Source organism: Lactuca sativa, chromosome 4, assembly GCF_002870075.4.
Source record: "Lactuca sativa cultivar Salinas chromosome 4, Lsat_Salinas_v11, whole genome shotgun sequence".
NCBI classification, from domain to species: domain Eukaryota; kingdom Viridiplantae; phylum Streptophyta; class Magnoliopsida; order Asterales; family Asteraceae; genus Lactuca; species Lactuca sativa.
In genome coordinates this window covers 257,621,669-257,765,847 of record NC_056626.2, presented here as the reverse complement: position 1 = coordinate 257,765,847, position 144,179 = coordinate 257,621,669, and the positions used below count along the sequence as shown (strand labels likewise).

General features: G+C 39.1%; 4 protein-coding genes and 1 pseudogene across 4 annotated transcripts; 2 read left to right on the top strand and 3 right to left on the bottom strand.

Moving 5' to 3' along the window:
- Positions 1-60,157: 60,157 nt before the first annotated feature.
- On the top strand, positions 60,158-62,921 carry LOC111890267 (putative receptor protein kinase ZmPK1). Its single transcript, XM_023886412.3, has one exon. It carries the CDS (start codon positions 60,302-60,304, stop codon positions 62,714-62,716), a length of 2,415 nt encoding a protein of 804 aa, XP_023742180.1. The 5' UTR covers positions 60,158-60,301; the 3' UTR covers positions 62,717-62,921.
- A 721-nt stretch (positions 62,922-63,642) lies between these two features.
- Positions 63,643-107,306, bottom strand: LOC111890271 (uncharacterized). Its single transcript, XM_052771118.1, has 7 exons — positions 107,167-107,306; positions 68,032-68,105; positions 65,833-66,114; positions 65,573-65,718; positions 65,503-65,519; positions 64,145-65,384; positions 63,643-64,032 (listed from the first exon to the last, which is right to left on the bottom strand). Exons 1-7 carry the CDS (start codon positions 107,304-107,306, stop codon positions 63,643-63,645), a joined length of 2,289 nt encoding a protein of 762 aa, XP_052627078.1.
- A 1,348-nt stretch (positions 107,307-108,654) lies between these two features.
- LOC111890277 (probable carbohydrate esterase At4g34215) lies at positions 108,655-111,069 on the bottom strand. Its single transcript, XM_023886421.3, has 2 exons — positions 110,328-111,069; positions 108,655-108,979 (listed from the first exon to the last, which is right to left on the bottom strand). The coding sequence occupies exons 1-2, from the start codon at positions 110,961-110,963 to the stop codon at positions 108,764-108,766; spliced, it is 852 nt and encodes a 283-aa protein (XP_023742189.1). The 5' UTR covers positions 110,964-111,069; the 3' UTR covers positions 108,655-108,763.
- A 17,233-nt stretch (positions 111,070-128,302) lies between these two features.
- Positions 128,303-128,974, bottom strand: LOC111890272 (probable carbohydrate esterase At4g34215; annotated as a pseudogene).
- Positions 128,975-139,281: 10,307 nt separating this feature from the next.
- Positions 139,282-140,225, top strand: LOC111890274 (uncharacterized). Its single transcript, XM_023886417.1, has 2 exons — positions 139,282-139,580; positions 140,153-140,225. The coding sequence occupies exons 1-2, from the start codon at positions 139,282-139,284 to the stop codon at positions 140,223-140,225; spliced, it is 372 nt and encodes a 123-aa protein (XP_023742185.1).
- Positions 140,226-144,179: the final 3,954 nt, after the last annotated feature.

Here is a 144,179-nt window from a genome sequence, read left to right as displayed (position 1 = left end):
ATCTTGAAGGAAGCGATTCGTGCCCGGGATCATCAGTTTCGTGTCATAATTGACATCACAGATTATCCTAACATGAGTTGCTTTATTTCTTTATCTTTTACACTCTTTGCACGAAAATCCAAGATTTTCAAAATTCCGTTACTAATTATATTACAGGCTGTTTTTTTTACTGAGGGATTACTAATGAAGTTATGGCTAAAAATAAGCCACGTGGGTCCTAAACTGAATACAGCAGATTAAAAAGGGGAAAAGACAAAAAGTTGCTGACGCGGCGGAAGTTCAAAGGATAGAAATTCAAACGACGGTACAAAAGGAGGGCGCGTGAATTTGAAGCGGCCGCACTTTTTCTGACACTATTGGACGCGTGTGCAGTATTGAAGCGTCATCCATCTGGCATTAATGGCGCGTGTGGAAATGGAAACGGTTCCTCTCTCTGAACCGGCGCATATTGGGCGGCGTGATCCTAGGAATCTGACACTCTCTCTCCTACGTGATCATCGCACGTCCCAACTGTCACCAATCAGTCACTCAAAAACCCTTCCGTATTTCAATAAGAGATTTGAAACGATCTTTCTCTCTCCTATTACCTACTATAAAAAGCCATCCACACCACCTTTTACCTCTTTACTGCCCCCATAATTCCCAAAGCAAAATTACTCCCAAAACTCTCTCCCGGTCATCTTCTTCTCCACACCTGCAACAATGGCTGAATCTTCATCCGTTCATGCCACTTCTCAAATTCTTCCCATCAGACCTCAACAATGCCTTGTCATTGATCTGAACCCACTAGCCTATGATCCCTACATGTCGCCGGTTATTGAATGCCTCAAGTACTCCCAGCTAGCTCCGGCATTGTCCAGAATTGAAACGGTGCCAATGGTGGCTCTATCTCAGGTCTATGCGACGGCCTACTACGACAAGGGCGTTGACAGGATATTTTTCGAAGTGGCGGAACACAAAACGTCGATTTCTCGTCCCCGCTTCTGCACCATGCTTGGGTTTGCTGCAGACCCATCGCGTATTAACCCGGAGACGATTCCGGTTGGTATGTTATACAGCATGTTCTACAACATGGGCTACACGGAAGTTCTTACCTCCGTCGCAAGGTTCAAGAAGTCATGCCTACCGCCCCTGTGGAATGGGTTATTTACAGTTCTCTTCAAGGGACTGTCTGAGAGGAGCTCAGGATCGGACGGGGCCAGTCGTCTTTTCCTGTCAATCATGTATGGGGTATACAACGTGATCAACCTCGATTATGGGTTTGTCCTTTGGCAACAGCTGATTCAGAGCCTTTCTTCCACTTCTCGACACTCTGAAGTGTCGCTGGCCCGGTTCTGGATCTTGATCACAAGATGGGCCATGGACAGGTTTGAGGTCCCAACTGCTGACGGTGCACCGATGTCTTCTGTTGGTACGTTCCATACCAAGAAGATCATCGTATCCGATGCATCGAGATTCTCCTTCATTGGCTCTATCCCGGAGTCGATGTATGGAAGTGTGCCATCAGACAACAGTATGATCAAGGCGATCAAGGAGTTAGGGCCATCTGGTCCGAGGGAACTGACACCGGACATGTTGCGATCGATTCATGATGCAGACAAACCGGTGGCCAGGGGTAAGAAGGCAGACAAGGGGAAGAAACCATCCAAAGCCCCAAAACCTACTCCCAAGAAACGCAAACAACCGAAGGCTGCTTCCTCCCCACAACCGAAAAGGAGGAAGACCCAACCGAAGCGAAAGCTCGTCCTTCCCTCAACCTCCAGTGAATCCGAAGGTGGGAGTTCGGACTCTGAGGGATCACAAGGAGACGAATCTCCACAAAGAGGCAACACACCCCCTCGGTCCCCAACCCCGGAGATGGAACTTCACCAATCCCCAGTTCCTTCCCCTCCACCCACAATTCCTATTTCCATTCCCACCATAAACCCTACTATACCACCAACCTCATTCCCTATACCACCACCCATATTCACCACATCTACCGAAACCCCACCTGTAACCGAACCTCCACAAACCGAAACCCATACACCACCACCACCCGAAACTAACCCCCCACCCACTCGACCTGAACCAACCAAACCCATAACACCCCCAGCTTCACCACCACCTCAATCTCCAGAAGACGCCTCCGATGGCGATGATCAATACCTAGGAGGTGATCACCTGAACTTTGATTCGGTCTACTATAGTCCGTTTCAAGTTCAGAGTGATGAGGAGGATGATGCTCCAGTGACAAAGAAGCATCTCCGCGAGCTTAACGAGAAGGTTGATCAACTTCTCGCCTCCTCTTCCAACCAGCAGTCATCCTTATCTGAAGCTGCCCTTCAGAGGATAGTTGATGCCTTCTCTAGGGCTCAACATGATTCAATGGCCTCAGCAACTGCTGCGATAGACGCCTCCACCCGAGCTTGTGAGGCTGCGACCGAAAAAGTCGATAAACTATTCCATGATACTACAATCCTGCTGCAGTCTATGCAGGAAAGCGCCGAAGTCACCAAAACAACTCTGGAACCACTTGTTAATCAATTGGCCCAGTTTGTAACGACGGAGTTATCCTCGTTCGCTACCCTCAGACAAAACCTTAGCGACGACAACTCGGCACTCCGTGCCTCCATCGATGCCCGCTTGGCAAAGCTACAAGAGGATCTTGCGGCTGAAAATTCACTGATGGACGTCCTGGCGAGTAAGACTACTGCCCTCAAGGTCAAGAGCACCCAACTTTCCAACTCCGAACAACAACTGGAGGCTCTTCGATCCGAGAGGGAAGTCATCAAGACGTGTGTTTCGGATGTCCACGCAGCTCTATCCAACATCTTGGAAGCACACGACCCCATCCTCAATCACTCAGTGAGGCGTACCCTCGCTGAGAAACTCTCTCCGGCCCTGGACCTCTTAAGCAAAATTGAAGGTCTACCTAGTTTCGTGTCCATTCCGAAACAAGGGGGAGATGAGAAGAAAGGATCGAAACCACCTCCTTCCTCAAAAGCAACTCACACAACCAAACCAACCCCAACTGGTCATGCCTCGGGTTCGGGTGTGAAGGACAAGGGCAAAAACATTGCAGAGGGAGGAGATGAAGATGAAGATGAAGATGAAGACAAGGAGACTATTGCGGACATGTTAAAGAGAAAGAACAGTCGCAATACTGATGACGATGTCAGTCGTGTGGCACGTGAAGCTGAAGAAGCCGAACGTAAACAAAAAGAAGCCAACGATCTCCTTGAGAGCCGAAAGCTGCTCTTCCCTGCCTGGACCAGGGATCGTCTGATAAAAGAGGCCATAGAGACTCCAAGCATACTATGGCTCGAGCCGGTGATATCGTTCGACTGCAACAACACCATTGATTCGCAGTTTGATATACCACTGACTCGAAAGGCGTTCATCTTCCACGCCTTCTCCAACATTTTCGAAGTCCCGCATCCGAACGATGAGCTTGATAGGGAGCTCATTGACTTCTACCTGGAGGCCGCTCGCCCTCAATACCTTACATGGAGCGCCCAGAAGATTCTCAATGTTCGGGTGATGAAGCCGTTTGCCGTGGGGAGATTCACAAACGTCAAGTTCAAGCTTATCCGAGGATCTGCAAGAACTGCTCACATGATCTCTCTGGCGGATCTGCCCAATCTGAACCCTCATGATTGGATAGTCTTGTACAACATCTTGCTGACAAATGAAGCCGAATATGGTCCCATCTTAGACCATGTCAAAAGGATGCTGGCATGCTATATCATGGAGGTGGCCCTAATGGATCAGGAGGTTGCCACAGTGTTTAAGAAGAAACCGAAAGTCAAGCCTGTGGGATCGGCCAGTGATCTAAACACGATGAAAATGGGCAAGATAGATTCGAGGCGAAACTCTGTGATGTTCACCAGAGCCGAAGGACAGAAATGTCTGTTCGTGTTAGCTGACAAGCACCTCTACACCACTACCTGCTTGGAACACGTCTTATCAATCGTCAAGCGGTGTAAGGACAATTCGGCTGATGACATCAAGTACTTTGAAGATATGATCAATTGGTACATCCGGTTTAGACAGACCATCCTTTCCATAACCAAGTGTCTGTTTAGTACAGTGAAGAAGAAGGTACCAGCTTCAGCCGCCGGCCCAAGTAAGAAGTGAAGGTATCGCTCCAAATTGACACAAAGGGGGAGATTGTTGGGCTGAAGTTCTGTTTTATGTTGCGTCTTTTGGGCTCGTAGATTAGCCTTGTATTCTCCGGTTTGGGATTGTCCAACCGAGAGCCTTTTATGTATAGTATATAAGTTATCGCTTGCATGCATATTAGGTTAAGATTCAAGATTTCAGTTTTAGCATTCCAGAGTTTTATGATATTGCTTTCTTGTAATCTTCCAATCCTTTACAGTTGATGTTCTTAATCGAGCTCTTCTAAGGATTTTGTTTAATCATTCGACACGTTTGATTCAAGCTGTTTGTTCTTATTATTGCGTTCTGCCTTGTTATTAATATTGTGTTCTTGCTGTTTCATATTCATATACTTGTTCAAGATCTAATCGATCTTCAAAGATTAAAAGTTATTTTAATCTCATCATTCCGTTAATTAGAGGTCGTCAAGTTAATAAACATTCCATTTGTTTACATTTAATATGCCGTTAAGTCGTGATAAAAGGAAATAAAAACACATAATACATATTTCCATTTAATTGGAAAAGTTAGTTTTTATTATTACGACCACTAAATCGGGCGCGACCAAAAGCCCCGTTTAACGACAGTATTGGGTAGAATTCCACTGAGCTCCAACTCCCACCCATATATAAAGGGGAGTAAACTCCATTTGGAGACTTTTTACCCTCTCTCTCTAGACTCGTTTTCGCCCCGAATCCGCAACCAAACGCTTCCAAATCGTAAGTCCGCTTACCTTAGCTTTTGCTAAACATTATGATTCGTGTTTATAGCTAAAAATTGGACCATTTAAGCTGTTGAAAAGGAGTTTACAGCCTAAGCTCCTCCTTAGGCCGTAAACCCCTAAATAAAGGCCAATATGACCCCAAAATGTCCCTAAAGGCTTGGAAATAAATTGAGGATTTAGCCTAGGAGTGTTTGATCAATTAAAACAATCATTTTGAGGCATAAAAAGGAGTTTACGGCCCAGGCATATGCTTAGGCCGTAAACACCTCAAACCCTTGCAAAAATGCCCCAAACACACTCCTAAAACACTCTTAGACTTAATACATAAATTAAGGGCTTATCCTATTGGGTTTAAATCATTTAAACACTAAGATTTGGGGGTTTAAATGGAGTTTACAGCCCAGGTATGTACCAAGGCCGTAAACACCCCTAAACATGCCCAAATGATAGTTTTAATTCCCCCAAATGGCCTCACACTTCATTACAAATTACTAGGAAGGTATTAGGGGCTTTAAACTTCACCAAACTTAAAGAATGAGATTTTCTGGCCATAAACTCCCTTAGGAGTTGTCCCTGGGCCGTAAACTCCCTAATGAAGCCCTTAAAGACCCTAAACCCACTCATGCCTTTTGGAATTGGACCTAGAATAATTCCATGATCAAGTTAGAAGCCTTAAACACACTAGAACGCTTCACCGTGAGTTTATGACCGTAAAATCATGGTGAGTAGTCCCTGGGCCGTAAACTAAGTAATAAGGGTTTACTCTCGGAGAGTAAACACCATTCCTAAGCCATACACACCTTTGGACGCTACCCGGGACACCTCAAACACTTAACCAAAGTGTTTTCCGCTCCTTTGAGCGTGTATACTTATTTAATTAGTATTAAATATACTAATTGTATGTGAACATATGTTATCATATGTTAAATAGGTCATTGTGTGTGTTCGAGTCCTTAAGTGACACCGAACGCCCAAACGGCACCTTCGTCGGACCTACTTACACCAGGTGAGTTCATACCCCTGAATGAACCTTTTTAATGTTTTTACATGTTTTATAGGGGGGGGGGGAATACAAGTAAAACATGCCAGTTATCATATCAATCACATGTGATTGTTAACCCGCATGCACTATGATTTACCACACTGTATACTGTTTTACCGGGTAGGATACTATGATGACTTTCAAAAAGGTTTTCAAACTGTTTCAAAGTCTTACTTATACTGTTTTATTCAAAATCATTTTAAACCGATTTATAATGGTTCAAAGGATTTCTAGAGGTTTTCACACTTATTTTACCAAAAAATACCAAATGTGAGTTTTCCTGAGAATAAAGGTTTTTCCAAGGTTTTCATCAAAGTTCCATTTCACGTTGTATACTTTTACTAGTTTGTTACCGCTACTTCGCTTTTACTTATTGTAAACTACTACTTGATAACGCTCTCACTTCCTGATACGCTTACACTTGTTATTGTCTCTATTTCACTTATACCTGTAGTCCCTTATACCTCATAGACGCTCTTACTTCACTTATTGTGGTCTCTACTTCGTGATACGCTTGTAGTTGTTCGACACTCCTACTTCACTTGCGACCGCTCCTACTTCACTTGTTAGACACTCCTACTTCACAAGAATCACTTCTACTTGATACACACTCAGTCGTAGTTGGATGTATGTCTGTGCTTATATAGGTACATATAAGTAATGATTGAAAGACTTAGGAAGACTCGTCCACCCTATTTCCTTTTCTTCGTTGAGATGTGGTCTGGTGGGATCGGATGGCCGTCTGAAGGTCGTTTGATTCATTAGTTATATATTATGTATATGAGTATGTACATACAGGAATTCTCTAGTTAGTTCAGTTAAGAGTCTCTACCTATAGTCTACACTTACATTAGAAACACACTACCCACTATTTGGAAGTCTCTACCTCTAGTTCAGCACTTACACACTACCCACTATTTGGAAGTCTCTACCCAGTATTTGGGATGCATCTTCAGGACACGACCTTCTCTGTCGTCTAGTTGGTAACCAGAATCTCCTGTAGGGAGAGCGGACATTGTGTGTATAGATCTATACGGGATTGACAACCCCGCACCCAGACTGCTAGCTACAGTCCCGGCCTACCAAGCCAATGGGTGACAAATGTCATATTTTAGACGCTTGTAGGGCGTCTGGTACTCTAGTCAGTATGGTTACGAGTATCCCGGGTTACCTTATAATTCATTGGCCTTAAGGTAACGGTATTTCGTCGACAATTTACACTGTATGCTGGTATCTCATTTTCAGAGTCACTGTTTTGACCTTACGAGACGTATCTTTCATTTGATACTGTCTGGGGTCTGTATTCACTGTTTTAGACCTTACCAGTTGCACCTTTCATTTGGTGCCTTCTGGGGTCTGTGTCTCCACTTGTTAGACTGAACCAGGCATGTCGTTTGTTCGATACTTTCCTGGAGTCTATGATTCCCTTGCCTTAGTCAGCAGTCCTCACTACTGAGGCATATGTATTTCCCTGACGTCTCTTGCTTTCTTTAATAATCAAATTCAGTATTTTGATAATGATAGCAATTAAGGGAAAACTACTTTTTACCACATAACACTGACCAGTCTTGGTAGAAGGCTGCTTTATTAAAGAAAATATAGGATTTTCTGGAAAGAACTCTAATACACAGTAAACACTTAAACTACTACTTTATAAAGTTATTTGAATAAATGTCACTAAATGCTTTTGAACTCACCAGCATTTGTAAAAATGCTGATACTCGCTTTTCAAATAACATGTATTCTCAGGTTAGCATTAGACAGGTACACCCCAGGAGCTGTTGATGAAGATAGCTTAGTACCTTGCTGTACTTATTACATTTGTCTGTGTTACTTTGAATTGTTGTAATGTAACCATGTAAAATTATTACTATTAATGCAATGTCTTGTTGTACTTTGATTACTATAATGCATGTGTTGTGATACTTGACATGACGTCATCTACCCCAGAACGTTTCTGCCGTTCCGGTTTTGGGGTGTGACACAAACGCTTTAGATGTCATCATCAAATCATTGAGGGCCCCACAAATATCGCTTTTTCTCGTTTAGGGCAAAAGGAACGGATAAACTTCGACTCATATTCTTGCACTATTCACTCATCAAATCACACACAACAATACGTTTTATAACATTAAATTACTGATGTGTTTACGTATTATCAATGCACAACTAACTTGTAAACAATAACTCATATATCTTCGTTTCAAGAATATAAGATATTGTCATTTCAAAATTACTCGTGATAAAATCCATGAAGTAATTCTCTAAGTGTGGGTTAATCCAATACTTAAATCCTCATTTCAAAAGTACTCATGAACATTACAGCAAAACCATTCCTATGTCTAATCCTCATAGACAATCTACAATTCAATTCATGACAATCTTAATTCACTACTTACTTCCAAAAGTATGATCGACTGTGGATGTTTGAATAATCCAATTAATCGGGAAGTGAAACGTACGAAATGAAACCCAATAATAACCTAATTAAATATGGTCTCAAAACTATTGAATATAAATAAAAGACTTAATACTTAATCACCATATTAATTAGACTTTATTAATTGTATAATGTTTTGATTAATCAACTAAACACTTGAATTAAACATTAATCATGTCATGTTCTTGAAATGCATACTATGTTTCTCTATGGTCCTTCCTTGGTAAAAAAATGAATTGGACATAACTCCAATGATGCTCATATCACAATTCCAAATCCTTATTACAAGTGTAAGAATTCTAAATTCTTGTCACCACTAAACGTGTTAGATTCTACCTTGCATGCAATATCCTTTTGTGATGACGTGGCATCAAAGTCACTGAGACTTAGCCAACGATGTCACAAAAATGCTCCATTGAAACTTTGTTACTAAAACAATTTCATGGTAATGAAGTATCAAATTCAAGATAACTCATTGAACACCTTCCTCGCATTAGGATTTCTAACTCACATATAGATTTCAATAACTAACTCCTATTATGGAAACTTTTCCATATTGCCACACGAAAATCAATTATGAACAAGAATCATCTTAATACAAAACATGTAAATATGGTCCTTCCAAATAATATCATACTTTCACCTGTCTACAAGCAACCAACCTTCAGGTAAACCTCAGACTGTTCTTGACAGTTGTTTAACAACTTTAGTCGTACCAAGTTCTATTCCATTTGGAAAAATCAAAACAAGAGAGTATTATAGCTTATGCAACCAATCCTATATCAAAAGCATATGGGATTCGATACATAATGTCTTACATAAAGACATGATACTTGATCAGTCTTTTGTTAAAATATTTCCATACATCGAATATCCTATGTTGAATCTCTTCAACACGATATTCATATATGTTCATGACTAAGTTCCATTAAAATCCTTCAACCTAAACTTTTAGATTTGAAATGACAAGTTCCCTTCTCCCCAAAATCCTTTTGTAGCGAAACAATTCGCAAACTTTGCAATTTGCAAATTTTGAGATCTTTGTTTCCTACAACTAGTTTGCCAACTCACAATACTTAGCATAACAATTATGCTCCGACTAGCATAGGAATTATGTTCCCAGTAGCTTTGACATATATCCAAAAATCAACTGGACTTCTAGAAATTAATACCCTTGACTTTCTTACTAAAGTTCAGATTTCTGATACCTGATGCTTTGATAAGTCTTCATCTAGACTTCTCAAGCTTATACAGCTTCATTAGATACCATATATGTGTTTAAACCCCTTCAGAATTTATAGCTATAAGTCCTGAATGTTTAAACTATTTCTTGCCATTTCTCACAATTCGAACTATGAAAAGTGATGTCGTAATCATATACGAATTTGAGAACACAATTATCACAAATGCTAATCAAAATGATATTTATCAAATCTTTAAAATCTATAAGCAAAAGTACTTCCTCATAATCATTTTCATGAACTAGAGCGAAACCTTTTACCACTTAGATTTTATGGTGTATATGTTCCTATCCATATAAATTTATCAATTCTAACCTATAATCATAAGATAAGGTTAAGTACAAAACCAAAATCAATTTTAGGTTTTCCTTTCATGGACTGAACTTTACTTATTCTTAATCTCTTGCCTTATGGTAGGACAACTACCAATTCTTCCATGTTTGTTTAAACAACTCATTTCTATTGACCAATGTACTACCAGTGAACAACGTGCTCTGCCTCTTGCAGTCAAATGATAACCATAGAACTCATAAGCATTGCCAACGCAACATGAAAATGGACAGAAACAAGAATGTGTCAACTTAACACGATATGTTATCAACCTCATGTCGTGTGCTAGTGATAACTAAAAGGTTTATTGTCAAATGACTCTTCAAACCTTTCAAGATCAATAAGACTCCCACTGACTTCTTGACATATAAGTTTTTCTGTTAAGGAACATTCCTTGACAAACAAATATAGATATTCAAAAGTTAGTGTGAACTCTCAACAAGAAAACATCTCATGGAATTGGTCTTAGTTTATCTTTGTTTTAACCAAAACATCACAATTACCAATTTTAAATGTGATCAAGCAAGAAAACATTTCTACTCCAAATTTTATGAGGTTTTATAAACCTACTTAGTTTGAAATAAGCTTCAAGATACGATTTAAAGTTACTAGAGTATGACGCTAAAACTTGATTTGGAAACGAAGTATGATTCATCTTTTGATTAAACTATTTCAACAATATCTGATTCTTCTTTTTAGTTGAGACAATTTCAGTAAGATGTCCTTTAGAGGATCAATTGTGTCATAGTTCCATAATCACTAAGATAATCATAAAACATAATACAAAAGTACTCTCCTTTCCTTTTAGATTGGAGAAACCTTTATCTTTCTGCCTAACAGATTCTTCTTATTCGTTCAATTACTCTTTGAAACTTTTCAAAATGTTAGAATTATGCTTAATCATATAAACATAACCATATTTATTGAACCATCAGTAAATTATGATGAATAGACTTATCGTCCTTTGTGGTGGATCTAAATAGTCCACATCGATGTGTACTAGATCCTTTGATCCTTCACTTTGACTCACATAAACATATGATCAATGAATTAATCATGATCTTCTAACGATCAAGGTTCCCATATATCACACAATTCGAATTGTATGACTCCAAGTTTCTATCCAATTGAAACTTTGGTGATGAGAATTTCATTTTCACTTGGTCAATCATGACATTACCACAAAGGATATAATTAAGAACCAAATCAACTTTAACATTACTAATAATAGAAATATAACAATCAATTTTCATAAATTCCATTTCAAGGAAATGAAAATCAAAACTCACTTTTATTGATAACGTGTGGAAATTTTTTTCCATACAATGCAAATATATATATATATATATATATATATATATATATATATATATATATATATATATATATATACATATATGAAAACTATGTTTCTACATATTTCCTAAGCAATCTAGTAATCTATCATAACTCTTAAGCTCCAAATTCTGATAATCAAATGATGTGACCGAAATCCATGTCTCATGATCAGAATTAGCCTTTTATTCTTAAGATTCCTTCTTTCTCTTAGATCCTGTAAAAACATCAAAATGTAATTATCACATCATGTATTAAGAATCAATGAATAGGAACTTAATGGAGTTAGATAATTAATGTGCCTGAGTTAGAGTCATAAAACTTGACTTTCTTATCTTTGTAATCTTTGAAGTAGATAGGACAACTTCACATCCAATGCCCCTTCAATAGGCAATAGAAACATATGGAATCTTCAGGAATGACACATGGGACTATCTCAAAATTAGCCTTTCTCTTTACCATATGGTCAAACGGTTTGACCTTGGCCGATCATTTTCCATCGGGAAGAGAAACCTCTTCTGGACTACCATTTTTGTTACTATGCATGGAGTTTCGGGAGATAGATCCTTGAAACACATTTGCTTGACTAGTGTTGTTCAGCATTCCTGCTTCAGTGGCAATTAACAAATATGTCAGATCAATTATGGTCACGTCGTGGTTAGTCATATAGTAGTACTTAAGAAACTGACTATATGATTCAGGAAGCGAGTGAAGAACCAAGCCAATGGCCAGGTCTCTTTGGAAAACGACACCTAACTTTCCCAATCTATCAATGTGCGACTTCATTTTAAGAACATGCACACACATAAAATCTCCATCCTGGTGTTTGCATGCCAAAGGCTTGTGTAACATTGAAATTTTCATGTTGATGAAAATGTGGGTCAGGGAGAATCACTGGAGGAGGTGGAGGAAGAGTTAGAGAAGTATGATTTTCAGCTCCACCAATGCTCGAAGAAGGGAACGTTCTTTCACCTTAATTGACAAATGGAAGATCATCATTAGAAGGAAAGACATTTCCAAAAGGATGAGGAAGACGATTGTTATCCGAACTTGATATCTATAAAGGGAGAAAAGAAGATTCAAGTTTGTTGATTTTAATCCTTAATTATTAATCCAAAATTTTAAATTAAGGCTAGGATCAATATATTTTATTCGAGTTCTAAATAGGGATGTCGTAATCAAATTCAAATGTATTTTAGGTAGGTAAGGCATTTACCAATTTCAGTCTTATGAAACTCCTAGAACCTTTGAGATTCATTGAACTATTCAATGACATGTTTAATCTCGATTATGCCATTTCCATTTGTGACTGGGATACCGAGGATCACAAACAAGGTGTGAATAGAAAATTAGCTTGGTACTCTTATCACCCAATTAATGTGCCGGTTAGCCATACATGCTCCATTAATCAACGATAATTTACGAGCACTCATTGTTAACAATATTAGTCCATATTAGTGTGTCGGTTAACCACACACGCTACACTAACGACCAATAAGGTGCAATATGCAATTTCATGGATTAGCATCAAATTCACATTTTTCATAAAGTAACTAAGAGTGAGATTTTTAGAAAAAGGATTTAGTTACTTTATAATGCATTATACTTATTAATGAGAATTAATTGTCCTATTGAACCCGTTCGGCTAACAACCCTCTACCATACAAGAGAGTGGTGGGTAAGAATGGATACCCAATGGTGGTCATTTTATAGGTCGCTTCCTTAAATTCCCCTTATAGTATGACTTTGTGAATGAGGCGTACTAGCGATTCGACTGACTTTTTCTTATACATATAGTAAACATTAAACTTTTAATCTTACATATAGTATAGGGTGTATTTTAAACATTTTAAAACAATAAGGGTTTAATATTTTAATAAATTAAACATTTAATTTAATTAAATTTAAACCGCATATGGATTTATTACTTATCTTTTAATTAATCTTTCAATTAAATTATTAATAAAATCCATAAGGATATGTTTTAGGGTTTTCCATTTTAAATTTCAAAAATTATACCTTTAATTTTGAACTTCAAAAAATCCGAATAATATTAATTATTATGTCCAATTAATAATTATCTACTAACTAATTAAGAATATATTAATCATCCTTTAATTAATAAATAATTAAATTATTAACCATATTCATAAGGATAATTATAATCAAATGAAATCAACATTATCCAATTCATAATTATATCTTAACATTTAGGTCATATGTAATTATCTAGTATTACCAAAACATAGATTATGGCAGAATAAGTAAAACATAATTACCAAATATTAATCTAGTAAATCAAGTTAGGCAAGAAAATCCTATATAAGCATCAGAAGCACCAACTCGACGAGTTGGAGGACCAAACTGGACGAGTTCATGCAACTCGACAAGTTCTTAGAACAACTTGACGAGTTTATTGAACAGAATGACAATTATGTTCCCTTCTCCTTTGAACAATGCATAATTGCACCATATTTAATAGAAAACAAATCCTAGGCTCTTATATCATTGAACAGAATGACGATTATGTTCCCTTCTGTCCTAGTGACACTGATTTTAGTATGAATGTAGGTATGTATACTTAGTTAAATATCTTATTATTTAAAAGTATAAACTCTTGGTCAGATTATTTTAATCCCATTGTGTTTATAGTTGTATATCTTTTATGGGTTGATATACTCAATTCACTATAAACAATGCTCTGATACCAATCTGTCACACCCCAAAACCGGAACGACGGAAACGTTCTGGGGCGGAGGACGTCATGTATAGTATCATAACACAGAATAATAGTAAACAACCAAAAAAACATCATCCATTGCATTAATAACATACCTTAAATACAATTGTGTTAAAATATGAATCAAAATAAAAGATGAGTCTTGAATGTGCTCCATCTTCTCAAAAGCTGGCATCGGTACCTGTCTACTGATGACCTGAGAATATAAGTTATTTTGAAAGAGTTTATCAGCTTTAAAGCTGGTGAGTTCATGAGCATTTTAGTGTCCTTGTTTGTATGAAAATGTTTGTAAGTTTTGTATGTATAAGTTTGTAAAAGTTGGTAGTAATTGTTTGAATCTCCTAGAAAATCCTATATTATATATATATATATATATATATATATATATATATATATATATATATATAAAAGTAGCCTTCTACCATGGCATCAAATTTGTTGTATTTTATTCATTGTAAACGTGAGTATTTCTCCCAAATGTAACTATCATTAATAAAATATAGTTTTTACATTACTGTTTACATGAGGAGATCATAAAGTAGGTGTAATGGGAAAAAAATGAAGTACTGTAGTATTATGTTATAGAACTACTACTGTACTAACTACCTTAATTCAATTGTTAATTAAGGTATAATGTGATATAATTGTAACCATACTTGATCGACCTAGTAAAACACAACGCTCGAATATGTCGAGATGGTATGACATTCATCACCTGAAGACCTGCAGGTCCCACTGTAGCTAGCTGCAAGGTGTAGGACGGTCAGTCCAGTATAGATCTATATACGAATTCACGCTCTCCCTTCAGAAAACTCTGGTTACAAGACGAGCCATGACAGAGATGCCATGCCCCGAAGTAGTGCCTCACATTTATGTTATAGTGTGTATGCATTGTATGTACTAGTGTAGAGTATGTCGTCCCTAATTCTCATCATAGTATGTTCTTTAGTATAGTAAATAGTGTGTATGAATAGTATGTACTATTGTATGTTCTCTCTGCCTAGTATATAGTGTGTTCTCTCTGTATAATGTAGTGAATGTATTGTTTACAGTATGTATTGACTCATGTATGAACTGACTCTTTGTATGTTTCATTGTACTAGAAATAGTAAGTAGTATACATCTAAACTATACCTGTTATAGTTTACTAGAAATGTTGTTTGTACATCCGAATGTATTGAAATAAGATAACAAGCTTTTATGTCTATACATATACACATGATATATAACTAAGGATGAAACAACACTCGGACAAACAATATGGTACTCCAAGTCCACAACCAAACAAGGAACATGAAATAGAGTGTATTATCAATCCTAAGTCCTTTAAACCTTACTTATATAAATATATATGCATTGGACATGATTTGACAATATATAAGTTTAAATAATTGAAAGTAAAGATTTGGTAACTAAGACTAAGTTTTATAAAGAGTTTAACATGTAAAAGTGGTTGATAATCATTTTGATGTAATTTTGTTAACAAAACAGTTTAAAGTATAGTAAATCCATTTGTTTACAAGTTACAAATCACATGTGATTGATATTATAACTATCATGATTCAACTTGTATTCCTCCCATAAAATCATTTAAAAACACTTAAAAAGGTTGATTAAGGGGTATGAACTCACCTGTAATGAGTAGTTTGAATAAAGTGTTGGATAAGGTGCTAGGTGTCAAGTGAAGACTTGAACACACACAATGATCCTATTTAACATATAAAGACACATATATGTATCTAATTAGTGATTGTAACACTAATTAAGTGTTAGAAGATTATAGTGTTGCATCTAAGGGTTGTAGAGCTTTGCTTTGAAGTTTATGGTCCAAGAGTAAACTCTCCATGAGTTTACGGCCTAGGGTTTGCGGCCCTAATGTGTTTACGGCCATAAACCCATGGTAACTTCTACCATTTCGTTGTTTAGGATCCTTAGTTCATGTTGGGAGTGTTCTAGACCAATATCCAAGTCTTAGGAAGGAGTGGTGGCACATATGCACCACTTTATAGTGTTTACAGCCCAAAGAGATTGCCTTGGCCGTAAACACCATGTGTTCTTAAGTTTTCTTGGAGTTTTTCAATGGTTAACAAGTGATCTAACCATATAACTATTTAAGAGGAGTGTACTTACTTATAGGAAGCATGTAAGGGTGTTTAAGGTCCAAGAACAATACTATATGGTCTTGGTGTTCTTGGTGAAATGAAGAACACTTGAAGATCTATAAAAATGAAAGGATTTCATGGATGAAATCATGTATAACTACTACATGAAGAGTTGTAACAACAAATCAAGAGAAGAAATACTTACATATTTGGAAGATTTGGATGAAGATCTTATTATACTTTAGAGAGAAATGAAGGTTCTTGAACTTGGAAGGTATGAAATAAAGGAGGAAAGGAGTAAACTCATGCTTATAACATGAGTTCACGGCCAAAGTGGAGTTTACAACCCAAAATCCTAAATTTTGGCCGTAAACACCATGTTATGGTGTTTAATGTTTGTTTGATGCACAAAAACCCTAGAAGGTACTTCCTTTCATTTGTTCTTTTGATGCGTTAAGACTAAAACACCCAAACGGACTCTAAACAGAGTTAAAAGTTAGCAGAAAATGAACCTAACTTTGATTGACTGTAGGATTTGTACAAATATAAATTTAGGCTAGTCACATCATCCCCCCGTTAGAGGGAATTTCTTCTAAAAATTAGAGTTTTAAGCAATAAATAGTTACAAGTGACTAAGCGAAAAGATGAGGATATTTCAGTTTCATTTGATCCTCGTGCTCCTAAGTGAATTATGGTCCTCTCTTGGCATTCCAGTGGAATTTCACTATCGAGATACTCCTTTACTTCGTCTGCTTGACCTCTCGGTCCATGATCTCTACAGGTTCTTCCACGAAGTTGAGGCTCTTGATTACAAGAGTCTCGTCGGATAGGCACTTTTTCATGTTCGAGATGTGGAATGTAGAATGTACGTTACTGGGTTCGCGGGGTAGGTTGAGTTTGTAAGCTACTAGGCCGATTCTCGTGAGAATCTTGAAAGGCCCAATGTATCTTGGATTCAGATTTCCATGCTTACCGAAGCATATCAAGCCCTTCCAGGGTGAGACTTTTAAAAGGACTCAGTCTCCCACCTGGAATTCCAAAGGTTTCTTTTCTTTTTCTGTATAGCTTTTCTGTTAGTCTTTAGAGGCTTTTAGTCGTTCATGAATGTGAACGATCTTCTCTGTCATTTCCCGAATGATCCCCGGACCTATGAGAGTGCTGTCAGGAACTCATCCTTTAGCTAACTGTGTGTCACCCACCTTATCCCAGCACAGAGGGGATCTGCACTTCTGGCTATAGAAGGCTTCAAGTGGAGCAGCCTTTATGCTCGTGTGATAACTATTGTTCTAGGAAAATTCGACAACGGGTTAATGAGTATCCCATGCCTTCCCAAAGTCAATCACACAGGCTCTAAGCATATCTTCCAAAGTTTGTATCGTTCTCTCACTTTGTCTGTCGGTTTGTGGATGGTAGGCTGTACTCATGTCCAGCCTCATTCCAAGGGAACTTTCTAGCGAATTCCAGAACCTCGAAGTAAGCCTACTATCTCTATTGGAGATAATGGATATAAGAACACCATGCAGTCGTACGATCTCCTGAATGTAAGTTCTTGTGAGTTTCTCCATCTCGTCGGTCTCTTTGATGGGTAGGAAGTGTGCAGATTTGGTCAATCTATCGACGATGACCCAAATGGTTCAAGTCCACCCGTAGTCTTGGGCAACTTGGTTATGAAGTCCATTGTGATCCGTTCCCACTTCCGTTCCAGTATCTCCGGTTGCTGTAGTAAACCTGATGGTTTCTAGTATTTGACCTTAACCTTTGCGCAAGTAAGGCATTTACTCACGAAGGTAACAATCTCTGCTTTCATGTTAGGCCACCAGTATAACTTTTTAAGATCCAAATACATATTATTTGAACCTGGGTGGACGGAATATCGAGTGTTGTACGCCTTGGTCATGACCAACTCTCTGAAGCCACTATGTTTCGGTGTCCAGATCCGGTCCATGAGATATAAGGCTCCGCTACCCTTGACTTTCAAATTCTTATCCATCCCTCGCATGAATTCACCCGCCACATTTTCAGGTTTCATGGCTTCGAGTTGAGCCTCCTTAATTTGTGTGGACAGATGCGAATGGATTGTCATAGTCAATGATTTGACTCTTCGACCAAAATATTCTTTCTGACTTAGGGCGTCTGCTACTACATTGGCTTTACCCGGATGATAACAAATTTCAAGTTCGTAGTCATTGAGTAGTTCGACCCACCGTCGTTGTCTCATGTTGAGCTCCTTTTGGTCAAATATATGTTGTAGGCTTTTGTGGTCTATAAAGATAGTGCTTTTTATACCATATAGTTAGTGTCTCCAGATCTTCAGAGCAAACACAACTGCTCCTAATTCAAGATCATGTGTGGTGTAGTTCACCTCATGTGTCTTCAACTGTATCGAGGCATAGGGGATGACCTTACCTCGTTTCATAAAAACACTACCGAGCCCTTGATTGGATGCATCGCAGTAGACTATGAAGTCTTCTATTCCTTCTGGGAGGGATAGTATTGGTGCGGTGCATAAGGCTTATTTTAGTGTTTGAAATTCCTTCTCTTGTTTCTCTTCCCAGTCAGAGGCCATGCCCTTTTGGGTCAATGTTGTAAGAGGTTTTGCAATTCGAGAGAAATTATGTATGAATCTACAGTAGTAGCCAGCGAGGCCTAGAAACTGACAAATTTATGTTGGCGTCTTCGGTGCTAACCAGTTCTCAATGGCTTTAATTTTGGATGGGTCCACGTGGATTCCCTCTTTGCGAACCACATGCCCTAAGAATTCGACTCTTCGGATCCAAAATTCACATTTTGAGAACTTCGCATAGAGCTTTTCTGATCGCAATGTTTCCAAGATTAGCCGCAGGTGTTTACTATGTTCTTCCTCAATACGATACTAGATAAGTATGTCATCAATAAATACGATGATGAACTGACCCAAGTAAGGACGAAACACTCTATTCATCAAGTCCATGAATACCGCGGGCGCGTTAGTCAATCCGAATGGCATCACTACGAATTTGTAGTGTCTGTAACGAGTCGGGAAGGCTGTCTTCGAAACATCCTCCTCTAACACTCGCAATTGGTGATACCCGGATCTCAGATCAATCTTTGAAAAGTAATTCGCCCCTTGCAGTTGGTCGAACAAATCGTCTATGTGAGGCAAAGGGTAACGATTTTTAACCATTAGCTTGTTGAGTTCTCTGTAATCGATACACATACGGATCGATCTGTCTTTCTTCTTCACGAATAAGACCGGTGCTCCCCATGGCGAGAAGCTTGGTCTAATAAATCCCTTGCTAAGCAGTTTGTTAAGTTGACTAGATAGTTCCTGCATCTCAGCTAGTGCTAGACGATAGGGCGATTTGGCTACTGGGGTAGCCCCTGGTACTAAGTCGATTCTGAACTCGACTTGACGTTGTGGAGGTAACCTCGGTAGTTCTTCTGGTAAGATGTCGGGAAAGTCGCATAATACGGGGATGTTCTTCAGGTCTTTGGTTTCTTGGATCGTATCAACAATGTATGCAAGGAATGTGTGGTATTCTATGCGTAAGTAGTTTTGAGCTTGAATAGTTGAGATGATACGAAGGCTCGTGTCGGGTTTGTAGTCGTAGATAATAAGGGTCTCGTTAGACGGAAGATTAAGGCATACAGCTTTTTCATAACACATGATGTCGGCACAATGAAGACTCAACCAATCCATGCCGACAATGACATAGAAACTTTTAATTACGACCGTCATGAGGTCGATCAAAAATGTATGGTTATCTAGAGTTAGAATACATCCTATGTATATACTACTAGTGTTCTCAGTTTTCCCGTTTGCCATTTCTACAGTGAACGGTTCTTTAAGTGAGCGTGGTTGTTTTTTAAGTAAGTGAGAAAATTTCTGGTTCACAAAACGCCTGTTCGCTCCACTATCAAATAATATGCATGCATAAGAGTTTTCAAGGAGGAACGTACCAGTCACCACGGTAGGGTCGGGAACTGCTTTTTTTGTGGCCTATAGCCAAAACTCCTCCCGCTCCACCAGCATTCCATGCCTTAGGGCAGTCTCTTTTGTAGTGGTCCACCTCGCCACATCCATAGCAAGACTAACCCAGACCAGCGCCAGGGACCTGGCTGATTGGCCTTGCCGGGGACCTGCAGAAGTGAACAGTGTGTCCCTTCTTGTTGCAGTTGGAGCACTGTAATTCCCGACAGGGTCCGTTGTGGTGGAAGTTGCATTTGTTGCACTTTGGTAAGTTTTCAGAGTACTGCTTCACCGGAGCAGTAGCGGCAGGTGCTATCGCGACATGAACCGCCACAATCTGCTGCTTTTTGGCAGCTTTTTGTTTCTTCTTGTCATCCCAGAACTTCGCTTGTTTTCAGCTGCTTTGGAGGGTTCGAAGATGGCTAGGGTTGTTATCATGATGGGGTACGGACTCCATGATCGATGAGCTGTTGTGTCAATCGCTTGGCACTGTCAAATGTAGCAGGGTTTGAAGATAAAACATTCCCCTGAAATGGAGGCACCAGCCCCCAAATGTACCTCTCGATTTTCTTTCCCTCTGTGGGAACCATGTTGGGACAAAGGGCCACCAGCTCGCTGAATCTGGCGGTATAAGAGACTATATCGGAGCCCTTCATGGTTAGGCTCCATAGCACCTGTTCCAACTTCTGGATTTCGCCCCGCGGGCAGTATTCCTCGATCATGAGGTCTTTCAAAGTTTCCCAGCCCATTTCGTTTGCCACTATTAGAGTTAGTGACTTGACATGGCTATTCCACCATGTCAAGGCTTTTTCCTCGAAGGTGCAAGCAGCAAATTTGACTTTGTTCCTTGCAGGGCAGGAGCAAATCTCGAAGATCGACTCCATCTTTTCGAACCATTGGGAAAGGGCAATGACTCCGGCAGTCCCTTTAAAGGACTTTGGCTTGCAGTTGGTGAAGTCCTTGTAGGAGCACTCTTTCGAGTGCATATGGAGTTCACCTTGAGTAGAATGAACATGCTACCCACCTTTGCTGGCACCGGTAGAGTGATATTGACCCATGGTTGTTGCCACAGCCGCAACTACTGCGGCATTTAGAGCTGCCACATCAAATTGTGGAGGAGGATGTGGTGGTGGAGGAGTATGCCTTGCTGATTTGCAAGGAGACATCCTTCAACTATAAGTTTATAAAGATGAACACAATAGTAAGAATCAATTGTATGTATAGCGAGAGTGATCCATGGGCTAAATTGCCATAGTCCAACAGTTGAATGAGTGTATGTTTTGAAATGACAAAACTGCAAATTTGGTCCTTGTGGTTTGCAAAAATCTTTGGATGAGGTCCAAAAAGTTTCCAACTTGCACAAAAGGTCCAAAATCAAGGATTTTCTAGGTATTTAGTCCAAAAAAATTTGAAAAGACAATTATACCCTTTTAATTTCTTTTTTTAATTTTTTACAATTATTCTAGTACCATTTTAACTTAAAAATAAAAAGAAAAGAAATGTATTATCCTCCACCCACCCATATGTTTCTCTCTCTCTCTCTCTCTCTCTCTCTCTCTCTCTCTCTCTTCTCTCTCTCTCTCTAACACCTTTCACTAGTTGTTATGTATATCTGGTGTAGGAGGAAACCGATGGAACTAGGAGACCACCAATCGCCACCGTGACAATACTCGTCCTCTTCCTAATTAGGGATTGAAAAAGAAACCGAACCCAATGGTAAAAACCGAAAACTGACATATTAGGTTTGGGTTTGGGGTCGGTTAATCGAGGTCAAGATTGGGTTTGGTATGCTTTTAGAAAATTTTCGCAGGTTTGGTTACGGGGATGGTAAACAAAAGCCCGTCCTGACTACCCAAAACCAAAACCGAAACCGAAACCCGTTACCTGAAACCGTTCACATGATTATATATATATATATATATATGTATATATATATATATATATATATATATATATATATATATATATATATATATATATCCTTGAGTTATCTTCTTTGTTGTGAACGATTTAAAGATAATTTCTTGAGATAGCTTCCTGTTTATTTGTATTGCTAGTTTTTTGACATTTTTTTTATTCATAGTACATAGAGTAATAGTGATATTATGTTTTATGAATGCTAGTGTCTTTACTGTTTTTTTTGCCACTAGTAACCACTTATGTATCAATACAAATAAGAATTTATGTTTCCATCACTAACTCTAAAGGTTTTGTATTCTCGTTGAATCAAAATTATTCTTAATTTGAATGCTAAACGAGGATCCCTGTTACCCCATTGGGATACCCACAGACCCGATAGTGTTTGGTAAATGGGTACCCGTTGGTAATCGGGTTGGTGATGGGATCGATTTTCATATTCGGGGATGGGGGCGGGATTACCAAAACCCGCCCCGTTGCCATCCCTATTCCTAATCTGCTCACCGATCTTTGCCAAACACCCCCTTTGATCATTACTGCTACTGCTCAAATCCATAGCCTACAACGAGAAGGGAAGCATTCGAGTGGAGTACCAGAGCTACCCCATCCTCCGTGGCGATTGGTTGAGGAACACCACCCAAACACCCCTGACTCCTTCACTACCGACGATGAGAAAGGGAGCCATGATGGGCGTGCAAGAGACATCAACTGCAACCCCTCCTATTAAAGAAGAATCACCCAAATTCTTCCCATGCCCACAGTTACTTCCGATCGAAGACAACAACCCCCGATGAGGTTTTGCTGTCGATGGATCGCACTAGAAAACCGACCATCTGGGTTTTTAGTTTTTTCTCAATTTATTGTGATTGTGTTCAGTCTAAACCATATTCCATTTGGGGGTTCATAATTTCACTGTAATAAGACGGTTTTCATAGAAATTGAGGTTTGGATTGACTCAAGTGTATCGAGATTTTGATGGATACATCATTGAAAAGAGGGTTTAATAGTGATTCCACTATTGCTCCATGTTTTCATCCCTTTGTTTGCGATCCCACTACTGCTACATGTCGGAGCTTCCACCACTGATACATGTCTAGAGCTATCACCGGAGTTAGAGAACACGTTAGTGGGTCTTGAATCCAGAGATGAAACCCTAGTAATAGTCGGAGAAGCACAACTCAATGGCACGAAGAACAGAGAAGGGAAATTCGCCGATGGATATTTAATCTCTGATGAAAATACACTGTGTGTATGAGAGAGAGAGAGAGAAAGAAAGAGAGAGAGAGAGAGAGAGAGAGAGAGAGAGAGAGAGAGAGAGAGAAGTATCAATGGAGGGAGGGAGGGAAGGAGAAAAAGACCTAAGAGAGATAGAGTTTTACCTATTTTATTATTATTAATATTATTATTATTATTATTATTATTATTATTATTATTATTATTATTATTAAAATGTTAATAAAATGTAAAAAAAATGTAAAAGTACATAAATAAGGGTATAGTCGTCTTTTCAAATTTTTTTGGACTAAAAACCCAGAAAAACCTTAATTTTGGACTTTCTGTGCAAGTTGGAAACATTTTGGACCCCATCCAAAGATTTTTGCAAACCACAAGGACCAAATTTGCAGTTTTGTCTTTTGAAATAGAGGCACAATAGAAGAGTAGAGAAACACAAGAGTACAGATTGTCCAATCAGATTAGATAACTGTCAATATTACTAGTTTTATTGATGTAACAAGTTCGGGAAAAATGACCTATCGGTAGGTCTTACATCATACCATAAGGGAAAAAGTTGACAGTTTTAGAAGTCTAGTTAAAGTACTTGGAAGGTAGGAACATTTTACAGACAAGTGCTACATAGAGCAAAGATAAGAAAAGGCTATTCCTTAAACCAAAAGAAAAGATGTGCTAGACATCTTCTACCGGCGGCGGGCATTCCTCGGGTGAATCCTCATATTTGCCAGTTGATGTACCACCTCTTGGAGATGTTGCTCATGAGCCCTCTGACGAACTCGAAGTTCTATGACTTCGGCTCGGGATGCAGCTAACTGTTGTTGCAGAGCCTCATTGGCTCTACTAGTCCCTTCGACAGCCTCTTCAAGTTGGCGAATGCGGACGGTGTTAACGCCTGAGTTGACATCAACTTCCATGACTCGGTCGATGGCTGCTCGACCTTGCTCATTATTACGAGCAATCCTACGGATCATGACGAGCATAGCATGATCCGCTAATCCACCTTCTCTAAGGTCGTAAAAGCTTCAGTCCCCATAGTAAGGTAAGGGTTGAACCTGTTCGTCACTCCAGCGATTCAAGTTTGTCGCCCACAAGGGTATGGGGCTTGAAATGCTGGTCGGGGGTTGTTATTTGGGACTTGACCCACTTAGGGTAGGTTGATGACTTCAAGCTCGGAGTCAGAACTGTTAGAAAAGCCTTCAGCATGGTGATCATCCAAAGGGATTGGATGGTCATCTTCTGGTTCTTCCTCGAGCCATCCCACATTGCCTTCATTTGGGAAGTACGGGTCACCGTGGAGATGGAATCCAACCATGATATCTATGTGAGAAAAGGAATATAAGAATCTTATATGAATAGACGTACTACTTAAGATAAGTATATGATGATCCTTACCAGTTACTTCAATACTTGCATAGTGTATACCAGTTATATGAAATCAAAATAGGATAGACCTTCGAATAAGTGACCCTAACTCCAAATCCACAACCAAACAAGGAACAGGAAGTAAAGCAACGATCACAAATTCTAAGTCTATGACACCTTAATCTCATATAACCTTAGTGTATCCACTTAACAACTATTGACCTACTTAGTAAGGACCTTTTAGTTCTCAAATAAGTAACTATAGTGACACAAAATACTCCTATATTATTTTAGGTTTATGTTTGGTTCTAATGTTTTCATTGTAGTAGTGTTGGTATGTTTTTAGACGTGTTGCCATATCACAACCATTCTCGGGCATATGCTAATCACTCCTCGAACCAACATAGTTGATCAGGCTATGTCACTCCTAGGACTGACCATACATCCCCAATCCTACTTGTGACATTCAACAATCGTAATACTTTTGTTCTGTCCTAGTGACACTGATTTTAGTATGAATATAGGTATGTATACTTAGCTAAATATTTTATTATTTAAAAGTATAAACTGTTGGTCAGAGTATCTAATCCCATTGTGTTTATAGTTGTATATCTTTTATGGGTTGATATACTCAATTCACTATAAACAATGCTCTGATACCAATCTGTCACACCCCAAAATCGGAACGGCGGAAACGTTCTGGGGCGGAGGACGTCATGTACAGTATCATAACACAGAATAATAGTAAACAACCAAAACAACATCATCCATTGCATTAATAACATACCTTAAATACAATTGTGTTAAAATATGAATCAAAATAAAAGATGAGTCTTGAATGTGCTCCATCTTCTCAAAAGCTGGCATCGGTACCTGTCTACTGATGGCCTGAGAATACAAGTTATTTTCAAAGATTTTATCAGCTTTAAAGCTGGTGAGTTCATAAGCATTTTAGTGTCCTTGTTTGTATGAAAATGTTTGTAAGTGTTGTATGTATAAGTTTGTAAAACTTGGTAGTAGTTGTTTGAATCTCCTAGAAAATCCTATATTTTCTCTTTAAAAGTAGCCTTCTACCAAGGCATCAAATGTGATGTATCTTTATTCATTGTAAAAGTGAGTAATTCTCCAAAATGTAAGTATAATTATTAAAATATAGTTTTTACATTAATGTTTATGTGAGGAGATCACAAAGTAGGTGTAATGGGAAAATAATGAAATATTGTAGTATTATGTTATAGAACCACTGTTGTACTAACTACCTTAATCCAATTGTTAATTAAGGTATAATTTGATATAATTATAACCATACTTGATCGACCTAGTAAAACACGACGCTCGAAGACGTCGAGATGGTATGACATTCATCACCCAAAGACCTACAGGTCCCACTGTAGCTAGCAGCAAGGTGTATGACGGTCAGTCTAGTATAGATCTATACACGAATTCACGCTCTCCCTTCAGAAGACTCTGGTTACAAGACGAGCCATGACAGAGATGCCATGCCCCGAAGTAGTCCCTCACATTTATGTTATAGTGTGTATGTATTGTATGTACTAGTGTAGGGTATGTCGACCCAAATTCTCATCATAATATGTTCTTTAGTATAGTATATAGTGTGTATGAATAGCATGTACTAGTATATGTTCTCTCTGTCTAGTGTGTAGTATGTTCTCTCTAACTCTTATTATAACATGTTCAGTAGTATAGTGTAGTGTATGTATTGTTTATATGTCACACCCCAAAACCAGAACAGCAGAAACGTTCTGGGGTGGATGACGTCATGTCAAGTATCACAACATATGCAGTATAGTAATCAAAGTACAACAACGATTGAATTAATAGTAATAGTTTTACATGGTTTACATTACATAGAAACATCAAAGTAATACAAGTAGTAATATAGGTGCAACTTGGTACTAAATTGTCTTCAATAAAAGCTCCTGAGATGTACCTTTCTATTGCTGACCTGAGAATACAAGTTATTTTGAAAGCGAGTATCAACATTTTTATAAATGCTGGTGAGTTCATAAGTATTTAGTGTCATTTGTGTAAGTTCAAAAAAACTTTATAAAAGTAGTAGTTTTAGAGTCTACAGTGGATTAGAGTCCTTTCCAGAAACTCCTATATTTTCTAATTTAAAAGCAGTCTTCTACCAAGACTGCACAGAGTTATGTTGTAAAAAGTAATTTTACCTTAAACACTATCATTATCAAAACACGGTATTTGATTTTAAAGAAAGTAGGAGAATATCAGGGAAAAATAACATATGCCTCAGCAGTGAAGACTGCTGACTAAGGCAAAAGAAATCATAGACTCTAGGGAGAATCGAATAAACGATACGCCTGGCACAGTCTAACAAAAGGAGATACAGACCCCAGACAGTATCAAATGAAAGATACAGCCAACAAGGTCCAAGACAGTGAATACAGAGCCCAGACAGTATCAAATGAAAGATACAACTAGCAAGGTCTAAAACAATGTAATTCTAAGAGTGTGTTTCCAGCATGCAGTGTTAAACTTCGTTACCTTAAAGCCATGAATTATAAGGTAACATGGAGATACTCGTAACCATACTAATCGACACTAGAGTACTTGACGCCCTGCATGCGTCGGTGTAAGTATGACATTTGTCACCCCTTGGCTTGGTAGGCCATGGACTGTAGCTAGCAGTCAGGGTGCGGGGGTGTCAATCTCGTATAGATCTATACACACAATGTCCCCTCTCCCTACAAGAGACTCTGGTTACCAACTAGACAAAGAAGAAGGCCGTGTCCTGAAGATGTATCCCGAACAGTGAATCCAGATGTAAGTGCTGGACTAGCAGTAGTGACTCATAACTGGACCGATCAATGTAAAACCCATATGTCTATACATGTATACATGATATATAATTAATGATCAAACGACCTTCGGATGGATATCCGATCCCACCAGACCACATCCAAACGAGCAAAAGGAAATAGGGCGAACTAGCCTTCCTAAGTCCTTTAACCATTATTTATATAGCTATACAAGTATATGCATACATTTAACTAAGTAGAAGCGTTAACAAAGTAGAAGTGTTTCACGAAGTAGAAGCGTTTCTCGAAATAGAAGTGTTAATAAAGTATAAGCGTTTAGGAAGTAGTCACATTAATAAAGTAGGAGTGTTTCTCGAAGTAGTAGCATTAATAAAGTAGGAGCGTTAATAAGTTGAAGCGTGAATAACTAGGAGCGTTTACAAAGTAGGAGCGTTTACAAGTAGAAGCATATCACGAAGTAAAATTGTATCAAGAAGTAAAAGTTTATCACGAAGTAAAAGTGTATCACGAAGTAGGAGGGTAAACATGTATAAGTGTATCTCGAAGTAGAAGCGTTAATAAAGTAATAGCATTTAACTAGGTGGGAGTATTAACTAAGTAGAAGTATAACGAAGCAGTAGTATCTAACAAAGTAGGAGTATAAAAACATGGAAGAAAACTTTGATGAAAACTTTGGAAAACCTTTATACGTAAAACAATCATGACTTGGTCTTCTTTTGTAAAATCAGTTTGAAAACCTTTAAAAATCCTTTGAAAACCTTTCATAAACATGTTTTGATTATAACTTTGATAAAACAATATAAGTAAAGGTTTGAACAAGTAAAGACATTTTAGAAAACCATTTACAGTATCATACTTGGTAAAACAGTTGACAGTGTAATAAATCCTTGTGCATGTGGGTTATCAATCACATGTGATTGATATGACAACTGGCATGTTTAGCTTGTATTCCCCCCCCCCCATAAAACATGTAAAAACATTTAAAAAGGTTCATTCAGGGGTAAGAACTCACCTGATGTAAGTGGATCCGACGAAGGTGCTGGTTGGGTGCTCGGTGTCAGGTAAAGACTTGAACACACATCGTGACCTATTAACATATGATGACGTATGTTTACATACAATTTGTAATTATAATACTAATTAAACACGTATACGCATCCTAAAGTGCGGAAAACACTTTGGTTAAGTGCTAGGAGTGTCCCGGGTAAAATTTAAGGGTGTGTATGGCTTAGATAGGGAGTTTACTCTTCAAGAGTAAACTCTTTATAGAGTTCACGGCCCTAAGGTCATACCCCTATGATTTTACGGCCGTAAACTCATGGTGAGGGTGTTCTAGGATGTTTCAAGGTCTTATATCACTAGAAGAATTAGGCTAGGTCCAAATATAAGGCACATGAATGGATTTAAGACCATAATTGGACCATTTAATGAGTTCACGGCCCTAAACAAGGAGTTTACAGCTGTAAACTCTCACTTGGTCAATCCTTTCATGTTTTGGGGTCTTAAATGGTAGAGAATAAAGTTTTGTGCATTTTTCCAAGTCAAATGAAGAAATTAGGGCATCATTTGGGCACTTAATGGGAGTTTACGGCCCATGGAGCAATTCTATGGGTGTTTATGGCCATAAACACCTATTTCCTTGGTTTCTTTAATGTTTAAAGCATTTACTTCAATGGGGTTGCTTGTAGACATTTTTCCAAGGCCATAGGAGGTGTTTGAGGGCATTTCTAACACCTTAAAGGGTGTTCACGGTCCTTGAAGAGGGGTTTATGGTCCAAGATGGTTCTTGGGCCGTAAACTCATGTTTACTCTCCAAAATGTAAGGTTTTAGTATTCTAAGCTCGAAGGTGTAAGTCCAGAAGTCTTATCTAAGCCTTAGGGGTAATTTAGAGGTGTTTTGGGGCTTAAAAACCCCACATAAGGGTGTTCACGGTCCAAGAGTGTTCTTGGGCTGTAAACACATAATCTTGCCCCTATTTGATTTCTTAAACATGAATTTTCATGCTAATTAAGCTATACAACATGTTAGGGTAGATTACTTACTAGTTTGGGGCTCGAAACGGGCGTTTTTGGCTCGAAAACGATTTGTAGAGAGAGATTGTAGAGAGAGAGTGAAAAGGGTGGAAATGAAGTTTACTCTCCCTTATATAGGGGCTTGAGTTGAGGCTAAGTGGAAATCTACCCGATACTGTCGTTAAACAGGGCTTTTGGTGGCACCCGATTTAGTGGTCGTATTTTGACTTGGCTGAAACTAACATTTTTCAAGGGATTAATGAGAGTGTTTCTAATGTGTTCCAATCCTTAAAAAGTAATTATTTAAATTCCAAATTAATTAACCTCTTCCAAAAGGTTAACAGACAATTTAATAAAACGAGGCTTATTAATGGAAGGCGGTGTTAAATATGACGGAATAAATTTCGGGTTGTCACATCATCCCCCCGTTAGAGGGAATTTCGTCCCGAAATTCAGGTTTAGGCATGGAAGTAGGTATGAATGACCGAGTAATGAGATGAGGGTACTTCCTATTCAGTTGGTCCTCGCACTCCCTAGTGAACTCTGGCTTGTGCTTGTCATTCCAACAAACCTTCACTTACGGGATGCGAATTCCGCCTCGTGCCGTTAGCGATTCCTACAGGTTTGTCTTACGAAGTTAGGGTTCCCAATGGTTTCTATCAAGATGACTGGGATACAAAGAGTGACGTCGGGCAAGCATTGATCAAGTCTAGAAACTTGTGGAATTTCTGAAAGTAGTAGTGGTCTGACGAGGGTTGGACCAATCTCCATAAGGAATCTCGGATGGTCCTAAGCTCTCGGAAGGGTAGAGCTTTTCAGTACTTAGAACATAGTGTACTTCTATGGTGAGATCATCACTGGCGTGATCGCCATTCCGAAGTTCCAACCGTTCTCTCATACTGGGAGTGTAGTCCTTCAGGTTGTTTCTTAGGAAGCTCGGGTGGTCCTTGGATTCGTGTTTCTACTGTTTGGCTTTCAAAGGTTTTCTGGATCATCGGATGGATTGTGTGTCTACGGTTATTTGTTTGCTGCAGAGTGTCTATCTCAATCTTGTGCAAAATGAACCTGCACTTCTGATTCTTGCGATATTTCTAATGGGAACCCTCAGGGTCGAGGAGATAGGGTTTCACCAGAAGAGTGTTGGACTATCTCTAGAGGTTGTTCTACTATTTCTGTGCAAGATAGTATTCGCGGAACACCTAGTGGTCCAATGAATCTCTAATACATGGCCTATTCTCCAATGCATTGGTTTATTTTAGTGCGGAAAGCGCGTGCTCTTGTATATCCCATCGACTAACTCCTAGACTGGCATTAAGTCTATAATCTCTTCGGGATTTGGGTTATCAGGCTCAACGCAACCTACTCTCGCACTTTATTCAAGCATTCTTGGTTGCGGAGGTTATCCTGTAGTTCTCGGTATTCTAGTGTTCACTTCGGAGAATGCAGTTTATCATCTACAAGGCGACGGTGACTTATTCCATGCGAGGGGGAGGCGGAGTGTCTTAGGCATTACTTTTCGGTAACGGGGTGGACGAAGTGACTGAGTAGTGAGAACATCTTCTGCAACTACTCCTCCGAGGGTTCTGAGTTTTCTCAGTATCGGTCAAATCTAGTGAGTATGGGGTTCCATCACTCGGAGCTTTAATCTCCTCATCCACTCTTCTCAGAGTTTAATTCATCGCAGATTTCGGATTTCCGGGATATCCGTTGAGATGCTTAATTTGGGGGATTAAGCATGAATGGATGGTCGTAGTCAATGTCCTTGACTCTTACGACTCAGATTCCTTTACCAACCGAGGGTGTTAGCTACTATGTTGGCTTAATCTGGATGACAACAAATTTCAGATTTGTGGTCATTATAGTGGCTCAACCCGCTGTGGTTCTCTTGACTCTAGCTCCTATTCTATGGAATAGGATGAAGGGTTTTACTATGAGGTTCGCGGTAGAGCTCATACTCGGCTTAACCACTAATACTTGGTGTTTGCGATCCGTATATAATTGAGGTTGGCTGGACGTTCAGTTGTGCGACTCCACCCCAGACCCACAACCCAACGAGGAACAGGGAGTAGGGAGGAAGCACACATCTTAAATCTTTTTGATCTCAATTATATACCAACTTTATGAATATACCCAGTTATAGTGGTCAGTCCCATGAGTTCTATCCTCTGGGTTCACGAACCTGATTTTCGAAGTGCGAAGGGTCTTTCTGGGGGATCTACGGAGTATGCTTCGGGTGGTTATTGTCTTCTGGAATATTTGAAGTGTCTTTCGCTCCGGTTTCTATCTGTCTAAGAAGGTTGGTTAACGACATGCGGTACCCTTCTCCTAGGTACTTCGGAAGGCTCGAGGTAAGAGGGACGACTGACGGATCGCATCAGGTTTCATTATCTTTATTATGTTTAGCTTCGAAAGAACCTTTACTTGCCGAGATGACTACAGAGAAAGTTCTTTTTACACAGCACTAGGGATTTACACATGGTTGCACGAAATCGAACCATGATTGATAGAGTCGTCGAAGTTGGCACAATTCGAGATGATATAGAATGAGGGTCGATAGAGTCAAGTGCCGAACGGGCACACCAATTTTAGGCGTCTCGGGTTTCGTCCCGTGTATCACTGTCGCGGATACTTGGACCAATAGAGTCGACGCCAAACTATAGAGGGTCATGAGTGTTTCTGAGCAGAGTACCTTTTCATGCATAGATTCTCACGAGACATTTCTATAATCGCCTAACATATACTAGTCATGTATAATTAAGGTGGGGAGGATTGTTGACTGAGCGACTCCGCCCTAAATCCACAACCAAACGAGGAACAGGAAATAAGGCAGCATTCACTCACTCTAGGTCTATCCATCTTAATTATGCATGGTCGTAACGCATATATTTAGCCATTATAGTTTTACCTGATGAAAATTTTAAATTATATAACAGTGCTGCAACTTTCGCCTTAACGGGGAAGTAATTACATTTTTGAATTAGCCTTTTAATGTTTTCGGTTAGTTATCTAAGATTGAGAGACGTACCAAAAATCTACCGGGTTCCTTGATGCTTCTCCCCAAGCATTAGAGTTAGACTCCTCATGTGTCCTTGTCTTTTCTTTCGGTTGGACAGTCCTTCTTGAAGTGTCCAATCTCACCACATAGGTGGCATACTGGGTTGGTCGTCACGTTGGTGGTTGATGTAATCAACTCAACCGGGGTTCTACAGACGCGAGCGGTATGCCCCTTCGTGTTGCACCTAGCACAATAGAGTTCCCGACATATACCATGATGATGGTAGCTACACTTGCCGCATTAGGGAAGGCTTCCTAGTTATGGTCTCCTTGAAGTCGGGATGGAAGAGCTGGCAGGGGTATTGACTGTCTCAACTCGTTGCCCTTCGAAAGGTCCTTGAGCCGAGGTACTTCCCTCCTTGATCTTGAGTTTTCTCTTCAGTGGATTTAGTTGGGGTTCTTGAGTGGTTGGGCATACAGAGGTTGGCTGCTATTGCCCATTACTAGGATCGGAATTCCTGACAGGGCTTTTGCTAACACTGGCGCTGTTAGCATTCAGTTGGGCCATGACAGCTGCTACGGCCGTCGAGACTACAGCCTGGAACGTAGCTTCATCGAATAGGAGAGTCGGTTTCTTGTCAGTGGATTGGTTACGCTTCATCGGAGGCATGGTTTTTCCCTATACGGAAAAGGACTCAAGAGGATGAGAGAAGATGGTTAACCCTGTACATATCTGTCCTTACTGTGTTAGGCATAAATTTTGCTACGCCTCGGATATTGGTTGTCTGAGTGTCGACCTACATCCCTATGATGTAGTCCGGGTATTCAAGGTAGGAGTATGAGTATCGGAAAAATCCATAAGATGGGAGTCGTTCCTACTAAGTTACCTTTATACTGGGAAAGGTTCACTCTCCGTCTTGGAAAGATTTGAGAACAGTTCGGAACGAAAACCGCGGGAAGAAGGCTCATGAAGACTTATGGCTAAACACTCTCAATAGAGGTGTGAGGATCCGCTATAATCGTATTATTTCCAATGCAAAAAGGCGATTTACCTAACACATAGCGTGAGTAGTGCGATCACTAACCCACTAAATTGTATTATTTTATGGGTGTATTAGCGTGACGAACACGAAGAAAAGACACTTCTTGGGTTCCATGTACTGGCTCCCTCTGTCTACCTCGTATCTTTGACTGGGATCGGTGTTGGTTTCCTTCGGGTAGTTACCTAGGGTTTTCTTCTCGTATAGACATATTGAATTTCTACTCCGCCTTACTTTCGATCCTGACTCCGAGTGTCATCACTTCATGATGGATGACTGGAAATCTCGGAAGTTTAGGCGAATTTCCCACCGATGTCCCTAAAAAGATATAGGCACTTGGTGATTTCAATAGTCTAGACCTAGTTCATTTATTTCTGACTGGAAATCTTCTCAATGAACCTCTTCTGGGTCTAAATCAACTCTTCTGTCGAGTACTGAAGTGGATAGGGTTTTCTACAGGGTTCGTGCGAGAATGGAAATGTCTAAAGAATCCTAAGAGATTATTACATTTCACTGGGTGATCCATATCGAGTCCTGCTACGATTACACAGGGTATACAAATCATATATAGCTTAGATCCGATAGGCCTTCGAATATGTGATACTACTCTGTATCCACATCCCAACGAGGAAAAGGAAGTAGAGCGAAACCACACATTCTTAGTCTATGGGATCCTTATTATATATAACCTTGGAAGTATACCCTTTGTAATCATAGGTATATCAAGAAGGATCTTTTTAGTTCTTCACACAAGGTTGTCTGTGGATCCTAAAATACCCCTATGGTATTTTAAATTTCTTGTTTGTTTCTGATCTTCTGAATATGATTCTGGGATTAATGTGAGTCTTTTAGTATACCAAAATACTCCCATAGTATTTAAACTTTATGTTTGACTCTAGCATTCCTAATTGGTAAGTTTCAGACCTGTTGCAACACCATTATCACTCCCAAGCACACGTTCATCACATCTCGAATAAATGTAGTTGATCAGGTTACATTTATTCCAGCTTACGATTACATAATTGCCTAGGTTTTACGGAAGTGCTCAACATCCGAAGACTTTTATTCTTGTTCTTCTTGTGATACTTTTGTTCGAGTGTTTAGATTCTGGATGTTCTTATACTTTGGTAAAATATAGTTATATTTTAAAGTATAATTCTTGGTCAGAGTGTTTTATCCCTATGTATTTATAGGCTGTATATCTTTTATGAATTGATATACTTAGCTCACTATAAACAATGCTTTGATACCAATCTGTCACACCCCTAAACCGGAACGGCGGAAACGTTCTGGGGTGGATGACGTCATATCAAGTATCACAACATATGCAGTATAGTAATCAAAGCACAACAACCATTGCATTAATAGTAATAGTTTTACATGGTTTACATTACATATAAACATCAAAGTAATACAAGTAGTAATATAGGTGCAGCTTGGTACTAAACTGTCTTCACCAAAAGCTCCTGAGATGTACCTGTCTATTGCTAACCTGAGAATACAAGTTATTTTGAAAGCGAGTATCAGCATTTTTATAAATGCTGGTGAGTTCATAAGTATTTAGTGTCATTTCTATAAGTTCAAAATAACTTTATAAAAGTAGTAGTTTTAGAGTCTACAGTGTATTAGTGTCCTTTCCAGAAACTCCTATATTTTCTAATTTAAAAAGCAGTCTTCTACCAAGACTGGACAGAGTTATGTTGTAAAAAGTAATTTTCCCTTAAACACTATCATTATCAAAACACGGTATTTGATTTTAAAGAAAGTAGGAGAATATCAGGGAAAAATAACATATGCCTCAGCAGTGAAGACTGCTGACTAAGGCAAAAAACAAATCATAGACTCCAGGGGAGAATCGAATGAACGATATGCCTGGAACAGTCTAACAAAAGGAGATACAGACCCCAGACAATATCAAATGAAAGATACAGCCAGCAAGTTCCAAGACAGTGAATACAAACCCTAGACAATATCAAATGAAAGATACAGCTAGCAAGGTCTAAAACAGTGTAAGTCTAAGAGTGTGATTCTAGCATGCAGTGTTAAACTTCGTTACCTTAAAGCCATGAATTATAAGGTAACATGGAGATAATCGTAACCATACTAATCGACACTAGAGTACTTGACGCCCTGCATGCGTCGGTGTAAGTATGACATTTGTCACCCCTTGGCTTGGTAGGCCATGGACTGTAGCTAGCAGTTAGGGTGCGGGGGTGTCAATCTCGTATAGATATATACACACAATGTCCCCTCTCCCTACAAGAGACTCTGGTTACCAACTAGACAACGAAGAAGGTCGTGTCCTGAAGATGTATCCCGAACAGTGAATCCAGATGTAAGTGCTGGACTAGCAGTAGTGACTCATAACTGGACCAATCAATGTAAAACCCATATGTCTATACATGTATACATGATATATAATTAATGATCAAACGACCTTCGGATGGATATCCGATCCCACCAGACCACATCCAAACGAGCAAAAGGAAATAGGGCGAACTAGCCTTCCTAAGTCCTTTAACCATTATTTATATAGCTATACAAGTATATGCATACATTTAACTAAGTAGAAGCGTTAACAAAGTAGAAGTGTTTCACGAAGTTGAAGCGTTTCTCGAAATAGAAGTGTTAATAAAGTATAAGCGTTTAGGAAGTAGTCACATTAATAAAGTAGGAGTGTTTCTCGAAGTAGTAGCATTAATAAAGTAGGAGCGTTAATAAGTTGAAGCGTGAATAACTAGGAGCGTTTACAAAGTAGGAGCGTTTACAAGTAGAAGCGTATCACGAAGTAAAAGTGTATCAAGAAGTAAAAGTTTATCACGAAGTAAAAGTGTATCATGAAGTAGGAGCGTAAACACGTATAAGTGTATCTCGAAGTAGAAGCGTTAATAAAGTAATAGCATTTAACTAAGTGGGAGTATTAACTAAGTAGAAGTATAATGAAGCAGTAGTATCTAACAAAGTAGGAGTATAAAAACATGGAAGAAAACTTTGATGAAAACTATGGAAAACCTTTATACGTAAAACAATCATGACTTGGTATTCTTTTGTAAAATCAGTTTGAAAACCTTTAAAAATCCTTTGAAAACCTTTCATAAACACGTTTTGATTATAAATTTGATAAAACAATATAAGTAAAGGTTTGAACAAGTAAAGACATTTTAGAAAACCATTTACAGTATCATACTTGGTAAAACAGTTGACAGTGTAATAAATCCTTGTGCATGCGGGTTATCAATCACATGTGATTGATATGATAACTGGCATGTTTAACTTGTATTCCCCCCCCCCCAATAAAACATGTAAAAACATTTAAAAAGGTTCATTCAGGGGTATGAACTCACCTGATGTAAGTGGATCCGACGAAGGTGCCGGTTGGGTGTTCGGTGTCAGGTAAAGACTTGAACACACTTAGTGACCTATTAACATATAATGACATATGTTTACATACAATTAGTAATTATAATACTAATTAAACACGTATACTCATCCTAAAGTGCGGAAAACACTTTGGTTAAGTGTTAGGAGTGTCCCGGGTAACATTTAAGGGTGTGTATGGCTTAGATAGGGAGTTTACTCTTCAAGAGTAAACTCTTTATAGAGTTCACGGCCCTAAGGCCATACCCCCATGAGTTTACGGCCGTAAACGCATGGTGAGAGTGTTCTAGGATGTTTCAAGGTCTTATATCACTAGAAGAATTAGGCCAGGTCCAAATATAAGGCACATGAATGGATTTAAGGCCACAATTGGACCATTTAAGGAGTTCACGGCCCTAAACAATGAGTTTATGGCTCTAAACAAGGATTTTACGGCCATAAACTCTCACTTGGTCAATCCTTTCATGTTTTGGGGTCTTAAATGGAACAAAATAAAGTTCTATGCATTTTTCCAAGTCAAATGAAGAAATTAGGGCATCATTTGGGCACTTAATGGGAGTTTACGGCCCATGGACCAATTCTATGGGAGTTTACGGCCCATGGACCAATTCTATGGGAGTTTACGGCACATGAATGGATTTAAGACCATAATTGGACCATTTAATGAGTTCACGGCCCTAAACAAGGAGTTTACAGCTGTAAACTCTCACTTGGTCAATCCTTTCATGTTTTGGGGTCTTAAATGGTAGAGAATAAAGTTTTGTGCATTTTTCCAAGTCAAATGAAGAAATTAGGGCATCATTTGGGCACTTAATGGGAGTTTACGGCCCATGGAGCAATTCTATGGGTGTTTATGGCCATAAACACCTATTTCCTTGGTTTCTTTAATGTTTAAAGCATTTACTTCAATGGGGTTGCTTCTAGACATTTTTCCAAGGCCATAGGAGGTGTTTGAGGGCATTTCTAACACCTTAAAGGGTGTTCACGACCCTTGAAGAGGGGTTTACAGTCCAAGAGGGCTCTTGCGCCGTAAACTCGTGTTTACTCTCCAAAATGCAAGGTTTTAGTGCTCTATGCTCGAAGGTGTAAGTCCACAAGTCTTATTTAAGCCTTACGGGTAATTTAAAGGGGTTTTGGGGCTTAAAAAGCCCACTTAAAGGTGTTCACAGTCCAAGAGTGTTCTTGGGCTGTAAACACATAATCTTGCCCCTATTTGATGTCTTAAACATGAATTTTCATGCTAAATAAGCTATACAACAAGTTAGGGTAGATTACTTACTAGTTTGGGGCTCGAAACGGGTGTTTTTGGCTTGAAAACGAGTTGTAGAGAGAGAGTGTAGAGAGAGAGTGAAAAGGGTGGAAATGAAGTTTACTCTCCTTTATATAGGGGCTTGAGTTGAGGCTCAGTGGAAATCTACCCGATACTGCCGTTAAACGGGGCTTTTGGTCGCACCCGATTTAGTGGTCGTATTTTGACTTGGCTGAAACTAACATTTTTCAAGGGATTAATGAGAGTGTTTCTAATTATTCCAATCCTTAAAAAGTCATTATTTAAATTCCAAATTAATTAACCTCTTCCAAAAGGTTAACGGACAGTTTAATAAAACGAGGCTTATTAACAGAAGGCGAGGTTAAATATGACGGAATAAATTTTGGGTTGTCACATTATAGTATGTATTGACTCATATATGAACTGACTATTTGTATGTTTCATTGTACTAGAAATAGTAAGTAGCATATATCTAAACTATACCTATTATAGTTTACTAGAAATGTTGTTTGTATATCCGAATGTATGGAAATAAGATAACAAGCTTTTATGTCTATACATATACACATGATATATAGCTAAGGATCAAACGACACTCGGACAAACAATAGGGTACTCCAAGTCCACAACCAAACAAGGAACAGGAAATAGAGTGTATTATCAATCAAGTCCTTCAAACCTTACTTATATAATTATATATGCATTGTACATGATTTGACAATATATAAGTTTAAAGAATTGAAAGTAAAGATTTAGTAAATCCATTTGTTTGCAAGTTATAAATCACATGTGATTGATATTATAACTATCATTATTCAACTTGTATTCCCCCCCCCCATAAAAGCATTTAAAAACATTTAAAAAGGTTGATTAAGGGGTATGAACTCACCTGTAATGAGTAGTTTGAATGAAACTGCTGGATAAGGTGATATGTGTCAAGTGAAGACTTGAACACACACAATGATCTTATTTAACATATAAAGACACATATATGTATCTAATTAGTGATTATAACACTAATTAAGCAAGTATAGACACCCTAAAACATGGAAAACACCCTATTTTAAGTGTTAGAAGATCATAGGGTTGCATCTAAGGGTTGTAGTGTTTTGCTTTGAGGTTTATGGTCCAAGAGTAAACTCTCCATGAGTTTACGGCCTAGGGTTTGCGGCCCTAATGGGTTTACGGTAGTAAACCCATGGTAACTTCTACCATTTCGTTGTTTAGGGTCCTTAGTTCATCTTGGGAGTGTTCTAGACCAATATCCAAGTCTTAGGAAGGAGTGGTGGCACATATGCACCACTTTATAGTGTTTACGGCCCAAGGAGATTTCCTTGGCTGTAAACACCATGTGTTCTTGAGTTTTCTTGGTGTTTTTCAATGGTTAACAAGTGATCTAACCATATTACTAGTTAAGAGGAGTGTACTTACTTATAGGAAGCTTGTAAGGGTGTTTAAGGTCCAAGAACACTAGTATGTGTTCTTGGTGTTCTTGGTGAAATGAAGAACACTTGAAGATCTATAAAAATGAAAGGATTTCATGGATGAAATCATGTATAACTACTAGATGAAGATTGTAACAACAAATCAAGAGAAGAAATACTTACATTTTTGGAAGATTTGGATGAAGATCTTATGATACTTGAGAGAGAAATGAAGGTTCTTGAACTTGCAAGGTAAGAAATGAAGGAGGAAAGGAGTAAACTCATGCTTATAGCATGAGTTCATGCCAAAGTGGACTTTACAGCCCAAACTCCTAAAGTTTGGCCGTAAACACCATGTTATGGTGTTTAATGTTTGATTGATGCACAAAACCCTAGAAGGTACTTCCTTTCATTTGTTCTTTTGATGCATTAAGACTAAAACACCCAAACAGACTCTAAATAGAGTTAAAAGTTAGCAAAAAATGAACCTAAGTTTGATTGACTGTAGGGTTTGTACAAATAGAAATTTCGGGTTGTCACACTCCAACTGAACATGCAAACATTGAACACAAAACTAGAAACCCTAGGGTCTATGTATTATAATCGAAATTCACATAATAAAGGGTTATAATACATACTTTTAAGATTGTTATTCTAAACAATCTTGAATCCTCGCTTGAAAGACCTTTGGTAACAAGCGCCACAAGTGTCACACCTCTAATGGCTCACAAACAAACTTAAGCAACCAATAAATACTTTTGAGAGAGAGAAAGGAAGAATAATTTCGGCTCTAAGCCTTTTGTAGGAGTGCATGGACGAAATCTAACCCTTATATAGGTGTTAGGAAGGTACTAGATAAGGCAGATGTATCCAAGATAACCCTAATCACTTAACTTCCTCTCTAAGGCATCGAAGGCACCCTTAGAGCCCAAGAAAACCCTAGAATCCCCCCACCCCCTTTAGCTAGGTTCTAGAATGCTTAATGCTCAACTATTGAACATTCTCACATTTAGTCTCTACAGTTTCAATTAATTCCTTTAATCCTAAAATTAATTCAAAATTAATTTCTGATTAAATATTAATTAAACAATATGATTTTTAATTAATATATTACTTCCATAATATATTAATAATTCATTTATTTTGATTTCTAATTAATTTACTAACCATGTAATAAATTAATAAATCATTATTCTCTCTCTAACAAATATCCTATTCAATTGTCAGGTTTGAAAGCAATCCAAAATGACTGTGCTATTATCAATTCAAGTATATACCAATTATAGTTATGGGCTTAGACACAGAATCCAACAACTTGCAGCCAAAAATTGCAACTATTTAGCCCCATGTTGGGTTTACATCCTAATTCTAAAAACCACATGTCTGCTCTCTCTTTACCATGAACACAAAAAGATGGAAGAACATAACCCCCCATTGTTGATAGCAACATCCCAATCCATATTCCAATCACTCAGCCTCCGACTGCAATCCTCGATCCAATCATCAAAATTGCTTCTGTAACATCGTGATTTTTCACCTAATTTTTTTTATTTTTAAAATATTTGTTTAATAGAATACATTAGGGAAGACTTATTATGTTTATTTCAAAAACATCACCAATGTTACTTTCATGTCAAAACAAACCCATAAAAATTTAAAGTTCTAAAAAACATAATGATGAAAACCCAACATGTTCAAATGGTATCATAACTAAGGATACTAAATAAAACTAGCCAATGGCTCCCATCCTCACAAAGGCATCATGTCAAGCTACCTGTTCCGGTACACAAAACCAACAAGCAAAGAAAAGTGTTAGTGTAAGCTAAGTGAGCCAATATAGTACAGTGTTAAGAGAACACACATATCATAGATGGACTCGCACTAAACATGCACACATAGTCAAGGACTCACAAGCAAAACATATCACACCACATAACAAACACAAGTTTAGCTCAATTTATTTTAGTTTTTCTTTTAGAGCTTCTTTTATTAGTTGCTCTCCTCAACACCGCTGTAACTAATTTTATTTTATCAGATCACCGCTTAGATATTAATATATAATATTTTTTTTCTCTGCTTTACATTAATAATTACTCACCGCTCAGCATCGTTGTAATTATTAAAGTAATATCTCCTAGTTAGGGTCTATTTATTAACCGCAAAACCCCCAAAGCAAGAACCCGTTCACTACTAGCATTACCGACATGACCTAATGCACTAAGTGAGGCGCGACTCTCACCTGTAATCATTGATCCCAGTGCGCTGCGTTCGCTACTCCGATTGTGCACATATGTATACATGCGTTGTCGTTAAGGATTGGTACGAGCGGTGCCAATTCCATCAAGATACACCTCCCAAATCGCACGTGATGTTTGTGCTAGTCCTACTGATTCACAGACCTGATATACCAAGGTGTACCAGGACCATGTCCCGAGTGGTTGTCTAGAAAAACCATTCGACGTTAAATTTGGCTTAAGGCCTTTATCATATAGATATCTTTCAACCCACTAGGCCATCATAATATCCATATTGGGTATATACCTATGACTAGCTTATTACCCATCGGGCTAGTGTGTTCCCCTTTTTAATTTATAATTAACTCAATAAAGAGTTATAATTTTTACCCTCTCAAGAATCATGTAAATATTATGAATTTTCTTTTATTAACATATTACCTCTTTAAGGGCTCTTTTGATGCAAATATGTAATTCCATGTAATTATTATATTTTACATCACACACCACTTTCACACACAACACTTCTATAAAGATGATACAATAATAGCATGTTTGTCCTAAAACATTTTAAACAAATATTTTCAAATAAGAATTAAAATGCTCACATCGCATAATGTTTATACACTTCACTCAATCTAGCATGACCCTGGCTCACATCTCACACCAAACAAAGAGGAGTCTAACACACAACTCCTAGATACAATTACACATAAAATAGTTCAACATCATGGCGCAATACTCAATCATCAAAAGGGATACATACATCCTAGATAACTAGATTCATCCTATTTCATCTAAGATACGAGACAGTCCTAACAATATAATTTTAAAAACCACCAAGTTAACTTACATTTATATCGATTACCTAGCCAACTCTTTTTTTGAACGACAGTGAAATTAAAAAAGGCTAGCTAGCAGCTACCCAAAACAAAAAGAGAACAATTAGTTCATGAGCGGATTTTGAAGCCACCCGGTTATAGTTTTCTTAACTTTACGGTTCATACTACAAAACCAATTAAAAGAAAACGAGACAATAGAATCAAACATCAACTCTTTCTTGTACTTCACAATCCCAAAAACTAACGCATTCCGATAAGTCCAAAGAACCCAAATTAGAGTAGCACAAGTCGTGTCAATGATCAATCTCCGAGCATTTGCAACAACTTCACTATCAATCCACTCAAAAACATCTTCAATTGAGTTGAAGGATGGCACCGTCAGATCTATCCATCTAGCAAACTTAAGCCATAATTGACGAGTCATCGAACACTTCAAAAATAAGTGAACACCATCTTCTATCACCTCCCCACAACATGGACATAAAATAGTAGACACATCAATTCCCCGATGATGAAGGTTACTCCTTGTCGGTAAGCGATTAAGGATAAGCCTCCATATAAAAATATTAATTTTTATAGGAAGAGAAATATTCCACCTGGTAGGACTATCACCCATAGAAAACGACATGAGGTCTAAACGAGATCTAGCAGACTTGACGGAGAACATGTCTTCCACCCCAAGAGACCATCTCCACAAGTCTATTCTATCCGTAATATGAACCGAATCCAACATCTCATGTAATTGTTGAAGATGGGATTCCAACACTCCCCCACTTATCGATCTCCTCCATGGAATCTCCCAACTATTACCCACCCAATAATCACTGATAACCGCCTCACCATTAACTGCCATAGCAAACAACCATAGAAATCTAGCCTTTAAAATAATATCCCCTACCCACACATCCAACCAAAATCTAATACTCACACCATTACCTACTTGTCTTCTCATAGAATCAAAAGGAATCTTACCATTATTATGAAGATTCCAAACTAAATTAACCATCCTCATCCATACCCCCGACTTCAACCTATAAGATGAAGACAGCGAAAAACCACCACCACTCCCATGACAACTTTTGATCAAACTAACCCAAAGGAGATTAACACCATTTAGGAATCGCCATCTCCACTTGTAAATTAAAGCCTCAGTTACCTAGCCAACTCTAACGCGGTAACGCCTCATGATATTGCTATGTCTAGAGTGGTTCTCATACGTAGACATCTTCCTTGTGCGTCAAATCACCCGTTCATTTATAAAAATGAATATTTTGTCTAATATAATATTTACCTCATTTTTTTATTTAACTGAATGTTAGTCAATAGGTAACACCTATGTCTGACAGGAGGATTAAATATGTTGTAGGCGCAATCGTTTTCATAAATAGTATGCCCTTAAGTATTAAAATACTTATTGATCCATATTAGATCATAACTTTTCAACAGTCAACCAAATAATAAATCCCAAATGAATTAATGTGTTCATACTACTATTGAATCCATAATCGAATACTTAATACTAATTAATTTTTAACAAGAACGTAATACATCGTCCTCCTATAGTTTTTAATATTCATTCTTCTTAGTGTTTATTTATCCACAAACATCACAATAGACTTATTATATATATATATATATATATATATATATATATATATATATATATATATATATATATATATATATATATATATATATATATATATATATATATATATATATATATATATATATAACCACTTAGCTCCATAGCTTATTAATTTATGCATAAATCAACTCAGTTTAAATTACATACATATACATATATGATAACATACATACTGGACTAATAAGGTAGTGGGTATAAAGTATACCATCACATATTTACACTGTGTTTCATTTTATTGTCAATTACTTCAATAATCATGAGACTTTCGTGATTTGGATGCTTAAGTAATATTCATTATATGCTAACACTCGTAATGAAGGAAAATATTATTATAACAATATTATATTTTTAATCATATAAGGTTTATAGTGGAAAGCTTTTCGATATGTTAGGATAACTAAATCATAAGGAAGTTATTATATTTTATTACCTTGTATCTGAATTCCAAAGGATATGATACTCAAAACTTAAAAGAGGGTAGTCTTAGGATTACTTCCAAAAACTTTTCAGCGAATAAGTGAAACTACAAACGGAAGGATACTCAAATTCATCTGCAGCTTTGTGGATAAGTCAATAACCTTATTGCCAATTCCTTACTGGCCTTTCCCGTCATCATTTAATCATAACCGAAAGTCTGTGCAATATGAGATCTCCTAGCCAAGCTATAATCACACGTAAACAAGTATATCCTATCTTAATCTTACTGTTTCTCTTGCTCAATTCCTTTCTCTCTATGTGTGTGTCGACGATAAAACAACTAATGGAGGAGTGTTGGCGTTTACTTTTATTAGGTGGGGAATCGTCATTGAAACGGAAGAGTCCTCTTTTAGGAAAAACAATGCATCCTGGAGCATGGACTGAAGTCCGGCGGAAAAAAAAACCAACCAGTACTGGCAAGGAAACCACATACTACATAACAAACATTCCCAATGGTTCCAGGTTAGCTGAAATAAGATCCCCATTCACCAAATATGACCAGTTGGTAGACGTGTTCATCACCCCAAAGAAGAATCGAAATGGTAAACACTTTGCCTTCGTCAGATTTGCTGGTGTCATAGACGGAAAGAAGCTAGAAGAAGCACTACAAGGAATCAAGTGCCTGTAACAACCGTAAAATTCAAGCAAATATAAAACTTTTTAAACAATTCAAAACCCATTAGTTATTACTAAATGTTTTCAAAATAGTTTAAACATCAGAATATTCCCCAGAACCATATCACATAAATCATAAAACATGAGGAGCAGTACGATCACGTCTTCGCCTTGCCACGATCTCCTGAAGTACCTGAAACAAAACACTGAACTGTAAGCCCCAAAAGCTTAGTGAGTTCCCCCAAAATACCGATACACATACAGTCCACATAACTATAACAGCAATATCATATCATAACATAACCTAACAGAACAGCATGTAACGGGTCCACAACTTTACAAGCTAGACTACCCCTGGGCCCTCAATACGAGTCTGGAATGCCTATCGGGCCCTCTGCTCATATCTGGAAAGCCATCGAGCCCTTAGTACGAGTCTGGAATGCCTACCGGGCCCTCAGCTCATATCTGGAATGCTCCCGAGTCCTCAGTATGAGTCTGGAATGCCTACCGGGCCCTCAGCTCATATCTGGAATACTCCCGAGTCCTCAGTATGAGTCTGGAATGCCTATCGGGCCCTCAGCTCATATCTGGAATACTCTAGGGTTTGTTGGCTACCGCATGGAGTAATACAACCTCAACCCAACCCATACAACATATAACATAACTACTGAGCATGCAATAATCATATAACATCGCAGGTAGTCCTACAGGTCTACCTAAATGGCATAACCACTAGCATGCAACACTAACTCATAATCAACATTTAACACTAATAGGATAACATATTCAATGGGCCGCCCTTGGTGCCTTAGACCCCTTTAGTATAGTGAGGATAACTCACCTGACACTTCTGAAGTCCCGCAAATAAAACTCCAGTTGCTGGTTGACAACTTCTCGAACTACAGAAACTCGTAAATAACACACACACACACACACACACACCTAGCCACCTTATGGCGGCAGGCGGCTGAACATGGTCGCAGTTCTCGAGAGTTCCGGCCAATAAGATCGAATACACCATATCTGTTCACAAAACGACCCCAGCCACCCACCTGGTGGCGTGAGGCGGCAACGGAGACCCAAGAGGCGGACCTCAGCGGCGGCTAACGGCTACTGTGGCTTGCGCTCATCAGAAAAGACGCATCTGCTTCCTTCGACCCTTCTAGAGCAACCCTCACGCATCCTCTTTACGATTCCACGAACCCACTACCAACCTACGGTGGCATGCAGCGGGCGGAGGGGGTCAGCCTCCAGACGATAGTGGTGATGCAGAAATCAGGAAGGATATAGAGATGGAAGAAGGTGGTTCGAACCCACCAAGGACAGCAGCAGCAGCGAAGAGGCGACGACTGTTGACCTCGTCGGCAGCTCCGTCTTCAGCAGCACCGGTGCAACGATGGCTGTGGGTAAGAACTCCACAACGTTGTAGGATTGCCTACTAGCCCCCGATGGTCTACCATTTCTCCGATCATGAAGGAGGTCGTCGTTGGTCTTGGTTGATCGGAACAGACGAAGGGGTGAAAGGTGGTGGTGGTCGAACGATCATGCAACACTAACTCATACTCAACATTTAACACTACTAGGATAACATATTCAATGGGCCGGCTTTGGTGCCTTAGACCCCTTAGTATAGTGAAGATAACTCACCTGACATTGCTGAAGTCCCGCAGATAAAACTCCAGCTACTGGTTGTCAGCTTCTCGAACTACACAAACTTGTAAATAACACACACACACACACACACACACCCTAGCCACCTTATGGCGGCAGGCGGCTGAACATGGTGGCAGTTCTCGTGAGTTCCGGCCAATACGATCGCATACACCATATCTGTTCACAAAACGACCCAGCCACCCACCTGGTGGCGTGAAGCGGAAACGGAGACCCAAGAGGCGTACATCAGCGACAGCTAACGGCGACTGTGGCTTGCGCTCATCAGAAAAGACGCATCTGCTTCATTCGACCCTTCTAGAGCAACCCTCACGCATCCTCTTTGCGATTCCACGAACCCACTACCAACCTATGGTGGCATGTAGCGGGCGGAAGGGGTCAGCCTCCAGACGATAGTGGTGATGCAACAATCGGGAAGGAAATAGAGATGGAAGAAGGTGGTTCGAACCCACCAAGCACAGCAGCAACAGCAGCAAAGAGGCGACGACTCTTGTCCTCGTCGGCAGCTCCGTCTTCAGCGGCATCGACGCAACGATGGCTGTGGGTAAGAATCCCACAACGTTGGAGGATTGCCTACTAGCCCCCAATGGTCTTCCATTTCTCGGATCATGAAGTAGGTCGTCGTTGGTCTTGGTTGATCGGAACAGACGAAGGGGTGAAAGGTTGTGGCGGTCGAACAATGGAGGAAGGAGGGGTGGCGGCTGCAACATAAAGTGGGAGTTAGGGTTAGGATATGGACGGGAATGAAAGGCTATGTACCCGACTCCATTAATCTTTGGCCCATAATGACACAAATGGTCCCCCATTCTCATCTTTTCTTTCAAAACTAATCCATAATTTACGATTCCAACCCTCATCCTTAAAATCCATCACACATTAAGTACGAAATCTACCAAATAACCCCTATGCCTCCAAAATCTCTTCAAGTGAAGTCCCAATATTTACCCCTTAGTCCCTGCCTTCATAAATAACTGCAAAACTAACCCAGGACTTATGTTTTTAACCCACGAATTCTAAAATTATGACAATTAGCTCTCCGAGACCAACCTTTTATATATAATTATTTATTTTAGGGATTCTATTCACTCATAAATTTTATCTATTTAATTATTTAATAAATGGGGTGTTACAACTCTCCCCCACTTATATTAGATTTCATCCTCGAAATCATTACTTACCATTCCTTACACGCCCGATAACTTGGACGACATGGTCACAATCACAAGCATACCAGAGCCTCTCCAATGTTACCCAAACCGACCCCGCAGGGTTCTAAAACCCAAAGATAAATGAATTCCTTGCAGCATGGTCGCTTCTACTTCGTCTGAGATCTGTAGTCTCAAGATGGTTTGATTCCTTGACATACCACTTATACTGATTCATTATCGATGGAGCCAGCCTGCTTATCCTTCAACTGACTACTCAACTTCTGATAACTCAAGGTCCCCACTAGAAAACAGAATGACAAATCCCACATTGCTAACTATGATCCTTTTCTTGACAAGAGATTAAGTACTCCTTCACGAGAAACTCGTTCTGGTAATCAATTCCCAGGGGGTATAATGAATAACGGGATGTAAACTAGGAGATGGGCCCTTTCTGGATCAACAAAACAATGTTTCCTTTCGTTCCCAAACCACATACATATAATAATCGGCTCGTAAGCACAAACACTCATACCTGGCCTAATCAGCCTCATGCTGGAATACCAGGCATGGCTACGACGGGTCCAGTCATCCCTAGGATGGAATACCCTCGTATTACGCACATGTTTGGTCCAATCAACCCTCGGGTTGGAATACCAAACACGTTAGTTCCACTCAATCGTAGGGTCCAACCCATAACTTGAAATCCAAGGACCTATCCTTGTATCTCATCTAAAATCCTCTGATGTGTCACAACCGAGTACCACTCATCTGAAATACCGGGTTCTGGACCGGTCACGGAGCTAAAGGACTCCCACATAGTTGCCTCACACGACTTCCAAATGAAATCCTTCCATAGAACTGGTTATCACTAGTTATCATGCCACTATGACTCTAACAACCTCCTAATCCAACCGATCGGATCCATGCATCAAATCCCGTCGTTACCAAATCCACGGCTAAAAGCGATTGCTACATGACCAATGGTGGCCTTACATCACAAGCAACCTTAAGCAATCCATTGTTTCCTTGGTCTCATAACTGTAGTGATGTTCCTACAGCCTTATCGTTGGCTTAAACAGATCTAATCCCTCTGGGGAAACCCATAAACCAATCTGTGGATTTTCATATCCTCAGTGCTACACCCGAACTGGTGGTTATTACTGTTCCTTCCGCGTCCTAGCAACGCGCTCATACTATCTACCGACCTAGCGAATGTTGCGATCACACCCACAAACTTACATCAATTTCCATACTACCCAATCTCTAGTGAATGCTACGGCTACCCCCGCAGTCTTACAACACTTTCCATACTAGTCGAACACGCACTCGACCTAACACACAACTGAAATCAATTCATGGCTAGAATCCCAACCTGATTTTCCCAACTTCTGCTATCAAGCACCAACAAGACGCGATTCACATGCTGGGGAGCTTTACCAAACTCCCAACTCACACAACACTCAAACCAAGCAGCCACTAGGGTTGTCGTCCTACGTGAAAACGATACGAAACTGCTATCCTAGTTTCAAAACCGATCATGCTTCTGCATACCGGAACGATTCTCTCCCACTTAGATTCAACTAGGTCTTCACAATACATGAAAATTTGAGAATTCCCAATCTTTCTCACTTTCTAACGGTCGATCTGATGACAACCAGACCTTTCTAACTAGTACTCCTTTACTAGCCGACCCCAAATGATCACAGACTTCTAATAACTAGATGAACACTTCCTAAATCCTAGGGAAACCACCAGTCCCTAATGATCAAATGATCCTACACTCAAATCTTGAAGTCCAAAGATAGATGCTCCAACTAATGTCTCAAGAACGAGCTACTTCCCTTGGCGCTTTACTCTGCCAAACCATAACGGTTACTAAAACCACGGAATCCAGACAATGCTGAATAACCATCCCGTTGGACCATGTCTGCAGACCTCCCATATAATACCCTTCTTCCCAAAGTGCTCCAACAAACCTCCCCCTTTCGGCTCTAGAAATCATATCATTCAGGGTCTCGCACCCTAACTCACTCACCTGCTAAATCGTTCATAGCTAAATTGTAGTAGCTGAAACAACATCTGCCCTAAACTGGGCTACAAACTACTCCCAAGACATAGTCTTGAATCCCGAAAGTGCAATAGATCACACAATCAATCCTTACCATCCGATACATGAGATCCAAGGCGAAATGGACCCTCAAAATACTTATGCCCCATCGACCCACCAGCGCTTACCAGCGCTAAACTACTACCGCCAATCATGGTGACTAACTTACCCCGAGCTAGAATACAACCTGATCCTAGGGCCACTAGCCTGCTCAATATTCCAATCCTATCAATTAACCATTCTATTTCAACCGCATAACTCCAGCTAAACATAATCATTACTCCTTTCCGGAGTCCCCGCGACTCACATTCAGCCTCGACCCACCCCCCCACCCCCGAAGCCTCAAATCTAGAAGCGCATGTGCTAGACTCTCCTGCTTAACCCACTGAATGTAACAAGTACATAACATCTACCTGATCCCAAGTAATTGTCTGCCCATCAGAATATGCCCCAGTAACAATTCCCGGTACTGAAAAGCTCGACCAGTTCTTCCCCTTATCGTCGTTACAGCTGATATAGATGTTGCGGCAACCGTCTCGGCAATGACTGCATAGCGCTCGTCGAAATACTCAACCATGACGATCTTAATAGACCGAAACATCCCCTGAAACTGTCCGCAGACAAACTCGATCACCTCCTCCCGGATGATCTCACTGACATGGTCCTCTGACAATGCTAGCCTAACCTAGCTGCCAGCTCCCGATCCTAACCTGGATCTGATATCAAGACGTCTCGTAACCACCATTCGGATAATATACTAGAAAGACCTCTGATAATCCATAATATGATAGGGGACCAAATCCCTACCCAACCTTAGGGGTTGTGACTTTGTTGCTATGCGTATGGGTCTTGTGCTTTCAGTAGTACATGCCCATACTACCTTCCACACCTACCCATATTTGTCTCAAGTATCACCACAACACCCTAACAATATACATAAACATAGCGACTGCTTAATCCTCATTCTTAGAGAAAGGCTAACTGTCTCACAACTGACCTACCGGTCTCACGCAACCCACCCATCCATGAAACTTCCACCAACCCTGCAGCACTAGTCTATGCTAGCCATACATAATGCTAGACCCCATAGACTTTCGAATATCCAATCCTACCCTAAGCTCTGAATCAAACAAGAACGGAACATAAGGCCAAATCAAACATTCTCAAGCTATAAGATCTTAGTTATGTATAAACGTAATGCATACACTAAGCAACTACAATAATGATGTCAATCTCATGTAAAGGAAACCCTAGGCTAGCAGGCATCATGTGATCAGGTAATTCTATCATGCAATTCCTGAAGATCCCTAGCCTAGCACTATCATGTTTTTCTAACATGTAACATAATCAAATAAACTGTATGGTATTTTGGGGTCTACTTACTGGCTCCGGTTGATTGTACACCCTGCATCCTCCTTTATTTATTTTGAAAACCATTCACAACCTTTTTGAAAATATGTCCTTGATTTGAGACTGGATTCACACGAATGTTCCTCCAATTCACTCAAACCAAGGCTCTGATACCAACTTGTAACAACCGAAAAATTCAAGCAAATTTAAAACTTTTTAAACAATTCAAAACCCATTAGTTATTACAAAATGTTTTCAAAATACTTTAAACATCAGAGTATAACCCAGAACCATATCACATAAATCATAACACATGAGGAGCGGTACGATCACACCTTCATATTGCCACGATCTCCTGAAGTACCTAAAACAAAACACTAAACTGTAAGCCCGAAAGCTTAGTGAGTTCCCCCAAAATACCGATACACATACAGGCCACATAACTGTAACAACAATATCATATCATAACATAACAGAACAAAACAGCACGTAACGGGTCCACAACTTTACAAGCTGGACTACCTCTGGGCCCTCAATACGAGTCTGGAATGCCTACCGGGCCCTCAGCTCATAGCTGGAATGCCATCGAGCCCTTAGTCCGAGTCTGGAATGCCTACCGGGCCCTCAGCTCGTATCTGGAATGCTCTCGAGTCCTCAGTATGAGACCGAAATGCCTATTGGGCCCTCAGCTCATATGTGGAATACTCCTGAGTCCTCAGTATAAGTCTGGAATGCCTATCGGGCCCTCCAATCATATCTGGAATACTCTAGGGTTTGTTGGCTACCACATGGAGCAGTACAACCTCAACCCAACCCACACAACATATAAAATAACTACTGAGCATGCAATAATCATATAATATCATAGGTAATCCTAAAAATCTACCTAACTGGCATAACTACTATCATGCAACACTAACTCATAGTCAACATTTAACACTACTAGGATAACATATTCAATTGGTCGGCTTTGGTGCCTTAGACCCCTTAGTATAGTGAGGATAACTCACCTGACATTGCTGAAGTCCCGCAGATAAAACTCCAGCTGCTAGTTGTCAGCTTCTCGAACTACACAAACTTGTAAATAACACACACACACACCGCTACCCACCTTATGGCGGCAGGCGGCTGAACATGGTGGCAGTTCTCGTGAGTTCCGGCCAATAAGATCGCATACACCATATCTGTTCACAAAACGACCCAGCCACCCACCTGGTGGCGTGAGGTGGAAACGGAGACCCAAGAGGTGTACATCAGCAACAGCTAATGGCGACTATGGCTTGCGCTCATCAGAAAAGACGCATCTGCTTCATTCGACCCTTCTAGAGCAAACCTCACGCATCCTCTTTGTGATTCCACGAACCCACTACCAACCTACGGTGGCATGCAGCGGGCGGAGGGGGTCAGCCTCCAGACGATAGTGGTGATGTAGCAATCAGGAAGGAAATAGAGATGGAAGAAGGTGGTTCGAACCTACCAAGCACAGCAGCAGCAGCAGCAAAGAGGCGACGACTCTTGTCCTCGTCGGCAACTCCGTCTTCAGCGGCATCAACGCAACGATAGTTGTCGGTAAGAACCCCACTACGTTAGAGGATTGCCTACTAGCCCCCGATGGTCTTCCATTTCTCGGATCATGAAGGAGGTCGCCGTTGGTCTTGGTTGATCGGAACAGACGAAGGGGTGAAAGGTGGTGGTGGTCGAACGATGGAGGAAGGAGGGGTAGCGGCTGCAACATAAAGTGGGAGTTAGGGTTAGGGTATGGACGGAAATGAAAGGCTATATACCCGGCTCCATTTATCTTTGGCCCATAATGACACAAATGGTCCCCCGTTCTCATCTTTTATTTTAAAACTAATCCATAATTTACGATTTCAACCCTCAGCCTTAAAATCTATTACACATTAAGTACGAAATTTACCAAATAGCCCCTATGCCTCAAAAATCTCTTCAAGTGAAGTCCCAATATTTACCTCTTAGTCCATGCCTTCATAAATATTTGCAAAACTAACCTAGGACTTACGTTTTTAACCCCCGAATTCTAAAATTGTGACAATAAGCTCTCCGAGACCAACCTTTGATATATAATTATTTATTTTAGGGCTTCTATTCACTCATAAATTTTATCTATTCGATTATTTAATAAATGGGGTGTTATAGTGCCTGGGGCATATCCTCGAGGTTAATCTTGCAAAACATCCAAGGAACAAAGCCAAACCTCCAATCACAACAACCCATAGAAGACATGTGCAACCAATATTTCAACTAAACACAAACATCCCTGGTGGAATCAAGGACCGAAGATCATTTCCCCAGGTTGTCTCCATGGATGAGAATCCCCCACCACCTGTTGCTCCCATCCCTCCTATTCCGATCAAGGCTCACACGGATATGGGGAACTGGCTTCGTAAACGGGTGCTCATTGGGGAAACACACAGTTTCGATCATATTACTAATATTCCTTCATCATTAATCCATGGGGATCACATCAGTTTGAACATAGGCATCGACATCGGGTGTTCGATGAGTTCCAAGGTTTTCATAGAAGACAAAAGTAGTTGGAGCGACTGGTTCAAATGGTTAATTCCTGGTGAAAAACACAACACCCACTTTGAAAGATTGGCATGGATGAAAATCATCGGACTCCCCCTGGAACTATGGGATGAATCCACATTCTCCACCATTGTTAGTAGATTCGGACGTGTGACCCATCCATTTGATAATATAAGTACCAGAAGAGATTACTTTATGGGAAAAGTGGGAATAATTACAACTTCCAAAAGATGGATTAATGAAAAGGTAACAGTCTCCGCAGGCGGGACAATTTTCAGAGTCGGAGTTGTAGAATACACTGATGATTGGTCTCCTTTTACACCTATGCCTTTCGATAAAACAGTGGAGTCAGATGAGGAAGACGACAAATATGAAACAGATGATGAAGATGTTGTATCGGAAACATGGATGCAGGAAGATAAAGAATAACCGGAGGAGGGAGAATTTCATCCACATAATAGCCCAGGTACGTATACTCCGGTGACAGAGGGTTTCATCGGCGGCACTGAACTGATCGGTGCTAATCCGTTGTCCACTGTACCAGCGCCTAATCCACCCGTTGTTGAAGAGACTTTACAAATTCTGCAGGTCCCGACTGTCGATGCGCCTGCATGGGGAATCGATGTCAATAATGACAACCATATTAATACCCCTAGTCCCAATAAAGATGCAGCGCTGTTGGTTAAACCTTTGAACAATAACTTCGAAACACAAATAGGTGGGTCATTCGCAACTACACTTCCACTGGGTTGCTTTGGCCCATTCCCTATGCCTTTAAACAATATCAGATTTTTAGCCCAAGCTTGCTTTTAGGACGAGGCCCACACAGAACAATTGGGATCCAGGCGTAAAGTTAAGAGAATAAATAAATCGGGGAAAAAATCCTTCTCACCACACTAGTTACACCTTTCCTCACCTACTCGAAACATCGATGACCCCTGTAACACCCTTCCCTCAGTTGTCATCGTAAACATTACCCTCCCAATTGACCTAAATTCAAATCCAATACCTCATCCTTCCTCCTTTGTCGCTGAATCTGAATCTGGTAGCTGCAATGTGCTATCTCGATTACAAGATATTGAAGCCAATGCTAAAGTGGGTGTTGCGGTGGGCTTCAAGATTGACTCTAGAGATGCAATTCTCTCTGAGATCATGGGTGAAACAGGCGAAATCAACCGTGATCAATGAATTGTTTAAGTCAGAATATAAGGGGCATTGGGGAAGATGCCAAGGTCAGTTGGGTCAAACGCCTCAAACTGAAGAATAAACTCAATTGCATCAGAATTCAAGAAACCTGGATGTGAGATTTCACAAAGATCAACACGGAAGGATGTTGGGATTCTTCCGACTTCGAATCAGATGGAGTCGATTCCACTGGAAGATCTGGCAGCTTACTATGCATTTGGAATCCTCGCTTATTCCATAAGACTGGGGTTATAAAATCTAGACACTTTCTAATAATTACTAGGCAATGGCTCGGTCACAACGGGAACATCAATTTCGTTAATGTATATGCTCCTCAAGCTCCTACTGAGAACGCCAAATTATGGGACGACCTCCTCAACATTATTCGATCAAATATTGGTAGATGAGTTGTTTTCGGCGATTTTAATGCAGTAAGACGACCTGCGGAAAGGCTTAATTCCCTATATTGTAGAGGCACGGCCAATGACTTCAACAACTTCATACATGAGTCTAGTTTACACGATTTGAACATGGAGGGTAATCGATTCACTTATTGTCATGATGGGGTCAAGCTGAGTAAACTTGACCGACATCTGGTATGTCAAAACTTCCTATCCTCCTTCCCATCTACAGCTGCCACGGCTCTCCCTCGAGAACTTTCGGACCACTACCAGGTCACTCTTATTTCACAACACATCAATTTCGGCCCATCACCTTTTAAATTCTTTAATTCTTGGTTACTAGTTGATGGAATTGGTGATATTGTTTCTCAAGTATGGATTGAATTCCAGGGCTATGGTCCTGCTGACTCATATCTAGCTGCGAAGCTAAGACACCTGAATGGTGCAATTCGAAAATGGCGTAACCCGGCCCATATCAATGAAAATGCTGCAATTTCAAAACTAAAATTGTTAGTGGAAAATCTTGACACACTTGTAGAATCTGGACTACTAAATGCCAACGAACTAAATGAAAGGAACAATAATTTTCACAAGATTCTTGAAGCGGAACCACTTGCTGCACTAGACCTCAAACAAAAAAATTAGGGTGAAATGGGCGGTAGACGGAGATGAAAACTCAAAATTCTTTCATGGTTTTATAAACAACAAAAATAGGTGCACCTGATTAAATGGCCTCACTGTAAATGGTTGTTGGACAACAGATGTAAAAGAAATCAAAGAAGAAGTTTTACGATTCTACAAGGAGAAATTCCATGAAAAATGGACCTCAAGGCCTAAATTAATCAGCTCGTTGTTTAATACCCTCTCCCCAGATGATGCATCAAAAATTGAAACACCCATAACCATTGAAGAAATTAAGGCTGTTGTGTGGGCATGCGGCAGTGACCAAGCACCTGGTCCGGATAGGTTGACATTCAAGTTTGTGAAAACCTATTGGGAAATCATGAAATCTGATGTGATAGCTTTTGTCAAACATTTTGAAATGTTTGGCAGGTTTGCTCGTGGTTGCACCTCATCTCTTATCACTCTAATTCCAAAGACAAAGGACCCCAACCTACTCAGCGATTATAGGCCGATATGCTTAATTGGAATCATGTACAAAATCGTTGCTAAAATCCTTGCAGTTCGTCTTAAGTCCGTGATCAATAATGTTATTGGGGAGCAACAATCAGGATACATCGAAGGCCGTAACATTCTTGATGGACCACTAATGATCAATGAATTCCACTCATGGACCAAAAAAGCTAAAAAAAGGAACTTCTTTTCAAAGTTGACTTCGATAAAGCATTTGACTCAGTCAATTAGGAATATCTAGACTCGATACTCTCACAAATGTGCTTCAGGGAAAAATGGAGAAACTGGATCTATGGATGCCTACCATGTTCTCGGGCTTCGGTTATTATAAATGGTTCCCCAACTAAGGAATTTAGCATATCAAAAGGGGTGCGTCAAGGGGACCCGCTCTCGCCTTTCCTCTTCATAATTGCCATGGAAGGACTCAATGTGGCATTAAAATCGGCATGCAATCAAGGTATTTTCAGTAGGATCAAAATTCCAAACGGAGGTCCAAGGATTTCACACCTATTTTATGCTGACGATGCACTTTTTATTGGCGAATGGTCCCGATCCAACATCACTAACTTGGCTAGAATTCTAAAGTGTTTCCATGCTTCCTCTGGCCTAAGAGTGAATTTCAGTGAATCACGGGTACTTGGATTCGGTGCGACCACGAATGAAATAAGTAGATGGGTAAGTATTCTCGGATGTGAAGTGGGAAAGCTTCCATTTAAATACTTGCGTGTGCCTGTGGGAGCCAACATGAACTTGCTAAAAAATTTGAAACCTATAATTGATCGGTTCAACTCCAAACTATCAATCTAGAAAGCTAGGACTCTCTCATTTGAAGGACGGCTTACTTTACTAAAAGCAGTTCTTGGGAACCTCCCGACATACTACCTCTCTCTATTCAAAGCCCCAATGGGGGTGTTGAATGCTCTGGAAAAGACCAGGCGTCGATTTCTATTGGGAGGAAGTGATAGCAAATCCAAAATTCATTGGGTTTCGTGGGACAAAGTCACAACTTCAATTGATAAAGGTGGATTAGGAGTGGGTTCTTTGCGCACACTTAATGTCGGACTCCTTATCAATTGGTGGTGGAAATTGAAGACGAATCGATCAGCATTATGGTGTCAAATTGTCACAGGCATACATAATCTTACAGGAAAGGTAGCAGATCAAATCTCCAAGAAATCATTTAGTGGTGTGTGTAACAACATTGCCAATGTCACATCATAATTAGAGAAGGCAGGTTTGGATTATAACTGCATAATGGGAAAATCAATTGGATCATGTACCAACACCCTCTTCTGGCTCGATGTATGGTGGGGAGATGCCACGCTGAAATCCCAATTTCCAGAACTTTTCTTGCTGGAAAATAACAGACGATGCTTTGTTTATGATCGAGTATCCAGCAGTGGTTTCACTTGGGACTAGAAAGCTGATCCTTATGCCTCATTTCTAAATCGAAATCTATGGCATTTAGAATCCGAAATCAGTTCTTTTACACCAAACTCTGTTCTGGATACATGGTTATGCAAAGTCAGTTCGGATGGTCTATATTCTGTAGCAACTATTCGCCAGAAGTTGGAAGAATCTTCCCCTGCACTATCAGGTGTAAAAACAGAATGGATGAAGGAGGTTCCTTTAAAGGTTAAATGTTTCATATGGAGGGCAAAATGGGGAAAAATTCCTTCGGCTGATGCACTTACATCCAGGGGAGTCAATATTGCTTCTACAAACTGTAGGTATTGTCAACCGTAGGTGGGGATGTCAACCCCCCTACAACGCTTCATTAGACGTCGTAGTAAAAATTGTAGACACTTATCACCCGCATCGATTGATCAGTCGAGGGTCGTAGCTAGCAACCGCAGGTGGGGATGTCAACCCCGTATAGATCTATACATATGTATCTCGCTCCGAAGATTAACGATTATAGCAGTTTGGGTATGCTACGTGGTTAGACTCAGCAAATGAATCATGAGTTCCAATCGTTCGAAGTCGGTTCCTTTTGAGAAACTTGTCATGAGATTTGTTACCTGACATTTCTCGTTCTTAAAATGAACCATCGAGCATATTTATATTTCCTAATAAACCAAATGGTAGTTTTAGTATTAATTATTAAGTATATGGTGATCTTTCTTAAAATGAATAAACTCTAGGGTTTGATTTTGCCAAAATCATACTTCAGGGACTGATATTGAGAATTATTCTCAAGACAGGGGTTAAACATGTGTATTTGAAACTATTGTAGGGTTTTAGGACTTAATTTATTAGGTTTTTCTGGGGGAGGAACCATTTATGTTTAATTAAATACAAGTTTGATTTAGCTTTAACCTTTGACTGGGTCAAAATTAAAACTCATTTGTTATCGGGGCTCCAAGTCCAATCCATATGAGTGGATCCATTAAAAAAAATCAGGCTCTTACCCCGTGTTCATTTGTCTAATCGGGTAAGGGTTACAAATTGATCCCAATTGAAGCCACGAAGGAAACATATGAACGGGAGAAAAACGTGAAGGCAGAGGGGTCCGATGGGTGTCGATCAATCGCAAGAGGGGTTGTGAAGATGGTCATCGGCAGTAAGAGGGAAGGGGTTCCATCGCTATTCGTCTTTTGCTACGGAATTTCAACTTTTTGCATCGGATTCCTTTCTAAAAAAATCAAGTTTTCATGTTGTGTAAACTACTCCTAAATTATTCCACTTATGTCCACTGTAAAACTTGAACCCTCGATCGCAAGGATAGATAACAACACCGAATACCGCTGGGCTAGAAACCTTTGGTATATATAGCTTCAACATGTCATAGCTACTACAACTTAGATTTTTGGTTACCAAAGAAATATTATCACCATTGACAAGTATAGTGACTAAATATATTGCTATGATATTTATAGGAAGGTAATCGTAGAGTTGATATAAGTGACAAAAGTTTGATCTATAGCGAGGAACTTTGTGGTCTCCCTAACTGTTATTTCTTGTAGTCTCATCAATTAGTTTTACTTTAGGTGCTAGAATTTTATGTTTTAATTTTTTTATACAAAACCTATCAATCTTATTCCAAGCTCGAACAACTTTATTTGTTTGTCAATTCTAAATAAAATTTGCCAGCTGTTGTTTTATCCAAAAGAAAAGTGTTGACCTCAAAAAAGGATCAAAATGGATATTAATAAGAATACATGTTGGATTAGTAATGGACACGATCAATTTGCATGGACAGGTATATAGAGTGATACATAATTATTTAGACTGTGAAAGTCATGCTAATAATACTGAAATTTAATGCACCTAGGCCGATTTCAGCTTATCGTCCACCTGCTCAATATCAAAGTTAATAATGTCTCTGCGTGTGCCTCCTATTGTTTATCCTCCCTGATAAGGATATCATATTAATATAATGTTCGCATATCTAACCATATAATGTCAAGGCTCCATGTACTCTTATTATGAAGTAGTTGAACTAACATTTCCACTTACCTATGGCTCTACCACATCTTCTAAATGTGATCGGGTTAATGTTCCTGTGTAGAACTACCTTAATATACTCCTCCTCATCTTTGTCTTCTCCACCCTTTGGTTTGAATCTGGGCTCATCTCTCTCAGTGGAGAAAAAGGAGGACTTCTTGATCTCACCAAATGGCTTTTACACTGCCGGATTTTACAGGGTAGGCGAGAATGCTTACTGCTTTTCAATATGGTTCACGAAAGCTTTATCAGACGGAAATCGTACTCTAGTATGGATGGCCAACCGAGATTTACCAGTCAACGGGAAGTTCTCAAAACTTTCGTTGCTGAAAACTGGAAATCTTGTCTTAAGAGATGCATATCAAAGGTTCCCTATATGGACGACAACTACTCGAGATTCAACAAAATCTGCTCAGCTGAAAATGAACGATTCAGGAAACCTTTGCCTACAAAATAAACATGGAAAAGTTCTGTGGCAAAGTTTTGACTCCCCAACAGATACCCTTCTTCCCGATCAACCACTAACCAAAGATGCACCACTTGTGTCTTCAAGAAGCCTAACCAATTACTCATCAGGATACTACAAGTTGTTCTTTGACAGTGATAACGTGGTTCGACTTGTATACAGTGACCCTAAGTTGACAGGCATCTATTGGCCTAGTCCCGACGTACGCGCATGGGAATCTGGTAGGAATATCTATGGAAGCCGAAGAATCGCAACAATGGATTCTTCTGGTCATTTCATTTCAACTGATGATCTATTATTCAATACATCAGACGCTGGAGATCAGCCTTTAAGAAGGTTGACGTTGGATGTTGATGGTAACTTCCGAGCTTACAGTCTGGATGAGATCACAGGAATTTGGCATGTTACATGGCAAGCTCTTTCTAACACATGCTATATCCATGGAAGTTGTGGAGAAAATAGTACATGTTCCAACGACCCTGTCTATGGTAGGAAATGTTCATGCCTACCAAATCACAGGATGATCAATCATACAGATTGGTCATATGGTTGTGAACCCGAATTTAAGCCGACTTTATGTGGTAATGGTGAGGATCAATTCCTACATCTTCCTCATTTCGACTTCTATGGGTATGATCGTAGATACATGCCTAATACAACTTTAGAAGAGTGTAAGCAAGTGTGCAGAAATATGTGTGATTGCAAAGGGTTCCAGTTCAAGAACGACTGGAAGAAAGGGTTTTCTATTTGTTACCCAAAGTTCCTGTTGGTTAATGGATTAAGCTCATCTGATTTCAATGGTTCCATGTATCTAAAAGTTCCAAAAGATATTCCCTTATCTTCGAAAAACATTAAGGTTGGCGAAGAGTTCAGTTTAAAATGTTCCTGGAAGCCTGCAATCCAACTTGACCGAAGTTATGACGTTAATCGGCAAAATGAATCCATACAGTTATTGATGCTGATAATAACAAGTGTACTTGGGGCACTGGAGATTATCTGCATAACATACTTCTGTTATGGAACTCATTCACATTCAACTACCGAAGGTTATCTCCAAGCTGCGAGTGGATTTAGGAGATTCAGCTATGCCGAGTTAAAGAAAGCCTCAGGAAATTTCAGCAACGAGATAGGGAGAGGAGGTGGTGGCGTTGTCTACAAAGGAGTGTTGTCTGATAACCGAATTGCTGCAATTAAGCATCTTAATGAATCTAGTAAAAGTCAAGGGGAAGCTGAACTTCTAGCAGAGATAACAACCCTTGGGAAGCTTAATCACATGAATTTGATAGAGATGTGGGGGTATTGTGCTGAAGGTAAACACAGGCTTTTAGTTTATGAGTATATGGAATATGGGTCACTAGCTCACAACTTATATTCCAGTCAACTCGATTGGGATCAGCGGTTTGACATTGCATTGGGCACAGCAAAAGGACTTGCTTATCTACACGAAGAATGTTTGGAATGGATATTGCATTGTGACGTTAAGCCTCATAATATATTACTCGACTGTTGTTACAAGCCCAAGGTTGCCGATTTTGGGTTATCAAAGTTGTTGGATAGAGATGGGACTGGTAATTCAGAGTTTACAAGAGCAAGAGGGACAAGAGGTTACATGGCTCCAGAATGGTTGTTTGTCAATCTTCCGATAACCGCAAAAGTTGATGTCTATAGCTATGGTGTGGTGATGTTAGAGATGATAACAGGGAGGAGCCCAACGGGTGCTAATCAGAGTGGGGGATCAGAAGGAAGGCTAGATAGCTGGGTGAGAGAAAAGATGATTGCCACTAGTGGACCGAATGGTTGGGTCGAAGAAATTATAGACTTAACAATTGAAGGGGAGTACGACAAGAAGAGAATGGAAATTCTCATTAAGGTGGCTTTACAATGTTGTGAGGAAGATAAGGATGGAAGACCAACCATGAGCCAGGTTGTGGATATGCTGATGCATGTGGAAGAACATCATTAATTAGAAATAAGAAAATGGTATTTAGTTAATAGCTATCTTAATTTGAAAGAGTTTATCATGAGCTTTTTTATGTTTGTAAATGTAATGTAAAAAAATAGCTAAGGGACTTGCCATGGTATTTGGGGTGTCGTATATTCTAGTGTTAGAACAAGAGTATAAAACAGAAATTATACTATTAAAAAAATAATACGTACGAGTTATAGAATATTAGTTCCCGGTAAGTCCTTGATGCAATTAATAAGGATGATTTCAGGGACCTCCTCAAGTTTTAAGAAATCTAGGGAACTACCTTATCTTCTCTTCTCGAGAACATAGCTTTCAATATTTCAAGAGATGTTGAGAATAATGAATGTTTCGTTAAAATGTCCTTGGAAAGTATCCTTGATTTTTTTTCGTTAATATTTATTGTGTTGGGTTATTTTTTGTTTATTTCGGTTTCTTGTTTTGCGTTGTATTTCTTGCAAGGGAGTAGTTTTGTAAAGAAGCTAAGTCTTATGGGTCGCGACTTAATTGATTGAAACCTGTTAGGACATGCGGGCTTTATTCGAGTGAGCATGGATCGGGTTTATCCGTATTTAATCCGGTTTGTACCTGATGTATAAAGTATGTGGTGTGTGTGTTGTTTCAGTAGAATTGATTATTTTTCACACACATTTCTCTTCATTTTTCTTTCAAGTAAGTGACATCGTTTGGGGTTTCCTGTGTTAGGGTTTCACTACTAGAAAATATGGGGTTTTTCTACGGAAAATAGGTAAGGAAAATCAGGGCCGGTACGTTAATTTTAGGGGCCCGGTGCGAAACTAAAAAATGGGCCCCTAAATATATATTTATTTTTTACTTATACCAAAAATTCATTAATTATTTCATAATTGTTATAATATGAAGCAAAAGAAAAGAACGATCATACAATAGATAATCTTAGACAACTACATGAATTGCGAGACTTTCCTAGCATTCTTGGAAGCAAAATTGTTCAAAGCAAAATTGTTCGCCAATCCATTAAGTCTTTCTTGTGACATTGTGGACCTTAGGTAGGACTTCAACAACTTTAGCTTTGAAAAACTTCTTTCTGCAGACGCGACCGTTACGGGAATAGTCAACAAGATTTTGTAGGCAATAGTTGCATTAGGAAAACAATCGACTTTTTTCATATACTTTAAAACATCAATAGGGCTCGTAATTTCACTCGGTAAGAACATGTCAAGCAGCTTTAACTCCATATAAAGTTCATGAGAATCGATATCTGATTGTTCACCAGACTTAAGTGCGGCTTCAAGACGGCGACAACATGACTTGAGATCTTTGTCATCAAATTCCTTCATTTTTTGGAAACAAAAAACCAAAAATATTTTCATACTCTTTGTATTGTTGAAATCTTGTTTTAAGAGAAGCACTCGCTTGATCAACAATATATAAAAAATAATTAACTTTAAAATTCTCCTCGGCTGAAAATACAACATCTTGATCACTTGAATTCTCATCAAATTGTTTTTTTCTACTAACCGGCCAATTTTGAGAGAATACCGGATCAATATTCATTTCAACGGAAAGTTCCTTCGCATCATCAATTGCCTTGGAGAACCCTGTTTCTCTAAAATCTTTGAAGTACTCAATTAGCATATTCACTTCGTTAATAGCAACATCGAGAAGCATATCTTTTGATTGTAATTTTTTGCTAACTAAGTTCACCATGTACAATATTTGATACCAAATGACTATGGATACCAAAAACTCAAATCCACCAAGCTCATTATTTGCTAGCGATTTAGCTTCACTTTGGATTTTAGCATCGTTGTCTTTTTCCGCAACTTCAAGTAAAGCTTCCCACCGAGTGGCAGACAATGACTTTGGAGTCAAACCTTTGATATTCTCTTTCAGAATTTGCCACCTCTTAGTAGAATTGGAAAATATTGTATATACTCGTTGTATGACTCCAAAAAAATCTCTAGCTTTACTACAACTGTTAGCCATGTCACACAGTGCAAGATTAAGACTATGACAACCACATGGAGTATAAAATGCTCTAGAATTTATGTCCAAAAATCTCTTTTGAACTCCTTGATGTTTTCCTCTCATGTTTGATCCATTGTCATACCCTTGCCCCCGCATATCATCAATATCAAGACCAAGAGATTTTAATTCATTGTGTGTAATATCAAAGAGCCCTTTACCAGTGGTATCATTAACATTCAAAAAACCTAAAAAGGATTCTTCAACAGTAACATCATTGGAGGAGAAATTTACATACCTCACTATCAAAGACATTTGTTCTTGGTGACTTGTATCAGGGGTACAATCAAGTATGATGGAGTAATATTTTGCTTCCTTTACTTTTTTAATGATTTCTCGTTTACTTTCATCAGCTAGTAAAAGTATCACCTCATTTTGGATTTTGTGGCCAAGATAATGTACATGGATCTCATCATTTTTGATACGACGCACATGCTCTTTCATAACCAGGTCAAACTCTTCAAACATCTCAATCGCTCCAAGAAAGTTTCCATTACTCTTTTGATATAATTTTTCATTTGTTCCACGAAATGCTAAATTATATTTAGCCAAATATTTCAGTAGTGCAATAATCCTCAATAGTACTTGTTTCCAATGCTCCCTTTCTTTCTTAAATTGATCATACACCACTTTATCAATTGTTTCATTAACTTTCAATCTTTCACACATTTCAAACCAAGTAGCTAAATTTGTGAGATGATCTAAACCAACTTCATGCTCTTTAAGTCTTGTCCTAAGATGTTGCCAATCTGCATAACCTTCACTATCTAATTAACCTTTCGGGATCCCTTTTCTACATATTTTACAGCAAAAACAAAAAACTTTATCAAGCTCTTTCGAGTATACTAGCCATTCCCTGTTACATGTCTGTTTATTTGGCAGAGTTCTAGTATACATAGTTGTAGAAAACCGTCTAGAAAATCTATCAGGTGGACCCTTATCAATAGTATTATCCCTTTTAGGACCTTTCTCTACCAAACGTTTCACCATGTCTGTGCTTAGTCCATCCCAATTTCTTGGATCGAATATATCAACATTATTACTATTAACATTAACATCATCATCATCATCATCATCAACATCATCATCATCATCGTCATCATCACCATCATCTTCAATGTTATCACCATCGTCATTACCATCATCAACATCAACAGGATCTCCATCGAAATTAACATTATCAACATTAACGTCATTAATTTGATCTCCTTCGACATCAACACCCAAATTATCAGGAATATCATCATTATTTTGATTTTGAGAAGGAACTTTAAGTTTTTTTTGGAAAAACTTATCTAGAGAACCACTATTAGCCTTTGTTGATTCTTCAATTTTTTTTCTCTTTTTACGTTTTTGACTACCAGATAAATACTTAGGAGGCATTATTTCTGAAAATAAAATAACAATAATCAACCAAATACTCGATAAAAATTAAAACTATGATAAAAGAACTCTAGAAATCTAATTGAATATATCAAAACGTTGAATGAGCAATACCAATAACAATGTAAACTAGAAAAAAAAATACTAATGATTATAAAAAATACTAATAATGATGAATTATAAATATTACCATTAGAGAAAAAAAAATGAACCTTTTCTTATGTCTTCCTTTGATGCCGAATTGCCCAAACTCAACAAATAAATAAAAGAGGCTAAGGACTTATATATAGTAATTAAATGCGTGTTTGTATTAGATACTAATTGTATGTGATATACTTAGTTTAATTGGAATTATATATTAATTTAATTACAGATGTGTTTGACTTAGATAATTCCTTATGGGATAGACGTGTTTGTTACACTTGAATTAAAAGGATATGTTGAAGAATTATAATAAAAATAAAAAACAAAATTGCGTGTGCCAAGTTTCGATCTTGGGACTAACTAATAAATGTCAAGCGCCTTTACCATGTCAACCACCAATTTTTTGTTTACTTTGGTTTCGACATCTCATATATATATATATATATATATATATATATATATATATATATATATATATATATATATATATATATATATATATATATATCGGGCCCCCCAAACAATGCGGGCCCTATGCGGTCGCACACCCGGCATATGTTAAGGGCCGGCCCTGAGGAAAATTTTCGTAGCTAATTAGCTACAGAATTGCTACGGATCAGCTACAGAATGGGATGCCCTAATTTAGTAACGGAATAGCTACGGACGTCAGTCCGTAGCTATTCCGTAGCTAATTAGCTACGGAATAGCAACAGATGCTAATCCGTAACTATTATTCCATAGCTAATTAGCTACGGAATAGCTACAGATGCTAATCCGTAACTATTCTATAGCTAATTAGCTATGGAATGGCTACGGAATACCTACAGATACTATATACCTACGGATTAGCTACGGAGTATGCTTTCCGTTAGAATTACATAGCTAATCTGTAGCTAAGTAGCTACGGATTTTTCTTATTTTTGATTTTTCGGGCACCAAACGTCGTTTTTTCCGCTTCGTTTTTTTCACACCTCTACTATTCATGATTATCTATATTTTCACCAACCTATAGTTATTAATATCGTTCGTAAAGTCGTGTGCCCCTTTGGGATCAAGTACTCGTTTCATAGTTTAACATTGTAATGCTTATACTTTTCATCAACTTCTGATGGATTATGTTTGTACATGTATATTTATATACATGAATGAGTTGTGGTATATGTGTACGTGTATATGTATATGTATATGCGTTTGTGAGATGTATGCGAACGTATTCATAAGCATTATAGTGTTAAACCACTAAACGAGCAATGGATCCTATATGTGCACACGGCTTTATAAATGATATTAATAGGTATAAATTGGTGAAAATATAGATAATCATATATAATAGAGGTGTGAAAATAAAGGAGCAAAAAAAACGGCGTTTGGTGCCCGAAAAATCAAAAATAAGAAAAATCTGTAGCAAATCCGTAGCTAATTAGCTACGGAATAGCTACGGAATTCTAACGGAAAGCATATTCCGTAGCTAATCCGTAGGTAATTACCTCGTACGCCTAGCGTACGAGGACTCGTATCCCCGTTCTAACCCTTGCAGTACGCTAAACGTACACAACATTATGCCCACCATAACACCCTTCGCATCAGTAACCCCCCCCCCCCCCCCACGCACTCCCTAAGTACACCCCAGGTACTAGGCTTTCCCCTTAAACCCTAACACGTTCCGAAGGTCATAACTTCATCGTTATAAATCTGACGATCAATATATCCATGAAAAGGTAATGAGAAGCTCTACACTTTATTTAACTCATACTTGTCTTACACTTTCCCGAACAAACCTCCAATTTCCGTAAAAAACCCAAGCTGACAAATTACCGAAATACCATTTTGCTCCAAAACACAGACTGAATACCTGGATCATCCAAATTACACCATCCACCCTAAAATGAGTCCAAATCTCAATTCTTTAAGGGTCCCAAGCCCATTAATACACAATCCATAATCACAACTCTAAAATAGGAAACGATTCGAAACAGAGTGTTATAGTTTCTCATGTTATTGATTCATTTAATACTTCATGTGGAACCCCTCATATATCCTAGATCTGAGACATAAGTCACTTGGGACGTTCCAACACCAAGGACCAAGGTTCTTGAACCAAAACCTCCATAAAATGGAAACAAATAGATCTAAGCGAAGAATGATCAAGTTGGGAATTTGATTACCAGAAAATGTAGCAAATGGAGTGTAGTTCTTGGATCTACTTCTTCCCTCTCGAGTCTTCTATCTTCTACTTCTTCCATAAGATTCAAAAGGCACAAATAACACTCAAAATGGCAAGAAATAACTCAAGATCACTTATGGCGGGTTAGGGTTTCAAGATTAGGGTTTGGAGGTGATCGAGATTGGAATGGAGGCCAGATATGATACTTAAATAGGGTGCAAGTCCTTAAAATTAGGGTTTCATCCAGCATGTCCTACTCGTCGAGTCATGGTTGCGAGTCATCAAGTAGCTCACTTAAAACCCGCGTGAACCTTCTACTCAACAAGTCAGGGCTACCAACTCGTCGAGTCCTTCTTTAAAAATAAATAAATAAATAAATGTGTACCAGGGAACCGAGCGTTACACATAAGGTCACTGACTTGGTGACTTTGCATGCCCCAAAAGAACCCAATCTCGAAATAACATTCTACTTCCAACAAATGAACTCAAACTCAAGCATGGGGGATTATAAGCCTTAAAGTGTCACACCCCAAAACCGGAACGGCAGAAACGTTCTGGGGTGGATGACGTCATGTCAAGTATCACAACATATCCAGTATAGTAATCAAAGTACAACAACCATTGCATTAATAGTAATAATTTTACATCGGTTACATTTTATAGTAATATGAAAGTAATTATAGAACATAATATAGATGCAGCTCGATACTAGGCTGTCTCCACAAAAGCTCCCGGGATGTACCTATCTATCGATGACCTGAGAATACAAGTTATTTTGAAAGTGAGTATCAGCATTTTATAATGCTGGTGAGTCCATAAGTATTTAGTGTATTTGTATAAGTACGCATTTTTATACAAAATAACTTTATGAAAGATAGTAGTTTAGAATCTATGGTGTATTAGCGTCCTTTCCAGAAAATCCAACATTTTTAAATAAAAGCAGTCTTCTACCAAGACCCCACAGACTTATGTTTTAAGGAGTAATTTTCCCGAATTACTATCATTACCAAAATACGGTATTGACTTTAAAGAAAATATGAGAATATCACTAGTAAATATACTAGGGAAAAAAATAACATATGCCTCAGTAATGATACTGCTGACTAAGGCAAAAGAAATCATAGACTCTAGGAGAGTATCAAATGAATAATACGCTTGGCTCAATCTAACAAAAGGAAGCACAGACTCTAGACAGTATCGAATGAACGACACAGCTAGCAAAGTCTAAAACAAGGAAATACAGACTCCAGACAGTATCGAATGAATGACACAGCTAGCAAAGTCTAAAACATCCGGTAATCCTAAGTGGGTTGTTTAAAAAATATTGTGTTACCTTAAGGCCATGAATTATATGGTAAACATAGAGATACTCATAACCATACTGATTGACAATAGAGTACTTGACGCCCTGCAAGCGTCAGAATAAATGTGACATTTGTCACCCCTTGGCTTGGTCGGCCGGGGACTGTAGCTAGCAGTCAGAGTGTGGGAGACTCAGGTTACCAACTTGACAACGGGGAGATCCGTTTCCTGAAGATGCATCTCGTATTTTGAATTCTATTGTAAGTACTGGAATAATGATATAGACTCACGAATGAACTGACTCCTTTGGAATTCTCCGTACTATAGAGAGTAAATAGAACCTCCTAACTATTCCTATAGTAGTTACTAGTGTTTCTGGTCTATGAATGATGAATGGAAGGATGCCCTTGCTACCCAATGGAAATGAACCGGTCGATGTAAACCTTTATGTCCATACATGTATATATGATATATAACTAATGTTTAAACGACCTTCGGACGGATAACCGATACCCACTAGACCACATGGCAACGAGGAAAAGGAAATAGGGGAACTAACCTTCCTAAGTCCTTTAAACATTATTTATATAACTATACAAATATAGCCATGCATTTAACGAAGTAGAGGCATAAAAGGAAGACTTTGATGAAACCTTTGGAAAACTTTCATACATAAGAAATTTACGACTTGATGTCATCTTGTAAAACAAGCTTTGAAAACCTTTGGAAATCCTTTGAAAAATCTTTCATAAACAACTTTGAAAAATGATTTGTATAAAACAGTTTAAGTGGAGAAAACCTTTGATAAGAAATCACGACTGGATGTCTCTTAAGTAAACAAACTTTGAAAAACTTTGGATAACCTTTAATGATCTAAAAAGGGATATTCATACTTTAACAAGATTTGAAAACATGGTTTGGAAACCTTTAATCTGGATAAACAGTTTAACATGCAAAATCTAGTTTGCTATACAGTTATTAATCACATGTGATTTATCTAATAACTGTACAGTTCAACTTGTATCCCCCCCCCCCCATATAAAAGCAGTTAAAATCATTTAAAAGGTTAATTCAGGGGTATGAACTCACCTGACGTTGGTGATTCGGATGAATGGACGGTATAGGATGCTAAGTGTCAAGTGAGGACTTAACCACACACGTGAATCCTATTTAACATGTATTGATACATTTAAGTATCTAATTAGTCATTTAATAACTAATTAAGCAAGTAAGGATGTCCTCCTACATGAAAACACTTTGCTACAAGTGCTAGGAGTACCAAGGGTTGCATATAAGGTGTGGATGGACTTACATTGGAGTTTACTCTTCAAATAGTAGTGTCTAGGGGTGTTTAAGGTTTTGGAACCATATCCCCTATGAGTTTACAGTCATAAACTCATGGGTGGTGTGTTCTTGGTTGTTTAAAGGTCTTACAATACTTGTGGAATTAGGCTAGGTTCAATTATAGGGCATAGGAAGTGGTTTAATCATCAAATGGACCAATTTAAGGAGTTTACGGCTGTAAACAGAGAGTTTACGTCCGTAAAATCTTACATGCCTTTTCCTTTTGCTTTTTGACGGTTCTAGGTTAATCACAAGTGATTCTATTCCAATAAACAAGCCATGGAAGGAAGTTAGGGCACCATTTGACCATTCTAAGGGATGGAAGGGTTGGTAGGGTTATTGACTGTCTCAGCTCGTTGCCCCTCGGAAGGTCTTTGAGCCGAGGTACTTCCCTCCTCGTTCTTGAACTTTCTCTTCAGTGGATTTTGTTAAGGTTCTTGGGTGGCTGTGCACGCAGGAGTTGGTTGCTGCCGTCCATTGCTAGGGTCAGAAATCTCGATAGGGCTCTTGCTAACATTGGCATTGTTAGCATTCAGATGAGCCATGACAGCTGCTACGGCTGTTGAGACTTCAGTTTGGAACATAGCTTCATCAAATAGGAGAGTCGGTTTCTTGCCATCGGATTGGTTACGTTTCTTCGGAGGCATGGTTTTTCCTACACGGAAAGGAACACAAGCTGATGAGAGACGATGGTTAACCCTGGACGTATCTATCCTTACTATATCAGGCATAAATTTTCCCGTGCCTTTAATATTGGTTATCTGAGTGTCGACCTTCATCCCTATGATGTAGTCCGGGTATCAAGGTAGGAGTAAGAATATCGGAAAGCCATAAGAAGGGAGTCGTTCCTACTAAGTTATCTTTATACAGGAGAGACTCGCTCTCCGGATTTGGAAAGATCTGAGGACAGTTCGGAACGAAGATCGCGGAAGAAAAGGCTTATGAAGACTTATGGTTAAACACCCTCAATCGAGGTTTTGTAATCCGATCTAATCGTATTACTTGCGACGGGAAAAGGCGATTTACCTAACACATAGTGTGAGTAGTGTAATTACTAGCTCACTAAATTGTATTATTTTATGGGTGTATTAGCGCGACGAATATGAGGAGAAGACACTTTTTGGGTTCCATGTATCGACTCCCTTTGTCTACCTCTTATCCTTGACTGGGACTGACGTTGGTTTTCTTCGGGTAGTTACCTAAGGTTCTCTTCTCGTGAAGACATATTGAATTTCTACTCTGTCTTACTTCCGATCCTGACTCTGAGTGTCATCGCGGTCTTACTTCTGATCCTGCCCCTAAGTGTCATTGCTTCATGATGGATGACTGGAAATCTTGGAAGTTCAGGCGGATTTCCCACCGGTGTCTCTAAAAGGTATAGGCACTTGGTGGTTTCAATAGTCTCGTCCTAGTTCATTTATTTTCGAACTGGAAACCATCTCAATGAACTTCTTCTGGGTCTGAATCAACTCTTCTGTCGAACACTGAAGTGGATAAGGTTTTCTATAGGGTTCGTGCGAGAATGGAAATGTCTAGACAATCCTAAGAGATTATTAAAACATTTCACTAGATGATCCATATCGAGTCCTGCTACAATTACATAGGGTACATAAATTATATATAACTTAGATCCGATAGGCCTTCGAATATGTGATACTACTCTATATCCACATCCAAACAAGGAATAGGAAGTAGAGCGAAACCACACATTCTTAGTCTATGGGATCCTTATCATATATAACCTTGAAGTATACCCTTTTGTAATCATAGGTATATCAATAAGGATCTTTTTAGTTTTTCACACAAGGTTATCTATGGATCCTAAAATACCCCTATGGTATTTTTATTTCTTATTTGATTCTTAACTTCTGAATATGATTCTGGGATTAATGTGAGTCTTTTAGTATTCCAAAATACTCCCATAGTATTTTAAACTTTATGTTTGGCTCTAGCATTCCTATTAGGTAAGTTTCAGACCTGTTACAACACCACTATCACTCCGAAGCAAACATTCATCGCATCTCGAATAAATGTAGTTGATCAATTACATTTATTCCAGCTTACGATTACATAACTTCCCAGGTTTGACGGTATTGCTCAACATCCGAAGACTTTTATTTTTGTTCTTCTTGTGATACTTCGTTTGTGTATTTAGATTCTGGATGTTGTTATACTTCGGTAAAATATGGTTATATTTTAAATTATAATTCTTGGTCAGAGTGTTTTATACCAATGTATTTATAGGCTGTATATCTTTTATGAATTGATATACAGAGCTCACTATAAACAATGCTCTGATACCAATCTGTCACACCCCAAAACCGGAACGGCGGAAATGTTCTGGGGTGGATGACGCCATGTCAAGTATCACAACATATGCGGTATAGTAATCAAAGTACAACAACCATTACATTAATAGTAATAATTTTACATCGGTTACATGTTATAGTAATATCAAAGTAATTACAGAACATAACATAGATGCAACTCGGTACTAGGTTGTCTCCACAAAAGCTCCCGGGATGTACCTGTTTATCGATGACTTGAGAATACAAGTTATTTTGAAAGCGAGTATCAGCATTTTATAATGCTGGTGAGTCCATAAGTATTTAGTGTCATTTGTATAAGTACGCATTTTTATACAAAATAACTTTATGAAAGATAGTAGTTTAGAATCTACAGTGTCTTAGCGTCCTTTCTAGAAAATCCTACATTTTTTAAATAAAAGTTGTCTTCTACCAAGACCCCACAGACTTATGTTTTAAGGAGTCATTTTCCTGAAATATTATCATTTCCAAAATACGGTATTGACTTTAAAGAAAATATGAGAATATCACTAGTAAAAATACTAGGAAAAAAAATAACATATGCCTCAGTAATGATACTGCTGACTAAGGCAAAAGAAATCATAGACTCCAGGAGAGTATCGAATGAATGATACGCCTGGCTCAGTCTAACAAAAGGAAGCACAGACTCCAGACAATATCGAATGAACGACACATCTAGCAAAGTCTAAAACAAGGAAGTACAGACTCCAGACAATATCGAATGAACGACACAGCTAGCAAATACTAAAACAAGGAAATACATACTCCAGACAGTATCGAATGAACGACACAGCTAGCGAAGTCTAAGACATCCGGTAATCCTAAGTTGGTTGTTTCAAAAATACCATGTTACCTTAAGGCCATGAATTATAAGGTAAACATAGAGATACTTGTAACCATACTGATTGACAATAGAGTACTTGATGCCCTGCAAGTGTCGGAATAAATGTGACATTTGTCACCCCTTGGCTTGGTCGGCCGGGGACTGTAGCTAGCAGTCAGGGTGTGGGAGTGTCTGTCCCGTATAGATCTATACACACAATGCCCGCTCTCCCTCCAGGAGACTCTGGTTACCAACTTGACAACGGGGAGATCCATGTCCTGAAGATGCATCTCGTATTTTGAATTCTATTATAAGTACTGGAATAATGATATAGACTCACGCATGAACCAACTCCTTTGGAATTATTCATACTAGAGAGAGTAAATAGAACCTCCTAACTATTCCTATAATAGTTACTAGTGTTTTTGGTCTATGAATGATGAATGGAAGGATGCCCTTGCTACCCAAGGGAAATGAACCAGTCGATGTAAACCTTTATGTCCATACATGTATACATGATATATAACTAATGTTTAAACGACCTTCGGACGGATAACCGATACCCACCAGACCACATGGCAACGAGGAAAAGGAAATAGGGCGAACTAGCCTTCCTAAGTCCTTTAAACATTATTTATATAACTATACAAATATAGGCATGCATTTAACGAAGTAGAGGCATAGAAGGAAAACTTTGATGAAAACTTTGGAAAACTTTCATACATAAGAAATTTACGACTTGATGTCATTTTGTAAAACAAGCTTTGAAAACCTTTGGAAATCCTTTGAAAAATCTTTCATAAACAACTTTGAAAAATGATTTGTATAAAACGGTTTAAGTGAAGAAAACCTTTGATAAGAAATCACGACTGGATGTCTCTTAATTAAACATACTTTGAAAAACTTTGGATAACCTTTAATGATCTAAAAAGGGATATTCATACTTTAACAAGATTTGAAAACATGGTTTGGAAACCTTTAATCTGGATAAACAGTTTAACATGCAAAATCTAGTTTGCTATACAGTTATTAATCACATGTGATTTATCTAATAACTGTACAGTTCAACTTGTATCCCCCCCCCCATATAAAAGTAGTTAAAATCATTTAAAAGGTTAATTCAGGGGTATGAACTCACCTGACGTTGGTGATTCGGATGAATGGACGGTATAGGATGCTAAGTGTCAAGTGAGGACTTAACCACACACGCGAATCCTCTTTAACATGTATTGATACATTTAAGTATCTAATTAGTCATTTAATAACTAATTAAGCAAGTAAGGATGTCCTCCTACATGAAAACACTTTGCTACAAGTGCTAGGAGTACCAAGGGTTGCATATAAGGTGTGGATGGACTCACATTGGAGTTTACTCCTCAAATAGTAGTGTCTAGGGGTGTTTATGGTTTTGGAACCATATCCCCCATGAGTTTACAGCCGTAAACTCATGGGTGGTGTGTTCTTGGATGTTTTAAGGTCTTACAACACTTGTGGAATTAGGCTAGGTTCAATTCTAGGGCATAGGAAGTGGTTTAATCATCAAATGGACCAATTTAAGGAGTTTACGGCTATAAACAGGGATTTTACGGCCGTAAACTCTTATATTCCTTTTCCTTTTGTATTTTGATGGTTCTAGGTTAAGCACAAGTGATTCTAGTCCACTGTACAAGCCATGGAAGGAAGTTAGGGCACCATTTGACCATTTTACAGGAGTTTATGGCCCATGGACCAATCCTTGGGGTGTTTACGGCCGTAAACTCCTAGAATCATGGTTTCCTTCAAGTTTAAGGTCCCTAATGCAATGGTGGTTGGTTCTAGACATTATTCCAAGCCATAGGAGGTGTTTAAGGGAAAATTTAACACCTTAAAAGGTGTTTACGACCCATGAAGAGGGGTTTACGGTCCAAGAGTGTTCTTGGGCCGTAAAATCATCTTTACTCCTGAAAGACAAGGTTTTGGTGTTCTAAGCTCGTACATGCAAGTCCCCAAACCATAACTAAGGATTGGAAAGGTTTTGGGAGGGTTTTTGGGCATCAAAACCCTCTTTCAAGGTGTTTATGGTTTTGGGATGTTCCCAAACCGTAAACTCTTGTTCTTGCGGTTTTTGGATGTTTAAGCCATGACTTTTCAAGTGTGATAAGCAAAACAACAAGCTAGGAAGGTTAACTTACCGTTTTGAAGCTCGAAGGGGCGACTTTTTTACCAAAACCCGATTTGTAGAGAGAGAAAGTAGAGGGAGGAGGTGTAAGGTTTGAAAAAGGTTGGGATGAAACCTACTCAACCCTTATATAGGGTTGAGTTTACAGCCTGGGTGGGGGTCCACCCAACACCAACCGCAAATGGGGTTTTCCCCGACTTCCGTTAAACATGGCAAATTTTAAATTATACTTCCTTATTTTTGATTTGCTTGACGAATATTATTCAAAATATTCCAACGGGCTTAAATCTGGTCAACAATATTTTGGGATAAATTTGGCTAATTTTTGACGAACTTAATAACGGCATTAAACAAACGGAACTTTCGGGTTGTCACATAAAGGTGCCAACTTTATGAATCTAGGATCATAAAAGCACCAAGAGTGGCAAGTCTAAGCTCTAGGAGTGGTATCAACCACTAGATCTCATCTATGGGGCCAAAAATGGTCCAAAACTTAAGCAAGGAAGAACCAAACTTCTAAAGAACAAGATCAAAGTTTTTTACCTCAAAAAAGATCCACAAGCTCTTCCTTGATCCACACCCTTGCACCAAACTCCATCTTCTTGGAAATGACCCAACAATACCAAAATGCACACCATGAATTCAAAATCACAGCCCTGATGACTTAATGAGTTTATAGTCATAAACTCATGGGTGGTGTGTTCTTGGATGTTTAAAGGTCTTACAATACTTGTGGAATTAGGCTAGGTTCAATTCTAGGGCAAAGGAAGTGGTTTAATCATCAAATGGACCAATTTAAGGAGTTTACGGTTGTAAATAGAGAGTTTACGGCTGTAAACTCTTACATGCCTTTTCCTTTTGTTTTTTGACGGTTCTAGGTTAAACATAAGTGATTCTATTCCAATAAACAAGCCATGGAAGGAAGTTAGGGCACCATTTGACCATTTTAAGGGAGTTGACGGCCCATGGACCAATCCTTGCGGGGTTTACAGCCATAAACTCCTAGAGTCACGGTTTCCTTCAAGTTTAAGGTCCCTAATGCAATGGTGGTTGGTTCTAGACATTATTCCAAGCCATAGGAGGTGTTTAAGGGCAAATTTAACACCTTAAAAGGTGTTCACGGCCCATGAAGAGGGGTTTATAGTCCAAGAGTGTTCTTGGACCGTAAACTCATCTTTACTCCTCAAAGACAAGGTTTTGGTGTTCTAAGCTCGTACATGCAAGTCCCAAAATCATACCTAAGCATTGGAAAGGTTTTGGGAGGGTTTTTGGGCATCAAAACCCTCTTTCAAGGTGTTACCGGTTTTGGGATGTTCCCAAACTACAAACTCTTATTCTTGGGGTTTTTGGATGTTTAAGCCACAAATTTGCAAGTGTGATAAGCTAAACAACAAGCTAAGAAGGTTAACTTACTGTTTTGAAGCTCGAATGGGCGATTTTTGACCAAAACCCGATTTATAGAGAGAGAAAGTAGAGGGAGGAGGTGTCTAAGGTGTGAAAAAGGTTGGGATGAAACCCACTCAACCCTTATATAGGGGTGACTTTACAGCCTGGGTGGGGGTCCACCCAACACCAACCGCAAACGGGGTTTTTCGCGACTTCCGTTAAACACGGCAAATTTTAAATTATACCTCCTTATTTTTGGTTTGCTTGACGAATATTATTTAAAATATTCCAACGAGCTTAAATCCGGTCAAAAATATTTTGGGATAAATTTGGCTAATTTTTTACGTACTTAAACAAACGGAACTTTCGGGTTGTCACATCATCCCCCCATTAGAGGGAATTTCGTCCCGAAATTAGAGTTTAGGAAAGGAAGTAGGCATGAATAATTGGGTAGAGAGATGAGGGTACTTCCTATTTGGTTGGTCCTCACGCTCCCAAGTGAACTTAGGTCTTCACTTGGCGATCTAGCGACCCTTCACTAACGGAATGCGGGTTTGGTTCGTTCGGTTCGACCTCTCCGCTCATGAGTCCTACAATTTCCTTTACAAAGTTAGGGTTCTCAAAGATTCCTATCTCGACGAGTGGGATTTCGAGAGTCACGTCGGGCAAGCACTTTTTCAAGTCTAAGATGTGGATCGATTTGGGTTGAAACTTATGGAATTCCGAAAGTAGTCGTGGTCTGACAAGGTTTGGGCCAATTCTTATAAAGAATCTTGGATGGTCCTAAGCTCTCGGAAGGATAGAGCTTTTCAGTACTTAGAACATAACGTACTTCTATGGTGCGATCATCACTGTCATGATAGCCATTTTGAAGTTCCAAACGTTCTCTAATACTGGGGGTGTAGTTCTTCGGGTTGGTTCTTAGAGGGTTCGGGTTATCCTCGGATTCGTGTTTTCTGCCGATTGGATTTCAGAGGTTCTCTGGATCATCGGATGTATTGGCTACACACTGTATGCAATTGGTTTTCATGGCATCTATCTCGACCTAGTGCAAAATGGACTTGCACTTCTAATTCTTGAGGTGTTTCTAACGGAAACTCTCAAAGTTAGCGAGATAGGGTTTTACCAGACGATGTTCAGAAGGGTTTTCAAAATCCTCATCATCATCTTATTGACGCTTTCACAATATGATTCCTAATAGGAAAGAAGCACGCTCTTACTTGCTTTGCTGTTTCATGAATAGCAATCTCTGCTCAGGGCTAACTCAATCCTTAGAGATTTTCTGAAGTGTTGGACTATCTCGGGATGTGGTTCTACTATTTCTGGGTGAGATAGTATTCTTGGAACACCTAGCAGTCCAATGAATCCCTAATACATGCCCTATTCTCTAAGGCGTCGGTTTATTTCAGTTGCAGAAAGTGTGTGCTCTTGTATAACCCATCGACTAACACCTAGGCTGGTGTCAAGTCTATACTCTCTTCGGGATCAGGGTTATAAGGCTTAACGCCACTTACTTACGTACTTTATTCAAGAATTCTTGGCTACGGAGGTTATCCTGTGGTTCTTGGCATTCCAGTATTCACTTTGGAGAATGTAGTCTATCGTCTATAGGGCGACGGTGACTTCTTCCATGTGAGGAGGCGGAGTTTTTCTTGGCACTACTCGTCGGTAATGGGGTGGACGAAGTGCCTGAGTAGTGTGAGCATCTTCAGCAACTACTCATCCAGTGGTTATGATTTTCCTTGATTCAGATTAAGTCTAGAAGTATAGGGTTTCGCCACTCGGAACTTCTAATTTCCTCATCCACTCTTCTCAGAGCTTATCTTATCGCATCTTCCAGGTTTCCGACATATCTCCTGAGATGCTTAATTCATGGGATTAAGCATGAATGGATGGTCGTAGTCAATGTCCTTGCCTCTTACGACTTAGATTTATTTATCAACTGAGGTTATTAGCTACTATTTTGGCTTAACCGGGATAATAACAAATTTCGGATTTGTGGTCATTTTAGTAGTTCAACCCGCAGTGGTTCTCTTGACTCTAGTTCCTATTCTATGGGATAGGATGGAGGGTTTTACAATGAGGTTCGTGGTAGAGCTCATACTTGGCTTAACCACTAATACTTGGTGTATGCAAGCCGTATATAATTAAGATCGATGGGATGTTCAGTTGTGCGGCTCCACCCCAGACCCACAACCCAACGAGGAACAGGGAGTAGGGAGGAAGCACACATCTTAAATCTTTTTTTTATCTCAATTATATACCACTCTTATGCATATACTTAGTTAATAGTAGTCAATCCCATGAGTTCTTTCCTCTTGATTCACGAACCTGATTGTGGAGTACTAAGGGTCTTTCTGGGGGATCCACGGAGTAGGTTTCAGGTGGTTATCATCTTCTGAAATGCATGTAGTGTCTTTCGCTTCGGGTTCTATTTGACTAAGGAATGGTTGGTTAACATCGCGCGATACCCTACTCAGGGGTATTTCGGAAAGTTTTAGATAAGAGAGACGACTGGTGGATCGCATTAGGTTTTATTATTAAGTTCGGAAGAACTTTTATTTGCCGAAATGGCCACAGTGAAAGTTCTTTTTACACAACATTAGGAATTTACACATGGTTGTACTAAGTCGAACCATGATTAATAGAGGCGTCGAAGTTGGCATACCTCGACATGACATAGAATGAGGGTCGATAGGGCCATGTGCTGAACGGGCACACAAGTTCTTGGCGTCTCGGGTTTCGTCACGTGTATCGCTATCGTGGATTGTTGGACTGATAGAGTTGACGCGGAACTATAGAGGGTCCTGAGATTTCAGAATAATGTACTTCTCATGAATGGATTCTCACGAGGCCTCTCTATAATCGCCTAGTATATACTAGTCCTATATAATTAAGGTGGAAAGAACTGTTGACTGAGCGACTCCGTCCTAAATCCACAACAAAACAAAGAACAAGAAATGAGGCAGCATCACTCACTCGAGGTCTATCCATCTTAATTATTCATGGATTTAACGTATATACCGAGCCATTATAGCTTTACTTGATGAAATTTTGAATTTTACAAAAGTGCTGCGACTTTCGCCTTAATGGGAGAGTAATTACATTTAGAATTAGACTTTATTGTTTTCGGTTAGTTATCTAGGATTGAGAGACGTACCAAAAAGCTATCAGGTTCCTTGATGCTTCTCCCTAGGCATTAGAGTTAGACTCCTCATGTGTCCTTGTCGTTTCTTTCAGTTGGGCAGTCCTTCCTGAAGTGTCCAATTTCACCACATAGGTGGCATACTCGACTGGCCCCTACATTGGTGGTTGATGTAATGAACTCAACTGGGGCTTTGCAGGTACGAGAGGTATGTCCCATCCTGTTGCACCTAGTGCACAAGAGTTCTCAACAGATACCATGATGATGGTAGCTACACTTGCTGTAGTGGGGGAGGCTTCCTAGGTATGGTCTTCCAGGTGTCGGGATGGAAGGGTTGGCAGGGGTATTGACTGTCTCAGCTCGTTGCCCCTCGGAAGGTCCTTCAGCCGAGGTACTTCCCTCCTCGTTCTTCAACTTTCTCTTCAGTGGATTTGGTTGAGGTTCTTGGGTGGCTGTGTACGCAGGAGTTGGTTGCTGCCGTCCATCATTAGGATCGGAAATCTCGATAGGGCTCTTGCTAACATTGGCGTTGTTAGCATTCAGATGAGCCATGACAGCTGCTACGGCTGCTGAGACTACAGCTTGGAACGTAGATTCATCGAATAGGAGAGTCGGCTTCTTGCCAGCGGATTGGTTACGTTTCTTCGGAGGCATGGTTTTTCCTACACGGAAAGGAACACAAGCTAATGAGAGACGATGGTTAACCCTGGACGTATCTATCCTTACTGTATTAGGCATAAATTTTCCCACGCGTTGAATATTGGTTATCTGAGTGTCGATCTACATCCCTATGATGTAGTCCGGGTATCAAGGGAGGAGTAAGAATATCGGAAAGCCATAAGATGGGAGTCGTTCCTACTAAGTTATCTTTATACTGGAGAGACTCACTCTCCGGCTTTGGAAATATCTGAGGACAGTTCGGAACGAAGATTGCGGAAGAAAAGGCTTATGAAGACTTATGGCTAAACACCCTCAATCGAGGTTTTGAAATCTGATCTAATCGTATTACTTGCGACGGGAAAAGGTGATTTACCTAACACATAGTGTGAGTAGTGTAATCACTAACTCACAAAATTGTATTATTTTATGGGTGTATTAGCGCGACGAATACGAGGAAAAGACACTTCTCGGGTTCCATGTATCGGCTCCCTCTGTCTACCTCTTATCCTTGATTGGGATCGACGTTGGTTTTCTTCGGGTAGTTACCTAAGGTTCTCTTCTCGTGAAGACATATTGAATTTCTACTCTATCTTACTTCCGATCCTGAATCTTAGTGTCATCACGGTCTTACTTCTGATCCTGCCCCTGAGTGTCATTGCTTCAGGATGGATGACTGGAAATCTCGTAGGTTCAGGCGGATTTCCCACCAGTGTCCCAAAAACATATAGGCACTTGGTGGTTTCAATAGTCTCGTCCTAGTTCATTTATTTTCGAACTATAAACCATCTCAATGAACTTCTTCTGGGTCTGAATCAACTCTTCTGTCGAACACTGAAGTGGATAAGGTTTTCTATAGGGTTCGTGCGAGAATGGAAATGTCTAGAGAATCCTAGGAGGTTATTAAAACATTACACTGGATGATCCATATTGAGTCCTGCTATAATTACATAGGGTACACAAATGATATATAACTTAGATCCGATAGGCCTTCGAATATGTGATACTACTCTATATCCACATCCGAACAAGGAAAAGGAAGTAGAGCGAAACCACACATTCTTAGTCTATAGGATCCTTATCATATATAACCTTGAAGTATACCTTTGTAATCATAGGTATATCAATAAGGATCTTTTTAGTTTTTCGCACAAGGTTATCTATGGATCCTAAAATACCCCTATGGTATTTTAATTTCTTATTTGATTCTTAACTTCTGAATATGATTCTGGGATTAATTTGAGTCTTTTAGTATTCCAAAATACTCCCATAGTATTTTTAAACTTTATGTTTGGCTCTAGCATTCCTATTGGGTAAGTTTCAGACTTGTTGCAACACCACTATCACTCCCAAGCAAACATTCATCGCATCTCGAATAAATGTAGTTGATCAGGTTACATTTATTCCAGCTTATGATTACATAACTGCCCAGGTTTGACGGTAATGCTCAACATTCGAAGACTTTTATTTTTGTTCTTCTTGTGATACTTTGTTTGGGTATTTAGATTATGGATGTTCTTATACTTCGGTAAAATATGGTTATATTTTAAAGTATAATTCTTGGTTAGAGTGTTTTATCCCAATGTATTTATAGGCTGTATATCTTTTATGAATTGATATACAGAGCTCACTATAAACAATGCTCTCATACCAATCTGTCACACCCCAAAACCGGAACGACGGAAATGTTCTGGGGTGGATGACGTCATGTCAAGTATCACAACATATGCAGTATAGTAATCAAAGTACAACAACCATTACATTAATAGTAATAATTTTACATCGGTTACATGTTATAGTAATATCAAAGTAATTACAGAACATAACATAGATGCAGCTCGGTACTAGGCTATCTCCACAAAAGCTCCCGGGATGTACCCATTATCGATGACCTGAGAATACAAGTTATTTTGAAAGAGAGTATCAGCATTTTATAATGCTGGTGAGTCCATAAGTATTTAGTGTCATTTGTATAAGTACGTATTTTTATACAAAATAACTTTATGAAAGATAGTAGTTTAGAATCTACGGTGTATTAGCGTCCTTTCCAGAAAATCCTACATTTTTTAAATAAAAGATGTCTTCTACCAAGACCCCATAGACTTATGTTTTAAGGAGTAATTTTCCCGAAATACTATCATTACAAAAAAAACGGTATTGACTTTAAAGAAAATATTAGAATATCACTAGTTAAAATACTAGGAAAAAAAATAACATATGCCTCAGTAATGATACTGCTGACTAAGGCAAAAGAAATAATAGACTCAAGGAGAGTATCGAATGAATGATACGCCTGGCTCAGTCTAACAAAAGGAAGCACAGACTCCAGACAGTATCGAATGAACGACACAACTAGCAAAGTCTAAAACAAGGAAGTATAGACTCCATACAGTATCGAATGAACGACACAGCTAGCAAAGTCTAAAACATCCGGTAATCCTAAGTGGTTTGTTTCAAAAATACCATGTTACCTTAAGGCCATGAATTATAAGGTAAACATAGAGATACTCGTAACCATACTGATTGACAATAGAGTACTTAACACCTTGCAAGTGTCGGAATAAATGTGACATTTATCACCCCTTGGCTTGGTCGGCCGGGGACTGTAGCTAGCAGTCAGGGTGTGGGAGTGTCAGTCCCGTATAAATCTATACACACAATGCCGGCTCTCCCTCCAGGAGACTCTGGTTACCAACTTGACAATGGGGAGATCCGTGTCCTGAAGATGCATCTCGTATTTTGAATTCTATTATAAGTGCTGGAATAATGATATAGACTCATGAATGAACCGATTCCTTTGGAATTCTTCGTACTAGAGAGAGTAAATAGAACCTCCTAACTATTCCTATAATAGTTACTAGTGTTTCTGGTCTATGAATGATGAATGGAAGGATGCCCTTGCTACCCAAGGGAAATGAACTGGTCGATGTAAACCTTTATGTCCATACATGTATACATGATATATAACTAATGTTTAAACGACTTTCGGACAGATAACCGATACCCACTAGACCACATGGCAACGAGGAAAAGGAAATAGGGCGAACTAGCCTTCCTAAGTCCTTTAAACATTATTTATATAACTATACAAATATAGCCATGCATTTAACGAAGTAGAGGCATAGAAGGAAAACTTTGATGAAACCTTTGGAAAACTTTCATACATAAGAAATTTACGACTTGATGTCATTTTGTAAAACAAGCTTTGAAAACCTTTGGAAATCCTTTGAAAAATCTTTCATAAACAACTTTGAAAAATGATTTGTATAAAACGATTTAAGTGAAGAAAACTGTTGATAAGAAATCACGACTGGATGTCTCTTAATTAAACAAACTTTGAAAAACTTTGGATAACCTTTAATGATCTAAAAAGCGATATTCATACTTTAACAAGATTTGAAAACATGGTTTGGAAACCTTTAATCTGGATAAACAGTTTAACATGCAAAATCTAGTTTGCTATACAGTTATTAATCACATGTGATTTATCTAATAACTGTACAGTTCAACTTGTATCCCCCCCCCCCATATAAAAGCAGTTAAAATCATTTAAAAGGTTACTTCAGGGGTATGAACTCACCTGACGTTGGCGATTCGAATGAATGGACGGTATAGGATGCTAAGTGTCAAGTGAGGACTGAACCACACACGCGAATCCTATTTAACATGTATTGATACATTTAAGTATCTAATTAGTCATTTAATAACTAATTAAGCGAGTAAGGATGTCCTCCTAAATGAAAACACTTTGCTACAAGTGCTAGGAGTACCAAGGGTTGCATATAAGGTGTGGATGGACTCACATTGGAGTTTACTCCTCAAATAGTAGTGTCTAGGGGTGTTTATGGTTTTGGAACCATATCCCCCATGAGTTTACGGCCGTAAACTCATGGGTGGTGTGTTCTTGGATGTTTAAAGGTCTTACAACACTTTTGGAATTAGGATAGGTTCAATTCTAGGGCATAGGAAGTGGTTTAATCATCAAATGGACCAATTTAAGGAGTTTACGGCTGTAAACAGGGAGTTTATGGCCGTAAACTCTTACATGCCTTTTCCTTTTGTATTTTGATGGTTCTAGGTTAAGCACAAGTGATTCTAGTCCAATGTACAAGCCATGGAAGGAAGTTAGGGCACCATTTGACCATTTTACGGGAGTTTACGGCCCATGGACCAATCCTTGGGATGTTTACGGCCGTAAACTCCTAGAGTCATGGTTTCCTTCAAATTTAAGGTCCCTAATGCAATGGTGGTTGGTTCTAGACATTATTCCAAGCCATAGGAGGTGTTGAAGGGAAAATTTAACACCTTAAAAGGTGTTTATGGCCCATGAAGAGGGGTTTACGGTCCAAGAGTGTTCTTGGGCCGTAAAATCATCTTTACTCCTGAAAGACAAGGTTTTGGTGTTCTAAGCTCGTACATGCAAGTCCCCAAACCATAACTAAGCATTGGAAAGGGTTTGGGAGGGTTTTTGGGCATCAAAACCCTCTTTCAAGGTGTTTATGCTTTTGGGATGTTCCCAAACCGTAAACTCTTGTTCTTGGGGGTTTTTGGATGTTTAAGCCATGAATTTTCAAGTGTGATAAGCTAAAGAACAAGCTAGGAAGGTAAACTTACCGTTTTGAAGCTCGAAGGGGCGATTTTTTTACCAAAAACCGATTTGTAGAGAGAGAAAGTAGAGGGAGGAGGTGTAAGGTTTGAAAAAGGTTGGGATGAAACCTACTCAACCCTTATATAGGGTTGAGTTTACAGCCTGGGTGGGGGTCCACGCAACACCAACCGCAAACGGGGTTTTCCACGACTTCCGTTAAACATGGAAAATTTTAAATTATACCTCCTTATTTTTTATTTGCTTGACGAATATTATTCAAAATATTCCAACGGGCTTAAATCCGGTCAAAAATATTTTGGGATAAATTTGGCTAATTTTTGACGAACTTAATAACAGCGTTAAACAAACGGAACTTTCGGGTTGTCACATAAAGGTGCCAACTTTATGAATCTAGGATCATAAAAACACCAAGAGTGGCAAGTCTAAGCTCTAGGAGTGCTATCAACCACTAGACCTCATCTATGGGGCCAAAAATGGTCCAAAACTTAAGCAAGGAAGAACCAAACTTCTAAAGAACAAGATCAAAGCTTTTTACCTCAAAAAAGATCCACAAGCTCTTCCTTGATCCACACCCTTGCACCAAACTCCATCTTCTTGGAAATGACCCAACAATACCAAAATGCACACCATGAATTCAAAATCACAGCCCTAATGACTTAATGAGTTTATATAGGGAACAACTTCCAAATTAGGGTTTTTCCTTTTACTCTCATACGCCCAGCGTACGAGGACTCGCATCCCCGTTCTAACCCTCATAGTACGCTAAATGTACACAACATTACACCTACCGTAACACCCTTCCCATCAGTACCCCCCCCCCCCCCCCCCCCCCGCGTACTCCCTAAGTACACCCCAGGTACTAGGCTTTCCCATTAAACACTAACACGTTCCGAAGGTCATAACTTCATCGTTATAAATCTGACGATCCATATATATCCATGAAAAGGTAATGAGAAGCTCTACACTTTATTCAACTCATACTTTCCTTACAATTTCCCGAACAAACCTCTAATTTCCATAAAAACCCAAGCTGACAAATTACCGAAATACCCTTTTGCTCCAAAACACAAACTGAATACCCGGATCATCCAAATTAAATCATCCACCCCAAAATGAGTCCAAATCTCAATTCTTTAAGGGTCCCAATCCCATTAATACACAATCCATGATCACTACTCCAAAATAGGAAACGATTCGAAACAGAGCGTTATAGTTTCTCATGTTGTTGATTCATTTAATACTTCATGTGGAACCCTTCCTAGATCCTAGATCTGAGACATAAGTCACTTGGGTCGTTCCAACACCAAGGACCAAGGTTCTTGACCCAAAACCTTCATAAAATAGAAACAAATAGATCTAAGAGAAGAATGATCAAGTTGGGAATTTGATTACCAGAAAATGTAGCAAATGGAGTGTAGTACCTGGATCTACTTCTTCCCTCTTGAGTCTTCTATCTTTTACTTCTTCCACAAGCTTCAAAAGGCACAAATAACACTCAAAATAGCTAGAAATAACTCAAGATCACTTATGGCAGGTTAGGGTTTCGAGATTAGGGTTTGGAGGTGATCGAGGCTGGAATGGAGGCCAGGTATGATGCTTAAATTGGGTACAAGTCCTTAAAATTAGGGTTTCATCCAGCCTGTCCTACTCATCGAGTCAGGGTTGCGAGTCGTCAAGTAGCTCACTTAAAACCCGCATGAATATTGCCTTCTACTCAACGAGTCAGGGCTACCAACTCGTCAAGTCCTTCTTTCAAAATAAATAAATAAATTCGTACCAGGGAACTGGGCGTTACACATAAGGTCACTAACTTGGTGACTTTGCATGCCCCAAAAGAACCCAATCTCGAAATAACATTCTACTTCCATCAAATGAACTCAAACTCAAGCATGGGGGATTATAAGCCTTAAAGGTGCCAAATTTATGAATCTAGGATCATAAAAACACCAAGAGTGGCAAGTATAAGCTCCGGGAGTGGTATCAACCACTAGATCTCATCTATGGGGCCAAAAATGGTCCAACACTTAAACAAGGAAGAACTAAGCTTCTAAAGAACAAGATCAAAGCTTTTTACCTCAAAAAAGATCCACAAGCTCTTCCTTGATCCACACCCTTGCACCAAACTCCATCTTATTGGAAATGACCCAACAATACCAAAATGCACACCATGAATTCAAAATCACAGCCCTAATGACTTAATGAGTTTATATAGGAAACAACTTCCAAATTAGGGTTTTTCCTTTAACTCTCGTACGCCCAGCGTACGAGGACTCGCATCCCCATTCTAACCCTTGCAGTACGCTAAACGTACACAACATTATGGCCACCGTAACACCCTTCGCATCAGTAACCCCCCCCCCCCCCCCACGCACTCCCTAAGTACACCCCAGGTACTAGGCTTTCCCCTTAAACCCTAACACGTTCCGAAGGTCATAACTTCATCGTTATAAATATGACGATCCATATATCCATGAAAAGGTAATGAGAAGATCTACACTTTATTCAACTCATACTTGCCTTAAAATTTCCCGAACAAACCTCCAATTTCCATAAAAACCCAAGATGACAAATTACCGAAATACCCTTTTGCTCCAAAACACAAACTGAATACCGAGATCATCCAAATTACATCATCCACCCAAAATGAGTCCAAATCTCAATTCTTTAAGGTTCCCAAGTGATGGGTTTTAGCCATATGAACATTCCTATGTGCACATACAAACCCTAATGCTTGGATGTAGGTTTCTCTAATTGAACATGCATTGAATCCAAGACTTCTAATGATAATTCTAGTATAATAACATAAGAAATCAGATTTAGATGATTACCTTGAATCACTTGCTTGAATCTTCTTGTGCTTGGAGCTTTAGAGTCACATGTGTCACTCCTCTAATGGCTTACAAACACCAACTAGCAAGAGGATGATTAAAGAGAGAAGGGAAGGAGCTAGAAATCGGCCAGGGTTCTTCCAAAGGCAAGAGTGTTGATTTTCCTTAGCCCATAGGGTCTATTTATACTAGTAAGGCTCCTAGGGTTTCACCCTTAAACCCTAATTGGATAACTTAAGCCCTAAGCAATCCAATACCCTAATGAGAAGCCTTGGATGATTTCAAGGTCTATCCTAAGCCCCAAAACCGTCCCCCCTTATCCATAAGGGATTATAGCCCAAAGTACAACTATCATACAATTGACAGTTTATGCCCTTCTATTAAATTAATCTCTTTAAGTCATCAAATTAATTCCTAATTAATTTATGACTTATATTAATCAAATAATAATATTAATATTCCTTATATTATTCTCATAATATATTAATAATATTTCTTCTCTCATTATAAATCATCCTGTCAAGTTGCTATGGTGAAGGCAACCCAAAAGGACTATGCTCAATTGGGTCAAATACTTTCCTAATATAGTTGCAGCCTTAGACACTATTCCAACAGTCTCCCACTTGGATAAGTCTAGTAACTATATACAAGTATAATCCGATTAGCAATCGTAGCTCTCAAAGACGCTGTCAAACTCTGATCTTATCAATCCTGTCCTTTAGATAAGGGATCGTATAGTCCTCTGTTTAGATATCATGCTGACAATTCTGTGGAACCAATTTGTCCAGCAATTGGTTTCTCGATCTCAGATTTATTCGACATAGAACTTAATCGAACACATCAATTTAGTTTTGACCGGGCCCGGCTCATAAGTCAAATCAAATCATCGAGCGACCGAGATATCGCTTTTACCCTCTTAGGATAAAAGTAACAGATAAACTTCGACTTATATGCATTTACTTATTTATTAATCAACTATACACAACAATGCGTTTTATAACATCAAGTTATTGGTACGGTTTCGCATTATCAATGTACAACCAATTAACAAATAACAAACCATATATCTAGGTTTTAAGACCATATGATATTATCGTCTTGCAATCACCCTTTTTATCACATTCCATAAGGTGATTCCAGCAAGCACAGGTTTGTTCCAATGCTCAAAACTAGTTCATAAGCACTCATGAACGTTGTAGGAAACTTTTGCTATGTCTAATACAATTTAGACAATCTACACACCAATTCATGACAATCTTCATTCATACCTACTTCCAACATATGAACGATTGTGGACAATTTTAATAATTCGATTATTTTTAATAAACTCAATTATTCTGGAAGTCAAAACATGCAAAGTGAAACAATAGTTAAACAATTAACATAAGACAGTAACAGTACTCATAAATAATACTCCTTTATTTAATCATCAAATGTTAATTACATTTATCTATTACACGTTTCCAATACTACCTAATCTATACTAATATCATCCTTCAGCCCAATACTCCAAGCATGCTGCAAGTGCTTAACCCTGCTCAGTCCCTTCATAAGCAGATCTGCTGGGTTATCTTCTGATGATATCCTCTTAACCACGAGTTGTCCTTCTTCTACACGATGTCTAATAAAGTGATATTTTTTGTCGATATGTCGAGATCTACCATGATCCCTCGGTTCCTTGGTCAAGGCAACCGCTCCTTCATTATCACAGAAAATCTCCATGGGCTCCTTTATGGCAGGTACAACTCCAAGATCACTGATGAAGTTCTTCAACCATATTGCCTCTTTCGATGCTTCGCTCGCTGCAATGTACTCTGATTTGCACGTTGAATCAACTATGGTTTCTTGCTTGGAACTTTTCCAAGTCACTGCTCCTCCATTCAGGGTAAAGACCCAGCTCGACTGCGAACGGTAGTTATCTCTGTCGGCCTGAAAACTGGCGTCACTATACCCTCGCACCTTCAAGTCATCACTCCCTCCGAGGACTAAAAACCATTCCTTCGTCCTCCGAAGGTACTTCAAGATATTCTTGACCGCAATCCAATGTGCTTTGCCAGGGTTCCCTTGATATCTACTAACCATGCTCAAAGCAAAGGCTACATCAGGGCGAGTACAAGTCATAGCGTACATGATTGAGCCAACTGCGGAAGCGTATGGTACTCGGCTCATTTCTGCTATTTCAGTTTTCCATACTAAAACGTTTCAGTACTTTATCTAAGTAAGTGTTCTGACTAAGTCCTATTAGTCTCTTACTTCGTTCTCTTACTATCCTTATTCCTAGAATATAGGAAGCCTCTCTGAGGTCCTTCATAGCGAAGCACTTCCCGAGCCAAGACTTAACCTCCTGTAGAGTCGGGACGTCATTTCCTATGAGTAGTATGTCATCGACATAAAAAAAAGGAAGCTTACTATACTCCCACTGGCTTTGACATATATACATGATTCATCTTCGCTTCGTACAAATCCAAACTCTTTGACTTTCTCATCGAAGCAAAGATTCCATCTGCGAGACACTTGCTTAAGTCCATAAATGGACTTCTCAAGCTTACACACTCTATTCGGATGCTTCGGATCAACAAAACCCTCTGGCTGATCCATGTAAACATCCTCAGCCAACTTCCCATTAAGGAAAGCGGTCTTGACTTCCATTTTCCAAATCTCATAATCATGAAATGCGGCAATCGCTAGCATCACTCTAATAGATTTTATCTTTACAACTGGTGAGAAGGTCTCATCATAGTCAACTCCGGGAGTTTGAGTAAAGCCCTTCGCAACAAATCGTGCCTTATACGTGTGTACGTTTCCATCCACGTCGGTCTTCTTCTTGAAGATCCATTTGCACCCAACGGTCTTTCGTCCGGGCACATTATCAACCAAATTCCAAACTTGGTTGTCATACATGGATTGGATCTCGCTGTCCATTGCCTCTTTCCATTTTGCAGACTCCGGGCCTGCCATGGCTTCCTTATAGCTATTAGGTTCATCTAGATTTATTAGTGTACTATCACTAATATACGTGTCCCCTTCGGTAGTAATATGAAAACCATATAACTGGGGTTGAACTCTAACTCTTTCGGAACGTCTAAGAGGTAATGACACGTCAATCGGTTCAACCGGAGTTTCCTCCTCGGGTTGAGTGCCAGCGGTAGAGGTTCCTTCATCAATCGACTCTTGAATCTCTTCAAGCTCGATTTTCCTCCCACTGTCCCCTTGGCTTATGAGTTCTCGCTCTCGGAAAACTCCTCTCCTCGCAACGAAGACAACATTGTCTTTCGATCTATAGAAGAGATATCCAAAGGATTTATGCGGGTAGCCGATGAAAATACATCGCTCACTACGAGGTTCGAGCTTTTCGTGAGTATCTCGTCTTACGAAAGCCTCACAACCCCAAACCTTGATATATGCTAATGAGGGAGCTTTCCCTGTCCACATCTCGTGAGGTGTTTTGGCAACCTTCTTAGTAGGGACTCGGTTAAGGATATGGGCGGCAATCTCTAAGGCATACCCCCAGAACAAGATTGGTAGTGAAGCATGACTCATCATAGAGCGGACCATGTCTAACAAGGTTCGATTCCGCCTTTCTGCCACACCATTCAACTGTGGTGTCCTAGGTGGTGTCAATTGTGAAACTATTCCACACTCCTTGAGATAGTCGTGGAATTCAAGACTTAGGTACTCTCCTCCTCGATCGGATCGAAGCATCTTGATTTTCCTGCCCAATTGATTCTCCACTTCATTCTTGAACTCTTTGAATTTTTCAAACATTTCTGACTTTTGCTTGATTAAATAGATATACCCATATCTACTATAGTCATCGGTAAAAGTCACATAGAAGCGGTTCCCATCCTTTGTGGTTTATCTAACCGGTCCACATACATTGGTATGTATGAGGTCCAATAGATCCTCACCCCTTTCACATGTACTAGTGAAGGGTGACTTGGTCATCTTTCCAAGTAAACAAGACTCGCATATGTCATCTTCCCTAAGGTCAAATGACTCCAACACTCCATCCTTTTGGAGTTGGGCTATGCGCTTCTTGTTGACATGTCCAAGACGACAATGCCACAAGGATGCTCTATCCATACTATTGGAAGAATACATGCATAAAACATCATTTCCTATGTTATCTACAATCATAACAGTTTCATAAATTCCATTACATGGTATAGCTTCAAAATATAGGACACCGTTTAGATAAGCATAAATAGAACCATTCTCATTATTAAAAGAGAATCTAAATCCTTGTCTAAACAAACCATGAAATGAAATGATGTTTCTTGCCATTTCTGGCGAATAGAAACAATTGTTCAAATCTAAACATAAACCATTCCTAAGCACTAGAGAATACACTCCAATCTTGGTCACAGGCGACGATCTTCTATTCCCCATGATTAGATTTATTCTTCCATGCTCCACATCCCTATTTCTTTTTAGTCCCTGCAATTCAGAACAAATGTGGTAACCACACCCGGTATCTAGTACCCAAGAAATAACATGAGATGAATCATTAGATTTAATTATGTATATACCTGCGAAAGACGGCTTGATCTTTCCTTCCCTGATGGCTTGCAGGTAGTCTGGGCAGCTTCTCTTCCAATGCCCTATGTTGTGGCAATGGTAGCACTCTGCCTCCTTTGGGTTAGGGTTAGGCTTAGCGGGATCAACTTTGGTCCCACTATAAGAGGAACCCTTGTGGTAGCTCTTAGACGGAGCCTTCCTCTTCTTACCCCTACCTTGCCCAATTGCCAAAACAGGAGCAGCTGGTGGATTGGGAGTTGGTGCAACAGACTTGTCCTTAAGGTTGCTCTCAGCAACCCTAAGGAGACCTTGGAGCATACATAGGGTGACCTCTTCTTTGTTCATGTGGTAGGTCATCCTAAATTGGTTGTAACACGGAGGCAAGGAGTGAAGCACCATGTCGATAGCTAAGTCTTCCCCAAAGTCAACATTCAACTTGCGAAGACGATCGACATACCTTTGCATCTTTTGCAGGTGCACAGTTAGAGATTCTCCATGACCCATTTTAGCGGAGATCATGTTAGTGAAGATCTCGTAGCGTTCCTGCCTCGCATTTTGATGGTATCTCTCCAACAAGTCTTGGTGCATTTCATACGGATACATGTCCTCGTAGGACTTTTGGAATTCGGCGTTCATTATGGCTATCATGATGCAATGAACCTTCGTTACATCACATTCATGAGTCTCAAAAGCAGTCATTTCAGCTGGAGTAGCAATTTCTGGGTTGATCTTCTTGAGCTTCTCATCGAGGACATACTCCTTGTCCTCGTAGCGAGCTATCGTGCGAATGTATCTTATCCATTCACTAAAGTTCGTCCCATCGAAAGTCATCTTTTGGCAAAGGCTCATCAATGTGAACGAGCTTGCAACAGCGTTGTTCAAGTTCGACATCTACAAATAGAAAGGACAAAGATAGATTAGAATTTGAATCCCTAATTATCACCCAATAAGAAAAATTAGGGCTAGGATCCAACAACAATATTTACATATTAGAAAAGGGATGTCGTAATCTAACATGCAAACAATTTGAAGGTAAGTGAATGACGATTCACTAATTCTCCACCATGAAAACATAACTTTAAGTTCTAAATGTATTGAGAATTCCTAGGTTTCAATAAGATTCATTGAACTTTTCAATGGCATGTTTAAATCTCGATATGCCCCTTTCGTTTGTGACTGAGATACCGAGGATCACAAAGTGGGTGTGAATTACCATGCAAACTTACAAAGTGCCTTCATTGTAACAATCACCTATTCGATGTGCCGGTAAACCACACACGCTCCATCAAACTATAATAAACAATGAATCACCCTTTGCCACCTTTTCTTAGAACCAATTAGTGTGCCGGTAAACCACACACGCTCCACTAACTTCTCAGCAAGGGTGCAAAGTGTAATTTCATGGGATTGCATCAATTCACATTTCCTAAAGTAACTAAGATTGGGAATTTTGAAAAACATGTAGTTACTTTGTATTTCATATTATACTTTTAATGAGGAGATGAGGTTGCCCTATCCTACCCGTTCGGCTAACGACCCTCCACCGATCAAGCAAGCGGTGGGTGTGAGTGTACACCCATTAAGCGCCATTTTATAGGCCGCAACCTTATACCCACCTTATAGACCGGCTTCGTGAATGAGGCCTACTAACGGTAAGACTAGCATTTTTAGTTATACATACATACATATATATATATATATATATATATATATATATATATATATATATATATATATATATATAGATTAATCTTGTAATATTATATTAGTATAGGGTTGAATTTTAAACTTGTAAAATTCTAGGGTTTGAAATTTAAAATATCTAAATTAAACTTTTAATCACAAAACATAAATTTCAAAACTTGAGGGCAAGTTTTAAACTTTTCAAAACATAAGGGATCAAATAACAAATAATCCAAATTAACATTTAATCACATAATTATCCATATTTGATTTATTTAATTATTTCTTGCAAAACAATTTACCAAATTAATTAAAATAATTAATCAATTATCACATAAGGAAATTAATATTTAATTAATTGATAAATATCTTCAATTAGGTCAAGAATATACTCAAATATATCACAAAATCGGATTTATATTGAACTATTAAGATTATGGTAAGTATCCAAAAGATAAACAACAAGAAATCTTGAAATTAGCTCTTTATGATGCTCGAACTCGCCGAGTACGACAATGGACTCGCCGAGTTGAGGCGTACTCGCCGAGTCCACTATGGAACTCGCCGAGTTCATCAGGCAGAATGACAAAATTTGAATTTTGCAAGCAACAAACAAGCAACCAATGCATCAATTCAATAGAAACCAATCAAGGCTCTGATACCACTGATGGGTTTTAGCCATATGAACATTCCTATGTGCACATACAAACCCTAATGCTTGGATCTAGGTTTCTCTAATTGAACATGCATTGAATCCAAGACTTCTAATGATAATTCTAGTATAATAACATAAGAAATCAGATTTAGATGATTACCTTGAATCACTTGCTTGAATCTTCTTGTCCTTGGAGCTTTAGAGTCACAAGTGTCACTCCTCTAATGGCTTACAAACACCAACTAGCAAGAGGATGATCAAAGAGAGAAGGGAAAGAGCTAGAAATCAGCCAGGGTTCTTCCAAAGGCAAGAGTGTCGATTTTCCTTAGCCTATAGGGTCTATTTATACTAGTAAGGCTCCTAGGGTTTCACCCTTAAACCCTAATTGGATAACTTAAGCCCTAAGCAATCCAATACCCTAATGATAAGCCTTGGACGATTTCAAGGTCTATCCTAAGCCAAAAAACCGTCCCCCCTTATCCATAAGGGATTATAGCCCAAAGTACAACTATCATACAATTGACAGTTTATGCCCTTCTATTAAATTAATCTCTTTAAGTCACCAAATTAATTCCTAATTAATTTATGACTTATATTAATCAAATAATAATATTAATATTCCTTATATTATTCTCATAATATATTAATAATATTTCTTCTCTCATTATAAATCATCCTGTCAAGTTGCTATGGTGAAGGCAACCCAAAAGGACCATGCTCAATCGGGTCAAATACTTTCCTAATATAGTTGCAGCCTTAGACACTATTCTAACACCAAGCCCATTAATATACAATCCATGATCACTACTCCAAAATAGGAAATGATTCGAAACAGAGCGTTATAGTTTCTCATGTTGTTGATTCATTTAATACTTCATGTGGTTCTTCTAATAAGCCAGATCAGTATTTTCCAACCAAATAGCAATATTCTAAGATCATGTCTCTTCTAAATGACAAAAAACTTATAGAGGACGTGTCAAGTAATGTTAATGTGGAAGGTATTAAATGTAATAGTGTTTTATATAAAGACGGAAAATGGGTTGTGGATTCAAGAGCTATCAGCATATGACAGCTATCGAATCCCAACTTGATGATGTTGTTGATGTTTCAAAATTAAACCTTAAAGTAGATCATCCTAATGGATCTACTGCTAAAATTGATAAAACTGGTAACATGACCCTGTCTAATTCCATCACCTTAACTGATGCCTTTGTGGTTCCTAACTTTCATGTTGATATTTTTCTATTTACAAGTTATGCAAAGATAATAAGTTTAAAGGGATCTTTGATGAGAATACTTGCTCTAATTAGTATTCACTGTCCATGGAGACTAGTAAAGAATCTATAGGCTTGTATTATCTTGATAGTCATGTCCTTGGTAGGTCTAATCTTGTATGTAAAATTGCTAGAAGTTTTGTTTCTAAACTTACTTGGCATAATAGACTTGGCCATCCTACTAACCAAACTTTGAATATGGTAAAATATGCTCTTAAATTTGGTAATAAATCTGCTATGCCATGTGAAGTTTGTCATAGGTCCATACAAACGAGGGAAGTATTACCTTTAAGCAAACATAAAACTAATTGTATTGGTGAATTAATTCATTTATATGTATAGGGGCCTTATAAGGTTGTTGCTTATAGAGGTTATTGGTTTTTTCTTACAATTGTTGATGATTATACTAGGGCTACTTGGCTTTATTTGATGAAATCTAAAGAAGAAGTGTTTTCTTGCTTCCATTTTTTTTTATCTTTTCTTGAAAATCAGTTCAATGTTCAAATCAAAACTATTAGATATGATAATGGTACCGAATTCGTTAATCATAGAATGAAAAGTTTTTTGAATATAAAGGTATCATTCATCAAACATCTCGTATTCATACTCCATAACAGAATGGTATTGTGGAAAGAAAGCATATGCATTTCTTAAATGTCTCTAGGTCTTTGTTATTTCAATCTAGTTTACTTAGGAGATTTTGGGGAGAGGCCGTTCTAAATGCAGTGTTTATGGTATATAGAACTCCTTATTCCATTTTAAATGGTAAAACTCCTTTTGAATCCATTTATAAACGTTTACCTGTGTTTGATAATATTATGGTATTTGGGTGCTTATGTTTTGCAACTAAATTGAATAATAATGATAACTGTTTTTCTAATAATTTGAAAAATGTGTTCTTGTTAGCTATTGAAATGTTAAAAAAAAAGGTTATAAAGTCTGTAGTCTTGATAATAGAATCTTTTCTTCTTTTCTGGAGATGTGAAATTCTATGATATGTGTTTCATTTTAAAATGAAATCTGATGGTGCTTCTGATTTTCTTGATCCTTCTTTTACCAATACCAATGATCATTAGGATCCTTTTTCCAATGATGGGTTACTTTTTTCGGATAGTCTAAATGTGTAACGCCCCATTTCTAAGAGTACTTAATTGTGAGTACCCAGGGTTTATGAGGAAAGGTATTTTGGTCATTTTGTGGGAAAGTGGAAGAAGAGGGCCAAATATGAAATTTGGGGACAAGCCGATTACGCCCAGCGTAAGCTGGGATTACGCCCAGCGTAAAGGCGTATATGGACGCGGGTGCAAGGCTGAGTACGCCCAGCATACTAGAGGTACACCCAACGTACTCTCAGAGTTCTAAAACCCTAAAATTAGGGTCAGCCACTATATAAGGAACATGTTGGTTCATAACCTAGCCTCCATAAGCTCTCCCTTAACCTCAGAAACCCTAAGATAGCCGTCCCACCTCCTTGATTGGGTGTGTTTGGTCTTGAAAAGCTTGGATTAGCAAAGGAGAGCATAAAGGAAGCAAGGAGAAGTTGTCAAAGAAGGAGAGGAACGGCTGGAGCTTATAGATCTGGGAAGACATCATCCTTTGGAGCCTATTTGAGGTATAAAGCTTCTTGCTTGACATTCATATTGTGTAGATCTATGTGTTGTGAAGATTTGACACCATTCTTGTCCCAAAAGTCCTCATCTTGTTGCATGTTTCGGGTTGGTCAAGATTATCAGTCCTTTCAGACCTTAGAAGAGGTCTTGAGTGAGAAAAATGAGGTCCCAAGGGCTGTGGCTGTTCCATGTGTGAGATATGTGGGTCTTAATGGATTAAGACGTTGGATTAAGAGCTTTATGGACGTCCCAAGTGATAAAGTTTGAGACTTTATGAATCTTAGGCATATTTGGCCTAGGGATCTGAAGTTTGGGCTTAAGAGCTTAAGCCATTAAGACGTTATGGGGACTTAATGAGTAGCGAAGTTACGCTCCGCTTAACATGTGAGTACACCCCGCGCAGCGAGTCAGTGCCCCGATCCCCTGTTGCGAATCAGCGTGTACGCCCAGCGTACCAAGGAGGGTACGCCCAGCATACTCCCTCAGTTGGGCTTTTCATTTTGGGCCTTAGGGATTGGGTTGTTATTTGGGCTGCTGGATTTTGGGCCGTGACTAGACATTATGGATAGAGTATTGTGGGCCCATTGGTTGTTATGGATCATGAGTTTAAGTCCATTTGGTGAGGTGGGCCCAATTTAGTAAATTAGGCCAATAGTGGGCTTTGCTTCAGACTTTTGGACTTTGGGCCATTAATGGGCTTGAGAGCTTATCCAGTGTTGGGCCGGAATGAGTTAAAGGTAAAATGGTCAATTTACCCTCGATAGAGTATTGTGCTTAGCCTAATGATTATTTGTGCTATGTTGGCTAGTTTGAGATTTTCGGTGAGGCGGCGATTCGAGAATCTGCTTCTTCAGTTCAGAGTTTCGGCAGTGCGAGGTGAGTTATCCTCACTATATCAACAGGTTCTAAGGCACCGAGGCCGGCCCTTTATTGGATTGAGATCCAGGTATTTGTTGTAATGTTATTGCTTTGATATGTTTGCATCCTGGTAGCTAGGATGGTATATGTTAGAGACCTGGTTAAGGTCGGTATCCTGATATGTAGGGTGATGCTATGCTAGTGACCGGTTAGGTCGGTATCCTGATTAGGATGATGATATGTTATGTGATCTGTTTGATCGGCTTGTTGACTGTGAATTGTTATATGATTGTATGATTATGTGCACATGGTTGTTTGGACTGGAGTTGGGTTGAGGTGGGTCCTGCTTTGTGTTGTAGGCCAAGATACCCAGGGCGGACCGGTTGTCCCGAAGACCCAACGAGCGGTCCAGATAGGCTGTAGGCCCCAAGAGGTCGGACCAGACGTGCCGAGGCTCGGAGAGTGGACCAGGCCGACTGAAGGCCCGGTGCGGGTGGACCAGTCATACTGTACACTCAGAGAGTGGACCAGGTGGATTGAAGGCCCGGTGCGAGCGGACCAATCACACTGTAGACTCAATGTATATGGTTAGAATCGGAGGGTGGACCAGGTGAACTGTTGGCTGGTGCGGCGGACCAGTCACACAGTAGACCCGAAGTGCATGGTTGTTCTGTGATCGGATATGATATGGCATGTTATGCGTGTATGGTATATGCGGTTGGTATTTTGGGGATATCTCATTAAGCTTTCGGGCTTACAGTTGTGGTTTAATGTTTTTTCAGGTTCTTTAGGAGACCGTGGCAAGGCGAAGGCGTCATCGTACCGCTCCTCATGTTTATGTTGTGATGTGATTCTGGGAATACTCTAAATAAATTGCATTGAAAACCTTTTTGTAATAATTTAAAGAGATTGGGTTGTTTTTGAAAAATTTAAATTGGACGGAATTTTTCGGTCGTTACAAGTTGGTATCAGAGCCTTGGTTTGAGTGAATTAGAGGAACACTCGTGTGACTCCAGTCTCAAATCGAGGAGGGTTTTCAAAAGAGAATTTAAAATGGTTTTCAAAATGAGTAAAAGGAGGACGCGAAGGTACGATCATTCGGAGCCAGTAAGTAACCCCAAAATTCCATACATGATATTTGTTTTTGAGCTTTGATAGAACAACATGCTAGTGCTAGGCTAGGGATCTTCAAGATTTCATGATAATGTTGCCTGATTTATGATGCCTGTTAGCCTAGGGTTTCCTTGTGGGAGATTTCTAGTGTTCCTCTAGTCGTGAGGATTGAGCGCTTGTATGTTTTCCACTAGGGTGTTGTGGTAGTACTTCATACAAATATGGGTAGGTGTGGAAGGTAGTATGGGCCCGTACTACTGAAAGCACAGGACCCATACGCGTATCAGGGAAACCATGACCTCTAGGGTTAGGTTGAGAGTTTGTTCCCGGGTTAGAGGGAAGTGTCTGAGATTTTGTGGTGTTTTCAGTATGGAGATTCCGAGGCATGCTGGGAGTGGATCCGGTTCAGGATCGGGAGCAGGAGAGGGAGTTCCGGGCGGGTCAGTACCGCCCGAGGTTATTGGTCAGATGAGCACGTGCGAATTGGATGCGAGGATTCGTGAGATCCTGCATGATGAGATTGTTGCGTTGTTCCGAGCTGAGTTGCCGAAACTGTTTGGGTCGAACAAGACCGCCATGGTTGAGTATTTTGATGAGCGCTATGCAGCTCTCACAGAGACGGCTGCCGCGGCGGCTACAGCGGCTATAGTAGTGGCAGGGGGAGGAGCTGGTCGGGGTTTTCAGTATCGGGACTTCGATAATACGAAGCCTCCCACCTTTGATGGAGTTCAGGACCCGATTGTTGCTATGAGATGGTTATCGGACGTGGAGGGGTGTTTCTTCACGTGTTCATGCCCTGCTGATCAGAGAGTGAGGTGTGCTCTGAACCTGTTGAGTCTCGGGGCGAAGGATTGGTGGAGATTGACCATGGGGTCATATTCGGATGCGCAGAGGGCTGCGGTTTCATGGGATCAGTTCAGAGAGATGTTCAGCACTCGTTATGTTCCGCGGATTGAGAGAGAGAGATTGGCTCAGGAGTTCCTTGAGCTGAAGCAGGGTTCAGAGTCGGTGACTGAGATCACCAGGATGTTCACTGAGAGGGCGATGTTCTGCCCTGAGTTTGCTTCGGAGCAGGCTAAAATGTCTCGATATCTGAGCATGCTCAAGAGGGATATCAGACAGTTTGTGTCTACGCAAAGGTGCGAGACTTTGTTGGAGTTGCAGGAGGCCGCCAGGCGGCGTGAGTTAGAGATTGAGTTGCAGTTGCGTGAGCTGAGGCAGGCTCCGGTGCAGTCGCAGCTGGCGCCGAAACGGTCCAAGACCGTTGATTCTAGGGTAGGAGATCAGAGTAGCCACGCTTGTGGGAAGTGTGGGAGGGGTCACACCGGAGTTTGCAGGTCCGGTGGTGCATGCCGCAAGTGCGGAAAGGAGGGGCACTATGCGAGGGATTGTCGGCAGTCAGCGCCGGTTCGGGATTTGAGGATTCGTTATCATTGTCATCAGGTTGGGCACTTGAGGGTCAACTGTCCACAGCTCGCTGCAGGACCGGTGCAGGCTCCAGCACCGGCCACTTTGAGGATCACGAGTGGAGGTCAGGGTGGAGCGAAGCCCCCAAGGGCTCAGGGTCGTGCTTTTCAGCTTACAACAGAGGAGGTCCAGGCAGTGCCGGATGCAACCACAGGTATGTTTCTTTATTGATATCTTGATTATCTTGTGGTTATTGTGGAGTATTGTTTATCTTCTAGTCTCATTGTGAGGTTTCCGGTGTGGTATTCGTTGTTCTTTGAGGGTTATGGTTTGGTTATGGGTTAGTAACGGGAATTTCGTTGGTTATCATTCATGAGGGTTACTAGTGGAAATCTGGCGTTGGTCTGAGTGTCGGGTAGCCTCTGCTTTCTGAAGAGTGGTTAGCTGCAGATTGAATTGCTTTGAGCTCGGGATGATCAGTGTTAATATGTGATTTTGTGAAGGTTGTTTGTGCTTGCGGGACGCAGTTCGCGTGTAAGTGTTGTGTTGTGTAAGGTTGTTGAGGGAGGTCGATGATGGCGACCGGTGATTGATAGTCAGTGCTATATGTGGGGGAGAATTGGAAAATTCTCCGAAAGATCGATGATCACGTGAGGTTGTTTAGCTGTTTGGAATTCAGCAGTGTTCTGTCAGCCAAGAGCGTAGGCTGGTATGAGTAAGTGGCAGGAATGCGGGGCGGGATACAGACCAAGGGTATTTAATTGTGGAAGGCCTGGGATCAGGCCGGGATTGAGTATGTATGATGGAGAGAGAGTTCGGAACCCCTAGAGGGCTAGAACAGTATGCATGGGAGGATTTCCCGGAGAGATAACTCGGAATGATGAATGATGGTTGAGTGGTCCGGGTAGACTGAAGGCTGGCAGGCGTACCAGTTAGGCCGAAGGCTCGGAGGACGTCCCAGACAGACTGAAGGCCCTGGAGGGCGATCCAGATTGGTTGAAGGTTCTGAGAGTGGTCTAGATTGGCTGAAGGCCTGGTAAGGCAGTCCAGTCATGCTGAAGACTCTGCAGGTATTGTTAGATCGGTTTGAGGAAATGGATTGAGTATGTTGTGATGTGTTGGCATTAGAGGGTCTTGCCCCGGGTATTGATCTTGATTAATGGAGATGGTGCATGGACTCGAGAGTCCTTGTGAGCAGATTCAGAGCATGTGTGTTGCATGGATAACGGTTATGCTATAAAGGAGTGGTGTAGCGTTGGGCGAGCATCATGGCACTTGTCGTAGTGACAAGGCGGCCAAGTGGATTTCCTTGGTAAGGAAAGAGAGAGGAATGTAGCTCCAAGGGGGAGTGTAAATTCACGGAAGTGAAAGCGGCAGTGCAGAGTTATGATTGGAGTGGTCCAATTATGTTCATTGAGCAGCGTGATTGCGGCAGTGGTATGGGATCACATCCGGATTGGATGTCTGTTGAGGTCGCGGAAGGAATTTCGCGGGTGTAGAGACAAGAGACTCGGAAGGGATGCAGGGATGGAGTCTTGGACTCCGATTTTGATCCTGATCAAGGAATTGTGTATGTAGTGGTGGTTCATCCTGGGGGATGATTGGAGGTGTCGTCAGTGTGACGGGTTTTCCTAACTGAGGGTGCTAGAGCTAGTGCATCATGTGCATACGATTGCAAGAGGAGAACTTATGGGAGTTGCTCTGAGGCTGAAGAATGTGTCATTCTGTTAGCATGGAATGAATAGAGTTGGACTCGGATCGGGAACCCGATGGTTTAGGGTTATATCTAGCTCGTAAGAGACAAGTGATTGTTGTGATCAGGATTGAGAAAAGTGCCATGGAGTGGTACTCGATTGATAAGTGTAGAATCTGATAAGTATGGTTATCAAAGAGTGAAGTCGGTGGCCGGCTTGAGGCGGTGGTCAGGACACCGCAAGAAAGGAGAAAGTGAGTTTCGAGTTTCGATGGTTGTGTCGAGGACCCTGGTCTGGTTAATGCTAGGTGGTGCGTTGCGGGAGAAGTTCAGGAGTCGAGTTGCCGCAGGCTTCGAGGGCGAAGCCTAATTTAAGTGGGGGAGAATTGTAACGCCCCGTTTCTAAGAGTACTTAATTGTGAGTCCCCGGGATTTATGAGGAAAGGTATTTTGGTCATTTTGTGGGAAAGTGGAAGAAGAGGGCCAAATATGAAATTTGGGGACCAGCCGATTACGCCCAGCGTAAAGGCGTATATGGACGCGGGTGCAAGGCTGAGTACGCCCAGTGTACTAGAGGTACGCCCAGCATACTCTCAGAGTTCTAAAACCCTAAAATTAGGGTCAGCCACTATATAAGGAACATGTTGGTTCATGCCCTAGCCTCCATAAGCTCTCCCTTAACCTCAGAAACCCTAAGATAGCCGTCCCACCTCCTTGATTGGGTGTGTTTGGTCTTGAAACGCTTGGATTAGCAAAGGAGAGCATAAAGGAAGCAAGGAGAAGTTGTCAAAGAAGGAGAGGAACTGCTGGAGCTTATAGATCTGGGAAGACATCATCCTTTGGAGCCTATTTGAGGTATAAATCTTCTTGCTTGACATTCATATTGTGTAGATCTATGTGTTGTGAAGCTTTGACACCATTCTTGTCCCAAAAGTCCTCATCTTGTTGCATGTTTCGGGTTGGTCAAGATTATATGTCCTTTCAGACCTTAGGAGAGGTCTTGAGTGAGAAAAATGAGGTCCCAAGGGCTGTGGTTGTTCCATGTATGAGATATGTGGGTCTTAATGGATTAAGAGCTTTATGGACGTCCCAAGTGATAAAGTTTGAGACTTTATGAATCTTAGGCATATTTGGCCTAGGGATCTGAAGTTTGGGCTTAAGAGCTTAAGTCATTAAGAAGTTATGGGGACTTAATGAGTAGCGAAGTTACACCCCGCGTAACATGTGAGTACGCCCCGCGTAGCGAGTCAGTGCCCCGATCCCTTGTTGCGAATCAGCGTGTACGCCCAGCGTACCAAGGAGGGTACGCCCAGCGTACTCCCTCTGTTGGGCTTTTCATTTTGGGCCTTAGGGATTGGGCTATTATTTGGGCTGCTGGATTTTGGGCCGTGACTGGACATTATGGATAGAGTATTGTGGGCCCATTGGTTGTTATGGATCATGAGTTTAGGTCCATTTGATGAGGTGGGCCTAATTTAGTAAATTGGGCCAATAGTGGGCTTTGCTTCGGACTTTTGGACTTTTAGCCATTAGTGGGCTTGAGAGCTTATCCAGTGTTGGGCCGGAATGAGTTAAGGGTAAAATGGTCAATTTACCCTTGATAGAGTATTGTGCTAAGCCTAATGATTATTTGTGCTATGTTGGCTAGTTCGGGATTTTCGGTGAGGCGGCGATTTGAGAATCTTCTTATTTAGTTCAGAGTTTCGGCAGTGCGAGGTGAGTTATCCTCATTATATCAACAGGGTCTAAGGCACCAAGGCCGGCCCTTTATCAAATTGAGATCCGGGTATTTGTTGTTATGTTATTGCTTTGATATGTTTGCATCCTGGTAGCTAGGATGGTATATGTTAGAGACCTGGTTAAGGTCGGTATCCTGATATGTAGGGTGATGCTATGCTAGTGACCGGTTAGGTCGGTATCCTGATTAGGATGATGATATGTTATGTAATCTGTTTGATCGGCTTGTTGACTGTGAATTGTTATATGATTGTATGATTATGTGCACATGGTTGTTTGGACTGGAGTTGGGTTGAGGTGGGTCCTGCTTTGTGTTGTAGGCGAAGATACCCAGGGTGGATCGGTTGTCCCGAAGGCCCAACGAGCAGTCCGGATAGGTTGTAGGACCCAAGAGGGCAGACCAGACGTGCCGAGGCTCGGAGAGTGGACCAGGCCGACTGAAGGCCCGGTGCAGGCAGACCAGTCATATTGTAGACTCAGAGAGTGGACCAGGTGGATTGAAGGCCCGGTGCGGGCGGACCATTCACACTATAGACTCGATGTATATGGCTAGATTCGGAGGGTGGACCATGTGAACTGTTGGCCGGTGCGGCGGACCAGTCACACAGTAGACCCGAAGTGCATGGTTGTTCTGTGATCGGATATGATATGGCATGTTATGCGTGTATGGTATATGTGGTTGGTATTTTGGGGATATCTCACTAAGCTTTCGGGCTTACAGTTGTGGTTTGATGTTTTTTCAGGTTCTTCAGGAGACCGTGGCAAGGCGAAGGCGTGATCGTACCGCTCCTCATGTTTATGTTGTGATGTGATTCTGGGAATACTCTAAATAAATTGTATTGAAAACCTTTTTGTAATAATTTAAAGATATTGGGTTGTTTTTGAAAAATTTAAATTGGTCGGAATTTTTCGGTCGTTACAAAATGACAGACATAATGTTAGAATCTCAATTGATAGCAATCAGGATGGTAAGGATAGTGCTCATCATTCTTTGAATGAAACTAGTACCAGTTGGGATGGTAGTCATTTTTTTATTGTAACTAATCCTAGTCTAGAGCGTGTTCAGAGTGTTGATCTACTTGTCTTGCAACCTGATATGACTGGTTTTGAGACTCTTAGAAGTTATGAGGAAAATAGTTTGTCTAATCGTGTAAGTGTTAGGAGATCTAGTCGTGAGTCTAGGTTTCCTCATAAATTTAATGGTTTTGTTGTGGAAGGAAAGTATAAATATGGTATTGAGAAATCTATTAATTACTCTTTTTTAAATTTTGATAATAAGTGTTTTATTGCTAATCTTAATAAAACTATTGAACCTCAAACATATTATCAAGCTTCTATTGATCTTAATTTGATAGTTGCAGTGAATGAAGAAATGGAAGCTTTGAATAGAAATCAGACTTGGATAATTACTAATTTACCCCCGGTAGAAAATCAATTGGATGTAAATGGGTTTTTAAAATAAAATATACGTCTAATGGTGAGGTTGAAAGATTTAAAGCTATATTAGGGCCTATTTGTTTGGGTCTTAATACCACTTAATAAGGGGTATGTCTGAATCAGTAAGATTCAGACCGTTTGTTTACATCTTATTTTGGGCTCTTAATCTGAATTTTACCACTTACCGATTCAGATTTGCAATCCCATCTGAAATTAAAAAAGACGCCCTAATCCTTTTGTGTTCGGCTCGTTCAATCGCGTGGCTTCCATCGACATCTCCAGCCACCGAAAGATCTTCCTCCCTATCGCCATCTCCTGCCGCCATCTCAGCTCACCCTACCGCCCCGTCGCATCCCTCTCAGCCTCGCCATTAACGACTCCAGCAGCAGCAACATCATCAGGTTCGTTTTCTTCTCTTTTCTCCTCCTTTTTTCTCGTTTTCTTTTTCAGATGTTGCTTCAAACCAGATGCGTTTTCTTCTCATTTTCTTGTTTTCTTCTTGCTTTTCTTCTCTTCCTCCCTATCGCCATCCTTTTTTCTGATGTTTTTTTTTCTCGTTTTTTCCCCTGTTGTTCTTCAAAATCTGCTATTGTCTATTGTATGTGAAATTTATAATTGGAAATACCTTCATTGAATTCTAAAATTATGTTGATGAGACTTGATCTCTAGTTGCTGAATTGTGATTGATTTGTGCCGTTATATGGTGTTTATATTTTTTTAATATGTATTTAAGAAATTTATTAGGTTATTTTCTAAACAAACACATGAATTCAATAAAAAATAAAACAGAAGGGTAAAATGGTCATTTTAATAATTCAGCACAACAATTCAGATGTCCTAACCAAACAACATGTTAAACATTCAGCTCTTAAAATTTCAGACCCTTTTAAAAATTCAGACCTCTTAAAAATTCAGATCCTGCCAAACAGCCGCTTAGTGAATAAAGGGTATAGTCACAGAGAATGTATAGATTATGAGGAGACATTTTCTTCGGTTGCAAAAATGGTTACTATTAATTGTTATTACTCTTGTAATTAATTATATTTGGTCTCTTTTCCAACTTGATGTTAATAATGTTTTTTTATATAGTGAGCTTGATGACCATGGTTTACCTTTTGGGTATCATTCTAAAGGTGATAATCAGGTTTGTAAACTCTTAAACTTTTTATATTTGCTTGAGAAAAAAAAGGCAAATGCATCATTTTAAGTATTTTTAAAAAAAATTTAGACCAAAATCGCAACAAAATACTTATTTTGGACCAATGGTGTTGGTCCACTTTTTCGACCAAAGTGGAGATTTTTAATATAACACATGCATCGTTTTTACAATTTTATTTATAATTCACTAATTTATTAAAAACTAATTATTTAAGTCAATAAGCATATTTAGCTCATCCAAACATTATATAATGTAAACCCAATAAAAAAAACCTTATTATACCCATTAGTTAAGTAGGAAAATGTACAAAATCAAGTTTTTTAACGTCAAACAATCGATTGCATTCCTAAACGAATAAGAAAAACAATGTGTTGTTGATTGTGGCTGAGCTTTTTGTTTTTATAATATTCAATAAATGCAAAGAAACATATGTTGATTATCAAACATTTCTATTTTAAACAATGCCCAATTAAATTTAATAATTTGCAAGGGTCACAAGGTGCTATTTGCTTAATTTACTAAGCCATGAATGGGTATCTCTATACTTTCAAAAAAAAAAAAAAAAAGTATGCACAGATCATTATATGTATAACAATAACAGTATTATTCACAAGGATTCTTAATTAATCTCCTGTAACTAGTGACAACAATCGGAATGTAGTATATGCATGAGCCATCATCTCCCCGACCTGAACTTGGGCTTGGGTGCTGAGGTGAAGTCCATCCGGTTGTAGTTGTAGTCCCTTCGCATCAACTGTTATTACATTCGGAAGCTGGATTCCAAGTTGAGCTTCTCTAACCTTTTCTACATAAGATCCTTCACCAGAAGCTAAAGCAACCTATAATTTTAAAAAATAAAAAATAAATCATGTTGCTCAAAAAAATCGTTTTATAAACCATTTAATTAACATGCCATACAATTTACAATGTAATTACACTTTTTTCTTATACCATTGACATGTATATTGATGTTTGATGTTTCCTTCTTAATTTGAAATATCATTGTATTTGATTCGAAGCTAATTAGAGAATATTAGTGACCAATATGAATATTGTCTAATTTGTGTAATGATGTGGAATTTTTCAAAGGTAGGAGTGTGTGACACATTGATACTACCATTGTAAAATGCATCCTTCATGATGATTTATCTTCTAGGTATTGTTATATATAGCAAAGACATATTATATCGGGAAACTTTTCGAGTAGATGGAATTACGGAGAGAAAAAAATGAGTTAGTGACACGAAAAAATGTCTTGTCTTGTTTTTGTTTGTTTTTTTTTAATCTAATTTTAGATATAATAACTAATATGTTAGATATATTTAGAAAATTAGTATTAACATAATAATCTCACATTTCAATAAAATAATTCAAAAAGCCCACATAGCCTGTAAATAAAATAAGAGATTTTCAAATATGTGTCTAGGGCACATATAAAAAAACATTGATTAGAACAAATATTACCATAATTAAATGGTAAATTCATTTATTAGGGAGATTATTAATGTATTTTACATTTAATTAATGATAATATTCATTATAATAAATAAATTTCATATTTAATTATTGATAATATTTATAACATTTAATGTTTTTTTATATATGCCCTTACTATACATATTAGAAAATTCCAATATATAATGTTTACACAAATACATGGTTAATCCTAAACTGAAATAGTTTACATTATAAATTTGATTAAAAAAAAACAATCCATGGATGTATAAGTAAGTGACAGATAAATATCAGATTAATACACAATTACATATTGTTCCATCAAACACCATTTTATTATATAAATCAGCAAAAAAATAAAACAGAATTATGAGGACGCACAAATAAAGAAAGTTTTTTCATTTAATATATATATATATATATAATTTATTTTATTATTTATTTTACTTTAAACCTTTTTTTCATGAACAAAACCCACCTAACTCGTTGGACTAGTGCATCCGGTGTGTGCGCCTAGTGCCATTACAAAACAAAGTGGGCCAAACAGCGTTTGCATTTTTAATATTTTGTTGGTAGAGTGTTAGACACGACTATCAAGATCAACTCTTTGTCGATTTTAATCAAGTTGAGTTCATTGACTCAACTCGTTGACCAAAATCCAATCAAGAAACCATAGTAATCGGAAATATTTTGATCAAATCAGTAAAAAAGAAAAACGCAAGAAATTAATACCTGAATCACGGGAAGCAAAGGCGAATTTAGATCAGTTCTTAAATCGATATATAATCTCTGTAATTTTCCTTTATACGATTCAGCATCGGTTATGTTAATCGTGTCTCTCTCCCCTTGAAACCACAACACCGCCCTAATCTCTCCGCCGCGTTCCACCGCCACCGCCGCCCTCCTTTTTAACCGTTCGTAAAGTCTCCCACCACGCGACCACTCATCAATCCCACTCCCTCCAATAGCACACGGCACCAACCCCACCACCGGAAACCGCCGTGGATCGCCGTCGATCAGCGCATTCGCAAACGCCATTCCTGGCCCAACTCCACAAGTCTTGTTGACGTCGATATCGGCATGAAGTGGTTCTTCTGCGTCTTCCCAATTCAGATCACCACCCAATCGTAGAATCTTTCCGGGACTGGACTGGATTTCCGGTGGGATTATTCCGTCCCAGTTTCTTTCGATCACGCCGCCTCTCCCCGCCATGTTGCTTTGTCCGGCGAGTATGAAAATGTCTTTGATAAGATGGATTGAATTTGGAGAAGTGGTGATGAAGTCAGCGAGTTTCACGTGGCTCTCCCAATAGCAGTATGTTATGATGAACAGGAAGAACATGGTTAGGTTAACGCCATTTTTGGCCATGGGATATTAATTAAACCCTTTGGAAAAATGGAAAATATAAAGTGAGGAAATTAGCAAAAGGAGATCATGAATTGGGCATGTGCAATATTTTGATTGTTTTATGTTTCCAAAAGCAACTTTAGTCTTCTAATGAAAGCGAAGATTGGATTGTTTAATGGGTATTTTACCTTAAAGTCTAATTACACTACAAAACAATTAATTAAACATACTTATCTGTATATAATTTTTATTTTTTTAAATGATTCTTTATGTAGTAATATTAATTTTTGAGAACACGTGAATCATATAGTTTTTTTTAGTTGTTTATGGAGGAGAATCTTTTTGAAGTTGTATTTGAAACAATATCTTTTATGGGATTAAGTTTTAAAAAATATCTTTTTTTGGGATTAAGTTTCTAGAAAACATATCCGTTGATTTATTTTTAATACTTTATTATTTATTTTGATATATTTGTGATTGAAAAATAAAAAATTTCATGGTATCTCTTTTTGATTAGGGATGAAAATTTCATCCGACCCGGTGGAAAACCCAATTGACTTGCCCCAATCGAGGACGGGTATTCCCCGCCAAAATGGGTACCGGATACGAGGCTAGGGACCCCCATTATGCAAAAACTGGAGATGGGGTTGGGGTCGGGTATAACAATCCCCAATCTGTCCCGTCTCCGCTTTGATGACTATATATATATATATATATATATATATATATATATATATATATATATATATATATATATATATATATATATATATATAGTTAGGTTCAAATATTTTCAACAAATATTGTGTGCCTAAATGCACCAATGAGAATTCAAGAAATAATAAATAATTAAATAAATCAATAAAGGATATTTTGGACCTTTTGTACTTTTAATTAAGGAAATCATTTAATTGAAATCCTATCATTATGGAAATAAAGTAAATATATTTGACCTAATCCTTCACATTCGTTTCCTGCCTGGAACATCACCACTACAGAGAAGAAATTCAGCGACTTCCCACCGCCGATTGCAGCCCTTCCTTACGATCGATTAAGAGTCATCGGCCATTTTCTGAATGTTTGCGTGTTTCTTTCTTCTCCGATCAACTGAGGATCGAAGTCTTTCCCTCCCTACGTGATTGTTGTCGGATAGAAGGAGCAGCCGTCGCTGCCACTTAACGGAAACACTGCTGCCTCATTTCCATTCCTTTCCACGATTGGTGGCTGACAGAGATTAGATCTCCCTTCCTTGCGATCTGTTCAACCACCGGTGAACCCATTGGAGCTGCATTCAGGGGCTTTTTTCATGGAAGTTGTTCTAACACTATATGTAAGTGTTTGATTTTTCCTAATTTTATTTACCCATTTGATACTATATTCTTGATTTTTTTAGATCCATCACATATAAAGATGGTGAAGTCTTCAGTCAATGATTCACTTGCTCAGCCTGAATTTTACCAATACATCAAAAAATCAGATGGTGAAGTCATCCGACTTCAGGCACATAGAATTTTAGAATAGTTTCAGATAACCTATAAACAATTACTTTATCATGTTTGTATTCTATCTTGTAGAATTTGATATTTGAAAAAGACATTGGTGAAAAATTTATTTCTTATCTTCCTCATGAATATCAAGCACCAAAGGAATAATCTTCAATTAGTAGCAGTAGCAAAATCATCTTAGTATCTAATATGATGAGGGTAATTCTGCCAGAATGGAATCACGAATTCCAATTTTGTTAGAATGAAATCTAATATGTTGGTTTGATAAAATGTTCACTTCAAATTATTCTACTTATTCTAATGTATGTTGTATAAAATCATGCTCATGTTTATCTCCTTTTTGTAGCTCCTTGTATAAAATCATTCTCATGCAATACAATTCTGACAGAATGCCAATCACACAAAATGTCAATCTCATATAATGCTAGCATATTTTGAAGTGGCTTAGAGGTCAAACATACATAAAATGTCAATCTCACAACAAGTATATTTGTTTAACTGGTAATGAATTTGTGATACTTTATGGTTGACTTTATAGTCTTTACTATATTCTGTCAGAATTTATAGTTTTTATTTTTCTACTATATTCTGTCAAACTTTATAGTCTTTAATGTATTTTGTCATAATTTATAGTTTTTATTCAATTAGAATGCATTGAATTGTTTAATTTTTGAAACTTGATTATGTTTTCTTTGTGGATTTAGGTTTTGAAGAGGCTAACATTGATGTGGAGAAGGAAGAAAACATATAGAACGAGAATGTATTATACCAGAATGTGTTATGCTACAATGTATAAAGTGTTGCTTAAAATCATTTCTTTCAGAATGTTGTTATTTTTCAATGAATCACAATCATACAATGTAATTATTTGTTATATTATTAGTTTAAGAATTGATTTTGTGTATTCTTTCAGAATGTATTTGTAACATCCCGAAATATCAAGAGTAGAGTTGAAGGGCTAAAAGAGTAAGTTGTGAAAGAGTGACTTGGCGAGTCCATGGATGGACTCGGCGAGTAGAGTCGCGACTGGGTCGCGTGCTAAGTAGCCGACTCGGCGAGTCAGTGAGGAGGACTCGGCGAGTAGACGCTGATTGGAGAAAACCCTAATTCTCGGGGTTGAGCCCTATATAAAGAACATTATGTTTTCCTCCCAGCCTCCTTATCACCCCTTGAGCCCCAGAAAACCCTAAATCGCGGAGAAGCACCATTGTTGAGTGGATTGGAGCTTGGAGAAGTAATTGTTGAAGGAATTTTGGGAGATTGAAGGCTTGGAGCAAGGGGCTTTGCTTGGATTCGAATTACATTGCAGTTGGGGCATCTCTTGGAGGTAATATCTCGTTCTTGGGCTGTTATTATGTGTTTCTTCATTTTGGGGTTTATGGGAACTTGTCTATGGATGTAATGGGAAGTCTAGAGGTTAGATATGAGGTTGCTACCTCAGATTTGGAAGGGAGAAGAATCAGAGAGCATGAAAGTCCCTGTGTTGGAGTGTTTAGTGAAGCTTTCATGTCCCAAACCCTAGCCCAATGTGCAAATGGCCTAGATCTCTTTGGATTCACGTAAAGTTTGCCACTTTACGTGATGGATGAGTGGTAGCAGGCTAGATCTATGTTTTGGAGCAATTGCATGGCCTGGAATGCATCTGAATGGATTCAGACCGGTGGTACTCGGCGAGTCACATGGGTGTACTCGACGAGTTGGATGAAGATGGCCTGGAACTCGGCGAGTTGTATGAACAACTCGGCGAGTAGGTTGATGATAGTCTTGGACTCGGCGAGTCTGTTCTTGGACTCGGCGAGTCTTGTCGAAGAGTCCCGATATTCCCTGGTTGAGTCGAGAATCGGTGAGTCAAGGGACGACTCGGTGAGTTGTGTGCGAGTGGACTCAGAGTTGTTGGACTCGGTGAGTTAGATCGCGGATTGAGTGAAGTTCTGATTATAGAAACTCGGCGAGTCATAGAGTTGACTCGGCGAGTAGGGTCAGTCAGGGGTTGACTTTGACTGAGGACTTTGATTTTGACCAAGGGTGGACCGTTGACTTTTAGGGTTTGGTCAGCGATGTGGCCTTTGGGCCAAGAGAGGGGTAAAATAGTCTTTTACCCTTAAGAGGGTGCATTGAGAGGATTGATTCTAGTCTCGAGAGTTATAGTCATGAGAGTTTTGCCTTACGTGTTAGGCGGTGGCGAGTTCGAGATCCGAGTGTGGAGATATCTGCTTTTTGCTTGCCAGGTGAGTCTTCTCACTACACTTTACCTTGAGTAGGTAACCAGAGTTATGTGACAGAGTATTTGTATGCTATGTATGTTATGTGTTGTACTGCATTATTTCTATGTGATTTATGTTGTGCATGTTTGCAGAGTTGGAACCGAAGGGTTCCTAGAGTTAGAACCGGAAGGTTCACAGAGTTAGAACCTGAGGGTTCACAGAGTTTGGGTGCACAGACCCATAGAGTTATAGCCTCGAGTGGCTTATATGTGTTATGTGTGTGGTATTTTGGGGAATTCACTAAGCTTCGTGCTTACAGTGTTTTGTGTTATGTCGTTTTCAGGTTTCTTTCAGTATCACGGTGCGGCACCGGCTTGATTGTACACACCAGAGCAAGAGTCATATTTTGGAGGATCCTGGTTTTCTATGCAAGTGAAAATGGAGCTATGTTTTGTAATTTGATTATGAATGAGATTTTTAACAAGTGTTCTAAGAATAAAATGATTATTTAAATGAAAATTTTGTCTTTAAATTTACGGTGTTATAAGTTGGTATCAGAGCCTTGGTTTGAGGGATTCGGATGCGCCTTCGGGTAATTCTGGACTCAAACTGAGGAAGTAAGAAAAGTTTTCAAAGAAATAATTTTCTAAAGCGAATAAGAGTTCAAAGAGAAAACGAGAAAGAGCAGTGTGTACAATCAGCCAGAGCCCGAATGGTGATCTCCCAAAATACCCTTACTTTTGTGTTATGAGATATTTATGATGCACTTTATGAGATATTATTGCATGCTAGAGACAGACTAGGTATTCCATATATTAGGACTAGAGTGGCCTGATTTGTGATGCCTTAGCCTAGGAATTGCTGTGATATGCGTCGTGCTTTTGAGTATGTGATGAGTGAGAATATTTGATTGGAATCCTTTAGGGGATTTGAGTAGAGGAGTAATCTAGGGAAGATACCTAGATGAGTACTGTAGTACTTGGAGAAAGAATAGTTAGAGCCCGAGAGGGGAAGAGTTGCAGAGTTCGGTGGTACTTCCACGGATGAGCAGAGCAAGCAGAGTTATCACCCAGAGCGAGTCATATATATTCTTCGATGCTCGAATGCTGCTTGCTTCGTGCTTTGTGGAACTCTCGATGATGGGAGTCAGCTACCAAGCGAATATGACGATATTCAGGAGGTAGATGGCTGGCATCATTAGGAGCTCTTCAGCAGCTGATGGCAGAGAAGTGTGGGAATCTGAGAAGAGCCTAGGGAGTAACCTTAGCCAGATGAGTGCACTGGCAGGGTAGAGAATTTCGCTGGGGAGCGAGCACGCGATGGAATTGGTGAACGAGAAGGTCGAGCAGCTACTTAGGAGCTCCGGAATAGTCCGTGTGGAAAGTATGGGTAGATGTGGCAGGTAGTATGGGCCCGTACTACTGAAAGCAGAGGACCCATACTGATACAGGGAGTATTCTGAAGATTCTAATGAGCATATTAAGGAGTGATGTATGGTTCGAGTACCATACATCAGAGCAGATTGAGGAGTGATGTTATGGTTCGAGTACCATACATTGGAGCGGATTGAAGAGTGATGTTATGGTTGAGTACCATACATCGGAGCAGATTGAGGAGGGATGTTATGGTTCGAGTATCATACATCGGAGGAAATGGAGGAGTGATGCTATGGTTCGGGTACCATACACCGGAGCATATTGAGAAGAGATGTCATGGGATGAGTACCATGGTTCGTAGTGAATGATGCTTGTGATTCTCTGGTTATCCGGTCACGATTGATAAGGTAGAGATTGGACGCTATGGGTTTTAGGCATGTAGGCCATGATTGAATTTGGAGAGGCGTCCCTCGAGAAGGAAGTCGAGAGCCTATCAGAGTATTTTGGTAAGGAGTTAGAGGGAGAGGAGAATTTCGGTCTGAGTTGAGCAATCAGTCGATAGAGGAGAGGTCACCTTCTATGTGAGTGGTGCTATTTGTGTTCGTGTGCGGAACATGAAAGGCCTGATGTTTTAGTTTTGGGTTTGAGGGTAAACCCTGCAGGTCGTTATTGATGATGATTTCTTCCAGAGTATCAGGTAGCATGTGTGCCACGAGACAGTGATTTGTCATGAGCAGATAGTCAGTTGGGACTGAGATAGTCGAGGACCACACTACACCTATTTGACTATAGTAGGATGTATTATAGTGGTATTAGTGGGGAGTTCAGTCGAGTTTAGAAGTGCAGAGAGTTTTCTATCTATGTTGGGTGTTAAATATGGGAGTGGGTCCCTGTTCTTGGGATGATCCCGGTGTTGGAGCGATGTTTGATGAGTTGAGGTGAGGAGTACGATGATTTTGTGGTTCAGTCTATGAGCTAGGAATGTTATTGAGCAGTTGAGTTGTTTGGTACTTGATTGGTACGAGATTTGGAACGACTAGAGGCAGTCGTGGCGAAAAGTTCTTGAGGAGTTCATCTGAGGATCAGAGTTATGAGATCGATTAATTTCTTTAAAGGGGATTATCGGGTGTTGCGTAGCACTTTCCAGGGGCAGGTGCGTTATTGCTGGTGGAAATAGTTCGTGAGGTTGTTGATGTGTCAGATAGTGATGGTTCGAACCCTAAGTGGGGGAGAACTGGGTGGTTTATTGAGAGAACTAGAGATTGGTGCAAGAGCGGTTAGGGGTTGGATGCAGAACCTGCGGCTTGAATTCATGAGATCAGGGTCATGGGTGATTAAGGAAGGTGCAGGGCGAGATAATGCATGTGATATATGTCTAAGAGAAGGATGGGTGTCTCCACGGCGGGTGGTCAATGATCAGGAATCTGATGGTGGTCAGAGTCGTCTCGAGTGGAAGGCTCGTAATGATGGTATGGGCAGTTGAGAACTTCTGGGTTGGGATATGGGTAGCCGATTATCGAGTAGCCAATTCCCGGGCTAGGATGTGTATTCTTGATTGAATTTTGAGTGGTAGTGGAAAGGGTTTCGGAAGATCATTAGTGTGTTCTGAAGGGTTAGCGCCTTCCTTGTATTCCAATTAAGTGTTTGGATGCACTGAAGTTGCGCATCGTGTGATATCAAAAATTATTATGGGATTCAAAGGAAATGTATTGTCGTGAGTGTATGGTATTGGGAGTAAGGGAATCAGTGGTTGTGGCAGGATCTTGTGATGTTCTGTTGGGATATTATGAGGTATCCGGGTATGATACCTTTATTTCAGAGTTACTTGTAAATCTTGAGTTGAAACGATTTGTGGTGTATCAGGTATCTACGGATCTAGTGGGAGCCCTTCGAGTATGGGCATCTAGGGAGATTATTAAGAGAATGGAACTTCGCAAGGGTGGGCATTTTGATATGTCGATTGCTTCCAGAGTCTGGAATGTGTATTCGAGCCGAGTATGGGTAGCTGCCTATGATAGTCTGCGGAGCATGAGCTAGTGGAGTCAGAGGGTGTTGTGATACTGCGGGGAGCCGTAGTACTCATTAGTCAGAGAGTGTTGTGATACTGCGGGGAGCCGTAGTACTCACTAGTCAGAGAGTGTTGCGATACTGCGGGGAGCCGTAGTACTCACTAGTCAGAGAGTGTTGTGATACTGCGGGGAGCCGTAGTACTCACTAGTCAGAGGGTGTTGTGATACTGCGGGGAGCCGTAGTACTCACTAGTTAGAGGGTGTTGTGATACTGCGGGGAGCCGTAGTACTCACTAGATGGCAAGAGAATGTGATGATGGAATGATCTCCGATCAGTGTATGATGTGGAAGAGTTTTGGGCTTGAGTATCCCTAGTATTGAGTTCTGGAGCCAGGGTGTTGAACCGGGGGCGAGACTGGGGTCACCGTCTCTGTCGGGAGATGCGGTGAGATGCGCAGCAGAAACCAGAGATCAGAGTTTAGGCGATCCTCGGTTGGATTGTATTTTCTCGCATGAGGAAAAGAGAATTTTGTGACTTGCGCGTCCCTGGTCCGGGATAGTGGTCACGGGGAGGAAGTTAGTGGGTTATTTTGATCATGATGATGTCTGAGGACACTTCAGAGCGAACGAGCGATTCAGACGCTCGAAGACATGCTTCGGGCATGTGTATTAGATCTCGGAGGGAGTTGCGGCACGTATTTATCTTTGGTTGAGTTATCCTATATCAACAGCCATCATTAGTGCATTTGTATGCCACCCTTTGAGCTGTTGTATGGGAGGAGGTGTCGGACCCTCATTTGTTGGGGAGAGGTAGCGCATGGACCCGAGGGCCCTTGCGAGCAGATCCAGAGCATGTGTGATACATGGAGTAGTGGCAAGGTTGGCTAGTGGTTTCCCTGGGTAAGGGAAGAGAAAGGTATGTAACCCCCCCGGGGGGGGGGGGAGTGTTGGTTCACGGAAGTGAAAGTAGTAGTGAGAGTGGATGATTTGGAGTATGGTGGTTGAACATTGTGTCTGTGACAGTGGTATGGAATGACATCATGTTGGGATGTCTGCTGAGGACGCGGAAGGGGTTCCGCGAGAGTAGGGCCAAGAGTTTCAGGATGAATGCAGGGAGGGAGTTGGGGACTCCCAGCTTGATTCTGATCAGGGTATTGGATATGTACTAGTGGTTCATCCTGGGGGGATGTTGGAGGATATCATCAGTGCATCGGGTTTTTCCCAACCCGAGGGTATTGGGCAAGTTCAGCATGCGTATGTGATTGCAAGAGGAGAACTCGTGGGAGTTGCTCTGAGATTGAAGAGTGGGTCTTTCTGTCAGCACAGAATGGATAAAGTGGGATTCGGATCGGGGATCCGATGGTTCATGGCTTTCTAGCCCTTATGGGTCGAGCGGTTGTTGAGATTTGGAGCAGTGATACATCTCGGGTAATTCTCGATTGTTGAGTGTGATTATATGAGGGTACAGCCAGTGCCCGGTTTGAGACGGTGGTCAGGACACCACAAGGAAAGAGGAAGTGAGTTCGAGTTTGATGGTTATGCTTTGAGGAACCTGGTCCAGTTAGGGCCAGGTGGCGCGTCGTGGGAGCATTTGGGAGTTGAGTTGCCATAGGCTTCGAGGACGAAGCCTAACTTAAGTGGGGGAGAATTGTAACATCCCGAAATATCAAGAGTAGAGTTGAAGGGCTAAAAGAGTAAGTTGTGAAAGAGTGACTCGGCGAGTCCATGGATGGACTCGGCGAGTAGAGTCGCGACTGGGTCGCGTGCTAAGTAGCCGACTTGGCGAGTCAGTGAGGAGGACTCGGCGAGTAGGCGCTGATTGGAGAAAACCCTAATTCTCGGGGTTGAGCCCTATATAAAGAACATTATGTTTTCCTCCCAGCCTCCTTATCACCCCTTGAGCCCCAGAAAACCCTAAATCGCGGAGAAGCACCATTGTTGAGTGGATTGGAGCTTGGAGAAGTAATTGTTGAAGGAATTTTGGGAGATTGAAGGCTTGGAGCAAGGGGCTTTGCTTGGATTCGAATTACATTGCAGTTGGGGCATCTCTTGGAGGTAATATCTCGTTCTTGGGCTGTTATTATGTGTTTCTTCATTTTGGGGTTTATGGGAACTTGTCTATGGATGTAATGGGAAGTCTAGAGGTTAGATCTGAGGTTGCTACCTCAGATCTGGAAGGGAGAAGAATCAGAGAGCATGAAAGTCCCTGTGTTGGAGTGTTTAGTGAAGCTTTCATGTCCCAAACCCTAGCCCAATGTGCAAATGGCCTAGATCTCTTTGGATTCACGTAAAGTTTGCCACTTTACGTGATGGATGAGTCGTAGGAGGCTAGATCTATGTTTTGGAGCAATTGCATGGCCTGGAATGCTTCTGAATGGATTCAGACCGGTGGTACTCGGCGAGTCACATGGGTGTACTCGACGAGTTGGATGAAGATGGCCTGGAACTCGGCGAGTTGTATGAACAACTCGGTGAGTAGGTTGGTGATAGTCTTGGACTCGGCGAGTCTGTTCTTGGACTCGGCGAGTCTTGTCGAAGAGTCCCGATATTCCCTGGTTGAGTCGAGAATCGGTGAGTCAAGGGACGACTCGGTGAGTTGTGTGCGAGTGGACTCAGAGTTGTTGGACTCGGCGAGTTAGATCGCGGATTGAGTGAAGTTCTGATTATAGAAACTTGGCGAGTCATAGAGTTGACTCGGCGAGTAGGGTCAGTCAGGGGTTGACTTTGACTGAGGACTTTGATTTTGACCAAGGGTGGACCGTTGACTTTTAGGGTTTGGTCAGCGATGTGGCCTTTGGGCCAAGAGAGAGGTAAAATAGTCTTTTACCCTTAAGAGGGTGCATTGAGAGGATTGATTCTAGTCTCGAGAGTTATAGTCATGAGAGTTTTGCCTTACGTGTTAGGCGGTGGCGAGTTCGAGATCCGAGTGTGGAGATATCTGCTTTTTGCTTGCCAGGTAAGTCTTCTCACTACACTTTACCTTGAGTAGGTAACCAGAGTTATGTGACAGAGTATTTGTATGCTATGTATGTTATGTGTTGTACTGCATTATTTCTATGTGATTTATGCTGTGCATGTTTGCAGAGTTGGAACCGAAGGGTTCACAGAGTTAGAACCTGAGGGTTCACAGAGTTTGGGTGCACGGACCCATAGAGTTATAGCCTCGAGTGGCTTATATGTGTTATGTGTGTGGTATTTTGGGGAACTCACTAAGCTTCGTGCTTACAGTGTTTTTTGTTATGTCGTTTTCAGGTTTCTTTCAGTATCACGGTGCGGCACCGGCTTGATTGTACACACCAGAGCAAGAGTCATATTTTGGAGGATCCTGGTTTTCTATGCAAGTGAAAATGGAGCTATGTTTTGTAATTTGATTATGAATGAGATTTTTAACAAGTGTTTTAAGAATAAAATGATTATTTAAATGAAAATTTTGTCTTTAAATTTACGGTGTTATAGTATTTACTAGTATATGGTTGGCATTCTGTCATTCTCACAGAATAAAATCGAAAAATATATTTACTAGTTTATGGTTGGCATTCTATCATTCTGACAGAATAAAATCGGATTTTTAAATTTAATTTAAAATATTCATATTTTTAAAAAAGAAAGGAATTAACTATCCCTAAAAATCCGAAAATTTCCTTTTTTAATATAGGTTAATTGACTAAAATGCCATTATGCTGAAATTTGTGTGGTTATATGGTACAGGCTATCCTATTCTACTATCATAGACCCTCAAATCATGACCTTTGATTATATTCCATCCGATGGTCCAGATCTGTGCATTCTGGCACACAATAGTTAGTAAAAACAAAATAACCTAACCCTATATATATATATATATATATATATATATATATATATATATATATATATATATATATAGAGAGAGAGAGAGAGAGAGAGAGAGAGGTAGGTTCAAATGTTTCTCACATCTATTGTGTGCTACAATGCACCAATAAGAATTAAGTAAACATTAAATTTATATTAAATGATATCCATATTTATAATCCTTTTTATGGAAACTAATTTAATTCGTAATTAATGTCAATAATAATATTCTTTCAGAATGAATTAATATATAAAATAATAAGAGTGTATTCTAGGAGAACGAGAGTATATTCTACTAGAATACACCCCTATTCTTCATATTCCATACAACTTTATTGTATCTTAAGTGAGTGAGTCCTGAAATAATGTTATTGCTGGCATAAAAACCTAGATATGAATTCATTCTGAAAGAATGTTATTGCTGACATTAATGACAAATTTAATTAATTTCCATAAAAAGAAAATTATAATTATGGATATCATTTACTATACATACAATTATGCAAACTATTTAATATCTATCATTATTTAATTAAATAATAATATAATTTTACTAAATTTCTATTGGTGTATTCTAGTACACAATAAATATACAAAACACTTTAACCTGGCCCTATATATATATATATATATATATATATATATATATATATATATATATATATATATATATATATATATATCGTCATTTTTCATTTTGACGCTTGTTAAACTCTATGATTGATGTAAATAGAATCTGATTATAGCATTTGGTTTTGATCGCTTATTAACCTTGGTTTTGTTGTGTAAGTTGAGTTTATTATGTTGATAGATTGGGAATGGGTTGGGAATCGGCCGGCGATGGGGGATGGGCTGTGGAAAAGCCCAAAATACAAAGGGGTTGGGATTTGATTCACCACATTCGTCGGAGATGGGGATGGGGATAAGGACGATCCTAGACACTCAGGGATGGGGACAGGGATGGTCAACCCCATCCCAAACCCGCCCCATTTCCAACCCTATCTTTAACTCATCAACTATATGTTGGTGATTTTATATCATTAATGTTATTTAAGTGTAATGGGGTTAATTTGTTGATCAATGTCACTTTCACAATTATTGAACAAATCGGTATGGTGCGGAGTGCACATTTGTTTAATTTTGTCTTTGTTGAAAGTATACTACTATTTAGGGGGGAAGCCCATGAACCAACGGGGGTCCGGGGGCAGCGCCCCTGGGAGCGGGGTCCAAGGGGCGATAGCCCATGGCGGGGTCCAACGGGCAGAGCCCCTAGTTGGGGTCAAATGTACCCAGTTTTGTGATCCATATTGTAGACCCGGATTTAAGTTAGTTTATGACCGTTTTTTGGACAGTTTTAAGACATAAAATTGTTAATGCAACTTTACGACAGGAAGTTTTTATGGTTATATGATCATTTTCGATATCAGTTGTTGGTACTCTTCTTCTTCATAACATCTTGAATATTCTCTATTCTGTTTCTTAAGTTTCTAAGTATTATCCGATTAAAGATTGGGAGTACCACCCAAATACTTTAATCTGAAAGTGTTTAACACGATTCTCAGAATTTCCAAGCCTTTTTATAACCCACTTTCTAACAAAGATTAAAGTAATTCTGTGATCATGGAAAATGGTGATTCTGTGAAGGAAATGACAAGTAAGTTTGAAAAACTGAACAGGTTTGAAGGGCAAGATTTTCGTAGATAACAGAAGAAGATGAAGTTTCTCGTTACCACTCTGAAAGTGGTGTATGTTCTGAGTACGCCCATGCCAGTCTTACCAGAATCTGTTCAAGATGAACCTTTGGAGGTAACAAGAAGAAAATCAAAGTGGGAAAACAATGATTACATATGTCGTGGTCATATTCTTGATGGTATGTCTGACTCTCTTTTTGATATCTATGAAAATTTTGAATCTGCAAAAGAACTGTGGGATTCTCTTGAATCCAAGTACATGGCTGAAGATGCTTCTAGTAAGAAGTTTCTTGTTAGTAACTTTTTGGGTTACAAGATGATTGACTCCAGGCCTGTTATGGAACAATTCCATGAAATGTTAAGGATTTTGGGATAGTTTGCTCAACAAAATCTAAAAATGGATGAAGCCATTTCTATGGTTGTGATCATTGACAAACTGCCCCCTTCCTGGAAGGATTTTAAACACAATATGAAACATTACAAATAGGAATTGCCTTTGACTCAAATTGGAAGCCATTTAAGGATTGACGAGTCCATAAGGACTCAAGAACTTGATAACAATCCTAAAGGCAAAAACCAAGTTGGTTCCTCTTCTGTGAACATGGTGGAAGGAGAAACATCAAAGAATCCCAAGAAGTCTAATGGAAAAAAGAAGTTTAAAGGAAAGGATGACAAGTCTTCCAATAAGAAGGCTAAGTTGGTTTGTTTGAATTGTAACAAACCGAGTCACTTCAAGAAAGATTATCGTCTTCGCAAAGTGAACAAGGATGGTGTTGGACCAAGTGGATCCAAGGATCCAAAAAAGCAACAAGGTCAGATTTCAGTTTTCATGCAGAATTCTAAATATATTCAGAATTATATTTCTGTGATTTCTGAAGTATTTTATGTGCTGGATGATAAAGTTGCGTGGTGGGTTGATTCGGGAGCAACAAGTCATGTTTGCAAAGATATATATTGGTTCAAGGACTTTCAACCAATTGAAGATGGATCAGTTGTGAAGATGGGAAATGTTGCAACTGAACCAATCAAGGGCATAGGATCTGTTTTACTTACTTTTACTTCTGGGAAATGTTTGTGTTTGAACAATGTTTTATATGTTCCAGGGATTCGTAAGAATCTTGTGTCTGAAATTGTATTAAATAATTGTGGTTACAAACAAGTGTTAGAAAGTGACAAGTATATATTGTCAAGACATGGCTCTTTTATGGGATTTGGCTATATATGTAATGGAATGATTAGGGTTAATATTAATTATCCTTATAGTGATAATTCTGTTTGCATGGCTTCTAGTAGTACTAGCAATAATTTTCATAAATCTAAATTATGGCATGCTAGACTAGGACACATTCATTACAATAGATTAAAAGACATGTCTAAAATGAGTTTAATTCCTGCTTTTGATATGCAAAATAATGAAAAATGTAAAACATGCATGCTAACTAAAATCACTAGACAACCTTTCAAAGATGTTGTTAGGGAAAGCAAGGTGTTGGATCTTATACATAGTGATTTATGTGATTTCCATACAACACCTTCTCTTGGAAACAAGAAGTATGTTGTTACTTTTATTGATGATGCATCTAGATATTGTTATATCTATTTGCTACATTCTAAGGATGAAGCACTTGATAAATTTAAAATTTATAAACAACAAGTTGAACTTCATAAAAATGAATTAATAAAAGTATTGCGTACTGATAGAGGTGGTGAGTATTATGATCCAGTTTATTTTGAATCAACTAGAAAAATACATCAAACGATAGCTCCATATACACCACAAGAAAATGGTGTAGCTAAAAGGAAGAATAGGACTTTGAAAGAAATGGTTAATTCCATGTTGTCATATTCTGGTTTAAGTGAAGGGTTTTGGGGCGAGGCAATGTTAACTGCCTGTTACATCTTGAATAAAACTCCAAATAAGAGGAGTAAAAATACTCCTTATGAACTTTGGCGTAAAAAGGTACCAAATTTGAGTTATCTCAAAGTTTGGGATTGTAGAGTAGTTGTAAGGCTCACTGAACCCAATAGGAAAACATTGGGTGAGAGAGGTATAGATTGTATCTTTATTGGATATGTTGAGCATTCCAAAGCATATAGATTCTATGTTTTCGAATCTAATGACTATGTGTCTGTAAACACAGTGATAGAGTCAAGAGATGCTATCTTTGATGAAGAAAGATTTACATCTATACCTAGACCAAGGGACAAGTTTCATTAATCTTCCAGCAAGAGTACTACTCAAGCTGAAGATGTTTCTGGTGGTGCAATTTCTGTACCTGATCCTAGGAAAAGCACCAGAGCTAGAAAAGCTAAGTCTTTTGGATCTGATTTTCAACTTTATCTAGTTGAAGGAACAAGGAATGAGATTATATGTCAACATCAATATTGTTTTAATATTGAGGAGGATCCAAAGACTTTTAGCGAAGCTATGGCTTCTAGGGATATTCATTTCTTGAAAGAAGCAATTCTGGATGAAATTGATTCTATCATGCATAACAATACTTGGGTATTGCCTGATTTACCTCCTGGTTACAAGGCATTAGAATGTAAATGGATCCTCAAAAGAAAAATGATGGTGGATGGCACAATTGATAAGTATAAAGCCAGAATGGTTACCCAAGGCTTTAGACAAAAAGAAGGCAATGATTACTTTGATACTTATGCTCTTGTTGCCAAAATTTCCAATATTAGATTATTATTAGCTCTCGCAACTATACATAATCTTGTGATTCACCAAATGGACGTGAAAACTGCATTCTTGAATGGTGACTTGGAGGAGGAAATATACATGAAACAACCTGAAGGGTTTGTGAAGCCTGGAAATGAACACAAAGTGTGCAAGTTGAATAAATCATTATATGGTTTGAAACAAGCACGAAAACAATGGCCTCAAAAGTTTGATGTGTAACACCCCGAGATTCAGGTGCATATCTTTCATCCTTGTTCTTTATTGTATTGTCATGTTTAGTCCTTGAGTGGAGAATGTTTAGCAAGTGAGTACGCTAGGCGTACCAAAGGGGTACGCTGCAAGTACTCACGCGCTTAATTTGGACGCGGAGTCGGCAAGGTACGCTGGGCGTACCTAGAGTTACGTCGGGCGTACCCGGCCCAGGTGCAAAAAACCCTAATCCTCCTTGTGCACTACTTAAAGGGTGTTATGGCTCATTCCTTAGCCTCCATATCAGTGAGTGAAACCCTAAAAGAGAGCCCCATCATTCTTAGTGTGTGAGAGTGTTGATTTGAGCTTGTTGGTGCTTTAGAGGCTTGGTGAAGAAGAAGGAAAGGAGAACTTGGAGGCTAAAGCTTGAGGTGCCATTTTGGATCTGAGATCTACAAAGGAAAGAGCTACTCTTGGAGGTATAAAGTTCAAAACTTTCCCCTTCTTTTGGTTGTTGTAGTATGTGTCATTTTTTAGGGCTAAAAACCCCAAAGGTGGAGACTTTATGAGTGTAAAGTACTCCATGGTCCAAGATCTGTCCCTTTTCAGTGTTATTAGTGATGTAGAGCCATAAAGGTCCCATCTTGGATGTTACTTTGGAGTCATGCATGTGTTTTAAGCCTTCTAGAGTTGAAGGTTGGATCATTTTGGGAGTTAGTGACTTGTTCAGCCATGCAAAGGCTTAAAGTCATCAACTTTATGGATTAAGGGGCTTAGAAGGGGTCAGATCTAAAATATGGATGTAGGTCTTAACTGATTAAGACCTCAAGAGCAAGAGGGCTGATGCAAGGGAGTACGCCGAGCGTAATTCCTAGTACGCGCTGCGTACTGGGAGGCGCTCCCCGATTCTGTGGTGCAGCCGGGTATGCCCAGCGTACACATCTGGTACGCGCAGCGTAACCTGGAGAGTTGACTTTTGGTTGACTTTTAGGGTATGGTCTATTGTGCGGCCTTTGAGCTATGGGAGGGGTAAAATGGTCTTTTACCCTTCTGAGAGTGTCATAAGAGAGCATAGTCTAGCCTTGAGGGTTATACTAAATAGAGTATTATTTTTATATGATTAGACGGAGGCTAGGCCAACAATTACCGAGTCAGAGATTTACCGAGATACCCGAGGTGAGTCTTCTCACTATACTTTACCTAGTGTGGTAACAGAGTTAAGAGACAGAGTATTATAGAGTTATATGCCAGTGTGATTGCATGTTATTATGTGTTGTGATTTATTGTGATATGTGATATGCATGATTCAGAGTTACAGAGTTGGGACTTTCGGGTCCCTAGAGTTAGGGCCAGAGGGCCCACAGAGAGTTGGGGCTGGAGGGCCCCACTAAGACATATTGACCAGAGGGTCAACAGAGTTACAGCCTCGAGTGGCTATTATGTGATTATTGTGGTATTTTGGGGAAACTCACTAAGCTTATGCTTACAGTGTTCAGTGTTATGTGTTTCTGGTACCAATGATGACCGCGAGAAGGCGCCGGCTTGATTCGTACACACATATGGGAATTGGATGTATTTTGATCTTGGGAGACATTGTGATTTGAAAACTTGATGTTATGACGTTTTGTGAACGACTTGTTTAATTAAAAATGTGTTTTCAAAAGTGAAAAATTGTTATAATTTATACGGTGTTACATGATGATGTCGTCCTGTCTAATGGTTTTGCATTAAACCAAGTTGACAAGTGTGTATATAGCAAATTTGATACTTCTAGTAAATGAGTCATGATTTGCTTATATATAGATGATATGTTGTTTTTTGGTACTGATTTAGAAAAAGTTGATAAAACCAAGAAATTCTTATCATCTAGTTTTGATAAGAAAGATATGGAGGAGGCTGAGGTAATTTCTTTTTATACGGTTCAACATCGGTTATGTTAATCGTGTCTCTCTCCCCTTGAAACCACAACAACGCCCTAATCTCTCCGCCGCGTTCCACCGCAGCCGCCGCCCTCCTTACCAACCGTTCATAAAGTCTACCCCCACGCGCCCACTCATCAATCCCACTCCTTCCAATAGCACACGACACCAACCCCACCACCGGAAACCGCCGTCGATCAACGCATTCGCAAACGCCATTTTTGGCCCAACTCCACAAGTCTTGTTGACGTCGATATCGGCGTGAAGTGGTTCTTCTGCATGTTCCCAATTCAGATCACCAATCAATCGTAGAATCTTTCCCGGACTGGACTGGATTTCGGTGGGATTATTCCGTCCAAGTTTCTTTCGACCACTCCGCCTCTCCCCGCCATGTTGCTTTGTCCGGCGAGTATGAAAATGTCTTTGATAAGATGGATTGAATTTGGAGAAGTGGTGATGAAGTCAGCGAGTTTCACGTGGCTCTCCCAATAGCAATATGTTATGATGAACAGGAAGAACATGGTTAGGTTAACGCCATTTTTGGCCATGGGATATTAATTAAACCCTTTGGAAAAATGAAAAATATAAAGTGAGGAAATTAGCGAAAGGAGATCATGAATTGGGCATGTGCAATATTTTGATTGTTTTATGTTTCCAAAAGCAACTTTAGTCTTCTAATGAAAGCGAAGATTGGATTGTTTAATGGGTATTTTACATGAATTTAAGTCTAACACTACAAAACAATTAATTAACCATGTTTGTTTATATATAATTTTTATTTTTTTTAAATGATTCTTTATGTAGTAATATTTATTTCTGAGAAAACGTGGATCATATAGGTTATTTTTAGTTGTTTATGTAGGAGAATCTTTTTGAAGTTGTATTTGAAATAATATCTTTTATGGGATTAAGTTTTAAAGAATATCTTTTTTTTGGGATTAAGTTTCTAGAAAACATATCCTTTGATTTATTTTTAATACTTTATTATTTATTTTGATACATTTGTGACTGAAAAATAAAAAAATTAATGGTATCTTTTTTCGACTAGGGATGAAATTTCACCCGACCCAATGGAAAACCAAGTTGACTCGCCCCAAACGGGGACGGGTATTCACCGTCAAAACGGGTATCGGATACCAGACTAGGGATCCCCATTATGCTAAAACCGGAGATGAGACCGGGGCCGGGTATAACAATCCTCAACCCGTCCCGCCCCCGTTTTGATGACTATATATATATATATATATATATATATATATATATATATATATATATATATATATATATATATATATATAGTTAGGTTCAAATGTTCTATATATTGTGTGTATGTATCATTGATTCTGGACCAATTATTTTTGTTATTTTAAGAAAGTAATTAATGCATATTAAATGTCGAAGATGTAATTAATAATCATTATATCTTCAACATGTAATATGCATTAATTACTTTTTTAAAATAATTAAACTGATTGGTCCAGAATTAATCGTACATACACGCAATAGATAATGAAAACAAAATAACCTAACTATATATATATATATATATATATATATATATATATATATATATATATATATATATATATATATATATATCGTCACTTTTTTCATTTTGACGCTTGTTAAACTCTATGATTGATCATCTGGTTTTGATCGCTTATTAACCTTGGTTTTATTGTGTAAGTTGAGTTTATTATCTTGATAGATTTGGATGGGTTGGGGATCGGCCAGCGATGAAGGATGGGCTAGGGAAACGCCCAAAATACAAAAAGGATGAAATTTGATTCACCGCATTCGTCGGAGATGGAGATGGGGATGGGGATAAGGACGATCCTAAACACTCGGGGATGGGGACATGGATGGTAAACCCCATCCCAAATCCGCTCCATTTCTAACTCTATCTTTAACTCGTCAACTATATCCCTGCTCCCTTCCACCACCGACTCCATCTTCCTCTCATGCATTTCTTTCGAGACCAAAACATGACATGTCGTCACCATTGCCATATTTTCCTTCCGGCCAGAAATATATCAGCACTACCCATTGTCGATATAACCACACCCACCACCATTGTCATACGTTCCTATGACTAGAAACCTATGACCACCACTTATTGTCGATCAAACCATACATCGCCATCGCTGCCATCTTTGCATTAGGCTAATAAATACTAATTCAACAACCATAATTTCTTACAAAATATATAATAATAAGACGTCAAAATTCCTAATAGAACCCTTGAATTAGACTTTCCTTTGGATAAAAACCGATCACCATTACCATCTCTATCTTTGTAAATGTTCTATAAAAGAAAAGAAAAATAACAAATGTAAAAACCCCTAAGAAGTTGGTCTAATTCTTGCTAAGAACTGAATATATTTAGAAACTTAAGTATCAAATCTTTGTTGAGAACACACATTTATCTAGAATCTCTTCACCGGTGGTAAAATATTAATAGATAGATAGATATATTTTAACCATAAAATGCATTTACTTATTTTATGAGTAGTACAAATGTTAAAGGAAAAAGTACAAGCGCTTTATGCATAAATAGGATTAATTTTTAAACATCAAAACTAAATTACCTTTATTTAAGGAAAAGATTGAATTACGATATTGAATTTTAAACTAGAAATTGAGGAGGTATAATTACTTTCAAATTGAATCCCCAAATCCCCTCATATCTCGGCTCCATCTCTATATAATTGATTGCCAAATTAGAGTGGAATCATCCATTTACTTCATGTTAGCTTCATGTGCCGAATTTGTTTCAGGTGCTGACTTTGCTTTAGGTTAGTTCTATCAAATAAACTTTGATTTAGGTTGATTCTATCAAATATCTAAGCCAAAAACACACTCCCACCTGATCAAACCACCAAGCAAAATATATTCCTGCAGAAAAAAATCAAGTCTCATTAATGTTATGTGTGTATGTGTGTTTTTATAATTGCTTCTACCTTCTAACACTAGGATTTAATGGTGTTTATGGGTTTTTTTTTTCAGGTACCGAAGCAGCCAGCAATCTAAGTTTTTTTCTTGCACAAAAAATATATCAGGTCAATGGTTTGTGTCATCCCTCTCCATTGTTATTAAGAATTCCTTCTGCTACCACCACTTCTACCTTATAACTCTCTTTTGGGTAGGTTTTGTTCTTGACGATAGTGGAGAGGTGCTACCTCATCACTTGTTAATCACTAGATTTAAGAGTATTGGATATGAAATTGGGTATGCTTTTTCCTCTACTAATGCATATACTATTTTATGGCTTTCATTTTGTTAGGTTGGTCTTTCATTTGAGGTACAATGTCTCCCTTTCAATCCTTTTCTTCAACTTTCTAATGGATTGGTGTTGTTACATGGTATCATTTACATCCTTTTGGCATATTTATATAATGTTACAATTTTTATAGCATAATTGTTAGTCCATGGTTAATTTTACGTGATATCTGGTCAAACATTTGTTGTCACAAAGTTAGTGAAAGATAAAAGTCTTGTACTTTATGGTTTAAGAGTTATACCTGATTCTTGAAACCATAAAAGGCTTCATTAAGAACTTTATATTTTTTCGGGTAATCGCTGATGTAAAAGAGTGTGAAGATAGATAGAGTGACACCATGTTGGAGGATGATTATAGCCGAGAATTAGCTATGCTTCTAAGTGACACCGCTGTCAATGATCAAAAGGATTTCAAGGTCATGAATTGGTGATTGAAGGAAAAAAATATGATTTGGGAAAAGTCAAAGGTCAAGGAACCGATGGTTGGGTATGGTCAAATTGAACTTTTTTATTTCATCACATTTAAAGATTTCTTATTCACATGCTATCTAATTTAGAGGTTGTTGGTTATGGTCAGCTTAGCTAATATATAAGTGAATGTCAATGTATGACTCTGTTATGTTTTGTAATGTGAAGTTGAACTCTGTTATGTTTTGCAATGTGAAGTTGAACTCTTTTATTCCATAGTTATGTGTTATGATTAGCATATCTGATATCTGAATTGTATGGTAGCATATGAATAAGGATGCCATCAGGAATTGTATGATAGGGTTGCTTGATTTGTGTGATGCCTTATAACTTAGGGGATGTGGATGATATATGTTGATTACAATTGATACCGACTCATTTACTTGCTAAGTCTATGCTTTAAAACGTTGTATATGATTAGGACCATATATCCCTAGAATGGTTGATTTAGCCTGATTTCATGTTCCTTGTCTAGATGTGGACTTAGTGTAGAAGCATTATTTGACAGTCTATGTGATCCCATTTTATGTATAACTTGCAAGCGTATGGCAATCGTCAGTTTAGATTGAGAGCTCTTAGTATCAATTAGGCGGTTGAGGGAGATTTCCTGGAAGAGTCTAAAGAATGTTATAATGGAACTTGTATGCAGTATAGCATAGTATTGATAGATGGAATTAGTGTTGTAACTTAGAGGATCTGGGATGGTGCTTAAGGTGAGTACAGACCGGTGTGGAAGGTTGTATTTGGTCTGTGCTACTGGAAACACAAGATTTGTAGTCGAGACAAGGACAGTCTTGGCAATTCTAAGTAGATATATAGAGTGTTTCCTTAATTTATGCTTATCGATATTATGTTTGGAATTTCAGTTTAATAATGGTGACGATCACTCGAGGAGGAGGTTCCGGCTCTAGTTCTGGTTCAAGTTCTGGCTCGGGAACAAAACCGATTTATGAGAGGCTATGTGAGCTTATTGCGGCCAAGGTTACCCCCAGAATTTTGGATGGTACCCCTATGATGAATGGTGCCATCAAGGAGGGTATTATGGAGATTATGGATAAGCCGCATAGTGCCTTTCTACCGAGAATATTGCAGGTCTAATAGTAGCACAGAATTCCTGTTTTTTGGAGTTCAAAGCTTGTGGAGCTCCTGATTTATTTGAGGCTAATGACCCCATCGCTATCCGATGCTAGATCGTTGACAAGGAAAATAATATGTGGAGTAGTTTTTTACCTGAAGGAGAAAAGGTAGGGTTTACATCTTGCCTACTAAAGGACCGACCAAGTAACTGGTGGGATGAGGTTGGTCGAGCCATGGGGACTGCGACTATGACAATCACGTGTTAGGAGGAGTTCGTTACGACATTTCAGAGGGAGTTTTTTGACGACCTGATATTTCAAGTCAATGTAATGACCTAAAAGTCAAGTATTGTAATATACTTTTGGATTTAATATAAAATAACGTCAAAAAAATGAAATGTTCAGAAATCTCAATTGGGTTGCATAAAATAATAGATATCGTGTCAAGGTTTTCAGAAATATAAAGAACACTCCAATCCGAGTTAAAACGAAGAAGTTATGACCAATCAAAGATCTGCGGCATAACCGGTAAAACGTTGATAAGTGTAAAAACTATAAATTTCAATAAAATACTTTTTAGCCTTAGGTATCTAAACGGAAGTTTGTAGATTATGTTAAATCGTGAACATACATAAAAAGAACGTCCAAATCTGACTTTGTTTGAGGAAGTTATGATTTTTCTGAGTTGCAGAATAGTAGTAGACAGCTAAAAACTCGAAGCAGTGATCGAGTGATTTATAGCCGATGCAAACTAAACGAGAAACGAAGACCTCAACAATAGTAGTACAACGATAAAAAGACAAAAGAAAACAGACGTTTGTGTGAAGAAGTTGTGAAATTTTAAACGGATTTTTCTTGTCCCGACCTACTAAAAATATAATATTAAAATTAAAGTCGAAACCAGCCGACAGAGTCTAAATGAAAGTTGTAGAGTATAATCTCACCTAAGCGTGGATATAAAGAACGTCAAAAATGGAGCTAGTATGTGAGAGTTACGAATTTTAGAAGTTTGAGACACACAAACCGAGTGGGAGTACGCCCGGCGTACGAGGGTACGCCCAGCGTACTCAATGCAGTGCCTCGGATCGACCACATCTCCCCTGTTACCTTCTAGCCCGTCCCATCCTAAGTCCGGTATCCGACGAAGACATCATGCATGGCGTACGCGAGTACGCCCAGCGCACCGGGAACGCCCAACATTCTTCGGAGGCATGCCCCGCGTACGAGGTCAGTTCCACCCGTATATAAAGGGTGCAAGGCTTCCGAGTTTCAATTTCCAATTCACCACTTTCTCTCCGAAATTTCATACTTATACCCTCTCGAGACTACCTTGACATCCCGGTTTCATATCCAAGCTCTGACAGAAGTTCGAAGCCCCGAGATTTCGAAGAAATCGACTTCTTTCCGGTGGGAGTGTTGCATGATCAAAGCATCATTTTCATCAAAACATCACTTCTACAAGGCGAGTTCATATCCCTATATTTCACATCGTTTCTATATTTTAGGGGAGGAAATACAAGTGCGACACAAGAAAAACTTATGTTAAAAATTACAAATCTTTACATATGGTCTTTAACGTTTCATCTACATTTTTGTGTATATATGTTAAACACATAAAACAACATTATTACTAATATTATACTTTACATGCAAAGTTGGTAATACACCACGGTTTTTCATCCAAACGAAACACACTTTTGAAAACTATAATAGGTATAGTTTACGAGATATTCATGATGTTTTACATACTATAAACACTATAAAGAGGAAATACTTACAATATTACAATAAAAATGGACTTTTCATACAGAAACCGTTGATACTAAATTTTGTGAGACATTTGACTTCACTGTACCTTCAAGTACGCAGTCTAAGTCCTGTATTATATACCATAATCTCTTGTAGGGAGAGAGTGATTTTTGTGTATAGATCTATACAGGACTGACAATCCCGCACCTAAACTGTTAGGTATAGTTAGACTGGCAGGTCTGGGGTGACAAACGTCATATCATTGCAACACCTAAAGAACGTTGTTACAGGTAGTATGAGTCAATAGTACGGTTATAAAACCTCACATGGAGTACTAATGATACATTTTGTTTTACGAGGCTATCAAACGCCTTAGGGATTATATATACATATATAAATCTACTTACACTATTTTAGGGATGGAAAAATACATATGCATTCCGGTTTTGGAGTCTTTAAAAACCACTCATTTATGGAAAATATTGGATTTCCTAGAAACAAACTCAATTGCTTTATACAGAAAGGCATACAATTTTTATACAAAAGCTCTTATGAAGTCACCAACTTAATTGTTGACACTTTTTCAAAACCAATTGTATTTCTCAGGGATTCAGTAATATAAGTAATCATCAACTTTTTAAGAAAGGATGCTAAGACGTCAGTTCAAAACATATTTTATCATCATATTATAATTTATTTTGAAACATGTATCACATGCAACAATGTAACTTTTCAAATTTTATATATGGTGGTTGTGTTTGCTTTCTTTACTATTTACTCAACTGTTATGATACTATATGAAGTCATCCACCCTCAAACGATTCTGCCGTTCTAGTTTGGGGGTGTGACAGTTTTCACTAGCAATCGACTTGAAGCAACTGGCAAGTGAGTTTCACGACCTTCGCCAGACTATTGAGAATGTAGCGGAGATCATTGCCAAGTTCCGTGAATGGGCTCTATTGGTTCAATATTACGTTGTGGATGAGGAGATAAAGAAGACGAGATATCATGACATGTTAAGGGATGACATTAGAGATTTTGTGAGCTTTTCGGGATGCAAGAACTTAAATGATATGATCGATAGGGCCCATTAGTGGGAGATTGAGCTGGAGCTTCGAGCGAAGCGCAAGCCAGATCAGGTGCAGATAGTTTTGGGCTAGGAAAAGGGGGCCAAGACTTTAGAGCCACATTCTAAGGACTAGTAGGGAAGGGGTTGTTGTGGCAAGGGTAGCAAGCCGCACAATTGGGTATGTCAATTGGCGGATTCTTGATATTTCAGGTGAGTTCAGACTGGGCATATGACTAAGGATTGCCCCCAAAGTGCATTGATATATTACCACTGCAACCAGACAGACCATATAAAGGCTGATTGTCTGAGGTTGTCAGGAGGGGAAATGGCGGCACGTGCACCCGCCACTTTTTGGATTACCTATGGCCGTCAAGGAAATGCGGAGACACCTATGGTGACGAGTAGATCTTTCCAGCTGACTATCGATGAGGCTCATGCAACACCGTATGTGGTTACCAGTATGTATTTTATTATTAACATATCTTATTTTCCTTCCTTATTTACGCTTGTAATCGTATCTAATCCTTTTTAGGGACCTTCTTAGTCAATGATATGGGTTCTCTTGTTCTGTTTGATTCGGGTGCTACCCGATCCTTTATATCTCTTGTTCTTAGCAAGAAGTTTAAAGATGCTCCTGGGATTTTAAACTATCTGTTGGAGGTCCAGATTGCTGATGATCGTTCTGTGTGTGCTTTGAGGGTTCATCGTGGATGTGTTCAAAATCTGTTCAGCGATAGATACTCTATTGAATTAGTTATGATCCTTATATGAGGATCTAAGATTATTATTGGGATGGACTGGTTGGGCCCCAATGGGGCCATGATTGACTGCGATTGACATCTGGTGAGAACTCGAACCCCAAGTGGGGGAGAACAAGTTATTTCTGGTGAGAGAATTTTGCATGGGCCAACTCTTTGTTACGCTACAAGGGCCAAGAGATATCTTCAACAGGTTATTCTCGGTTTCTAGCCTATGTGGTGGATACTCGAGTCAAGGGCATGGCGACATTGAGTGAGGTACCTATGTTTTGGGCATGCCTCGATGTGTATTCCGGAGGAGTTTCTAGGAGTGCCTCACAAGAGTCAAGTTAAGTTCTGAAATAATCTGGTGCCTCGTGTGGTTCCAATAGCCAAAGAACCATATAGTTTGGTTTTACATGAATAATTTGCAATCATTCTACCATCAGATGTAGGTCAGAGACAAGGATGTGCAAAAGAAGGCCTTCCAGACTCGCTATGGTCATTACGAGTTCGCGGTGATGCCATTCAGGCGCACCAATGCACCAACATCGTACATGGATCTCATGAATTGGGTTTGTAGGTTGATGCTTAACTATTCAGTGATATTATTTGTAGATGATAATCTGGTCTACTCCAAGAGCAAGGAGCAGAACGAGGAGTACTTACATTATTTGTTCCTAGGGAAAGATAGGTTGCATGCCAAATTCTCCATATATGAGTTCTGGTTGTGAGAGGTGAAATTCATGAGGTACGTTGTCAACCAGAAAGTTACACTGGTCGATAAAGCCAAGATTGAGATTGTTTTGCGATGGGAAGTACAAAGGATCCCATCTAAGATTCAAAGATTCTAGGTCTTGCAGGGTATTATTGGATGTTTATCCAGGATTTCTCTAAGATTGCGGTGCGAGTAACCCACTTGACGAAGAAGAATGTTACATTTCGGTGGGGGCCCGATCAACAGTTAGCCATTAATTCGATGAGGTTGAGATTGTGCGAAGCCTCAATTCTTAAGCTTATCAATGATATGGATTATTTTGTGGCTTATCATGACGCCTCTATAACGGGTTTAGGAGTTGTTCTTATGCATAGGGGTCATGTGAAGTCTTAAACTTCGAGGCAGTTAAGGCCTCATGAGGCGAATTATCTTACAGATGATTTGGAGTTGGGGTGTGGTTTTTCCCTCTAGATTTGGAGGCATTATCTAAATGGGGTTAGACGTACTGTCTACACTATTTACAAGAGTCTGTGGCACATGATGGATCAGTTGAACTTGAATATGTAGCAACGGAGATGGTTGGATGCGGTAAAGGATTATGATTTCAAGATCTTATGCCACCCTAGGAAGGCCAGTGTAGTGGCTGACGCCTTCAGCCGCAAGACAATGAGTACATCTTTTGGGAATGTATGTTTGAGGATGATTATTATGTTGGTTTTTTGGATATGATAAAAAAGGCTCAGGTAGAGGGACTGAGAAAGGGAGAAATGGAAGGTGGATTAGATCAGAGGATTAAGTCCTCTATTTGTTAGAGATGGTCAGGTATTGTTGACTCGGTGTAGTAGAGCTTAGGTTCCGACTACTGTTGTGGCAGACAATTTTAGAAGAGGCACATAAGTCAAAGTGTTCGATCCATATGGAGGTCACAAGGATATATTGAGATTTGAAGCTGAGTTATTGCATGCCATGTATGAAAAGGGAGATGGCTTGGTTTGTGGAGCGGTGCCCGACTTGTTAGAAAGTGAAAGACGAGCATCAGAGGCCTCATGGAAAGATGTAGCCATTACTTATCCCCATGTGTAAATGGGAAGAGATTTCCATGGATTTTATCACAAAGGTGCCAAGGACGACATGAGGAGTTAATTCTATATGGGTCATTATTGATAGATTGAGAAAGAGAGCACACTTCATTCTGATCGTCGAGAGTATATCTATTGAAAAGTTGGCTGACATTTACATTCGAGAGATGGTGGTTCGACATGGGGTGACAGTTTTGGTGGTTTCAAATTGAGATGTTCGTTTCACCTCGAGGTTTTGGAGGAAGCTTCATGAGGATTTGGGCACTCAGCTTAACTTTAGTACAACATATCATCCCTATACTAATGGTCAGAACGAGCGTACGATTCAGACGCTTGAAGATATGCTATGGGCTTGTGTATTAAACTTTGATGGGAGTTGGGATACTTACCTTCCACTAGTCGAGTTCTCCTACAACAACAATTATCATGCCAGTATTGACTGACCGCCCTTCAAGATGTTGTATGGGATGAGGTGTAGGACCCTAGTCTGTTAAGGCGAGATCAGGCATCGGGTCATAGGAAGCATAAAACTGGTACTAAAGAACACTGAGTTCATTCATCAGATGCGCGATAGGTTGTGGGGCACACAAAGTCGGCATAAGAGTTATGCAGCTCGACGATGTTCTGAACTCGAGTTTCAGGTGGGGTATTTGGTACTTCTAAAGGTGTCACCTTGGAAATGTGTCATTCAATTTCGGAAGCAAGGCAAGTTGGGCCCCCGATTTATTGGTCCTACATGATTACCACCCGGATGGGGAAGGTTAAATATCGGTTGGATTTTCCTGTTGAGCTCAGTCAAATCCATAACACCTTACATGTCTCTCATTTATGGAAGTGTATACCCGATGATTCGACGGTGATTCCTTTGGATAACGTTCAGTTTGATGAGTGCTTGAACAATGTAGAGACACCAATTACGATTATTGACAAGAAGACCAAGATTCTACGACAAAAAGGAGTGAACCTAGTCAAGGTGCAATGGAATCACAGGAAAGGATCGGAATGGACGTGGGATCTTGAAGAAGATATGATGGACTACTACCCAGACTTGTTTGTAGCTTCGGAATTTAAGGCTAAAGTCTAATTCAAGCGACGGATAATTGTAATGCTAGTGTTTTAGGTAATTTTCTATTCTAGCAATAATTCTTAAAAGTTGGCAAATTGGTCTCTACATTGGTCGTGCGAATCAGATACATTGGGCATAGGAACCTTGCATGTGATCGAGAGTCTCTCATGTACGCTAGGCATACGTGCATGGACGTTGGGCGTACGTAAGTAGGGGAACACCCTAATTTTTAGGGTTTTGACCCTATTTAAAGACCTTATGGCCTCTAACCATCTCATCTCTCAACAACTATCTCTCTTAGACTCCATTTCGAACCCTAATCCATGTGTGTGAAGTTTTGAAGCCTTGAGAGTAACTTTTGGTGTCTTTGTTTGTGAAGGAAGATCCTAGGAGTTGTGGTATTGTGATACATGCCATTTTATACATATTTTAGGGTAGTTTTTATTAGAAATTTGCATCATTTTTCATGTTTTTCATGTATATTAGTTTAAATAATGTTCAACTCATGTATTTTGTTTGAATTCCCATACTGCTCATGTTTTTGGGTTCATTTCAGGTTATTTGAAGTGGGGTTGCAGTTTGAAAGTCTATGGATCACATCTGGAGCTTATTTGGAGTCAATACGCTAAAAAAACAAATACCAACTATATCATCCAAAACATGGGTGGTGCTTTACTAGATTGTGAGTTTTTGTGATTTATCTTAGATTACAAAGTTGCGATGACCTGGAACGGGCGTGTCCCCCAAGAACAGGTCGTGCTTACTACAAGAACCCTTATTTGCTACGCAGACTGCTCTCTAAATACCGCATACCTACTCAGTCGATTCCAGAAATGATTCCAGTTGATGAAAAAACCCTTCTGAATGCGATTTTCTCTAATTTTCATCACTTTTTGAAGACCTACAGGCTGTGGATCATCTCCCACATTTAGTTTAGTAAGAGTTAGTAGTTTAATTCTTATTTTTATTGTTCTAGATCAGTTTTAAACCATGTCTGGCTAAAACCTTAGTTTTTAGTTCTGCATAGACTAGTACTTTTCATTTAATTAGTTATCTAATTTGGATTTCTTCTTTTGTTTCTATCTATATTTTACAGTTTTGAACTTAATGAATGTTTGACTTTTAATTCTTGTTGGTCTGATCACCTAGCTAGGGTTTTATCATTCCAGTTAATCAATTAACAAGAATCAGATTAGTTCCGTGTTAGGGAATTAACTCTGGTATAAACAGTAAAAATCATATCTTTATGTTTCTGAGCTTGTGAGAAGTATTGGATATTGTTGGTCATTTTACATAAAACTTAATGCAATTTTTCTGATTTAATTAAGAGTTTGTTTAATTGAACAGTAAAAAGTTTGGGTTAATTCAAAGAGCTTGTTTTGATTAACTAATTTAGGTAACAAAGATTATACTAGAGCTTGTTAGTTTTTCATAATACTAGCTTAGATAGAACACATCCAAATAACTAGATCTTAACTAGTTGCATGATTAAGAAAGTCGCAACAGAGCTGAAATCATTTTTATTATTAATTTTCGTTTAATTTAATATCATTGCAGTTTTTTTTTGTTAATTCAACCCCCCCCCCCCCTGAAGCTTTTATATTTATTTTTTGACTAGAATGTGCCTGATTCAAATAGGGATCGACCGTTAGGTTGTGACCTGAGGATTCGACCCTACATCTTTGTGTTATATTTTTAGTGTTACCACCAGTGATAAGTTTATTTGCTTAAATTAGGTGCGACAACTTGTTTAACAAATTGATATCATTGTCGGGGACACGGTACTTCTAACTGTATTGTGTCAATATCTTTACGTACAGGTGATAAAGTCATCCGAAACGATCGAGCCAACGACCTTAAAAAATGGCGGCTTTCACGGAGGCAACCCGATGAGTAGTTTTAGTTTTTACACTTTCAATAAAGAGATGGTCGAAGTTTTTTGTGTAAACTTATCTAGTACATTCATTCTTAGCTGCAACTTTTTCCTTTTATATGCCTTATTGAGTTGTTCATTTCTCTGTGAGCATTGAGGACAATGCATCATTTTAAACTTTGGGAGGGAGTTAGTGTAACAATTTGCAATTTTTGTTAAAAAAAATTAAATTTTCAGTTTTTTAGGTTAAATTTCTCAAATTTTCTATTTTATTTTCTACATTGCATTTACACTTGAAAATTTTGGAAAATCCAAAAAATTATTTTCCTTTTAATTTTCTGCATTCATAAAAATATAAAAGAAATTAAAAAAAAAATCTTAAAAATATTTTATTTCTAGTTATTTTAGTTTTTATTTTCTTGCATAAAAAATAAAAATTCTGAAAATCAAAATAATAAAATATACATGAGATGATAATATCTTTTTATATTCAATAGCTCTGTTAAGATGAAGTATGATAGTAACCGAAAATAACAGTCTCATAACAATCAATTTCAGAGCTCGTCGATTGTGTCCTACTATCGGTTCTGTCCTACAGATTCAGAGCTCATCGTAGACTGCCTGAAAGCCAAGATCGAATCAAGAGAGCCCGCCAAGTGCCGGTTACACCAGGTCAATATTTACAACCACATGCCGGAAGAACTCGCAGGTTAGTTATCAACTAACTAATAAAAGATACATGCATGAGTCTTGTTGAATGAATAATAATGGTTTATTTCTTGAGTTAGTTCTGATTCTAAGTATATAGTTAATACTTGTGTTTAGTACGTACGTAAAGATACATTAATCTCGAATGATGCTTTGTTTCTTGAACGATTTGATATATATATATATATATATATATATATATATATATATATATATATATGTTATGTTATGTGAGAAAAGAAGAAGAAGAAAACTTGTTTATCGACTCAAAACTATTGCATCTATTATTCAGAAAATAAAGAGGCTTTTATAGCCTACATACCCTAACGGAACTAAAACAAATCAAACTCAAACAAGGAACCAGTAAGCCCACGTGTTCCCACTTTCCAGCAATAATACTTGGTCCACATGACCCATTCAAGACCCATTCAATTTATTTACTAAATAAAAAAAACAAAACACTAATTAAATAAACCTTTCAAGATTAAAATACCAACATCCTCAATGTTGTATATATGCTTAATTTTTATCTGGTTTTCTTGTAGTTGAACGAATGGGTGTTGTGCAAGATTTATCAGAATCCAAAGGAGGTGATGGAAGAACCCAACAAACCACTGCCCAAGAGACGAAGAGTATTCAAAAAAGAATGAAATGAGCTTTTCTAATCAACAACCCGAACAAGTTGACGATCAAGAAACTAATAACTATTAAGATACTTGTGTTGATAAAATGGTGGCACCTTTCCACGATCACTCACATTTGGGTTAACAATGGCAAAACTGTTGGCCAAATCGGAATGAACTCAAGCCCCTATCCAATTCCAATGCAACCGATGACTACCTTTCAAGGTTGGAGTTGTTTAATACAAGCACCAACACCCGTGCTATCAGAATCAATTTACTTCGATTGCAAGCAACGGTTGTCAAATTTCTGATCATAGTGCTTCAAGTTCTGTTTCAAGTATTGGACCACCTGCCTCCTCCTCACAAACGCTTGATGATGGTGCCTACAAAATGCCTACTAGTGAGCATGGTTTGAATTCAATACAACCAGTGCAAATAAGGGAGTCATGTTATCAGAAGAATATGCTTTTATTGACTAATGCATGCGACGATTTTCTGTTTTCAAATGGTGCTTTGAATTCTTCTTCTATGGAACTACTTGATTGTAGTGGTTACCCACCTGTCCTGGTTCAAAGTTCTTATGACAATGCGCCAACCATATTCGACGTGCAAAATGTTTGGGACCTATCCGCTCAAGGTGATGTTACTGCTCCTGTTGAAGTTGAATTGAGCTTGGAAAGTGTGGATAGATTTATAGAACAATCCATGGGGGTGCCTCACGATACCGCTGCTGCTGAAGATTTTCATTTTCGTGATAACTGCAAGGTAACAATATCTTCTCCTTTTGAAGTTGAATGGAGCTCGGAGAGTATGGACAGATATATAAAAAAATATTGTATGGGGGTGTCTCTAGATGATGATGCTGAAGATCCGAAAACCCAACTCAACGTCCAAACTGGTTCGAATCATTACATGGTGGACGTATGTCACAATGATACTGCTGATCACCCTATCCCCCGGCGTCTTGATGATGCAGATAAATGGATCCTGAATACCGTTTCTTTTGATTTTTGAAGTATCCATTTAATGTAGTCCCTCCCACTAAACTTGATATCAGCTAGTGAATTTGATACATTTCAAGATGTAACTATTGTTTTATATTCGATATCGCACGGTAGATGTAAATAAAAGTATCAGAATAGTAACATGTTAATTCCTCAATTGTTTAACTAAAGTAAAGTAGTTTTCTTGTTAATTAGGATTCCTTCTATTATTCAAGAAGGTATAAGAGACTAACAATAATTTTCTTGTTGGTGTTTCTATGAGAATGATAATTAAAATATAGTATCTAATATGGTGATCAACCTTTAGTAAGAGAAAACCAAATACGTTCTTGTCATTGTTGAGATTTGGGTGTAATATTTACGATTCAGTATGGA

What these genes read in the sequence shown, in the direction of transcription:
- LOC111890267 (XM_023886412.3), top strand. Translation starts at nt 60,302, where the DNA reads ATGGCTCTACCACATCTTCTAAATGTGATCGGGTTAATGTTCCTGTGT.
- LOC111890271 (XM_052771118.1), bottom strand. Translation starts at nt 107,306, where the DNA reads ATGGCGGCAGGAGATGGCGATAGGGAGGAAGATCTTTCGGTGGCTGGA. An exon ending in GTTTTTTACGGAAATTGGAG is followed by an intron (nt 66,115 to 68,031) that starts GTTTGTTCGGGA and finishes TTTTATTTTCAG; the next exon opens with AAATAATGCCTCCTAAGTAT. An exon ending in CAGCCGAGGAGAATTTTAAA is followed by an intron (nt 64,033 to 64,144) that starts GTTAATTATTTT and finishes CAAAAAATGAAG; the next exon opens with GAATTTGATGACAAAGATCT.
- LOC111890277 (XM_023886421.3), bottom strand. Translation starts at nt 110,963, where the DNA reads ATGGCCAAAAATGGCGTTAACCTAACCATGTTCTTCCTGTTCATCATA. An exon ending in CTTTGCTTCCCGTGATTCAG is followed by an intron (nt 108,980 to 110,327) that starts GTATTAATTTCT and finishes TTAAAATTATAG; the next exon opens with GTTGCTTTAGCTTCTGGTGA.
- LOC111890274 (XM_023886417.1), top strand. Translation starts at nt 139,282, where the DNA reads ATGGGGAAGGTTAAATATCGGTTGGATTTTCCTGTTGAGCTCAGTCAA. An exon ending in ATGGACTACTACCCAGACTT is followed by an intron (nt 139,581 to 140,152) that starts GTTTGTAGCTTC and finishes GGTTCATTTCAG; the next exon opens with GTTATTTGAAGTGGGGTTGC.